Raw genomic sequence first — 101,345 nt, 5'->3', positions numbered from 1 at the left:
TTGCAGCTTGAGTTTTGCTTCTGTGTCTTGGGGCCGTCCGAAAGCAAATTACCTGGGAAAGCCAAACCCACTGTTTGCTCCAGGCGGGTGCAAAGCAAATCTCGGTCCCCGCCAGGAAGCAGCTGGAGAGGTAAAGGTTTGGCAGGGAGGGGTGTGCTGAGGAGTGGGCAGGGGCTGGGGGCTCCCAGCAAGGGGGAGGCGAGGTGGTGGAAGGAGCAGGAGGGGAAGGAAGGGACCGGTGGGGCTCAGATGGTGTCAGAGTTTCTGGGTGTCAGCAACTGGGGGACCCCTGGAGTGGGGGCCAGGCAGCAGGGTCGGGATGGGTATGGAAATGGCAGGAAACTGGGAGCAGGAGGGTTGGGCAGAGGGAAGGGGGAACTAGCTGGAGAGCTGTCCAGGGGGGAAAAAAGGGGGGGAAGAGCTGGAGAGGTAAAGGGGAGGTTGGGATGCCAGGGAGGGGGGAGAAGGGGGTTCCTGTGCGCCAGCCCCCTTGAGTTTGGCTCATCTGCTGCATGGGCAGGGGACGGGCAGCGGTGCACGGCACATCCCTGCAAGCAGTGTGACGGTGTCGTGGGTGCAGCATCCTCGAGGTGGAGGGACAGGAGGCAGCTACACTGATGAGGGTGTTTTCCCCCCATTTGGGCACCCCGTGCTGGGAGGCCGGTCTGTGCAAGTGCTGGGAGCCGGGGCTGGGGGGGGTTGTGGGAGCCCCGTGTTCATCCTTTGCAGTGCAATTCCTGAAAAAAGTGATAGCTTCAGGATGGAGACCCGTCTATTTTCAGCCCCAAATTATTTTAAAAATACAAGTTCTCCCTGCCCTAAAAACATCGTCCCCTGTCACGCTCTCTTTTGTGTGACTTGGTTGTCTTCCCACTGGCTCTTTCCAGGCTTTTCTTGTGGTGGGTGAACCCTGTGCACCTCCCTGGGGTCAGAGCAGGGCTGCTGCGCGTTGCCTTGATAACACAGAGCACACAGCATGGTCTGTGGGGCATGGGAAAGAGCCTTGGGACCCCTGATGCTCCCGCCACGCCTGGGCTGTGCTCAGAGTCCCACATCCAGAGGAGAGACCTGCTTTCCTTGGCAGCAGAGCCCAGCTTGTCCTGGAGATGGGGCAGTTTGACTCTGCTGAGCCAGACCTTGCAGAGGACTGGAGCTCCTGATGCTAAACTGGGGAGTTTCTCCTGGTGGTCATGGGCTGTGGCAGCTTGGTTGTGCCCAGGGTGGTGCAGCGGGTGGAGGATGGACCCTGGGTGGGCAGGGAGGGAGGCTGCGAGCAGCTCGGGGTGTCAGCAGGACTTTGTGCTAGCAGCTGCCTTGGGTTTTGGTGGAGTCGCTGTCTGCAGGGCAGTGGAGACGGCATGACAGTGCCTGTGGGCTGCGTGACACTGTAGGTGTGGCTGTACTCAGACAACAATCGGGAGCCCAAATGCTGTCTCACCACCACCTGCTCTGTGCTGTGGGTCTGTGCACTGCGGGGTCTGTGCCGGCTCCTGCTCTGCCAGGCTGTGCTGGGATGGACCAGGACTGCTCCAAACTGGTGGCCCATGGAGACTGGCTGCTTTTGGGGAGGGAAGGAGGTCAGCTGCGGGAGGGTGCTGTTGGGCCTCTGGGCTGAAGCCTGGTCCCTGGCAGGGCTGGGGAGGCATGGCAGGGGTACTGGGGGTCATGCCAGGATTCCTGGGGGCCAGGAGGGTACTGGAGCAGAGGCAGGCGTGCTGGCCGGTGGGCTGCAGGGACTCTTGGGATCCACCTTATACATTTTTATTAATGGCCTCTGCCCACAAAGCAGCAGATGCTGCTCAAACTTGCTGAGGAGGCGGAGGTGAGAAGCATCGCCAGTGGCTGGAGGTGCCCCACTGAGCAGAGACGGTGGAGAATTGGGGCACGAGGTTGTGCACAGGGCGACCAAGAGTGGAACAGGAGCTGACCTTGAGGAGGTGACAGAGGAGGACAGTCTGGGTGTACTCATCAGGGACAGGGGGACGTGGAGTCACCACTCTTAAATCTTTCTAATATTGCTGCGCCAGGCGTGGGAGGACCTGGTGGAGGCTGGTGGCCCACCACATAGTTCTGGCAATCACTGTGGGAGTCGAACTAGAGCAAATCCCCAGAAAAGTAAGAGAAATGGGCAGCCCTTGTCTTTGGAGGACACCAGGAGTGTGAGTCTGGTGTGTGGGGGCTGGTGGCGTGGGGGGGGGGATATGTGGTGGGTCAGGATGGGTATGTACCTGGCTGGGATGGACCTACACAGGGCAATGTGTGGTGCGATGGTGGGGCTGGGAGACGGGGTCCGCTGCTGGGTGCCATCGCACAGGGTGAGGAGGTGGGTGGGAGACGAGGGCTCTGGGTCCCGGTGAAGTTCAGGACTCAGTGGGCAGGGGAAGTGCCCTGCGCCCAAGGACCAGAGCCCAAGCTGCCCCACGGGATGGGCTGTGCTTTGCGGGACGCGCTGGAGAGGCTGTGGTGGGGTCTGTGCTTCACTTTGTTTGTAGGGTGTGTCTGAAACGGGTCTGCTGCTGGGACTGCTCCATGGTTCCCGCTGGGCCTTGTGTTAAAGACAATATTTTGCATGGATGGAGAACTGGCAAGGAGGCAGCTCTGCAGTAGATAGGGTACAGTTGGGATCAAGGGTTGTTTTTTTTCCACAGCAGGGACCAGAGTCAGAGCCAGCTCTTCCCTGCAAGTATGGAGAGTGCCACCAGATGCTCTGAGCCTCCAGCCTCCCCCTCCTCTTGTGCTCCTGCTCGGGGGGGTGCAGCCTGCAGAGCCAGATCTCGCTGGCTAGAAAAGGCACGCGGTCCTCCTTGCTCTGCAGAGCAGGCAAGGCTGTTTGCAGACAAGCAAGTCTTCCAGGAGATGTGGAGCTGCCATGTGTCCTCTGTTCCCTGGCGTGCCTGGCGTGCGTGGCATTGCATGCTGGTAGGTGAGGAACCAAGGATCACGGGGCAGCGTGTGTCCAGGCTTATAGATAGGAAAGTTTTGCTTTCTTGTTTCTGAAGATGGATTCTGTCCAGAATAAAGAGTTCAGATGGAAAACCAGCTGTGTGCGACAACGGGCCAGAATCTCTCACCTGAGCCGCAAGTGTGGTAGAAAAAGGCTATTATTGATAGACATTCAGTTCCTAAAACTCCAGGTGTCTGTTGGGATGGTATCCCCAAGTACAGGTGCCTCCATTGACTTTCTTCTCCTGGCCATAGGGCCTTCTCTCAGAGCGAGGTGCATTGTGGCAGCCAGTGAGATCTAAGCGTGCAGAGCGCAAGGGTGCTGGTGAGACCCATTTTAGGTGTCCTTATACTGAACAGGAAAGAAGTGACTCTGACATGCTCTGACATGGACTCTTCAGAGACATCCATGAAGGATGTCCCGAGAAGAACGTGCTGAGTTCTTCAAATGGTGATAACATCACTGTGAGTCCAAAAATTATCTGCAGTAACTGATAATGCTTCTGAAGGACAAAGTTCTTGAGGCAGAAATAGGCATATGTTTGCAGACAACAGAACCAAGATACAATAAAAAGAAAATTTTATTGTATGCAGGGGCAGTTAAAAAACAGCAGCTCCTGTTGAGCATGGAGCTGTAGGACATTGCCTTAGAAGACCTATGCTACAAATGACTGAAAACTAGAAAAACAAAGCTAGAATGCTTCTCACAGGGAAGAGAGGCGGAGAGATCGGACACAGCTGGGCTCCTGGTCTTGCAACAGCAGGGATCGCTGGCCAGAAATGGCCCCAAGGAGCCCTGGCAAGGGGCCGTGCTCAATGCTGCACAGGAAGGCAAAAAAACCCCGGGGACCTGTGCCAATCTGCCCAGGGGAAAAAACTCCTTCCTGACCCCAGAACTGACAATCGGCTGTTCCCTGAGCACGTGAGCAAGGCCTGCCACCCAGCCTCCCGGGGCTGCCGGGGCTCCAGGGGACACCAGCACTGCCCAACCCCTTCCTTCCCTCCCCTGGAGGCATCTCAGGGGCTTCCAAGCATGGCAAAATACTCCAGAAGTGATAGGCCTGGGAGAGAAGATGTCATTCCCGGTCCCTGCAGGAGACCATTGGGTGCTCCAAAGTGTTGAGAGAGTGAACTTGTTTGAACATCTCAACTTCCCATTTCTAATGGGTGCTGCATCTGACAATGGAAGAGGTGTGGATGGGGAGCTCTGGGGTGGTCTCCAGCTGCCACGAATGGATTTTCTTGTTCTTTGTAGACCATTGAGTCTCAGCCTTTTGCACTGATACCCATCTGAAAAGGCCTGGTACCCTTGGGTATTAGTGGGTCTTCTCATGTCACGAATGGCATTGGGTCCATTCTCCAAAGCTTAAAGCAGGATTAAGGTTAGATCCAGGTTGGTATCTCGCCCTGCTCAGAGCTGGAATTGGATCAGATGACCACCAGAGACCTCTTCCAGCCTGTGGCTACACAATAGCTCTTCAGTGCAGCGCTCTCAGGCGTGGGATTCAGCCTGTTGCCTGCAAGGCTGAAATGCAGCTCATGATGCCAGTTATTACCGGCTGCAGGACCTCCTGCCGCAGGCACATGAGGCTGCCATCAGCCTCCCAATCTCTCCCAATTGTCTTGGTGCCCTTAGGGTGAATGCTGGACAGGCAGCGTGCCTGGCGAGGGAGAGACCTTTGAATGGCAGAGGAGAGACATGTTGCTGCCTGGGCAGAAGGTGCAGAGCAAGAGGTGCCATCCTGATGGGAGATGAAGGCCAGCGTGGTCACAACCACAACTGCTTGGGGCTGCCAAGTATATAACGCCCTCCCCGCGTTAAAAGCTGCCAAGTGGCGTCACGTCTCTTCGGTAGGCCCTTCATCCCACTCTTGGGAAACTGGCATCCCAGGGGCCCACACTGCCTGCCTTCTCCATTGTGGTTTTCTTCAGTCCTGCAAACTGAGAAGTTCTCCCTCAACCTTGGGGAAGCTCTCTTCCTCATCCTGAGGGAATGGCTTCCTTAGGGGGTATCTCTTGCTGACCTCTGCTTTGAGATCCTGGTGTGTGTCCTAGAAGAGATCTTCCTCATCCTCACTTGTGTGGACCTTGGCTTTCCATGAACATGCAGCCCTTTTCCTCCAGATTGGTGGTGTCAATGAAGAGACAGAAGTCATCTCCTTGGGAACAGAGCAGGTCCCAGATGTCCCACTTGGTCACCGTGAGTTCCAGTGGCTCCTCAGAAATGTCCTCAAAGATCTTCCGGGTGCTCTCCCAAGTTTCCTCCTAGGGGTCCCCCCAGGTTTCTTCCAGAGCCTCCTGCAGAGCACTGCAAAGAAAGCAAAGTTCAGCTGTGGTGGAGATCTGCGTGGAGAGGACAAGCCTGCTGATCCCTGCCAGCACCCAGGCATTGGAGCCTGGTTTGCTGGACCCATGGCAGAGATCATGCACGCATTTTCAGCTGTGGAAGGGAGCAAGTCCAGGCAGTGGTGCCTGCTGAACCTGTCCTCAGCAGAAATCAAGAGAGGAGGAAGGCTGGCTGAGCACATGATCCTGAGGTGCCTGGGAGACTGGAGGTTGGTGGCTGGTGGTGGCAGGATGCTCCCATTGTTGTCTGCTTACCTTGGACTGATGGTCATATTCTTGAGCCCTTAGACCTTGGGAACCTTGACTGTGTCCCCAGCAGCCCCAGGGCTGGCTTGAGTCTGGCCCAAGAGGAGGATAGGGCAGTGGAGGAGGTGCAGCTGTGGGAGGAACCAGGGGCTGTGCCCCTGCAAAGCCTTGAGGATCTAGATTGTAAGACCCAGAGGTCAGGACACAGATCCTGTGTTCTGGTAGCCACAACCAGGATCCTCAGGAGCTGGCAGCTGCTCCAGCATCTTTGGCTCCTCCATCTTCAGGCCCTGTGGGCCCATGGTCCAGCCCCAGTGCAGGCTCCCTTCTCTGGGAGCAAGCGGTGGGTCGGCACCACAGCCTCTGCCTTCTCTGGCCTCACACCCACCGGCCCCTTGTGCGAGGAGATCACATCAGTCTTCTTCTTGCTGGCACTGGGAGCCCCCACATCACTGAGGAGAGGAGATGGGAGAAGATGTGGGGAGGGGAGGCGGCATGTGGGGCCAGGGCTTGAGAGGAGGGGTTGAGGTGGGGAGGGGACAGAGCTGCCCTGGGAGGTGGCAGGATCCCCCCTCTCAAGAAAGTCTGGCCGGGGGGCTGGGGGGGACAGCAATGGGGCAGAGGTGGGGACTCGTGCTGGGCAAGTGGGAAGGGGATGAGAAGCAGCCCTCTCTCCCCCTTCTCCCTCTGGTGGCACCCAGGGCTGGCTTGGCCAGGGCCAGCAGGCAAGGGGCAACTTGGGTCAGGACGATGTCCGTAAAAAGGTGAGGGCACAGCCAGAAGCTCAGCGAGGGGATCTGGAGGAGCCAGGAGAGGCCGCAGGGGCAGCTGGTGTCCACGTGCACCAGGGCCCCCTTCTGCAGCAGGTGAATCATGGCTGAGGGGACCCTGTGAACATTGTCATGAGCGTGTCCGTGCCTAGTGCTCCACATGGAGAGGTCTCCAGCTGACATCTCCAGCTGGAGCTAGCTTGGATCGCAAACTGGTTTGTCTGGGAGATGCCCATGTCACTGGGCACGGCTCAGTGCTCAGACACGTGCCAGGTTTCTAGGCAGGCAGTACAGAATTATTCACAGCAGCAAAACAGATGCTGACTGTGAAATGTTGCAAGCTGGGTACGGTGGACCTTGGTGGCCAGGTGATAAAATGACACTGTGTCAATAAACACAAACTAATGCTCAGGGGAAAAATACTAATTATAGCTACATCATACTATATACTTACATACTTAGCACATTACCACTTGGAAAAGATTTTGGAGTCACAGCAGAGCATTCAATTAAAATAGGAGCCTGGGGCTCAGCAGCGAGCAGAGAGGTAAATACGGCGCTAATAATAGCACTGTCAGTACTGCGCCGTCTCTCAAAAACGGTGCAAGCTCTGGATCCTGATCTGTGCACGGGTTGCCTGAACCTGGCAGGAAACGTGGGCTGAAGTGTCACCGTATGCCTGCCTTGTTCTTGCCTGCTTGTGGCACGTAAACGCTCTTGGCCACTGTCAGAGGGGTGGACACCTGGGCTGAGCTGCACGGTCCTTCTTCTGGCTTTATATCCCTCACCTGCAGTGAAAACTTGACGTTGCAATATTGCAGTTTTACTGCCGTGCAGTGGAAGTGCTTGCTTGGGGTTCGTAGCGCTGGATTGTTTTCTACATTTCTCCTGCTGGATTATTTTCCATGTTTCTTCTGTTTGGGAGCAGGGTGGTGTCTCTGGTGGTGTGCTCTTGGGCAGTGCTCTCCGTGGGCGACGCTGGAGTCCTGTTTTGCAGACAGCCTGTTGGAGGGCCGATTCCCCATTCACACTGGAGTTTTTCGAGATGGGGTAGTATGTTCCTCAGCACCGTAACAGTTGCCTCGTATTTTGATAACCCACTCCTTGTTGCCCTCTTCGAGCAGATGCTGAAGGTGTTCCTGTACAGCTGTGAAGCACAGAGCGCTGTTTTGTTCAGGGAACAGATTATGAACTGGTTTACTGAGGCATGGACATCAGCTGCCTGACCTTGTATAGGTCAGTGCATTACCCTTCAAGAGCTAGCAAGGTTTTATGGATGATCCTGCATTCCGTTACATCGTGTTGTATATAAGCTTATTTCCTTTTCCTAACAGAGAAGAGATTTTGACCATGACTTCTGCAGGATCCAGCTCCAGATCGGTACCTCTGGATGCTGCTAGCGGTGACACGATCCCATTGTGCCTCATGAGGCGGTCTGGCAGGGCAGGCTGGTGACTTTCTGCAACCAGCTGGGTCTCGGGTGACTTTCTGAAACATCTCTATGTGCTCGCTGGGACTGAGGCTGTGGGCAGCCAGACGGCTTCTCCTCTGGTAGTGTCAGCTGAAATCCTCCCAAGAACCATTTTGCTTTCGCCTGGTTAACTCCAGGAGTGGAGGAGCGACACCCAGAACTGTGCACTGTGCTCTGCTCTGACCTGCTCTAGGAGGTTGTGGGTGGCTCAGTCAGCCAGAGCACAGCCTGTGCCCCTGAAAGGCCCAGGGGGACCATCAGTGGGGAAGTTAGGAGATGTGAAGTGGGCCTGAGGGGGTGGCTTCAGATTGAGATCTTTAAGGTCCAAACAAAGCAAAGGCATCTCAGACAAATGGCTGATACTCAGGGACAGGAGCTCTGACATCGCCCCAAAGTCCCTCGTAAAACCAGCCAGACCAGCTGGAAACCAGTCCCACGGCCATCAGACTTCGCATCAGCATCTCTGGGGGGTTTGGAGAAGATCGAGGCATCCTCTGGTGAGGCACATTCGGGAGCCACCCTTCTGCCATCCACCCCACTGCCTGCCCGGGTGGTTGGGGGTCCCCGCTGTGCTCCCCCACGTGCGCAGCATCCCGAGGGCTCGCTCCGATGCTGCCTGGGCACTGCCTGCCTGGAGCGTAGCCCCGTCCTGCCGGCACCGCGTCCACTTTCTGCTGCAGGAAACCCACAGCAAGCGTCTGCTCCGGGTTAGCAGGGGGTTTGGTTTGCTCGTGAGTTGGCTGTGGGAATCGGCTATCGCGGACCTCGGAGTAGGCTGGTTGCCTTCCAGAAGAAAGCCCAGCCTCTGTGTAGGTGACAGTATCTTCGTTTCAGCTTTCTCTTTGCTCTCCTTTGCATGGCTCACATTGTCTCATTGGCACGTTCTGCTCACAGCGGCATCTCATTTGGTATGAACTCACTTACGTGCTGTTTTACTTTCCCTTCTGGCTTGATGCTGAGGATGTCCTGGATGTCCCCCCCAGCTCATCCCCCATCACCTTTGGCACTCACCTCCTGCCTCCTTCTTTGCCAACCTTTGCATGGTATTTTATTATATGTTTTACACTAAATTATTGTCCTGTGTCACTGATACATCAATGGCTTGAGACTCTGGTTCTCCGGTACAAAGCCATTTTCCCTTTCTTCCAGCCAGTTTTGGCGAAGGGCCATGCAGCAGTTACTGCATGTGGCTTCTCCGCTGCGTTTTGCCCTGGCTCTCCCAAATCTTCCTCTGCGTTTGTGCACCTTCTTGCATGGCATTTTTTTGCATTTGCTCTTGCACATATATTGGTGTGCTGCTTTCCTTGGATGCTCTTGCTTTTGCGAGAAGAGCTCTTGGCTCTTCCCTGCTCCGTTTAATGTTCCCCCTTTGCAAGTGAGCTTGTTCGGAGGCTCCGCACACATCTGATCGCTCTTTGTAGTCTGCAGGCAAGCTTGTGTGTTTTTTGTCCTGTTAATTGTCCCAAACTGGGACCCCTCAGTGCCCATTATCAAATGGCACGTCTCTGCTTTGCACCACGTGGCAAGGCACCCGTCTCTTGTTCCTCTATAGCCTGGATTACTTATTCAACATGCTTCAGGCTTTGGAGGTGCTCCTGCAACGCACCTGGGACTTGGTGGAGGTCAAGCCATGCATGGCAGAGGGGAGTCTGGAGGTGTGCGGGAAGGAGAGTACGTGTTTTGGAGGGATATAGCTGAAAACGGAGGGATACGTCTGGATATTTTCAGTTGGTGCTTAAGTAAAGGGGAGAAATTGCAGTGCTTGGTGTCTGCCTCCTGGCACTTACATATTTTCTTCTCAACGGAAAGATCTTAAGGCACTTTCTAAGCTGCAGAAAAGCCTACTTTGCCTGTGTTAAAATATCCTTTGGAAACGGTTTTAACTTCCTGCACAGGTCGGAAGGCATTGTGACAAATATATGGCAAAACCATAGTAAATCAGTTCAAGTACAGGTATGAATGGGTAAAAGGAGTTGAATGTTCTATTTTATTACCAGCTGTGTTGTATGAATCTTTGCTGTTTTCAGTCAAGGAATATAACCGAAAAGGTTTATCCTAATTCTTAGTCTGTACCAAATCTGAGAGCACTATCCGTCAAAGCCAATGAGATAAACACAACTTGAAGCGGACTGTTTGCCTGCCCCACTTAAACATAAAAAAATCTTGTATAAAAAATTGGGGTTTTGTGCAAAATGGCCCGATACTGAAAACCCTTTCTCAAGTAAATAATTGTTCCAAAGCGAATGGGACTTCTGCAGGAATGAGCATTACTGGAAAGGGGGAACTTGCAGGACCGGGCAATAAAGTAGATTTCTTTTTTCCATCACCTAACAATAAAAGAAAAAAACCTGGCTGAAATGTGTTTATGGTTTAATCGTTGTATTTGGCCTGTGACCTATGTGCTTAGAGATTTAATTCCCAAAGGCAGGGCTTTGGAAAGCTATTAAAAAGTCTGAACACAAACGATACGAGGGGTTTTGTGATTTTGAACTTTGAAAGGATGAGTGACTTTATGAACCTCACAACCCAATTTACCGGTGACCCCCAGCGCGGTGACCCCAGCGCCGCCTTTCCCCCCCTCTCACTCGGCTCGCCGGGGGGGGGGGGGGGGGGGGGCCGGGTGCCCCGTGCCCCCCGTTGTGCTCCCGCCGCCCGGCTCCTGCCGCAGCCTTCGGGGCGGGCGGCAGCGCTGCTCGCCGGCTTCTGCCTTCCCCGCCCCGCGCACCCGCCTTCCCCCGCCGCTGCCGCTTCTCACCGAGCTTTTCTACCCGACGCAGGTGGTGATCGACGCCTGGAGCCCGGGACGGCGCCAGCCGCCGGTTTATCATGCCAGGATGCGCCCGCGCCCCCGCTGACCCGCCCGCCGCCCCCGGCCCCGCCGCCCGTCCCGGCCCCGCCGCCCGTCCCGGCCGGCGCCATGGGAGGATGCTTCTCCAAGCCCAAACCAGGTGACCGCCCTCCTCCGGCGCCGTGCCCCCGTCCCGCCGTCCCCGCGGGGAGAAGTAGGTCAGCGGCGGCGGCCGCTGGCCGGGGGAATGTTAATTCTCGGCTCCCGCAGGGAGGATTACCGGCCCGTTAATCCCCCCCCCCCCCCCAAATTCCTCGGCGCTCTCGCTCCCAGGCGGGGAGCTGTGCGGGGGCTGCAGCGGTGCCGGGGGGCGGTGGGGGGGGGGGGGGGGCGGGAGGAGAGCTCAGCCCGCACCCTGCAACCCCATCCAAACGCCCGCTGCCAGCTCTTCCCCGTCCCGTCTCCTCGTACCTCCGCCACCCTCCCAGCTTCTGCCTTCCCGCAGCGCCTGGGGGCAGAACTGCCCCCCTTGTGCCGCGGGGTGGGTTTGTGTGACAGCCATCCCCAGACAGACGTGTGTGGCTCCGGCACCTTCCCTGCTGCCGCGGCTTTGCCACTCGCTGGCCGGCCCTTAATTTTGTCCCTTCTGGAAGGGAATGACCAGGGAAGGAAGCAGGACCACCTACTGCTTGATTTCTTGGTGCTTTCTCAGTCCCACCACCCAGGCCAGGTCCTGGGGCTGCTCCGCTCTCTAGATTTTATTTTCTTGGCAAAGCTTGTCCGTGCGTGGTGCCTCCGGTGGGGAAAGCAGCTGTAGGCACCTGGACGTCAAGGATGTTCCCCTTGCCCTGCACGCTCCCGCCCGTGGCTGGGCTGGATGGGGTCTCTTGCGGTTTGGCGAAGGTGGGCGTACGTAGGAGGGGAAGGGGCTGCGGTGCAGGGTGTGTGGGCAAACTGGCTGGTCGAGGGAGGTCTGATGCGGAACTGTCAACGTTAAGCCTTGTCCTGAGCCCCTGCCGGCAGCGAGGGCATGAGCAGGCACCGCGTGGTCACCCGGGCTCATCATACCCCGCAGCACCCTCATCGCCCCAGTGCTGGTCCCCGGGCACCGATGCTGGTGCATGGGGGGGCTGGTGCAGTTGGCGTTGCCAAAGTTGCCTTCGAGGAGAGCTCCCATCCTGCAGCTTGTTTTGGCCACCTAAGAGGGAGCTGAAGGACAACCCTGTCCTTCTTATCTGCTCGTGCCCAAGGGCAAGGGGAATCAGACAGTCGCGCTGATCTATCAGATCAGTCAGCATCCACACATAGCCTTTGCGGGTGGAAAAATGACTTTTGGGGACCTTTTACTGGCAATTTGTCTTCATTGCCTCAGGCAGGGGGGATTTCAGGTTGAAGGACTCGAAAGGTCAGAGGGGCGATATAAGTCGTGTCTGCGGCCCACCGAGCATCCACTGAGTGAGGTCCTCTGCCTTTGCTTTGCAAGGCACAAGGAGAAAATAAAGGTGGTTTTCTGCCCTTGACCTGTACTGTGATTATTTTACGGGTCACTGCAGTGCCAAGGTAATCTGGCATTGGACACTGTGAACTGTAAGTAAGTTTTCTTTCGTGAAAACCCATGCTGTTTACATCCTTCCTTGAAATGTTTGAGGAGTGAAAACGTATCCAGGAATAAATGCCTTTGTTGACTAAACTTGTAACAAACTCTGCTGGCAGTTCCACTTTATTTTGTATACCATCAGCAAAACTGTGTTTAATCTTGGACCGGTGCAGGAATAAAAGCGCTCTGCAGGCATATTTCCTGAACTGCAGATTTTCATGTAGAGCTGTATTTGCATAGCAGGGCCAAATGACTGAAAATGCCATCCTGTAATGTAACGCTCTCTCTGCAGCTCTGGTTTTGATTAGCAGTCTTCAAAGGCTTTTGAGAAGCCTTTCCCCAGCCCCTGGTTAGCACACCACTGACTGCAGTGCTTCACCTCAGCGGTTATAAAACCTGCAAACGCAGTGAGGTAAACAGATGCATTTGTGGATACCGATTGTTCTGGCAAAGAGGTTTCACAGCCTTTTTGTGATATTTGTCATTCCCATTTCTTGCGGGAGCTATGCACCATCGGAGCTAAGTAGTGGACTTTCGTATTTCTAAAGATCCACCTATCCCCTGTACGAATGAGAAGCGAATCACGCAGGGACCAAACAGAGCTATTTTCTACATGAGTGCTGTTTTGACATGACGGGAATATTTCAGATGCAGCCTGAAGTCAACAGAATTTATTTAGACACTTTTGAAAGATGTGTACGAGGTCCTTATCTGCTCCATCTTCTTATATCCAAGAGAGACCCTCAGTCCCCCTGAGCACCCTCAGCATTTCTCGAGATAACCTTGACATTGCGCACACGTCGCTGTGTGCCAGGAAGACCTTTTGATGAGCAGATCACTGGTACAAGAGCTTTGGGGAGTGGAGTCCTGAAACAGTAAATAACTATGCTGGCTGCACCAGAGGCCAGCCCTGAAGTCTGGCTGCTGCTGCAGTGCCCGACCCCATCCTGATATTTAAGTGTTTAATTAAGAGCTTATGTTCAAGCAGCGAAGTAATCTTCTGTTATCTCTAGTGCTGCAATCCCGTGATGCTGGATCCTCTTCTGAAGGCCCAGTTCTCAATCTCTGCATAATCTTTTTTCTCCTGTTTTTCTCCGGGTGCGCAATGCATACGTGATGAGCTGCCAGCTGGCAGTCTGCGTGGGATCCCAGCACCCGCTCCAGGAGAGGCAGCCAGGTCAGGATGACGGGTAAAGGGACCCATCGTGCGCCAGCGACTGCTCGGTGTGAGCTGCAGCAGCACCGTCTCTGCACCAGGCGTGGGAGAGCAGCTTGCAAAACCTATAAAGTTGTGATTATTTTTCTTTGCACTCTCTGCTGGGCTCAGCAATTGATAGTGGGGTAGGGCAGCAGCTCCAGCACAGCACGGCGTGTCTGCGGGTGAGCTTTGCCCTCGCACAGAGGATGCATTCGGCTCTGAGCAGGGAACATGTCCCCTTTGCAGGGATGCTGCATGCTGCTGGAGGGGGTGCCGTGGGCTGTGTGACCTTCTCAGCTTGGCTCTGAGGGTGCCCCCAGGCTTGGCTGGCAAGTCTCACCTCCTGGTTTTTGGGATTGTGGCGTTTGCTGAGCAGGGCATCTGGAGAGGGAGGGTAGAGCCGGGCACGTTTGATGTGATGGTTTTGTCGTCTCTCATTTTTAATAGAAATGGTTTGGAGTCTCTTTGAGACCACCTAAAGTAGTTGTCATCGAGGTTTGCAGTTAAGGGGGAAGCCCAGGGGATGCCTGGAGAGTGCAGCTCTGGCAGGGCAGAGCGAGACCCCAAACATGTCCCACCGCGGTGGATTTACTCTGTGCTGGCTGCGGGAAAATAATCCGTGCTGGGGTAAACCGGGCTTTCTGGCTGTGCCCACCGTACCCTGCTGGTCCCTCCATCGTCACTACCCTTGATGCTTTTCTGGTTTCCACTGCTCTTGGAGCTGTCGGCACCGTCCAGCCGGTACAAGGCTGTTCCCTGCCCTCAGTGCTCATTTGCCCTGCGCCTGCAGCCCCTAAGCAGCAAACCCTGAGGCGTCGCAGGGTTTTGTGGTTGGGGAAGGCAGCACACAGCTCTCCCCTCCGCCGGCCCAGCTCTTCCATCCCCTACGGCCAGGCATCCTCATCTTACCCAGACTCCCCCAGGTTCAGGCCAACTCTTGGCTCATGCCAGTTCTCTCTTCCCCTGCGCTGCCGTATTAACTTAGTATTTTCCTTGTTTCTACTGTTTTAAGTACAATACTTTAACTGGCCTGATACCCGTAGTTTAAATTTAGTCTCTAGAAGGGCAGTGAGCCATACTGGGAACCTAATCCTGTGGTAAAGAAGTCTTGGGTCATTTAATTGCCCTAATTTTTTAAAATAATAACCGTGGCCCTGCACTGCAGCCCGGCCACCCTCCACCTGCCAGCACCCTGCCCAGGGGTCGATGCCAACATTTCCAGCCTCGTGTCTCAGGTACCTGCCTAAAAGCAGGCAGAGGCTTTGAGTTGTCCCACAAGGCTGTGAATAGTGATGGAGAAGGAATGAATTTACGGGAGATTTAATGGGGTATTAATGACTGACTGCCAGCTGTTAATGACATGAGGCAAAGCACAAGAGCATCGTGGCCTCAGTGTGAAAAAAAAACCTGAGCAACCGTGATAAACGGGGTTGGGACATGGTTCCTGGGTGTGCGCGTAGGGGTCCCGGCAGTGCTCAGACATAAAGGCTGAAAACCTGGGAGAAAAAATAAAAATTGGGTCAAAATTTATAGTCTTGACAAGAGTCTGTATTTTAAGCAATTCTATGATTTTGGGGACCTGACTCAGGATTTTTGAATACTAAGAGCTGGCAGTGCTGAGGTGTATGTGGATGTGTGGTATTAGCACCTGCTATAATGCTCAACTGTTTCATCTGCTTTTTTATATATTCTTATAAAATACTTCCATCCCTGGCCTCCTGGTCCTTCATATATATGTGTGTGTGTATATATAGATAAAAAATACATATATATTAAAAATGTACACATACATATATATATGTATTTAAGTGATGCTGGTGGCACAGGGCAAGCAGGCATATCTGTATCTCTAGATGCATACATAGAGATGCTTGGAGAGCAGCAGTTGCTCTGCCCTGGAAGCTACAGCTGTCACCCTTGTTCCCACCAGCCATGGCCGGGGCAGTGCTGCTGTGTGGCAGCGGTGGCCTTGGCCGGTCCCCGAGGAGTCGGCCACCGCACAGATTTGTAGGCACGTGCCTAAAACTTTCCAAACAGTTTGCTTTAAAGTCAGGAACCTCTTCTAGCAGTTATAGAAAATGACTGTCAGAGGGATGGAGCGCGCTGGACCCAGCCACACCCTGCCAATTGGATTTCAGAATTAAGCTTGGGTTTATAAATATCTCATTTAAATGTCATTTTCCCTGATGGCAATTGAAGCAGTTTGCTGGATCAGCTCAGGTGCCGCTGAGCCCTGGATTCCTGGAGGGATCATCCTTCGGGAATGCAGGTTTCTGGCCAGAGGGACGCCCCACGCGGGGCCGGGGGGGACGAGGAGGAGGAGGAGAAGGGGGGGATAAAGGGTTGGGGAGAGGCAAGTGGGAGTTGCCCCCCACGGAGGCAAGTGGTGAAGTGTGGGGCCCGAAATAGGAGGGGGGGAGACTTTATACCTCTTTTTCTTTTCCTCTGGACATTTGTCCAGCAGTGTCAGTGAGTGCCGAGCGGGGATGGCTGGGAACGCTGTCACGTACCGGTGCCAGAGACCTGCTGCTTTTTGCATATGTTTTTCTGACCGAGAAAGAAGTGAAGAGCTCAGAGCAAAATTTCCATCTTCATCCCCACAGGTTCATATGCCCGTGGATCAGCGAGCACTCCGGGTGCTCACCTGACCCAAATGTAGTTTGGAAAACAAAATTCTGGGGCATCGAGCCAAGTGAGAGATGGGGGTTGTTCCCTGCAGGGTGAATTCACCGGCATCAACGTCACTGTTAAGGCTCGGAGCTGGCAGCTTCACCGGTGCCAGCCCAGTCTCATCCTGCACCGCGGTCGGCAGCAGCAACAGCATGCTGCCCGGCTCCGGGGTCTGGCCGCAAGGATGCGCAGCCGCGTTCACTCCAGATAAATGTCTGATCGACTGCGTAATCTTATGAAATATTTCCTAACTCTGTCCTGAAAAATCCATGTCTGCTTTTCCAAACGCCATAGGAAAACAGTGCTTATGGAAAGCGGCCTCTTTGCTGGGTACCTGCAGGGAGCTGGGCTGCTTCTGTAGAGCTCCAGGAACAAATCTGCTCATAGCAACGTTTTTTTTTTTTAAGGCATGGTGCTGGGCCTATTAGTTTGCAGTAACTCCTGCAGCGGGCAGCTGCAATAACGCAACAGAAGTTCACATTTTCTGTTGGTTTAGTGTGGATGCACAGAAAATTGCTTTACTGGATCTGTCTGTCAGAGCCCCCAGTGAATCCTGCCCCTGGTGAGTGCGAGGATTTGGCACTTTGGCGAAAAGCCGCCCCATCCCCTGCCCTGCTGAGCTGGCACAAAAAGCAGAAACTCGCAGGACTCTTGAAACAGCCGCCTGCCTCCAGTGCCTGGACAGCCATGGCCACTTGCTTTTCTCCCTTCCTAAATGAACGACCCTCCCCCTGACCTTTTCTTTCATCGTCCTCTCAATGGACTTGCAATAAATGGCGTGGGGCAACGGATGAAGCTGGGAAGACCCAGCACCCTTCTCTTGCTGCAGGGCTCGTCCCACTCTTCTGGGGCACATTGTTCCCCTCTCTTTGCCTTTCCTTAACCTGTTTAGGTCATGAGCTTTAATTTTTATCTTCTGCACAGCTTTTCCTGTTCATGACATTTATAAGATGGGGAAAGCTCAGCAATCTCCCACTTGCTTGAGACACTTCTTCAGTCTCTGGCACTTACCCCCCGGCTCGCTATAGAGCTCCCCTGGGGTTTATTATAAATATTCATGGCTTTAGTTTTGCGAAGTCCCTAGGAGCTAAAGTGATGTTTTTCACTTTATGAAGTGAGAGCTCATCACTGGCTTCCTCTGATGCTCCTGTGTCCAGCCTGCTCCCCCCAGGCACGGGGTGATGGGTGGGGGTGCGGCTGGGTGGGTGCACAGCGAGGCTGGGCGAGCGCTGCCAATGAACATCTGCATGTCTTCACCTGGGTGGCCTAGGAGAGCCCCTGTGCTCCCCCTCCGCCCCTGGGTGGGGAGGGGAGGACCGGCAGCACATCCCGGTCGAGGCAGCGGGAGGGCAGGGGGGGACGGAGGGGCAGCGCCCCGGCTGTGCAGTGCCAGGGGCTGCCTTGCTCCATCACTGCCCCGTGACAGCACCCAGGGTGGCGGTGGGGCCGAGGGGACCCGCTGGCTCCGGTGTCCCCTCTGATGGTCTGGGGGATGCGCGGTGCTGGCACAAGCAGCTCCTGCGTGTCCCTGGGTCCCCTGGTCCCCAGGCCAGGGATGCCTTTATTGTCAAACGGGTTCAATGGTGTACACCTAAGTAAAACGGACAGTCCTTGCTTTTCTCACTTAATGCTGAAGATTCAGTCTATGCTGAAAACCTCATGGATATTTCTAGCTCCTTATTAATTGGTCTCCATCTAATGAAGCAGCTTTATACACCATGCAGCGTTGGCTTTCTCTTTCAGTTAATGTTATCTACAAACAATTAAAGGGTTTTTTGAAGTCTGTCTGAGCCCTAGAGGCCTTGGCATGCCTCACATGTAGCTACCTGAAGCTGTTTTCCACTAAATAGGACAGGAACTGTGACTGAGGGGTTGTTTTGCACTGATGACTAATGTCTGCTTGCAAGAATATGTACTTTATGCATGCAAAGGTGCCTGATGGAGAAAGAACAGTGGAACAATGGGCTCGGATAATCAAGCCGAGTTTGATATTAAATGTTTTATCTTCCCAAGCAAGTCAACAAAAAATGTCTGTCCTGATGTCTGTCAGCCCCTTGTGAAGTCCAGGGAAGGAGGGAGAGGCAGAATGGCAGCAAAACCTCTGGCTTCATTTTAATGAAGATTTCTGTTTGTTCCTGCAGTTGAAGTGAAAATTGAAGTCGTGATACCTGAGAAGGAGAGAAGCAAGGAGGAGATGTCGCCCAACGGGAAAGCCAGCCCCCTGATCTACAAAGTCAATGGGACTGCCCGGCATTATCATCTCGAGGAGCATCCCATTGCCAGCAATCCCTACCACAACCCAAAGGATGTGGTGGAAGCGTCCGTGTGCCATGTGAAGGACTTGGAGAATGGACAGTAAGTGCCTAAAATTTTTGCAGGTAAAACTTGAGAGGCCTTATAACATAAACCGACCCCCCTGTCTTGTTCTTTAGAGTTTCTGGAGATGATAATTTAACTTAGTAAAGTAATTTTTTTTTTTCATCTTAAAAAATGACATCACGGACAAGCGACAACTGTTTTTTACCAGAAGGTCAACTGTTCCCTGCACGGTCCGCCCTGGGACTCGTCTTAGAGAGATGTGATGTTCTGTAGCGGAATTTCTCAACAGGCTCTGCTCAGCTTGCGTTAGACAACCCTGACAATTTTTTATAAATTCATAGCCTTAGTAGTTTTACGAAGCAGCATGAGTAGCGCATGGGTGGAGCTGATGGGGCAGATCGTGTGCTCCATCACTTCTGCAGCGCCTTGCTCTTCTAGCCCAGCTCATCTCTTTCAATTTGCTCTTTCACCAAGGATGCAGTTTTCCAAATTTTTTGCTAATGGCAACACACTTCAGCTGCGTACAGTTTCACTACCCTGATTTAAGAGTTTTCTGAAGCCTAAAAAGTGCCTGTCCCGGTCACGGTGCTTTACAGGCTGGTGTTTCTTTTCTGGGGTAGATGTGCCTTTTCTGCAGCATGTTCCATTAGTCTGATGGCCAACATCTCAGCGGGCTCTGTCCTTGTGTGAAAGAAAACATAGTTCGAAATAGCTATTATTCCAGTGAGGGAGTGATGTCAGGTGTGTGGGACACAGCAGGAGTCTGGCAGCTATTTGCTTTTAATTGAACTATTGCTTGTGATAATATTCTAGAATAATCCATGTACTACAGCCTACTTTGTGCTAAACTTAAGGGGCTTTATGGGCTGTAAATTCTTCTCATTAGGTAAGTTCATCCAGGAATAAACTGTTTTTTTCATTGTGATGGGAATTTACGTATTAGACCGTTCTACAAAGGCATGCACCGGACTCTGTTGGATTAAATCTTCACGTGATGAGGTGTGGCTGACTCTGCAAGCTCTGCTGCAGCTCAGAGAAGTGCTGGAGGGCCATCAGGCCAGCAGGTGAATGGCCTCCTCCAGTGAGAGGTGGGGGTGAGGAGCCAGTAGAGATGCACTGGACTCGAAGGCAAGCACAGTGGCTGCAGGGCTGCTTCTGGGAGGTGGTGGGCAACCCACTGCCTCCTGCACAGTTGAGCAGCGACAGCAGGGCTGGGGAAGAGGGGACCTGGGGCAGAGCACAGGCAGTCACCGGGGTTGCCTTGAAGCTGGAGCGAAGCAAAAAGGGGAGACTATCCTGGGAAATACTGGTTGCACAGGGAGGGTCCTGTTCCAGTGTCAAGTCAAGATGTAGCCTGATGGCTGAGCACCAAGTGTTCACAGAGGCAGCTTCTGCTGACTTTGTCTTTGGGGCGTTACTAAAAAAGCGTGCTCTGCTTTAGTGCCCCAGTGCAGGAAGGACTTTGGAAAATTAGGGCTGCAATAGATGCATTGACTGGAAAGCGTGCAGTATAGTAGATGAAAAGATTCGAAGAGCTCTGCCGGTCGTGGGGAAGGTGAGGAGGGACCTGGCTGCAGTCCGTGGGAACATACCTGGCTGCAGGCGGCTGTAGCAGGGAGCTCCTCAGCTAAAGCCAGGGCTAGAAACTGGCATCGGTCTGGAAACTGGGCTCACACTTCAACCATGTGTACGTTCAGCTACTGAAACACGCTGCCAAGTATGGCAGCGGACTTGCCATCACTGGACATTTTAAGTTGAGAATAGCTTTTTTCCTAGCAGGATGAGTCTAGCACAAAAGAGAGGTGCTGCAAGAAGGTCCCACGGCTTGTGTAAGCAACATGCCAGATGAAAGGAGTCCCTTCTTGCTGTGATACCCAGAGGGATTTTCTGGGATGCTTCTCTCGAGGAGTGTGCTGGGCAGGGGTGTGCATGGGCACAGCAGCAGTGTGGGGCACTGGCACAAGGGTTCGAGCACCTCTATGTTGTGTTAGTGGAGTCTGCAAGCACAAGGTACTCTTTCTGCCCACCCTTTCTATCCTTCTGGTACCAAGATGGTCTCAGCAGAACCAGTAAAAGATGCTGGAGGGTAAACTCTGGCGCTTCTGTACCCAGCCAGCCTCCCAGCAGGCTGACTGGGGGAGGTCAGTGTGCTGCAGACAGAAAACAGCCCTCAGTGCTCCCTCAGCTCCTGAGCAAAGGTCCTTTGCAGGCCAGAGCTGAGTTTTAGCTGGTGCTTCACAAGTGGGGAGTGGAGTGGGGCAACAGGACAAATTTCCAGCTGAGTAAATAGCTCAGCGGCGAGCAGTGCAGTGTAAATCATCCTCTCGCTCACTCTGGAGTGGGTGTAGGATCGGGAGCCTTGCAGGTGGCTGTGTGCTGCCTTGAAGACACCAGGTCTTGTTTGTGACTCTCTCAGATCACGCAGTTCCTTGGGTAAATTGTAAACTCTTTCACTCATCTTATCTTATCTTATCTTATCTTCCCGTAGAGTTATGGTTGTCATTTAACCGCAGGTTTTATCTGAAGTTCTGCACAGCTGAGGAATGCAGTAGGACTTGTACTGCTCTATTGCCCTTGTGCTGACGGAAGGACCTCCAAGTGCCAAGTGTCCTACACGGGGAGGGAGCAGACCTGCATCGCTCGGGAGTGGGGCTGCCAATTTACTGGGACAAAACGGCTCCCAAGGGCAGGCATGATGAGCTCTGCTGCTGTTTTCACCCGAGGTGGCAGGGAAATTGAGCATTTGCCGTTACTCTAGTGGGACAGTTGATGCAGGTGGAGCAGGCACCTGCACGAAGACTTGTCCAAGGTGGGTTTGAAGGTGTTACAGAGGTGCTGGTGGACTGAGCCCTGGTCTCATCTCCATGGCTGTGAAGCAGAGAGGGGGACACGTGTCTCTGTAGCCTGGGTGCTAGTGATGGGATAGAGTTGGGATGTAACCCAAAGAGGAATGAGCATGCAAAGTGCGTCCCATTCTTCTGAGACCCTGGGACCTACCGTGCCTGAACAGCATTCAGGGATCACACATGGCCAGCAGCTTTCTTGAGCACATGGGGTTTGCTGTGTGCACAGTGGTGTATTCGGTACACCAGATGCAATGTGCCGGGCTTGCTGTAGAGGCGGTCCACTTCATGCAATGGGAACAACCAGGATTTCCAGATAAACATCAAGTTGTGCGGTGACAGGTTTTCTGCCTGGAAGAAGGGAAGTTTCCAGAGAACAGCAGCTCTGTGCTCCGCGCCCAGCTCCCTGCAAAACGCGGGCTCACTCCTCATCTCTCTGCTTTCCTCCATGGTTAGCTGGAAGGCTCTGCTGTAGGGAAACAGCTGCTGATAATTGCATTGGGAAGAGGTTCAGTGCCTCACACAGGGCCATGGATTGCACAGGGTGTATCAGGGCTGTTGCTTGGAAAGGGAACACCTGAGTGGTGAGACGAGAAAAGGAGGTGAGGACAGGACATGTTGGGATGAACATCTGGTGGAGACATAGTGAGAGAGCAGAGAGTAGACATCTGCTCAGTGCAGAGCAACATCAGTCTCACTCAATGATGCTTGGGCAGCCTGCACTGCCCCATGGGTGGAAAGCTGCAGAAATCCCCTTAGCAGAGATCTGGGCAGGTGGAGGAGTGGGGGTCTCAGCGCTGGCACCTCCTGCATCCCAATCTTCAGACTCTGCGGAGAGGAGCAATGGGCAGCCTCCTGGAAATGAAGAATGGTTGAAAGACTCATATTTCAGTGCATAATGCAACTGCCCGGTGTAATGCCACTGCCTAAATGCAGCCCAGTTCTGTATATGGTCTGCAGGGCTTGGAAACTCTTGCAAATAAAAGCACATGTTGCAGATGCATCGCAAAACCTGCGCCCGGCCAGCCTGCAGCAAGCAGAGCAACGGGCCACAGCCGGCTGGCTGCCGCCGGGCACCGGGGAGGAGGCACGCCATTCCCAGGGAGACCTGGGCAGCCGGCTGCTGTGGGCAAATGCACCTGCTATTTGGGGACGCTGCACCCACACTGCGGCCAGCGCAGAGGTGTGTGTCGCTCAGCACAGCCCTGCTCTCAGTCAAGCCAAGGGAGTTAGAAAGGATTTTCTAAAACGCTGCTTTCCAGCACTAATGGCATCATTAATCACTCATTCAGCAGATGGGGATCTCTTTCTGTCTTTGCAGACAAGGTGCGTGATCGGTAAAAAGATGCTTTTGGCCAGGACAGGGGTGGCTGGAGCCTCAGCCTGCCTTGGCTGGTCAAGGACCAGGTGACTGCAGCTGGGGAGGTGTGACCCAGAGAGCCTAAAAATTGCAAAGCTTTGTGTGTAAAGGATTCCTGCTGTGCTAATCACGCTTTTGTCCAGGGTACCACACAAGCAACTGTGGTCTTTCAGAGAGCACCTGAATCTCTCCGGGGGAATGGCTTGAGGGTTAAGTTGGCTCCTATGCGAATGCGGGGCTGAGTGCCAGCAGCACCAGGGAGGCAAAGCCCCTCCGTGATGCAGAGCTGGGGCCAGCAGCCCAGAGCAGGCGGGCAGGTCGCTGTGTGAGCTTTACTCTGCAAAAACAGCTGAGGGAAACAGCAAGGAGGTCACATGTAGGTGTCTGCTGTCCTGAGGGTTTTATCAGGAAAAGGTGACCCACGTTGTTGACCCTGGGATGTGGCCAGGACCAGAGCATGACCCCCTGAGGCGCAGGGAGGCAGACCCCAAGGCCGGAGTATGCAGGGGGTCAGAATCGCCTCTCCTGGTTTTCAAGTCTCAGAAATGTTGTGTTTGCTTTGAGTGAGTGAACACAAGCCTGGCAGGGACCTGCTGAGCTGCTGGGGCCAGGAGGGGAGGTGATGTCGCAGTAAAACCCGTTTGGCTTCTTGCTCCCACTACGTGCTGAAAAGCTTTATTCTGACCCCCTGGACTTGGGTGGAGACCACCAGCTGCTTCCCGAGCAGCTGGGGAGGTGCTTTGGGCCACCTCTTGGCACAGTGATGGATGAAGAAGCTGCCACTCAATGGCCCAGCTTGGATGTGCCCCAGGCTGGGAGCAGTACAGCCACCTCCAAAACTGGCTTGGTGACAGGAGTGACCCACACCTGCAGGTCACCTGGAGCCGGTGGTGAGCAAGTTGAAGGAGGGGGGGAGCCTGGTGGGGCCAGGGCTGGGGTGCAGGGCGAGAGGGTGGCATCCGCTGCCAGGCGGATGCTCTGCCATGTGTTTTCCGTGCTCCTCTTCCCCAGGATGCGGGAAGTGGACCTGGGCTGCGGGAAGGCTCTGCTCATCAAGGAGAGTGGCGAGTTCCACGCCGTGGGACACAAGTGTCCCCACTACGGGGCTCCGCTGGTCAAAGGTCAGTCTGCATCACATCCTAGGAGGCTAACCAGGGGCATCAAAGTGTTGGCAAAAGACAGCCCGGTGTTCATCCGGCTGTGCTGCTGGGCATGGGGCAGTGCCATGCGACACGCTCAGCATCTTCTTGGCATCTTCTCGCTGGGGGAAGGCATGGGCAGAAAGCTGGGGGTGCACAAACCTCCTGGGAGCACTTCGCCGCAGATCTGGTTTGCTGGTGACCCCAGCTTGCCACTGCTGGTCACAGGGCTGGGGCTTCTTTGGGTGACTTTGAAGAACGAAACGGCATGGGCGCCATTAAATTTGGCTTCTGCTTCATTCTTCAGCTGGAGCTGAATCTCTCTTGGATGGTATGAAACAGCTGCAGCTCACTGTCCCCACTCAAAGCCTGGTTTTATGGGGCTTTTCGTATTGTTCTGTTTATCGGTTCCCAGCCACTGAGGAGTTAAAAAAATGTCTTAAAGGGAAAAAAAAAAATCACCTTATGATTTTTCAGGCCACTCAGTCTTAATAAAAGCCACAAAACCACAGCTCCCTGTAAATCAAAATCCTGTTTGTGGGGGAAGGAGGGAGCTTTTTGGGCTGATGGGATCCTTTCAGTAGCAAAAAGAAATGTTGCTGGTGTTATTGACTGAAGTGGGATGAGGTACAGTGGTTTCCCATCTTGGTGCTTAAAAATAGCATCCTGGCATTTTCTCAGCATGGGCTTCAGGCAGGTCCTTACCCAGAGTCGGAGTAATGGTAGCAGGCAGTGCTGGCCCAGCTGCGTGCTGGAGAAATGCATCACCCAGACTGGGGGTGGGGGGCATTTTGCTAGAGGTGGGATCCTGAGGAAGACAGCAGAGCATCCTGCTGAGTGCCCTCTGGGCATTGCTGGCCCAGCAGCAGTGCTGGGTGCCGGCAGCCATGCTCTCAGCCCCTCGCCTGGGTCTAGCATCCCGCTGAGCAGGGCAGAAGAGCCCCACGCCGCTCCAGTGGCCAACGAAGGTGAGAGCCTGCCTGCCTGTCAGAGACCTGCAGGCGCATCCCTGAGACTGGCCGCTCGCACAGGGATCTCGCTGGGGAATACAGGACTTGCTGCAGAAGTAAGTGCAGGGGCTGCCCCGGCGTCCCCACATGTGGTGGGTGACGAGATGTGGCACTGCTGTGCCTCAGCGAGCGAAGGCACAAGCTCAGGGCCGGTCCGGCATGGCCAAATTGTAGCCGTTCGCTCTGCCCTGGTGTTGTGAGCCAGCTCTTTCAGGTGGGGAAAGCCAAAGTCCAAGGTAGCAGCCTCTGAGCAAACACTTGCGAGGAGTGAACTCGTGGCTTTGGGCATGCCCCGTGCTTTTCTGGCGGTGTGCAGACTCCTTGCTGTGTCAGGATCTGCTCTGAAACATGCTTGCTCTAAATAAGTGATGCTCTGCTTGAGGCACTGCTTGCTCCAGGTGCTACTGGGGCTTGTGGAGGTGACTACGAGACTCTGGAGACTGCAGCCCCAGGCCCTGCCGGAGAGTGAGATTATATTCCAGGCAGAGCAGACAGCTTCGGAGCTGTGCTCAGAGGCGCTGGAAGGGCACTGTCAGCGAGGGCATTTTCGATGGGATCCCTCATACAGGATCCCAGTTGGTAACTGTGTTCACCCTCTATCCCAAACGGCTGGACCAGTCCCACGTGCAAGTTAAGATAACTCCACATCAAGTAGCCAAGATGCTGTTGACCATCCAGGTCCACAACAGCTGCCATGTGTCCTGTAAGAGCGGTGACACCTCTGGGTAAAGGAGGAGTGTCACGGGGACATGCTCGCAGAGTCTGAACTTTGAAGCTGCTCTGCGTGGAGCAGCACAGCTCCGGCTGCTGCAGGAGGACCTGGGCAGCAGCCTTCAGCCTTCAGGAGGTCAGCCTCACTCAGCAGTGGCGTTCTCGTTGTGAAGAAGCTGAGGAATCCACCATCACCGGGACAGCAGGAGGGAGACCTGGCCTCTGCCATCCTTGCCCTGGCCAGGTCACGGCAGCTCGACCTCAGTGGGCTGCGGGCAGGGACGGGAGGCAGCTGCAGGGCAGCACCAACTCTGCTCTGCCGTGTTTCCTGCAGGGGTTTTGTCAAAAGGAAGAGTTCGCTGTCCCTGGCACGGAGCTTGCTTCAACATCGGCACAGGCGACATAGAGGACTTTCCTGGCTTGGACAGCTTACCCAGGTTCCAGGTGAGACCTTCGTTCTTGCAGCGGCAGAGGAAATCACAGAATCACAGCATGGTTTGGGTTGGAAGGGACCTTTAAAGATCACCTAGTCCAACCCCCCTGCCGTGGGCAGGGACATCTTTCACCAGATCATGCTGCTCAAAGCCCCGTCCAACCTGACCTTGAACACTTCCAGGGATGGGGCATCCATAACATCTCTGTGCAATCTGTTCCAGTGCCTCACCACCCTCATCATAAAATGTTTCTTCCTTATGTCCAATCTAAATCTACCCTTTCTTAGTTTAAAGCCATTCCCCCTTGTCCTGTCGCAACAGGCCCTGCTAAAAAGTCTGTCCCCATCTTTTTTATAAGCCCCCTTTAAGTACTGACAGGCTGCAATATGGTCTCGCCGGAGCCTTCTCTTCTCCAGGCTGAACAACCCCAACTCTCTCAGCCTTTCTTCACAGGAGAGGTGTTCCATCCCCCTGATCATTTTTGTGACCCTCCTCTGGACCCGCTCCAACAGGTCCGTGTGTGTCTCATGCTGAGGGCTCCAGAGCTGGACGCAGGGCTGCAGGTGGGGTCTCACCAGAGCAGAGCAGAGGGGCAGAATCCCCTCCCTCGACCTGCTGGCCACGCTGCTTTGGATGCAGCCCAGGATACGATTGGCCTTCTGGGCTGCGAGCGCACATTGCCGGCTCATGTCCAGCTTTTCATCCACCAGTACCCCCAAGCCCTTCTCGGCAGGGCTGCTCTCAACCCCTTCATCCCCCAGCCTGTATTGATACCGGGGGTTGCCCCGACCCAGGTGCAGGACCTTGCACTTGGCCTTGTTGAACTTCATGAGATTCACATGGGCCCAATTCTCCAGCCCATCCAAGTCCCTCTGGATGGCATCCCGTCCCTCTAGAGTATCAACTGCACCAGCTTGGTGTCATCCGCAAAATGGCTGTTTGCATTGGGGTAAGCATGCTCTTTGAAGGTGTGGAGCAAACATTTTCTAAGCACATGCTGGGGTGGCCAGTGGAGAGTAGCACCTCACGCAGCTCTCCTTCCTCCCTGCAGCTCCCCTTGCATCCACCCACCGGCATCAGGCATGTCGTGGGAACCTGAGGGTAGAGGTGCACAGTCTGGGAGGCCTCTTGAGCTGGAGTGGGGTGGGACTGAGAAACCAGCCGTAAGCCTGAGATAAAAATCAGGTTTTATACCGACCATCAGTGCATAGTTGATAAGAGACAGGAAACGTCCCACAGCCTCGAGCTGGGGCGAGCCCTGCCATGGCCTGAGCTGCTCTCGCAGGAGACCTGGTGAGATTTCTGCTCTGTTTGTTAGTTGTTGCACAGAGTTAATCACCCTCTTCATGCCGGAGGCACTCACTGTCCTGCAAACCACTGATGTTCTTTTGCCCTCAGGTGAAGATTGAGAAGGAGAAGGTGTACATCCGAGCAAGCAAGCAGGTGAGGTGCCACTGGCATCCCAAAATCAAGGCCCATGCTTTTGCTTTTTGCTCTGTGTGCATGGGGGTGGGGGGGAAATGCTTTTCTTTGGGCTCTCTGGCAGAGGAAGCAGTGCGTGAACAGAAGGGTGCATGAACATCCAACATGGGTAAACCAAAGGTCCACCTAGCCCGGTCCTGTCTCAAGCAACAGCCCGAAGTTCATACGGGGACACAAGTGGAGCAGGGCAGAGGTGTTGTGTCCCCATCCCGTCCTGCCTGTGCTCCCCCAGCCTCCCTGCAGCTGCCCGACACCTGAGATGGGGTGTCCATGGATTCAGGAGGTCTTCCTAGGTGTTTGTCCTGAACTTGTCCTATATTACCTTAAGCTCATAGCAACTTTTAATTTAGTTGGCCCATGGAAACAGGCCTCTTCCACCAGCCTTTTGGCCTTGTCTGCTGGGTCTGAATGTGGCACGGTGATAACAGAGGTCATCTGTGCTCCCTCTTGAGCCCAGACATCAGCTCCTTTTGCTGGAGAGGAACCTGGTGCGTGGGCAGGGAGGGCTCTCATCCCCCCAGATTGGATGCAGAATGAAGCCCATTCAGGCCACTGCCATCTTTCTTTCCATGAAAAGCCGCCTTCTGATGCGCATTTGCACATACACATGTGTGAATCCAGTGGCTCAGAACCAGCCGGACCCTTACAGCACTTGGGTTAGATCCAGACAGGTCACCTGAATGGCAGCACTTCTACTTCAGCTGATTTGGGTGGGATGTGATGAGGAGGGTTGAGCCTGTTCCCTCTGCCAGAAATGGATTTTGGCCTCCGATGGCATCAGAGGGTCTGTGCAGCAGGGCTACAGTGTCATAGGTCCTTGGGTGTGCTCTGGTAGGTTGGACAAGCCCGTCATCTTCTTTGGATATCAGAGGTGTACAAGCTCTTCTCAGGTGCAGGATAAAGTTCCTGATAGGACTTCTGCATTTCCATCTCACCTGTTGGTTGCAGAATTGCACAATAACACACCTGGGCTGCTTTTTCTATTTTTTTTCCCCAGCTCTGTGTACCTGGATGAATTTGCAGAAGATGATGGATTTATTTTTCTCTTGTGCCTTGTAAGGGGGTAGTGCACTAGATGGTGGAAAGGTATTTGGATGAGCATGGGTTTGGAGTGCTCGTGGGGTACAAGGGTGCAGTTGTTCCCTTTCTATCCAAGCTGTTTTATGACAATAGTGTAGTCGTCCCCATTCCTGCCCAGCTACCCAGGTTAAAGCTGAGAAAAGATAATGACTTTTCTTCTTGTTGGTGGTGGCATAGGCTCTTCAGACACAGAGGAGGACAAAGATGATGGCAAAGTGCATCTCCTTGAGCAACTATAACCTGAGCAGTACCAACGTGCTGATCATCGGTGCAGGTATTGGGTGGTATGTGCTGGGACCGCCGTGTGTGTCCCCTCCCGGGTGTCTGTGTGCCGTGCACCTTCTGTCACCCCTCCTGCATCCCTCCCTGTGCCAAGGGTCAGACCAGAGGGTCTTCCTGAGCCTTTTTGTCCTAGACACTAACGGTCCAAAGGTGCCCTGTGCCTCTGGTCTGTGGAGCTTTGTAGTTCCCTGTCACAGTCCTTTGTAGTGGGTGTCCTGAACCCTTTTCCCTCTACGCCCTCCCCAGATACATGAGTAACCCCTGATTTCCACAACTGGTAAGTATAAAATCCTCTCAGGTGTTCCTGTGATGTGGATACGCCTTTTCCTCTTGGAGCCTGCACATCTCTGTCTCATCCCATTGCAGCTGCCTGCAGCTCCAAAGCTCTTGCCTCAAGGTGCTTCTCTGAAGATAAATTCTTCCATCTTCTCAGAAAATACCAAATCCTTGCATGAAATAGCAAAACTGCCAAGCTATCTTTTCTTATCGCTTGTCCCAGCTCCATTTGTGTAATACAATTTTTGTAGAAAGCCTGATGGAGTGAATCCCATCTACCGAGTTTGCCTGTTTCTGGAATGGGTTGGACGCTAGGCTGGACCATGTCGTGGTGAAACGGAGGATGGGAGGAGGACACAAGGTGTCTGGTGTTGGACCTGGGGCTGGGAGGGAGTGGCTGCTCCTGGCACATGGGTTGTTCTTACTTGATTACAGCCCCCAGGTCACCAGATCCAAGCTGTGGAAATGGGGAGCACACGGCGATCTCCTGCTCCTGCCATCTAGGTTGCAGCTTGCAGCCTGAGCAGAAGGGAAAACCAGCCCGGCTGGCTTTTCCCTTGCTGCTGGGTAACATTTTTCCCTTCCTCGTGCCCCTGCTGTTTGTTGACTGAAAGGCAGGGTGTGACACTGCTGCTCCCCGAGGTCAGCTGGGCTGTCCTGGTGTGCGGCAAGGCTGGACAGTCATCAAATCCTCAGCAAGGTGACTCCACAGGCAATGTTAGCCATTGCTGAAGGAACTTTCTCAGGCTTGACCAGCTAAATTTACAGGGCTATTAAAGACCAAGGTCTGTTCTCGTGGACGGGAAAGGAGATTTCAAAGCTGGGGTTGTGAGGAAGAAGTGTTGGGAAGAGACTACCCATCCAGCCCTGCATCGAGGACCAAGATCCAGCCGTGCCCAGCAGAGCTGAGGGCAGGCGACCGCAGCCCCTTGCTCATGTGAGCGGCATCCTGGCATCAGTGCAGCAGCAGTCCTGGCTCAGCATGCTCCAGGCAGCGTGCACGGGGCGTCCACCCACCCACCTCTTCTTCCACTGTCCCCCGCCTTTGGGTGCATTTTGTTAACGGACCAAACCACGATACTGTCCAGGTCCATCTTCTTTCATTGGTATTACAGAAACTGTGGCCTTTACAACACTCATCGAGTGAGGCTTCCTTGGTTGAGAAGAGACTCAGGATTTCTCACTTGAGCTCTCAAGTCTCACCAGTTTGGCCAGGGAAGAAGGGACATGCCCATCAGACTGTGTGGCTGCAGGGGGACAGCGCGCCCCAAGGCAGCTTTTTGTTTGATTTAGCCTTTTTTCTGTGTTTAAAAACAAGCAAACAAAAAAACTTCAAAGAAATTGCATGCAAAATCCTCCACAGTGAAACACGCAACCAACACTTCAGCCGTGAAGGAGGGAGCACTGAACGCTCCCTGCCCTCCGTGTTCGGCTGTAAATTCACCAGGAGCTGAGTGCGCAGAGGGGAAGCTGCAAGACCCTTCCTCGACTAGGGGAGTGCAAGGGTCTGAGTGGCCGCCCATGCCCCTGAGCTTGTGAGAGGTGTGTAGGCATTGGCAGCCCTCCTCAGGTGTGCTCTTTGTGGGTCTGTGTGAGTTTAGGGACAGACAAGTCCCTCAGAGGATTAATGTCACGCTCCACAGACAGAGGGTCCCTCCTCCTGCCTGGTGCATCCACCCCAACCGGCTTCCCCTGCAAGCTGTTTGACTTGGGCAGGGCCGTGAAGTAAGGCCAGGGCTAGTGGAGATGGTGATTTTGGAGACAGCCCCGGTGGGGTTTAGGAGCAAAGGGTTCAAACCTTCAAATGCCCCATACGCACGGCTGCCGCCGGTCTTCCTTCTCCCTTAGGGGCAGCTGGACTGGTCTGCGCAGAGACCTTGCGCCAGGAGGGCTTCTCGGACAGGATTGTGATGTGCACGATGGACCGACACTTGCCCTATGACAGACCAAAGCTCAGTAAGGTTTGTATCACTTTGGGTATGTCACATTCCTCCCCCGTTTTAAAAATTGCCTTAGGACCTTTCCCCACCGTTATTCATTGCAGCAGCATGTTTCTTCTTCCTTATTTGTCCTGTCTCTGTTTTCCCTTGAATTTTCTTTTCTGTTGGTGACTGAAATATGAAACACAGAAGAGGAGTTGTTCAAACTCTGAACTAAGAGTTCTCCAGCACGGAAACAAGGGCGTTCTTCACAGGTCTGGCAATAGCTGTCTTGGCCAGTTCGTACCTGGATGGATCTTCTTATTATGTTTCCGGATCAAAATCTTTAGGGCAGTGAAATGGGGCATGTGAAAAAATTGTATTGTCTACCAGGTTTTTTAATAGTGTATGGTTCTTACTGCCCAGTGATGCTCCGTGCCGTAATCATGATTATCGGTCATCATCACAACTTGGTGACTTGATGGCAGTGCAAAGATCACTTTTTCTGGCACACATCCCGTTTTGCATTCCAATTTGTAGACACCGGATGATCTTCTAATCACATTTTTTATTACTGATTCCTGAGCCTTACTTGATATCAGACAGCAACTCAGGCTGGACAGCAGCGTTTGATCTTGAAGCTTGGAGATACCGTAAGAACAGGCAGTATATGTATTCCCCTTTATGTCAGGGATGCTTCCCTATGGGGGCTGGTACTCTACAATCACAGCACCTAACTCTGCTTCCAGCCCCAAGGCAAAGTGATTTTCAAAGGAAGGCAAATATGCATGTGGCTTTTTGAGAGCATTCAAGCCATTTCTGTGCTTGGACAAGACCTGTTTGGGGTGAGGAGCAGCTGGCTGAAACCTGCATCCAAGAGTCACAGAGGTTGGGCTGGGGAGCTCGGAGAAGCTCGCAGTCCCTGTCCCAGCCAGGCAAGCTCTCTGAAACACTTATCCCCTCCGTGTGAGTCTTAGACTGCCTTTTCCACTCTCCGTTAAATAGTAAGAACATCTCACATGCCAGAGATGTTATCCATGCTTTGTTAAACTCTCCACTAAACAACTCTGGATGTAGTTGCTTTTGGAAGGTGCACAAAGCCCAGTGGAAGAGAAGGCAGAATTTTTGGGAACAGGCTAGAAAAAAAGGGGATTTTTCTTAATCCTATTGTGAGTGGGACTAACCCTGGAAAGAGCCATTAGAGGAGGAGCACGTAAAGCTGTAAGCAGCAGACTTCTTGTCTCCTGAAACTGCAGCATTGCCCTTCCTCTGCCTTGCTGAATGCCTGTTATGAATCTGTCCCGAGGTCCCGCCGGACTGTTCCTCTTTGTGCCCTTTGGACCATGCAGCTCCCTGGTGTGCTGCAACATTCCCATTACCGTCTCCGGAGCACCGAGCAGCAGCAAAACCCATGGTGGTTGTGCACTGCTCTGCGCTGCCCTCCATGCACACTAGCGGGGGGGGCCACCTCTCCCGAGCCGTGGGGTCAGACGTTCCTTTCTGTAAACATTGGGTGTTTAAAGAATTTGCAGTAAAACCTGTATGACCCTGCACCTGCCTCAAGTCCTAAGATACAGGTCTCTTCTGAGCACAGCGTTATCTGAAGTCACGGTAAGGGCAGGGCTCATCCCAGCCCCTGACCGAGCCACCTCCAGGGAGAAGGACCTTGCACATCCATCCCTGGGGGCAGATGGTGAAGTCCTTGATTCCTGCATCCCCTGTCCCTGTTGGGTCAAGCCCAAACATCATGCCTGTGTGGCACGGGTAGATGCTGCTGCTGCTGCTGAGCGCTGTGCGATATGTCGTTGCAGGGCTTGACCGTGGCATGTGTGCGGCCGTGCCCGTCCCTGCTGTGCTGCAGGCAGGGAGGGATGCACTGGAGCATGGAACAGCCTGCACACAGGTCACTTGGTGCTCAGCTTGTTCTCAGCGTATGTCTGAGCAGAATTAGGAGGACAGATGAACTGCGGCTCAAATGTGAGCTCAACCCTGCATGTAAAGATGATGTAGGTCTTACCCAACTGACCAGGGAAGGCTGTGAAGAGCAAGAACCTTTATCTTGCAGCTAAAGATGAGCAGATATGGGCCACATGCCCCTGCTTCAGCTTTTGAGGGAACTCGTGCTGCGTAACTTGGGTGGTTTTGAAAGCGTTGCCCTTGCTGTGTTAATGCTGATTGTTCTTATTGCTCTTTTAGCTTCCATTTCCCCTGGCAACTGGTTGTTTTCCAAATAATGGGGCTTTTCTTTTGCTCCTATGAACTTGTGTGTGTTATGAGGAGCTGCAGTTAGAGCTGCTTTGCAGACACTCAGAAGCACTTGCTGTGCTCCTGCCTTAGCCGGTCAGTGCCAGCCCCGCACCGAGCGGGCAGAGAAGGAACCAGAGCCCAGTCCAGCACCTTGTGATGACTTTCACTTGAACAGGCTTTGATTCCAGCCCCTGTAGAGCAACTCTCTTAATCCATGCCATAAGGACTGACTTCAGACTACCGCTGACTTGTGTTGGTAACAGGCATTTCTCCACTCGCCTGTTCAACCCACAGCGGTTGACAGAAAAATGGCTTTTTTTGCAGTCGATGGATTCCCACCCGGAGCAGATAGCCCTGCGCCCCAAGGAGTTCTTCTGCACCTACGACATCGAAGTCCTGACCGAAATGCAGGTAAGGAGAGTCCTATGTGTACCTGCAGGCCGTCTGCTGCATGTGCTGGTAGGCAAGGGCTGTGTTTAGGAGATGTGGCAGCTGTCTCTGTTCTTGGCTCACTGGATGCCGTTGCAGAAACGTTGGGTCTCCCCCAGCCCCCCTGTTTTATGCCCCAGAGCGCAGGTTGCCTGTGGTTGTTCAAAACCACAGTTAACGCGATTCCTCCCGTGGCAGGAAGGACACCCCGTGCAAACTCCGTGGTGGCCATCATTTCTTGCCTGCCATTTGTGAGCATCCTCACGTGGACCTGGGGTGACCAAACGGCCTCTGATTAGGATAATCAGCCGGCAAGCAGTGCAGACAGTGACGGCTTAAACATTTCTTAAACATTTTATTTATACTGGGAGATCTTAAAGGATTTGTGAAAAGGCAGCTGGTAATATTTAAGGTCTAGGTTGGCTAAGCTGTGGACAGGAACACAGGGGACTAAAACCTAACAGACAGGCGGGTTGGGCTGGGAGCTCAGCATCTGGGATTTTGTCCCTTAACATTATTTAGGGATGATTTCAGGTTGCGGCTGTGGATATCAAGAACAAGATAGCCGTGTTCAAGGATGGATTTAAGATGGAATACAACAAGCTGCTGATAGCGACTGGAAACACGTAAGCTATGAACAAACATTTTAAAGATCAAGAGAAACTGTTTTATCTGAGAATGTGAGGAGCTTGTGCCTGGGGATAAGGGGTCAAATATGGTTGAATTCGGACACTGAATTTGTTTGCAAGAGTGTTTGCAGAAAAGGCAAGGAACACCTATTGAATACATCTGTCTATATCTGTATCTGTATCTATATCTAATCATATCTATCTGTATGATATCTATCTATATGATATATATCTGTATCGTATATATCTATATCGTATATATCTGTACCTCTATCTCTATAAAGCTGTGCTGGGTACGTCTGCTCAGCCAAAGCTGAAAAGCCTCCGTGTCACCCAAGAGTTGCCCGGAAAGCAGGTAACCACCAGACGCGGGGGCTGGTGGGTCGGCTGCGGGATTTGCTACCTGGGGTGTTTCATGGTCAGCGTCAAGGTCAAAAGGGTGTTAACAAAAAGTACCCACTGAAGCAGTCGGGGTGCGTGGGTGGTTTGGTGTTAAAGAAACTGATAGAAAACTGAGATTTGAAAAGGTGTAGGAATTTGCCAGCAGCACCCTAACGCTGCGCTGTTCCCTGGGGGCCGGCTTGAGAGCGTATGGGAGAGACTCAGGAAAATCCCACTGAGTTCATCATCTTCGAATATTAAAATTAATGCCCAGGACCTTGAACGTATTTTCTTTAACAAAAGCCTCCAAAATGGACGTATCCTGAATTTTTTTGAGAGATCATTTTTGCCGCATTGCTGCTCTTTTCACCCCTCAGTAATACTCAGCCCTGACAATCAGATAATTCATCCATCTGAATTTCCATCTTTCGTTTCCTAACAGCCTTTAAGATCTTTCTCGACAATTAAAGCTTAATGCTTCTCTGTTGCAGCCTTAATTAGGTGTTGCTGTTGCCCCAGCCTAACAGACCCCTTTGTGAGGCTTGCTCCCAGGAGGGAAGTTTTCAAGACTGAAACCTGGTCCAGCCGTAGGGAAAGGCAGTAGCGATGTGCCTGTCCTGCTCTGCACAGCTGCTGCTGGGGTGCAGAGCATCGCCCGAGACCGGCATCGTCCCTAGCGCCCTGGAAGTAGCGGGTCGGTTTGTTTTCAATAGGGGATTTGTCAAAATTGGCACTATAAGATGAAAATGAGGCATCCTGGCTCCCTTTCTTTGTGCTCCTAACACCAAGGCACAAAATGAAGTAGGAGAAATGCAGCCCCTGCAAAGTTTATCATCCGGGGAAGGGATCCTGTGGAATAGCCGGAGCAGGGACTCCCGTTGCAACCTTGTGTGCGACCGATAACAGCAACAGCCCCACCGAGTGCTAATGGCTGGTGCTGGGGTGTGCAGTGCCACAGCCAAAATGCTGTCTGCACCAGCCACCTAATTAGGTTCAAAAGAGGATCAAGCCTTTGGCAATAATTTCAAAATCCTTATGCATAAGCTCCAGGTACACCAGGTAAATGTTTTTAAGGTACCTAAATTATTTAGGATCGTCTGTCCAATTTCCAGATGTGAGTCGGGTATGCAGGGGGCAGATATTTAAAAATATATAGGCTCCAGTAAGTGCATGGGGAGAACACGATTAAACTGCTACAGCACGAGCAGTGTGCCCCTAGGAACGTATAGTGGAGCCTGCATCTGCAGAGGCTTATGAAACTTTCAATATCTGGCTCCAGAGCGTCTGCTGGAGGACGGAGTGAGTTTTCTGTGTCCCATTAAGCTTCTGAAAATTTTACAACATGCCAGCAGTTAAGCACAAGCTTGCAAAGCAGTACCCATCCTGTGCTGTGCTGCGTTGCCCCAGAAGGGAGCTCACCCCAGCCCCACGGGTACACCGGTCCACGGATGGGGACGGGGGCGGCTGCCGAGCAGCCCCTGCTGCGCCGGTGTTCGCGGTCGTGCTCTGGCTGTTGTCCACCAGCATTTGGGTTTTTCCATGTTACGTCTCCAGCCCAGAGAAAGGTGAAAAAAGGAAAGGCTGAGATGCTGCTGGAGCCCTGGAAAGGGGGTCTGAAGTCCCGATTGCCACCATGGGGTCAAGAAAAGCACCTGTATCACCCTCAACGTGTGTTTTTCAGGCCCAAAGCTCTCAGCTGCAAAGGCAAGGAGGTGGAAAATGTTTTCAACATCCGGACGCCCGAGGATGCCAACCGTGTCGTGAAGCTGGCCACGAGCAAGAATGTGGTTATCGTGGGAGCATCCTTCCTGGGTGAGCGCTCGCTCTTCAGGTGTCTGCGTCTCAGCTGTCCACGTCTTCCTGCAGATGGTCCCAGTCCCTCGCCCAGTTTGTCACTGCCCAGTTAGAGGTAACCTCCCCCCCCCCCCCCCCCCCCGCAAACTGGACCTCGGGGTAGTCCAACCTCCAGCTCCAGGTGGGTGGTAAGGACATCACCTTGCTGAAGAAATTGATTTTACTGAAGAGGCTGGGCCGTTCAGCTTGCACAGACACGGATATTGCTGTCCCAGTCAGAAAAGCATAGGGCAGGTCCAGTACTGGTGCTTGGGTGGTTTCAAATCTGGTGTGTCTGGATTTGGCTTCAGTTGGGAGGGTCTTGTTGGTAGGTGAAAGCCTGTGGGTTTATTTCTCTTTTACTTTCTAGCAGGGTGGTGAATTTTTAAAATACACAGCAAAATCTTATCATTTCTTTGATGTTCCTTCTTTTTGCTTGATATGGTTCTAACAGAATTATTGTCGGTCCTACAAGCCTTAAGCATAAATGGTTATTAGTCAGGGAATTTGTTATAAAATGTTCAGTATTTGTTTTTCTTCTTTTTTAAAAAAATTTCCTGTTTTAATGGTTCAGTCAATCCCATCTACAGAAAAGCATGTGGTGTGTGGGGGCCAATTGCAAACTGCAGGTCATTGAAAAGATCCATTTCCAAAAAAACCTCATAGATGGAAAAATGTCTTGGTGAAGGTTCCCATGCAATTGCCAGCACCAAAATTGTCCCGTTCTGATCGGAGAAAACAGCTAGTGACAAGGGCTGTTTTCAGCCCGCAGCTCATTACCTCTGCTGAGACAGTCACAGCCGTAACAGGAAGGTTTCCCTCATCTGAGGTCCATTGCTCCAAGTGCTACGGCTTCCTACAGCATTTTGGGACTTCATCATGGCCGGTTCCTCCCTTCGGTCTTTGAAACCTGCATCTAAGAACAAATTGCCATAAATCATAAATCTCATCTGAAATGGTGTGGTCCCTTGTGGCCGCCAGGTCTGGTGGCACACCAGATCTCCTAGTAGAGCAGCTCCAACCTCCCTAGCCAGGAGCGGGCAAGGCTGCTCCTCCGCTGCGGCCAGCGCCGGGGACGCAGGGCAGCACCGGGGGGATTCCTGCAGCCGCTCGGACCTGCTTCTGTTCTCCAGGGATGGAGGTGGCCGCCTACCTCGCGGAGAGGGCCCACTCGGTGTCCCTGGTGGAGCTGGAGGAAGTCCCCTTCAAGAAGTTCTTTGGGGAGAGGGTTGGCCGCGCTGTCATGAAGGTGACCTCGCTTTCCCATCCGGGGGGTGGTTTTGGTGACAGAGCGGGTTCTGCTTGTTTCACTTATTGCACTAATTAATTCGTTATTTGACGTTTATTGATTAAGCTGTGATGGTAGCAGTCACTAGAAAGAAAGACCGGGCTGCATCTTCTCTCTCATGGTCCACGTGCTGTAGAACACCTTCTTCTGGACACGTGTTGGGGACGGAGGTGGTGCTGACCCCCTTTGCAGCGCGGGTCGAAGCGAGCCCAGAGGGTGGGCAGGGCAGTGCAGGGAGCAGAGGGACACCAGGAGCGGGGAGGTTCAGGGTCCTGATGTCCCCTGCTCTGTCCCATGTCCCCCCTCCAGATGTTTGAGAGCAACAGGGTGAAGTTCTACATGCAGACAGAGGTGTCGGAGCTGCGGGAGCAGGAGGGCAAGGTAGGGTGCGGGCAGGGGGTCCCCGGGGGCACCGCCACGGCATCCCCCCAGGGCTGCCGTTCCCTTTGCCGCTGGGGTTTTGCCCTCCACTCTTTCCTAGCCCCTGAAACTCATATTCCTGGATTTAGCCCCCAGGAGCAAACGTGCTCCAGTGCGGTGTGTGGGGTGATTTCATTGCTCCCACCCTCCTCCTGCTGCCGTTATAAGGAATTATGGTCAATTTGCATGTCAAAAATGAAGCAAGCTGCCAGCTTGGCTTGCTGCTGCTACAGGGTGGGGTTTTTTTTGTCCCTAAATAACCGTGATGTCCCCCCGTGTCTCATGCAGCTGAAGGAGGTTGTGCTGAAGAGCGGGAAGGTCCTGCGTGCCGACGTGTGTGTCGTCGGTGTTGGTAAGGGGCCATTGCTGCGGGTGCAGAGCCCGGCGGGCTGGCGGTGCTTCGCTCGGCAGAGGGGAAGCTGGAGGGGACGTGGCAGCGACAGGTCCCCGGGGCTGGGTAGCTGGGGCTGCTGGCAGTGATGTGCCAGCCCCGCTCAGCTGCCACACATGAGTCTGCGCAGAAAAGCTGAAAAAGGCCTTTCTAGAGCCTCCACCCCAAAATGCAACTGAAAATATATTTGGAAAACAGTAATGGTTTCGGTTTTTTCAGAAAAAACCCCCATTCAAACCAATTTCATCCTCTCAAGTTGTTTTTTTTAAAGCCTCCCCTAACTGATTTTTTTTCCCCCTCTTCTTTTTTATTGCTGCTGCCGCTGTAGAAGAGGGTATTTTTGTCCTTTACACTTGGGGGAAAAAAAAATCCCATTCTCACTCTATAACTTTTCAAAATGTTGCGGACTGGAAGAATCACAGAATTAGTTTAATTCTGCTTTTGTTGTTTTATTGACTACTCTGATTTGTGAAGGCTAGAGGAAAAAAAAGAGCAAAAAAAGAAAATGAAAGCTGAAGAAAAGGTACAGATTGTGGGGGAGGCAGAGGAGCCCTGTCTGGCAACCCGAAGGCTTCCTTTTAAATATATTTTTTTTCAAAATATCTATAAAAGAGAAGTGGATTGAAAATTATCCTCAAGCATTAGAAAAAGGTGGTGGGCAGGTTACAGCGGTGCACTGATGGCTTGGAGAGCGGTGGGAACCCCGGGGGTGCGGAAGGTGATGTAGTGAGAGTAGTGGGGGCTCTGTATGGTGCCTGGCTCCGCTCCCCGCTCCCGGAGCAGCCCGCTGCCTGTCCCTTGGGGCAGATGGCTTGTCTGGGCAGGGGGGAGACCTGCTGGCCTCGGGGTCAGCCCCCTGGGGCTGTGGGGACGCCCGGCTACCGTGCCGGCAGCCCTTGCCTTCTCCCGCAGGCGCAGTCCCAGCGACGGGCTTTCTCAAGCAGAGCGGCATCAACATCGACTCCAAAGGCTTCATCGTGGTCAACAAGGTGAGCCTGGGAGGCAGCCCCCGCCGGGAGGGAGAGCAGGAGGAGCTGAGTCTGCTCTCCTTCGAGATGAGCTTCCCTGGGGCTCCAAACTGCTGTCGCAGGGGCGTTTCATCCGCCGAGGTGCTGAGACCATCACTCTGGAGTGCCTGGGACCCCCTGCAAGTGAGGGGTTTGCAAATCCCAGCCCTGGATGCTGTGGCTTGGGTCTGGCTCTGAGCTCTCCTGGAATGGTGTGGATATTTTGGGCAGAAAGAAGTGGGGAAAGATCCACCTTTTCAAGGATCCCAAAGGATCTCATCTTTCCTCCCCACCACTGGTGACTCCGATGGGAGCGGTGTTGGTACTGATGGGTGCTGTGTGCCGTGAGTGAGGAGCGTGTCGGGGGGGCTGGGGCCCATTGCCACCCACCCCTGCGCTTATTGCTCATACATGCAATAAGCCAGGCTCCATTTGCAAACACCGACAGACCCTAGTCTTCTAAGAGGGGCTCCAGGACACCAGCCTGTGTCTCATTTTACCGGGTAAACCGCTGGCAGAGGGATGCTGTAGGTCTGTGCCTGTGTGGTCTGCTTTGAAAGTGAAGAACGCTAAATCAAATCCCACCTGGGGGTCCCACAGCCGAGCAGAGGTTGTCCATGTGTTCCCGGGGACCGTGGCAGCTCTAGAGCAGTTCCCTGTTCCTGTTCGTGTAGGGTGCAAACCCCACCGATGCACACTTCTGCTTCCACCCTGCAGATGATGCAAACCAGCATCCCCGGAGTCTTTGCAGCCGGTGACGCTGTCACGTTCCCACTGGCCTTGAGGAATAATAAGAAGGTGAACGTCCCTCACTGGCAGATGGCCCATATGCATGGTAGGTGCTTTTCAGTCCCTTCGCTTTGCAACAGCAAATTGCTTACGGAAAAGAGCCTTTTCCAGATCCCCGGGAAATTTGCAAGCCCTCTAGCGAGAGAATGAGACAACTGCCAGCGGGGGAACTGGGTAGTTGTATTAAACATTTTGAAGCATGTATATTTTATCCTGTCCGATATGCCTTCGTTTGTCAGCCTTCTTGACGTGCATTGCCTAGTGTCCTCGTTACAAACACAGAGGTGCCCAGGGACAGGCTTTCTCATACGCCATGTGCTCCCTGGCATCTGCAGTCGCCGCAGGAGCCTGATCTTCTCCTTGCCCCGGGACACTGAGGAGCTCACATCCTAATGTTAGCTCGGGCTCACATCCCCAGCTGGGCTGCCCACGCTGCCGGGCTGGCCCAGGAGCATGCTGCAGAGCTAAGACCCTTCTCCCCTTCACACCAGCAAGCCTGGAAACCCTGACGTGATCGGCTGCCCTTGAGCTTTCCAAGGCCACAACCCTGTGAGGAGGTTGACCTCTGGGTGGGTGCCCTGGGTGAGAGGTTTTGGAACCACACCTCCAAAGTTAGCCTTTGGACACAGCCCCCTTTAATGCTGGTCCAGACGCGCCTCTGTGGCAGGGACTGTACTCTAACAGTCTCCGTGCCCTCAGGGGGTTTATCCATCCCATCCCCATTTGCGGTGGGAGCTCAGCAAGTTCTCAGCCCTATCACTGTTGCAGAAGTTGGGTTGAAAGAGGCTCATGAGCACGCCGCGTATGCCAGTGGAGGTGACGGGTCAGTAGGAGCTGCACTGCCGGGGAGGAGTCCGAGCCCAGCCTCGGACGATGCAATGAGTTTCCTTGTTGGTGCTTGTTGCTGTATGGGTTTTTTTTAGCCTAAGCAGAAGGCCTTGGTTTCCCTGCACTCGGGGACTAGAGATGTTGATGCTGTGCTGCAACCTGAGGGCAGACCACAACGCTTGCCCCGGCGCGGAGCTTCCTCGCTTGTTCTGCTGCTTCTCTCTTCCAGGCCGTATAGCTGCGCTCAACATGCTGGCCCACGGCATGGAGATCAGCACAGTCCCATACTTGTGGACTGCTATGTTCGGGAAGAGCATCCGATATGCGGGTAAGGGGCTCCCCAAGGCTGCTGTAGAGTTTGTGCTGGTGGAGGTGCCCTGGGATAGAGAAGCCACAGCCACCTCCCTTGCTGTGGACCCTCCGCGCCAACCTCTGCCTCAGGTCTGCTTCCCTTCCTGGCTCCTGAGGGCTTTGGTATCTGCTCTGAAACCTGTCTGCTCAAGGCTGTGGGGTGCAGGGCCAGAGGGATGGCTGTGGTCACGAGGGATGGCCCAGCACGAACAGGGACAGTCTTGCTGAACTTGCACTTCTCTGAACAAGAAGGGGTGCTTTTTGGTACCCTCATCTTCTGGTGCTGGTCTCTTGGTGACTGCAGGATGCTCTTCGTGTAGCTCTGGATTGAAACGCTCTGTCTTAGGGGCTAGAGCTGGACCCAGGGCGATTGTTGCTGAATCCACTTCTTCTTCTCTGCCTTCCAGGCCACGGGGAAGGATTCGATGATGTTGTCATTCAGGGAGATTTAGATGAACTGAAGTTTGTGGCATTTTATACCAAGTAAGTGTTTCTCTTCTCCACGTTCCTACACAGGCATTCGTCTAAGCTTGTTCTGCTAGGCTGGAAAATATTTTTGCCAGAGCTTCTGTCAGTCGGTTTTGTTCCTCTCTGGACACTGAGGTTGCAGGACATTAATAAAAGGCCCTAGAGAAATGATGTGCTAAGCGTAAAGCAAGTTAAATTGGTTAAACTAATGTCTCTGCCAGATGTAAGCACTTTGTCTGTTCACATAATATCTGAGAGCAAATAATGGCTTCTATTAATTTGTTGCTGGCAATTCCCATCAAGTATTTCCTTCCCATCTCTTCGCTGTGTTAATGATTTGTGACCAGGACTGGACTGGGAGCTCAGGCATCGCCGTTTCTGCTTCTGGTTTGACAAATTAAGCTCAAAAAACTCTTCTGTCTATTAACAAGCTGTGAAGGTTAGCAAGAGTTCAGGAGCTTTTGTTACACCTGTAGTGAAACCCAGCTCTCCCCCAGGCTGGGAGCCTATCTGGGAATATTTTCCTGAGATGTGTTGACCGCCGGGATGTGTTCCCTCTGCTGTTCTTGAGCCACGCTGGCTGTTTAGACTGGCAAGACTGTGCACCATGAATTTATCCCCAAAATATTGCTGCTGTTTATTCTTTTGTTGCCTTTGTCCCATCCCAACCTGAAATCAAGAGCCTCCTCATGCCTGGAGACAGAGGGGATTTCTTCAGGTGTTTTCTAATATTAAGGATGGGGAGAGTGAAACCAGGGAAGCGAAGGTCTGCCCGGCTCAGCAGTCAAACTACTCGGCAGCAGCATTCAGGCAGGGATCAGGAGGGAGCTCTGGGCAGGAGCCAGCTCCTGCTCTGCAGAGATCATCTCACCAGGGCTCGTTGCCCCTCTGTCCCCTGCCCAATGTCCCTCACGGCCTCCCCTCCGCATCCCCCTCCCCGAGGGTGGGCGCTTGCCCCCATCGCTCCAGGATGGAGCCTGGCAGTTGGATGTGTCCATCAGGCTTGGAGTGGCACAGGGCTCACTTTATCACCCCGTGGCATGAGCCAGCCAGCTCCCCGGTGCTCACCCTCCTTCTCCTGGTGCCTGTGCACCTCGGATAAAAACCTGCTGCAGGCAATGGGGCTCCAGCATCTGCTGGCACCCAGGGGCCCTTTGCACGTCGACGCACCTCTGAGCTCGCTGGCACCTTGGCCAAAATTGCCTAAAAGGGTGGGTTTGTACCAAGGCACCACCTGTGGTGGGGAGAGCTGCTGCAAGGGGACATTCCCCTTCTACAGCCACAGCCACGGGGCTGTCACTCCCCACCCTCTCGATGTTTCGGAGTGCATTTAAATCACATAACTGCCAAAGCAACATTTTAAAATGCACAGTTTGCTCAGTGAGTGTGAGCCAGGGGAAGATAAAAACCCTTTTCGGCAGTTTTGCTGCAGTGGTTTGTGGAGTTGTGTGTACTTTTGCCGCTGCATCCCCTGCGAAGCCGCTCTGCAGCCGTTGCGTTGCCCCGTCTTGGGTCCCCTGGCCTCGCTGGCAGTCCCCTGCGTGCAGCAAAGGCAGCATTACGGGGCCAGGCATCCACGAGCCGCACTGGCACGCATTTCTTTCCAGCATATAATCGTCTTTGAAACCTCTATTCCTCCTTTCCGTACCAGAGCTTGAGCTATTTATCCCAACCCTAATTAGAAAGGAAATGTCAGATTGCTTTATTTAAACATCTGTAGAGCCTGTTCAAAAGGAAAGCCCTGAGCAAGGTGCATAATCCCTGTTCTGTGCAGCGGCCCCGTGCTCAGCGTGCCGCTGGCGGCTGCCGGGGGGCGAGGGCTGCCTGGGCAGGCCTGCCGGCACGCAGGAAAGCCGGGCTCGGTGGGCAGCAGCTCCCCGGCGGGCGGGCGGCGGGGGTCCGCCGCTAAGCGCTGTGTTGTTCTGCCACCCAGGAGGGGGTCCCGGAGATGGCTTTTGGGTACCAGGACGGCATCCTGTGCTGAGAGCCGGAGGTACTGGGGGAGCCAGCCAGTGCATCTCCGGCTGCTTTGCTTGGCTGTAATCAAGTCCCTGTCTCCGCTTCTGTGAGAGGCCACCGGGAGCATTTCTTTCTCTTTTCCTCGTTTGGTGATAGTTCTTCTGGTTGGTGCTAATGCTTTTGGACTGAGGACACTGTCCCAAATCAACCATCCCCTCCTGCTTCCTTCTGCCATGCCCACCTGATGGCTTGGACTCTTCTCCTCCTGGTGCACGCTGTCTTGGTTGTTGCATGAACTGCTGGTGGTTTCCACTCCCGGAGCCTGTCCTCAGCATTGACTTTCACAATAAGGCTCTTTTTTCCCCAGAGTTTGAAGAAGAAAGCTGTTCACTTGTCCCCATTCAGAGCTGTGTGAGCTGTGGAGGGGTCAGCGTGAGGCCCTGTACCAGGAGGTGGACGGGACGGGACATGCTCTGCAGATGTCCCCATGGGACACTGCGTTCACTGCAGCACCTCAGCCAGAACAGACCGATGTCATCCCACCCCTAAGACCTTGGAGATCTTGGGAGATCCAGGGAACTGCTGTGGTGGTCTTCTTCACAGGTCCCCACTTCCTTTGCATTGAACCCTGCAGAGGAAGGTGTTGCGGAGGCTCACAAAATCAAATTAGGCAGGTGATAGGTTCAAAAATGAACTTTATTTTAACCAAAATTGTTGAAGAGAAAACTAACTAGAAATGAGGCGTCAACGCTCCGACAACACCAGTAAAGCACAGGTTCAGGAGGGCGTAGGAGGGATTAACACTGCACAGCCGGCTTTAGAAGTGAGGATCCAAACTGTGCACAGTCACTCACCTGGAAGATGAGGGCTCTCAACCGCGAGGACTTTCCTCGGGCGGCGTCCCGAGCCCAGGGGAGAGTCCCCGACTGCAGACCCGCTGCTCCCAGGAGGAGGACCGGCTCCCCTTGCCCTCCGGCGGGGCTCCATTTCTACCCTAGTCGAACCTCATCTCCGGTCAGTTCGAATTGCCTGAGGGCCTTCACTTTCTTACCCCTCGCCCGAGGTGTATACGGGACCATAATGACTGGCCAAAAATGTGTACGTGATGGTCAGCACTCGCCACCGTAAAGGCGTGAAAGTAAGGGCACAAAAATAAGGGCGCAGCCGTCTTAATGCCCCCAGTCTTTGTCAGGGCAGGTGCACCTGCCACAGAAGGGAAGACCATGTAGACACGGTGCTCCACCTTCCCTCAGCCTTTACACCAAGACTTCTGATTGCTCCAAATCCCAGGTTCAGGAAGGGCACTCTTGTTGCCTCTAAAGACCTTTGAAAAAGAGGGATTCCTCCTGGCTTCCCCATCTGTCAGACAAAATGTTTAAAAGCCACTGCTGGTGTGGGATGGTCCAGCTCACCAGCGCCCCACGAGTTATTTCACAAAAGGACCAGCTACCCCATGTCTTGCTGATGGAAATGTTTGGGCTCCATCCGCCTTCCTGGCTGGTTGTGTCGGGCACTGGCTGGGCTTGAGGCTGAGTCGGTGGGCAGCTGGTGGGATTACGTCTTCCTTTCCTTTCCCTTGCACACCTTGGTTATTCATTCCCTTGGAACAGCACATCTTCCCCTGGTTCTGATGGATAGGTGTCTCCAACCACTTTGTGTTTCCCAGCTGGGGGCTGGCTGTGCTCAGGAAACCAAACATAGAGGAAACCACTGAAGCTTCAAGACCATGTGGTGTGATGTGAAGGTGGTGCAGAACCTCCCAGGAGTCCTGAAGCCTCAGCCCACGCTGTGTGCTGAGCACCAGAGGCATCAAGCAATGGTGAAGTAGCCAAGGCCAAGGCCCTGTGTGATGGAAACAGCCACCTGTAGGGTCTCCCCAGGCTGTGGTTCATGGTGGGATGGGGTTCTCATTGGCAGTTTGTGTTCCTGAGCTTGGGGCAACAGAAGAGGGAATCTGCACTGCAGTGCCATCAGGTATTGCTGCAAGAGTCTTGGAAGGAGACCGGTGGTCTTCTGTAAAGAAAACTCATGAGTCCCTGCACGTATGATTGGAGTTACATCCCTAGGGAATGGGGTCCTGTCCTGGGAGAGTAGAGGACCTCATTTACATCAGGCGGGACGTCAAGCATCACAGCAGAGAAGACGCAGGCTCAGAAAGTGAAGAGCTCTTCTAAATCACAGCAGCAGCCCTTGAACACGACAGCCCAGCAGGCAGTTGAGCTGAACACATACGTGCTTTGTAATCTTCTCGGATGGTTAATTATCCTCACTGCCTACCATGGACGCCTGTTTTCCAGTGTGAACGTATTGCTCATCAACGTCTGTCTGTTACTCCTTATTCCCACCTTGTCTGCTGGATGGAAGAGCCACAGGCTATCAGCAATCCCCTCTGCTGTAGGTACATGTCTCTGCAGTGAGCTAAGGATGCTTGAGATGGGATTTCCAATGGCAGCCAAGTCTTGTTCTAGAGCTCCTGGCAACGCAGCAGCTCCCCCTTCCCGCAACCATTCTCGTGGAGCAGCACCCTGTGCTGGAGCCTGGCTGGTGTCAGTCCATCTCTGGGTCTGGCTGGTGTGGACTAACTAATCTGTGGACAAGCTCCAGTGGCTCCAGAGAAGATTCTGGGCTCCTGGTCTGCTCTGCACATCTGCGCTCACCCATGGGATGGGGAAGCCAGACCACCGCTCTGTTTCCGACTTGCTCTCCCTTATTTGTAGTGAGCTTGTTTAGGAATCAGAGCCTCTTGAAATAGGTAGTCTTCTGTGATGGAGCTACCCCGTGGCTTTGCGGGACAGCTATGAGAGATGACTTCAACTCCCATGGCTCCACAGAGATGAAGTGTCCTCTGAAACATGGCTTCTGCTCTCCTCCTCCCAGGAATCAGGCACGTGTTCCCCCCTCCCCGGCTGCTCTTTGCTCTGTTGATCACGGAGCTCTTTGGCAGCAGATTGAAGAGCAGATCTTGATTTGTTCGGTGCCTCTACTCTTCAACTTACTCAACAATATCACCAGTGTTTAGTATCTTACCCATGCACCTTCTCTGATCTTTACAGTGTTTGTCTATTCAGTTATCTATTTATGAGTCATCTTCTGGGTTCAGTCTTTAAAGATTTACACTCAGGTTGACCTCTGCAAACCTCAAAGCAGAAGAGCCATTCTTGTTTGCCTTGTGACCTTTAGCCAAAGCTCCCCCAGCGTTTTCACATCCTCTTCCCTTCTGCTTCATTCGTTTCCCATTCAGCCTTTGAGGTTGCGTTGTGCCACCAGCATTGGCGTCCTGGTGGGTGATGGTCAGCCGGACTGGGACGTGCTGCTGGACATCCCATATACCCAGGGGTTTCATCACTGGGGCTGGTGGGACCCTGGTGTCGGAGACCCCCGCTGTCCCGGTGCTTTGGGAGGAGCATGCCTGTGGAGCAGCTCGGAGGTGGGCACTCTGCCCACTTGAAGGTGGGGATCAGGAAGGGGATGTGGAGTAGCACAACCAAGTGTCCCACAGGGAAATCCTGACCACCCGCTTCTCCACTCCCTCGGTACAGGGCAGCAGCACAGGGATCGCCTGCCCGGATGGCAGCAACCACTGGGCATCCTTGCTGATGTCCAGGTTTTTATCCACCATCAGATCCTCCTTTGCTGCTGTTTTCCCCCAGATGCCAGGGTGCCCAGAGCTGTCTCCATCCCCTGGGCACCCTAGTGATGCTCACCACGCCAGCATGTGAGCATCGGTGAGACCACTGCTAGCACAGTCCCCGTGGTGCTCACACCTTGGGATGGGTCCTGACCCTGGAGTGGGTGTTTCTCTTTGCTTCCCGCTTCTCTCCAGCATGTTGCTTTTTGGGTGATGGAGCCGTGGCCACCCGGGGCTGCCCTAACCGCTCTGCTCTGCCCGGCACTAGGAGCGACGAGGTGGTGGCTGTGGCCAGCATGAACTACGACCCTATTGTGTCCAAGGTGGCTGAGGTCCTGGCTGCCGGCAGGACCATCCGAAAGCGTGATGTGGAGTAAGTAGACGCACTGTGGGATCCGGCAGTGCCAGGGCAGGGGCCGAGCACAGCCATGGGGTGCAGGGCAGGGCTGAGCACCCCGAGGCAGGACCCCGATGGGCACTGGGCAGCTCTTGCCCACTCCATACCCTTCTTGGCCCATACCCTCCATCCCCCAATGCTGCCATCCAGCTGCCTCAAGGTCTGCAATCCCCCACACAGGGGGTTTGTCTTAAGCACCAGGATCCAAATCCTTGCACAGACTCGATGGGACAGTGGTGCTCGCTGCCGCTGGGTGCTGGCACATCACTGAGGTAGCACTGTCTGATGCTGGGGTGCCCCTGGGCACCCAGTCAGTCGAGGGGACCCGCAGAGAGGGGCTGGGTGTGCTGCCCGTGCACAACCCTCTGCAAGAGCAAAGCCCGGAGAGCTCACAGTGCCGGGACACCGGCCCTTGGTGTCTCAGCCTCCAGTTCATTGGGGCATAGCTCATAGGCAAAGTGCATTTTTTTCCCGTCACTTTGTTTTTAAGACTTTGCACAGAAAAGGGTGTACCCCTGCATGCAGAGGGTGGGTGCAGAACATGCTGTGCTGGAACGCAAATGCCAGGGAGGTGATAGCAGCCGGGAAGGAGCCTTTAGAGTGGGAATCAGAGCTGAGTGGGGAATGTGGGTCCCTGTCCCTGGGATGTTTCCACATCTGGAATAAAAGCAAACTTTTTCAAAAGCTCGGGGAGAGAAGCACTCCTGGCCCCCGGGCAGCCCCGAGCCAGGTCAGACAGCCCGGGCACCCCTGGGACGAGGAGCGTGTCGAGGGTCCACCCAGCCACCAGTGACTGGGGTAGGGTTGTGCCCATCATCTCCAGTACATCGGGAAATGGTTGCTGGCCACCCAGTTTGCGGCTGGGAGGGAGGTGGCATCTCACGGGCAGCCCGGTGGCGGGGGGAGCTGTTGGCCCCCGTGGTGGGGCACAGCAAGCCTGGAGGAAGCCGGACCGCCTAAACCTGAATGTCTTTTCTCTCTCTGTCTCCTGCTGCTTTCGCACCTTTTAGGCTGTTTGTCCGTCATGGCAAGTACGTTCGGTTTGGGGTCCTGGGTGCGCTGGGCGTGAAGGGCTGGCAAGAGGCACAGCCAGCCCCCTGCTTGGGCCATGTCCCTAATTCCTGTGAGGGGACACTGGTTAAGGCTGCGTGCTTGTTTTGCAGCCCCCCCCCCCCCCCCACGCGGGGGCGATGCCGCTGTGCTGGGTGGTGGGGCTGGGGGTGGCAGGAGCCATGCCAGGGGCGGGCGGGCATGGCTGCTACGTCCCCTTTGCAGGGTGCTGGTGCACAGATCTGCTGGGAACAGGCAGCTGCCTTTTGGCTGGGACCCTGCTCAGCTGGGGAGATGCCTGCCGTCCGGTGGCTTTCCATGAATTTTCAGCTGAATGCCAGAAGGTCTTGTTTTAAGTTAAAAAGATACTGTTTGAACTCAGTTTTACATGGAATTGAGGATCTGCACATGAGGTTTTGAACAGTTTTAGTGACATGTGAGTGAGGGTGGAGGAACGGGCGCTGCCATCCTGTCCGGGCTGGCTGTGCCTCTGTGCAGAGCAGCGTGGGTGCTGGGACGGGGACCAACGACAGGACTAGCACCGAGGGCAGCACCCAGGCGGACCGAGCACATTTGCTTGCGCACGCTGGGAAACATCTCACAGCACTGCTGTTTTTTTCTCTTTTTTAGAACCGGAGATATGTCCTGGCTAACTGGGAAAGGCTCCTAACGCCGCTGGTGGCTGTGCCCTCCTGATGCTGCCCTCGCCATGGGGAGACGCGATGGCAGCTCCACAGACAAGCGGGAACACCGCAGCTCAGTCATTTCCCTTTGAGACTTGGATGAACCCGGCGCCTGTCACTGTGCACTTACCTTCCCAGCAGACTGCTGACGGCTCCTCTGCCCCGGTGCCTACCGGGCTGGGGCTCTGTGGTTGCGATTCCCGTGGGATGCTGGAAAAGCAGCTCCCAGAGAAAGCGGGGTTTGGCACTGGCGGCGGGCACAGGCACCGCGTGGCTGCAGATGCTGCTGATGGGCTGTGGGGTCCCCAGGCAGGTCTGCCCCAAGCATGTCCCTTGCCCACGTAAACAGCGTGAGTGCCTTTCATTGCTCCCTGTGCTTTCAAGCATGTTGCCTCTTCCCAAATTCTCTTCGCTCCCAGGAGAGCTCCAACGCACATCCCCGCAGAGCCTGACATCTGCTACCTCTCCGCATGGCTGCAGCGCTTGCCACGGCTCTCCCCGTGCCCATCCACCCCGGGGAGCACCTGGGGGGGCCAGGGAGATGGGGTCACGCTAGGTGGTCTCTGTACAGCCTGTGTTTGTGTTTCGCATTCTCCCTTCTCCAAGCTGGTCGCACTGTCCAGCCCCCCCAGCAGAGGTGGGTCCCTACCCAAGCCAAGGGCTCTGGAGCTCATCAGACCCCGTCCCAGCACCCGCAGCATCTCCCCGTTCTGGAGCAGACAAGGGGCTGGAGCGCTGCTCCCCATCTCTCGGGGCTCGGTTTGGGCTTGGGCACTGGCAGCTCTCGGTCAGCCCCGGGGTGTGGAGCAGGGGCTCCCCGGAGAGGTGTGACATTCGGACTGCAGCCTGCGGGCTTGGTGGCCATCCTTCCAGCTAGCCTTGTGATGTCTCTCTCCTTAACGATTATCGCAGGATTAGTGCTGCTGCTGAGATGTTACTCAAGGAAAAGTAGCCGGAGGAGTATTTCTGGCTGTCCTCCGGCCTTTGTCACTCATTCGTCCTGTCACCTAGTGACAAGGCTGCATTTCTCATCTCAGCTTTCCATGTCAGTGCTCTGCTGTCGTGTTTTCTGCCCCTTGCTGGAAGAAGAGCCTTATCTCCAGCTCAGGAGTGGAACTGGCCAGCCCACAGCCCCATGTCCATCAGCCCAGCAGAGCCAGGGGGGTGAGAACCCCCCTTGGAGAGCCTCCAGTGCTCTGTCCTGGGGGAGGTTTCTTCCCCAGCAGTCAGTGTTTTACCCTGAGCCCAAAGCAAGAGGATTTATATTTTTAATTTGATTCATCCCCTATGAATTAAAGCAGTACTATTCTTGGGATCTGGATCATCTCTGATTTCTTCCAAGGCCTTGGGTCACCTCTGCAGGTCGGCTGGGTGGTGCAAGCACCTCTTCTGTGGAGGCTTCCCACTTGTGTCCAGCTCACCTGTATCTATTTCCAGACTTTCTGATCTTTGCTGGGTAGAAACATCACCGGTCGTCTGTCACGTCTCTGGTTGGTCTCTTCTGGTTTCACTGCAAGGTTTTTCCCAGGCAGCGTGACCAGAGGGGATGGTAGGCAGGGACGTGCATGCTCCAGTACGCAGCGATGAACAGGGTCCTCCTCTTGAACTGTTACATATCTGCTGGATCCACAAAGGGATGTGAACTTGCAAGTCTCATCTTAGGTCCCAAAAGGCAAATGTCGATGTCCCCGTCCCCAGTGCAGCGTGGGTGAGGGCTTTCTCTGAGGGCAGAGGTATCCGGGGCTGCTCAGCCCCAGGCAGGGCTCTTGCAGAGGGGCCAGGGCTGTGCACGCTGCACAGGTGGAGGCAGCTGCCCAGCCTGCTGCCCCGGCTCTGCACACTCGCCGGAGAGATGTGGCTTTGCATCCCGTTGTCTTGCTGGTGGGATGGCCGGACTCTTATTCGGCAGCTCTCCAGGGGACCCAGCTGGGGGTGCCTGGGGACGCCGGGGCACCACATGGTGGCACCCCTCGGAGCTCTGTGATTTCCCCCCCCGGGCTCTCCGGCACAGCCTCCACACTGGGTGAGACTGGCAGCCCCACATGCTCCCCCAGCACAGATTGGCTGAGCTTTTCCAAGGCCTCCGTCTTCCTGCTCACCTGAAGACTTGGCATCCTCTGGAGTCCTCCTGGGTAGATCGGCAGGGCACTTCATTTTTCAGGAAGATACCCTTTGACTCCTTCGCCTCTGCTGGGGCCTCATCCAGTGTCGGGCATGAGCCGTGCACAGTGGGCATCATCCCCGTGTTCATGGGGCTGAAGACCATGCAGGGGCTGAGGAAGGACCTTCTGCCCCAGCTTACGGCTGCAGTGTGGGGAACAAGTCCCATTCCCCCTTTTTACAGAGGAGCTGTTTCAGCCGGGGCTGGGAACATCACCCCATAACACCCCAGTCACCACCATGGCTTTTCTTAGGACATGTGCCGGGTCATGGGCAGGGCCGCCAGCATAGCTGGGCATCCTGACACCGACCCGCAGGATGGTGTTGGACCTGGGACCCATCGTCCAGCGCCTCGGCAAATGCTTACCGGTGGTGAGCATGTCCTGGATCTGGGCAAGGCTGGGTTGTCTCTTCTGCCGCCTCTCCAGGCACATCGTGCAACCTCCCATGCCAGGACAGAAAGTTTCCAGCTCTTCTTGAGAAACCGCCTGTTCCCATCGGGAATGAGCACCATTAGCTAAACCCAGCTGGGGCACATGCAGCTTGTTAGTGATCCCTGGCTGCATTGCCCCATCACATTTAGCTTCACCAGATTGCCCAGGTATCTTCTAGGTTGCTCACCTGGGTTGCCCACACAGATGTGATGCCTCCAGACCCCAAGCTCTCCACCAGCTCCTGCTCCTCAGATGCTGGGCTCTGCCTGTCACCCTGCCCGCATCTCGCCCCGTGTGCTGGCTGGACCCAGGGAGCCAGGTGTTGGGCACAGCACACCTTCCCTTCCCACACACCCGAGAACCCCTCTGGACATCTCGTTTCAGCATCACACCAGGTGACAGGTTTATTTTTAGTTCTGCCGTGCCCTAAGCCTTCGTTTAAAAAAATCGCTGCTCCTCACGAGGTGGTTTCCCAGACATTAAGTATGGCCTCACCCTTCACCTGTCCATCTCTGCCCTTGCTTTTGCACCTTGCTCGTTGCTTGGGTGAACGTCGCCCTCTTCATGTACTGGCATTTACGCCTCGCTTTGCTCCTTCTTACAGACCCCAAGGAGGTCATGGCAACACAAATAGCTTCGCCTTCTTCCTTTCCCGCAGTGGCACGCTTGTCCCCTTGTTCCATGGGCTGGCTGCCCTTGTCTCAGCTAGAGCTGGTCCGAGCTGAATGGTGGTGGCCAACCATCTCCAGGCAAGTCTTCCCAGTGTCGCTTCTGAGGCTGGGAGGTGTTCAACGTAACAGTCTGTGGTTAAACACCCTCCCCAATGCAGTGGAGACTGTCTTCTCACCAGTGGCATCTTCAGATGTCTTGCCCAGGCTTGGCCAAATAGACCAGAAGGACCTCATGGGCCTTTCTGCTCATCCATTGTCCTCCTTTAGCTCAGTGTCATTATCTAATAACAGGCCAATGCTTATAGCAGGGTGTATTTTTTCCACACTTGGTTAGATTTTCTGTGAAATCCACTTCGCATAGGTGATTTGGTTTTTTTTATATCAGTAATGTAAGGACAGGGGAGCAGCTGCCCTGAACCACGCCGTGGGGCCACACTGGGGTGTCACAGCTGCTCAGAAGAGCTGGAGAAAGGACATGTACCCTGGGCTGTGCTCACAGCATGGACCTGCCTGGAGAGACTGGGTCCTTGTGCGTGGAAGCCCTTGATGGACTTCAGCCAGTCATGCACTGGTTTAGTCATGCTTTCAGCTCCAGGTGGGTTTTTTTTTGGCAGCATATGGCAATGAGCTCTGCAGCTTCATTTTGGCTTTGTCAAGCAGAAGAATCCTCTTTCTGTTTGGTTTCTCGTGTCCCTTGCCAGTGCCTGGCCCTGAAGGAGCACATTTACAATACTCTCTCCCAATATTTGCAGCAGCTGCTCTGATGCACCTTCTGGGATGGGTTGGAGGCTGAGAGATGAGACCATGCCCGTTGGGTAGGACTAACCGTGAAGGCCCCAAAGCATCCCCTTTCCCTGCCATTCACCTCCGGCTCAACCACCCTCTTGCACACACCGTCCCCCACTGCCCTCCCCAGGCCCCCCGAGCCTGGATGGGGCTTGGGGATGCTGAGCAGCATGGAGACCCACGGGGGCGGCCCATTAGCAGGGAAGCTCATGGTGGTGGGTAAAATGCTCCATGAGTCTGGAGGCTTTGAAGAAGTGTTTCTGGCAAGGAGCACCATCCCCTCCCTGGGCATCTTTGTCAGGGAGTTTTGAGCAATGATTACATCGATACAACCTGGCTGGGAGAGGGTGCGGCGGAGCAGAGTGCTGCCTGCGAGGTACATGGGCTGGGGACACCACCGCATCCCCGTCACGGTGATGGGTACAACCTGCTGCTCATCCCTGCGAGCTGCTGTGGAGGGGAGACACTGTATCCTTGTGGCTCCTGCATGGGCTTGGTGTCCCGGGGGGGATTTTCCTTCCCCACATCCTCCTCCCGGCTCAGCAGCCCTGTCCCCAGGGAGCCGATGGCCACGTGGCCCCACACATTAGCCCGACCTGTCATCCCATTAATTACCTTCCGGCTAATCCTGGCTGAGCCGGGCTGGGGCGAGCAGGGCTCAGCTGCCGGCCATGGCTGTGCACACTCCTCTGCCCCCCAACCTCCGCCGGGGCTTGGTGGCGTTCAGCAGCTCCCTCTTCATCAACAACAAGACACGGGACAGCGGCGCTGCCCACACCTACCACCCAGGTATGGGCAGCAGGGCTCGGCGGCAGAGGGATTGGGGGGGGGGGGGGGGTTTGCTGTTGCTTCATCACCGCAAGCCTGCTCAGCACATCACCAAAGCACGCGGGTGCCTCTGAGCTGGGAGCACCCGAAGGGTCCCTGCACCCACCCACTGATGAGGGGGAGCAAAAATAAGTGCATTTGCTGCAAACAGCCGTTCTTGCTACCCAGCCGTCCCCCTAGGCATGGCAGGGGCCATCGCTCTCCCCTCCGTGAGCTGGCGAGGCAGGGGCTCCCCCTGGGCAGCAAGGCCCTGGGGGTGCTAGGCAGCCCTGCCCACCCCTGCCTGCCCTGCCCAGCCCACGAGGTGCTGGCCAGCCTGCCCCTCCAGATGATGCTCTACTTCAATGCCTACTACTTCCCGGTCTGGTGCCTGGCTGAGGGGATGATGCTGCAGCTGAAGGTACCATTCCATGGGGAACGTGGTGGGGGGGTGAGCCTGCTCCTGCCCAACCTCCCCGGGCATGCAGGGGCCGCATTGAGCAGGGGAGAGGGGAGCCTCTTCAAAAATTAATGGGTCCCCACACACATGAGCAAAATGCCCTGTCCCCCACAAGACAAGATGGCTCGCCTCCGGCTCCCAGAAATGGAAATCGTGAGAACAGCCACTGAACTTCCAGGCAGGGAAGGTTAAACTGGGAGGGCAGTGGGCAAGGCTGGGCACCAGCACGGGCGGGGGCTGGCAGAGCATGGGGAGCTGGGCACGGGGAGGAGAGCACGGGGCACAGAGCACGGGGAGCAGGGCACAGGGAGCTGGGCATGGGGCACAGGGCAAAGGGAACGGGGAGGTGGGCACAGGGAGCTGGGCATGGAGGGCAGGGGATGGGAAATGGGATGGGAAACTGGGCATGGAGAGCTGGGCATGGGGCACAGGGGACGGGGCACAGGCTGGGACGAGGCCGTGCCCCCGTTACAGTACCACCTGCTGCCTCGGCACTACCAGTTCCTGCTGGTCGCTGCCTTCCTCATCCTCTCGCTGGCTGAGGGCACCCGCCTCTACCTGGGCTACGTGGGGAACCTGCAGGAGAAGGTAAGCGCCATCTCTCTGCCCTGGCCACAAGTCCCCTGTGTTCGGCGAGGGACGGCCCTGCTGGGGGAGCTGTGGCTATGCTGGATGTCCCCTCGTCCAGGACCTGAATGCCCGTCACCACCGGTTCCGCCTGGAGCTGTCCTGGGAGGGAATCGCGGGTGCAGGCAAGACCTGGAAGCAGGGGACGAAGGGGACCCACTCGCTCTCCTGCTGTATCCCTCCCTGTGCTGTGGGTGTGATGCTCCAGCACTGGTCTTGACAGCATCCGACCACATCCAGGCATGGCTCCGCACGGCAGGGACGTCCCTGGTACCTGGGTGCTGAGGCCAGCAGAGTGGCCGATGCAGGGAGCTCCTGGGGCAGAGAGGGTCCCCCCACACCACCGATGGCCTCTGCGCCCCATCTCAGCGGCCTCTGCTCCCACAGGTGCCCGAGCTGGCTGGGTTCCTCCTCCTCTCCTTCCTGATCCAGCTCCCCCTCCTGCTCTTCCTGCTGACGGACAGTCACGTCATCCGCCTGCCGCTGGAGATGGCTACGCACAGCCTTCTCCTGGCCTTCGTCGTCGCTGAGATCGCGGCTGCCTTCCTTGCGCTGAAGACCATGACCAAGCAGCTGGCAGCACAGTTCTACCTGCGGCAGTTCAAGGAGGGCGGCAGGGGACGGCCAGGGCAGGGGGGCACATGGGGGCAGGCAGCTGAGGAGGGGTGATGCTGCAGGACCCCTCCATCCCACGCAGTCAGCCCCGGCAGGGAGCATTAAACGGTGCTCGGACCCCCACTGCGCCTCCACACACTGTGTTTTTGAGCCGGGCAGCTCGGCAGCTTGTGGGGTTCCCGGAGCACCCCACGGGCACGGACCCTGCCGGTCCCTGCCCTGCACCAGGCCGACAAAACCCCCGGGGCAGGTGGGAGCGCAGGGTTCAGCACCTCCAGAATGCTCAGGCTCACCCCAGGGCTGCGCTTGTCCTCGCTGAGCATCAGCCCTGGCAGGAGGCAGGAACCAGGGGGCACAGGAGCCACTGCACCCCCCAGTAAGCAAGTACCAGCCCAGGGCTGCCACCTTAAGCTCAGCTCTTAAACCCTCCGTGAGCATAGCTGAAGTAGGGGAGGGGGGCAGCCCTGCTACTCCCTGGGGAGCTCCCAAGGATCTGGGCAGCTCGCGTGAAGCCATCCCAGCTGGAAGCATGCAGGGTGCTGCGAGGTGCAAGAGTGACACCACAAAACCTCCGCAGCCACCCCCAGGGCTAGAGACAGAGCAGAGCCACCTCCCGCTTTTTGAACAGCTTTATTTTGTTGCATCCCCGTTTTTCACGGGAAATCAAGGCCCACGGCCACGTGGAACGTGAAGAAGCGCAAAGTGCTTTAAGCCTCTTGTGCTGAGCATGGGCCAGCCGCTTCCCAGCAAGCTCCAGTTCCCGCAGCAGCTCCGCAGCACGGCTCTGCTCAGTCACCAGCCGGTCAGTGCTGGGAGCTGCACATGGGATGGCTTTGTGCTCCAGGAGCCAAGAACTGCCGATGCAAATGTTTCTCCAGGAAAGGGAGACCCTAACCCCAGCAGGGCACACTCAGGCCAGGAGAACTGGGCCACCTCCACTTGGGCCGCAGCCGTGCCCCCATCGCATCTACCTGGAGGTTGCTCCGGAGTGAAGGGTGCTTGCGGCAGAGCATTCCCGATGTCCCTAAGCTGCAGCCTCGGTCTTATCTTTAGGGGGTTTTGCCTGCGAAACAAACAGGGGCATCTTAATATACTAGAGACAAGGGGACAAGCCCAGGCAGGTGGTCCTGTGCTGCTCTGCTCAGTCCCATGCAACCAGACTCATTGTTTGAGACCCCCACTCCACTTGTGATTTGAGATCAGGCATTAGGAACAACTTTTTTTCCCCCAGTAGGATGGTGCAGCCCTGGGGCAGTTCACCGGGAGCTGGGGGATCTCTGTCCTCAGCGGTTTCTAAGACTCGGCCAGATAAAGCCGAAGATGACCCGAGCTAGGGCGGGCAGCTCTCCTGCTCTGCGGGGGCCTCCCAGCCCACACCCTGAGACTCCCTGATTCACCAGGGCTGGGCAGTGCCAAAGCGGGAATTGCGCACGGCAAGAAAACCTGTCACTGAACCACAGCGTCAGCACCGACACAGCGCCAGGGCGCGCTCTGAAGAGCTGCCCTCTCTCCACACGGGGTTTGGCCAGATTCAGTCTGGAAAAGGGTGAATAAATGTGGAGCTGGGTCAGGTTTCTACAGTAAGGTCCCCTCGGGGACTCCTTGCTGTCTAACAGTAGTTGAGGTCGTGGTACAGCTTCCCCTGCAGTCCGGGCACCAGCTGCGTCCCCCTCTTCCACTCTGCTGCCTGTTGTCATTAAACTTGCAAGAGTTTAATCTCTGTCAGGTTCAGTTCAGACCAGCCGCCAAGCCCAAGAGTTGGAGACTAAGAACTGCTCCGCCAGGGTTTTCCCAGATCTTGTGAACTGAGTTTTAACCAAGGGGCAGAACATAATTAAATCCGCTTGCAAAACTTCACTCGAACCTCATCTCTCCAAAGTGGCCCCATCCTTACCTCCTCAAACTTCTCCTTCCAATAGAAGTCAGCCTTCGCATCCAGGTAGAGCAGAACCAGATCACAGACCACCGTGGCCTGGAGACAGACAAACGCAGCAGGGCAGTCAGCAGTGAAACTTCCTGCAGGAGTGCCAGGCCCTCTGTCCTGGCTCCCACCAAGCCCTGCAGCCGGCTGCGGGCCAAACTCCAGCACCTGGCCAGTGCTGGGGGGCAGCGAGCCTGACCTGCCTCCCAGGCCACCCAGGCAGCTCCACCAGGTCCTCTTTGACCCAACCTGCTCCCGTTAGCTGCACAGGAGGTTAGACGTGATCATCTGGGCTGCAATGCACGGACGCAGGGCGAGGGCTGGTCCAGCGGAGAGCCGCCGTCACAGCCATGTAAGGGACTGGGATGAGCACGTCTGGGAGGAAAGAGGGGGCAGGTGGGGGAGCCCAGGCTCCCCGTTACTCTGCTGAAAGGGAAGAGCCACAGAAGTGCTCTACAAAGGGGCTGCCTCGTCTCGATGACCACAACGCCATGTCCGTGCTGGAGCCAGACACTGGCTCCCTTTAGAGTCAGGGGAGAAACACAGACAGGAGGTGCTCTCTCCTGCTGGCCAAGACAGCTGGAGCAGACCAGCCAGCAACGCCCCAGCAATGTGCCTTCCCAGGGTCAACACAAACACCCAGCCTCTCTGAGGTGTGCCCCTGACAGCGCTCAGGATCCTTGATCCGGCAGTGTCATTATTGCTAATGATCACAGACAGGAAAACGGGAGCTAACACCCTGCTAGTGTTCACAATCTCCCCTCCCGGGCTGGCAGGCACCCAGGAAGCCTCGCGCCCAGGCAGGCAGGGGAAACAACAGACGAGTGGCAAATCCCAACCCACGGATCAGAGGAAAAGAGCATATCTGGAGTACTCACGGCACCAAAGAACGCGATGCCAGTGCCAAAGCTCACAGCAGCAGGAATTATGCTGAACTTCCCAGCCTGGTGAGAAACAGTGGGTGGAGGGGGAAGACAGTGGGTGGAGAGCGGTGAGAGGGCTGTGGGACAAGCCCCGCCGGGCAGCGTGCTTAAAGCCAGGGAGGTGCTGGAGGAAACCGGGGTCATTTCTCCGAGCCCAGCTGTGGGAACCTGACTGCTATTGCCTTGACTCAAAACCCCTTTGGCTATTGAAGAAGGGATTGAGGCAGCTCGTGACTCAGTAGCAGCAGAGGTTACTGTGACCCACCTACTCCTGCAGGCACGGCAGAAGCCTCCCTCTTGCTGCAGGACCCCAGCAGCTGCCACCCACAGAACTACATCCCAGCGAACGGTATATAACATGGCATCTGAGGAAAGAGATTTTCGGGTTCCTGTCTCTCTCCTGGCTATTCGATCCTGCTCCACACCTCCCGGACCTGGTCTCACTACCCAGAAGTGGGTGCACCCCATCCTGCACTGTGTGCTTCGTCCTCTTCATGTGAAAAGGCCACTGCTAAGCACGACAGACCAGCTGTGGACATCTCTTGGGGTGGCAAGTCCTCTCAGCACAGGCTCCATCTTGCACAGTTGAGTACTGAGTTTGTCAGTGATGCTGCATAGAGTAGGATCAGCCATGATCATGCCCATGCCTTTTCTCCCCAAGGGTACAATTAATCAAGAAGGGATTAATTGTCCAGGTTCTGAAAAGTTCAGGTTGATCTTTGCCAGGGTGCTCCCACCACGAGACCCTCAGAGATGCCCACAGTCCCTCTGCCCAGACAAGCTCACCTTGCCTACAGGGCCCAGCAGTTCACAACACCCATGTCAGATCCTCAACGAGGGAAGCCTCCCTGCTCAGGGCATTACCAAGAAGTTTCTCTTCAAATGAGAGAGACCATTTTTCCCTGCTCTGCTTGGAAAACTCTGGAAAGAGGTGAAGAGCTCACCACGGTGGGGAGAAGCAACACCAGCAGGAAGCCACAGGGCTGGCTGCAGGGGAGAGCAGGAGGGAGTGGTGCGAGGAGTCAGCCCCGGTGACAAGGCCGCCAGAACTGCACATGCGGGGTCTGCAGAGGAGACGGTACCTGGCCGTGCACGGAGATGTCGAAGCGGATGCCGTAGAGCTTCAGCAGGTTCCGGCAGAGCCGCCGCTGGGAGTCCCAGTAGTAGGAGGCAGTTCTGCGGGAGACATTGGACACATGGCAGCTCTGTGCAGGCAGTGGGGGAAGAGGGCTGCCAGTGCCGTACGATTGCTGGGGCTACCATGTGCCTGTGCACACCTTGTGTCCTCCAGTGGGCTGGGACGCGGGTGATGCACATGCTGCCATGACTCACTAGCTTGGCATCAGCAGAGGGGCATCAGTGTCCACTCAGCATCTAGCCTGGGGTCACCGTGAGCACGCAGCTCCCAGTGCGTCCAGTTCAGGGTCAGCACAGGCGTGGACAGCCACACGTCCCTGCCCTCAGCCAGGTAATGCCTTGCACAGCTCCAAACAGAGCAGAGCTACAAGGTGTGGGAACTGCCACGGCACCCCGGTACTGACAGACCCTCTGCTGAGTTACCACATCCCGTTGTCCCTGCTGCTCCTTTCAGAGCACCAATCAGGAAAACTAAGATCTCGAACGATTGCCGTGTGCTCAACCCACAGGCCCGTGTGGCCACTGTCCCAGCATCCTCACCTGAAATTGTACCTCCTGTCCTGCAGGCTGAAGGAGTACTGCGGCTGGCACCGGGCAGCGGGGTGATCCAGGTCGCAGTCCCACTTGATGCGAACTCCGATGCTCCCCCCCTGCAAAACACGTTTTATTCCAGGAGAAGCACGGAATCAGAGATTTACTGAGTTCTTTACTGTTCAGATGTTCACAGATCATGCATTCCCTAAGCATTTCAGGGGTCAGTCCTGTCCCCCGCCCCTTGCCCACATCCTTGGGGAATTTGGAGTCATCTTCCATACTTCAAAAAAAAAAACCAAGTACCAGCAGGGCGAGGTCTCCAAAGGTCTCTCCAGCTGCCTCCACCATGTCACGGACACGGAAGACGGGGCAGGAGGGGTTGAAGAACGGATCGTACGTGCAGTTCTTGAAATAGGTGGGGTCACTGGTTTGCAAAGTATTGCACCTGAGACAGAAGAGAGAGAGGGGGAGCTGTCACCGGTGGGGGTGTGGGAGGTCAGGCAGCCCTGCTGCAGGACTGAAAAGGAGACCCTCCCACTGGAGTGGGACCACTAATGCTCCTGCTTCGGGGGGAGACAGTCATTGCCTCTCCTAAAGCCTTAGTTGGAGAGGGTGGAGGGAAACCGGCCCAGACGAATCACACGTGGAGATGTCATCCTTTACAGCACCTGCCACGGTCCTTCCCCTCCCAGCTCCTCTCCTCCACCTCTCTGCCTTTGTGCTTCTCCTTTCTTCCCCGGTACCTAGCTCCCACCGCTGTGAGATGTAATGACCCAGCTTGAATTAGCGCTCTAGGGGTGATAGCAGGGGCGGCTGAACTGCCCCAAGCCATGTCTCCTGCCAGAGTAAGGCAGCACAGTCAGCATGCCTGGGGCTGTGAGGCCAGTGCAGCCCTTTACTGGGCCTCTGTGAAACCATTCTGCAGGGACTAAAATGCAGAAATACATGGGGTAAAATGAGACCTTGGGAATAAGTGGCCTTGTCCAGCTCTGTCTGTGGTGCTCTAGACAGGCAGACGGACACCAGTCCCTCTCTCTGAGGGCTCCCCATCCCATTGCTCTTACATCTGCAAACACAGGTGCCGCTGAAGCGACCGGCGTTCTCCTGAACACACCATCCTGAACCATAACTGCCCCGAGCCACCACCCGTCCTGGATGGCACATGGCTTCTTGAACGCCTCGGCTGCTCAGCCCCTAGGCAGACAAGCTCAGCGCAGATGCTGGACTAGGCTGCACGCACAGTCTGGCTGGAGGAGTGTCATACTTACTTGGAGAAGTTAAATTTGGTGAAGTGGATAGTATTTTTTATAAAAAGAGTGAAATTCTCCGCCTCAGCCAGAAGAGGTTTCCTGGAAAACAACCACCAATGAACTCAAATTTTGCACAGCGGCCAAGGCATGTCCCCATTCCCCTCGCTCTGCAGTCTCTTCCACGATCCCGGGACTTTGGCTACAGTGGACAGCTGCAAGAAATGCTCTTGCATGAAGTTCTCTGAGCTTAACTGACCGGTAGATCAATGTCAAAGATCTCCCTGAGCCTGGCTGCCCCCCGGGCAAGTATGATCAGGCCCCTGGTTACACAGAGCACAGAGGAAAGGAACTAAAGCTCTCAATGCCTACGGTCCCCTCATGCTGTGCCTCACCTGGGCAGGGTGTTGTTCTCCACAGGACACCAACCATAGATCTCACAGGTAGAATGGGTGGTGTTGAACATCACACATTTCCCAGTTTTTATCCCTAGAAATGAGACAACGTATATAATTTACTACTCCTTTTCGAAGTGTCTTCTCTGCAGCTCCCCTCTTGGGATAGTGCCCTGGCCACAGGCTTGTTCTGGCCTTCTCAATACCTGAACCACAAAGACAACCCTGGCATCATCTTCAGTGTTTTCCCCACCCAACAACTTCCCTGTGAAACCTCCCCTCGAGGCCCCACGACAGGAGCTGTTTTACAAAGACAAGAAGCTGCTTGCTGCTGTCAGCGCCTGTCTGTCCAGTGCAGCCTCTCCTGCCCCGCGGCTGCTGAAGCCACCCGCTCCCTGGGTGGGAACACGACGAACTGGGGCAATCCCGCACACAAAGCTTTGGCAACCAACCTCCTAGAGCTGAAATATCCTTTTCCAGCTGAACTCACATGGGCTGCTAATATTAATCAGCATGAAATAAAAGCCAGGTTTTATTACAAAAGGAAAACCTGCCAATCACACGGCACAGTGGTTTCAATTCCAGCAGCCAACATCAGAAATAAAGCACCCCTGTATTTGCTGTGACAGCGCCTTGTGCCCGCAACACCTGCTCGCCCAGCTGTGACAGGTCGCTGTAAGGTCTTGCCAAGAATAAATGGCTGGAGAGCACTTCTGTGTGCACTTAGGAAAAGCGCTGAACTCGGGCAATCAGGCACCTTTGTGGATCGGTTTGCTACCAAACATGACAAATTAAATGATTTTATGGTTTTTTTAGCAAAACACCCCGTACCGTTGCCACGAAGCACTGGGTTTCCCACGGGACAGTCTGCATCTTCTGTGCACACTGCATCGAGAACAGAGGGGCTCTGAGAAAGACAGAGAGAAGTGCTGTTACTGCGCTGCGCAGCCGCCTGAGGCCACGTGGTCACTCACCCACATTTCTGCGCTGCTGCTCCTGTTTCTCCAAACACGTCCCAAACACTTACAGAAGACATCTGCCATGTCCAGAACCCGGGCAGCCTCCAGCCAGCGAGGAGAGAGGCATCTCTGAGGGGCAATCCTTCCCGCCTGTCTCCACGCTCTCTGGGGCGCTCGCCTCCTCTGCCTCGGAGGCAGAGGAAGCCTCAGGAGCTAGCTCGGACCTTTCGGCTGGGACTGGGAACAAGCACAGTTGGATTCAGGAGGGCCTTAATGTCAGAGCCCATTAAGCACCTTGTAAAGCACCACCACAGTTCCCCCGGGGAAGAGCTGAAGAGACCCTAAATACAGCATAACACAAGTTTTACAAGAGACGTGGAAAGCTTCACCCTCACTCTGGACCCACCTTATTGCCAGGAGCAGCAAAAAGCTCCTATTCAAACACAGACGATGGCAGGTGGGGGAATACGAGTAACACCCTCCCGCAGCTACTCCCAGGCCATCGCAGGAGTCACCAGCCCGCCAGAAAACCACTTCCCCAAGCCCAGAGGGGCAGAGAGGCCCAAAGGCAGGTGGGGAAAACCCAGTTATGGAGTCAGAAGAAGGGGGATCTGTCCAGGCCCTTCCAAGGCGACAGCCTCAGCCCCTTGTTCCAGGTGTGAAACCCACCATAATGAGCCAAAAGGAGCAGCTCTCTGAAGCACCTTTGGGCTGGGTGGGGGGGTCACTGCCTAGGGGTATGGGAATCATTACGGGATGCAGGAGAAGAGCATTTTGGGATTGCACAGGACGTTTAGGGGATGGGATGTTTAGGGGAGGAAGAAAGGCATGGAAAAGGAGGGATTTAGGTGACCTGAGAAGGAACAAATATTGGAAAATAGAGGGATAAAAGGATGCAAAGGACTGGTTGCATGTACAGGCTGGTCAGTACGCTGGTCCGCCCATGCCCTGTGCCCCATCAGCACAGTCTGTCCTGTCTTCGGACTAAACTCCATTTCCAACTATTTTCCCGGGCAAGGGGCTCTATTCTGTATGCATGTTGGGTGTATGGGGGTCTGAGTGCCAGCAGCTGGAGTGGGACCACCGGTCATCACAGGGGCCCGTGTGCCTGGGTGCCAGCTGCTGCAAGTGCAGGTGCGCATGTGAACATGTGATTCACAGCAAACGTTGGGCCGGACAAGCCAGGGAGGAGGTGGCCTGGGAGCAAGGCAGGGTATCTAAGGGCAAGCCTGCAGGGCTACCAGAGGGACCAGGGAGTCCTGCCTGACCACTGGAGAAGGGTGGCTACTGGATTCATGTCCCTCACCCCCACTGATGGCCCACTCATAGCATGCAGCACCCACCTGCAATGCTGCAACAAGCACTTATGAGAGCGCTTTGTCTTCCTGGATCCAAATCAGATGTCATGGATTCAGCCTCCAGAAGGACCCAGACAACAGATATTTGCAGATGAGTGATCAGTCCCTTCCCAAGTCCAGGTAACAAGACATATGACAAGTGCCACTTGGCAGACAGACACTTCTGGGTGTTCAGGGCATGCAAGCTGCAAAGCTTGGGAGAAATTCAGGTACTGAAGTCTGTGATGGTATTACAGAAAACCTAAAACCTGGCCAAGAAGGTTTCAACCTCCCCTACCACCTTTTAGTGGAAATGAGCCTTGAAAAATCTGTCGGCGCTGGCATTCTCCACAGGCATGATCCAAACCAGGTTACATGTGCCACAAATGCATTGTGAGAGAAACAGAGATCTAGACTCAGTTAAGAGCCCTCATGGGGCCCTGGACCTGTGCTCCTAAAGCCCTCTAAACCATTGCTGCATCTTGGTTGTGTAAGGGTCTAAAAGCGTGGGAAAATTAGGAGTAACAAATTTTTCTAGGAACCTACCCAAGAACTGCAGGTTTGGGACGGGACAGGAATATGAGCACACCAGTATTCAGAACAGGTTTCCTGACAAGCGGGTGAACTACTACACGTTTTTAGAAGACATCCCCCAAGGTGCTCACAGCAAAGCTCAGATGCTGCTTGGAGTTCGTCGCATTTGTGTTCCTGGGACAGGGGTGATTTCAGACAGGGGCAGCAAAGAGGTGCTTGTGTTGACAGCAGAGATCTGTGCATGAACACTAGGAACCTCAGGGCTGAAAGGTTTATATTTACCTTCTGTAGTCACAAATATGTGGGTAGAGGATGACTTTATTCTTAATCTTATTAGAAACAATTGCTGATTCCCAGCCCTCGGCAGCTATGCAGCCACGTACCAGGGGCCAGGAAGCAAAGTGAACCTTCTTGGAGAGCAAACCAGCAGTAGCATCACATGTGAGCAAAGAAGGATGAGGCTTCTCCCAAAATCTAACACCCGCCTCATCCCCGTAGGACACAGTCCTGCGTTGCTTGGGGCTAGGACCAGTGGCACTCACATGCACACCCATCAGCAGCATCTGGACCTGTAAGAGCTGAGCACAGCTGGTTGTACTAAAGACCATAATTTAAGTGAAATGGTCCCTTAGACCCAGAGCTTCTATCTGGACAGAGTGGATGCACTGTCTGACTAATACCTTCTGGCTCTAAGTCTATTTTGATCATCTTCATTTACCTTCAGAGCGCCTTGCAAATAGAGGCAGAGGGTTTCCAACCACTCAAAGTATTTGAGATCAACATTGAAACGTCTCCCTAAGAGAAGTCACAGCTCAGCCACAGATCTGAGCTCAACACAGACATCAGCTGCTAAAACAACCCGTCCTGCGTTTGAGTGCTGCCGCTGTCCCCAGCCAGACTTTTCCCTGGTCTACCAGCACAGAATACCTTGGTAATCGAGAATATTCAGAACTTCCTGCAAAGTCAATAGCTGTCACTGCTAAATCTTCAAAGCTTTCCAAACATGAATGTCAGCTACAGCCCCAAAGCCAGGAACTGAGAAACTACTGGAGAGCAGCACGGGGTGAAGGCTGTGACAGGCAGACACACCACAGCACTGTAATGGGATGACATGCTCTGCCCTCTCTGTATCCTTGGCTTGCACACTGCAAAAATAAGCATCCAGAGATGCCCGTGACTGCCTGTGAGAGAGCCCTGAAATGCTCTACAGCGCATGTCTTCCCCTGGGGACGTCCCTGCAGCTATCAGTACTTTAGAAGTTCTCAACATTTTAAAGAGGGATCGTTAGTACCATTTTCCCCAACCCAAAACCGGGGTTGCTCCTCCTCTCCCGCAGCCTGTGGGCTGTGTTTGGAGAGCCGCCCAGCCCGGCAGCCTGCAGCACAGGGCGAGCTGGGAATCAGGATCAGGCTGGGCACGGTACAGCAGGCCACAGCAAGAGCTGAAGGGACCATTAGGACAAACAGTGCTTGGCTCAGGCACAAGGCGCCAACAGCGGCTTAGCTTAAAAGACATTTGCTCCTGTCTGCCAAGCAGGGTCCAGCTTGGGAGAGTTCAGTTGAGGAGCTGGCCTGAATCCAGCCTTAAAGGGAAGATTTATCCCAGAGAACATATACCACTAAGTGTTGGCTGACTGCAAAACCACCTAGACCTTGTGCTCCGTTCCTCCTAAAAATAGGACACTAAGATGGAGAGGATACTAGGATACTAGTCCTGCAGCAGAGAGTTATAAAGGAAACATGACACAGGTATCCATGGAGTGTGTGTAAAAGCATCAAGAAAAATGGCAGAACAGAGGAAAAAGAGCAGAGCAGCAAGTCAAGAAACCAAGAATACGTGTGAGACTCAAGAAGGAACACAGGTAACAGAGGTATTAGCTGGGGATGGCAGTGCTGATGCCAGCCGCAGTGCAGAGAGAGAACAGCAACAGGGCGACACAGCTGAGCCTCCTGAGAGCGGCCCTTGTTCAAAGGCAGTAGAAAGCCTGTAAAGATCACACAGTGTCACCACCCCTCAAGAAGCCCAGAGAGCTGGCGAGGACCCAACAGACCACGTCCCTTGTCCTTCTGGTCACCACAAGTGATTCTGGCCAGACTGCTTGGATACACGTCTTGGTTCATGCAGGTACGACAGAGCAAATGCAAATGAGCAAGTAACATCTATGGAGCAATGAGAATGAGGGGAATCAGTTTTGTTTGGAATAAAAATCCATTTTTCCCTTCTGTCTGGTCTTGCACTGGGTTATTCCGAGTTCCTGTACAGCTACAGCGCAGCAGCACTGACTGGCTTTATAAATCTAACCCCACCGCAGCGCTGGGCTAAGGAGCAGCACAGCTCACTTACCTCGGGACAGGTGCCCTGGGCTTGCTTTGCTGTAGCGATGAAATTGGTCACCAGAAAAAGCACATTTTCTCCCTAGGAGGCAAGAAGGCACCTTCAGCAAGGGACTTACACCGCTACACTCCTCAGCAGCAGAACAAACAACACATTTTCTTTTTTTGGCTTTGTGATTAACGTCGCCTTTCCTTTCCCAAAGGGTTTTACCACAGTTTTTGCCAACCACCCCCCTCCCCCGGGGCGGCTGAAGCGCCAACAGCGCGGGGGCACGGCCGTACCTGAGGGGGCCGGGCGTAGTCCGCCGCGTCCCACAGCCGGCGGCCCGCGCCCCCCACCTCGGCGACCGCCGCCCCCTTCAGCTTGGTGACGACGGCGGCGCGGGGGGCAGGGTCGGTGTCCTGGTAGCCCTTCCGCACCAGCAGCACCCACCTGCGGAGGGGCGGGGGGGGCGAGGCGCGCTGAGGGGACCCCCGGCCCGCCCCGCCGCCTCCGGGAGGGCCAGGCCCCGGGGGCGGCCCGCTCGCCGCGGCGGGAGGGGACCGCCCTACCCGAGCAGGTAGCCCAGCACGCCGAGCTGGAGCAGGCGGTGCAGCAGCCCGACCCGCCGGTTCCGCGTCAGCGCGAACTTCGCCGTCTTGTAGTCGAGCAGGCCGCCGCACGGCCCGCCCGGCGCCGCGCCCGTCATGGCGGCCGGCGGGGGACTGCGGGCCACCGGCCTCGCCCGCGCTTCCCGCCGCAGCCCCGCCCCGCCCCTCGCGGCCCCGCCCCGCCCCTCGCGGCCCCGCCCCGCCCCTCGCGGCCCCGCCCCGCCCCTCGCGGCCCCGCCCCGCCCCGTCGCCATGGCAGCAGCGCGGCGGGCCCGGGTCGGAGATGGCGGCGGCGGGGGGCGGCGGGAGCGGCGCGGACGGGAGCGGCGCGGACGGGGGGAGCTCGGGTGCGGCGTGAGGGGCTCCGCCGGCTGGGGTTGGCTCCGGCCCGGCCTCCGCGGGCGGCGTCCCCGGGGTGGGTCCGGGGGGATGCCGGGCTTGTCCGGCCGGTCCTGGGAGGCGGCGGCCTGCTCCGGGCCCGGGCCTTGGCCGCCTCCCCGCTGTGGCGGTGTAGGAACAGAAACAACGTGGCGAGCGCTGGGGCTTCGTGGGAGCACTCGGTGAAACTCTCTCCAACGCTCTCCCCGCAGGCGAGGAGGATGCTGGCGGCCCGGCCGGAGAGAGCTGGTACCTGGCCGCGTGCCGGGCCTGCGGCGTGACCCCGGCCTCCGGCCTCCTGCGGCGCGCGCCGGGCCCCGCGCTCAGCCTGCGGCACCGTGGCCTGGGCCCACGGGTGAGGGACGGCAGCACCATCACCCCGCGTGAGGGACACCTGCCGCGGGGCTCTGGGGCGTCAGAGGGGCTGCAAGCCCCGTCAGCCAGCCGGGGCTGTCCTCTCTGTCACCCTGTCGTCACGCTTAGCTCTGGTCCCTTGCCAGAACCAGAAACCAGTGCAAACACCCCAACCTAGGGACTGTCAGTTTTGTCTTTCCCACTAATGAAAACGTTGTTGTAGCTCCTCTGGGTATCTGAGCAACCCAAGTTTTATGTCAAGAACATATCGGTGACCCTTTTCTGCCTGCCTTGCTGGCGGTTCAGATACCGGTTAGGGGCCAGCGTTTACTCCACACGAGGTTTGGTGTTTGGCAGGCGGTGGGGATTTGTCAGCAGGTTGTTTTGCAGGGCTCAGGAACGGGAGTCGTCTCCTTCCCTGGACGCGGGAGGGGAGGCGGGAGGATGGGATGTGCAGGTGTGTCATTGCCCCTCTTCCCCCTTGGGTTGAGAATTTTTCCTGAGAGTGTGTGGTCTCCTCTGGGGTACTCCACATTTTTTAAATTAATATTTTTAGGAAGAAATTATAAACTTTTTGTACATTCACACATTGGTTCGTGTCCCACCCATGAAAGCTGCTTTCAGTGGGCATGGCATTTTGGAAATGTGTGCTTTGGACCATGAAAAGGGTGCAGCCTTTCATACCAATTTTTGGTGATAAACCTTTTTGTTCTGTTAAGTGTATTTTATCTGGAATAGTTCTCTGAGGTCCCTTCCAGTTCATTTTCCCGTGTCTGACATCCAAGGCTGGAGAAAATACTTGATTTTGCAGTATCTGTTGAGTAATCGCAAGGTCATTGCCATACTTCTGTTTAAATATTTCTGAAACCAAGAATTCCCAGTGAAACAGACCAGGGCACTGACGCAATAGAAGCTTCTTAAATGTCGAGGTCAGGATTCAGAGCAACCGTAAGTAAACAAAACATAGTAAACCGGCGCTTACTATGGCTGTACTGACAGACTGCCAGGTAGAAGTGATGTCCGGAGAGGTACACCGTCAGGCACAGGGGGCCAGAACCTTTCCCTTTTCCTCTACGTCGTGAATATTGACAGCAGAAGTATTTTTCATCTTTTTTATGGAAGGAGAAAATAATTTTATGATAACATAAGCAAAATGAAATCTCTTGAATTTAAACCATATTCAGTGTTTGCTTTTCCAGCCTAGCTTTAAATGATTTTGGAAGGGGAATATTTTTGCATGATTCTGCTGATTGCTTTGTGAAATCCCCCCCGAGCCCTGCCAGGCTAAGGGGAGCTGAAACAGAAACATTCACAAGAGCTTTGTGAACCCAGTGAAACTGTAAATGACCTGTTGTGGGTTTTATTTGTTGCAGGGTGCCAAGGCTTTAGCTCTTTCCTTGATGGCCGATACCTCTATCCTAACGTTAGACCTGAGTGACAACTGGCTGCAAGGAGAAGGGGCAGCTGCAATTGCGGAGATGCTGAAAGAAAACAGCTGCGTTTCAGGTTTGTATTCTCCCATCTGCCGTTCTCTGGTAGACGCGTTGCTGCAGAGGAGGAAATCGTGCTGGCTTCTTTGTGCTGTCATAGTGACTCTGTGTGTGTGAAAAGGGTACCAGAACTGGGGTGCTGTTTGAACGGTGAGTGTTTAAAACTGTGCTGCTCGTCACCTTTCTCCACCTGTTTTCATAGCATTTACTTTTGTGAAGTTAGGATGCCACTAGCTGGAGTCAGCCCAGTGCTGTTATTCCTGTGAAGCTGCTGGAAAGAGCGAGTTTCTGCTTTGATTGTGGATCAGAAACATCCACCTGAAACTTAGACTATTCAGAGGATGTGGTTAATAATGGTTAAGGCTTTGTAAGTTGAATTTGCACGATTGGCATCTAAGAAAACGGAGCTTCTAGGTAGGGACAGGTGGAAGAGAAGCCCATCTAGAGTGAATCTGCAAGCCTCTGTTCTAGCAGCAGCACGTCTGCTCTTCCCAGGGACATCTCACGTGTCTAATACCTCTAATACCTCTAGACTACAGATACTACAGATACAGGGAGCAGACGCAGAGCAGCGCTTCCTGAATTTAAGTCTCAGACAGGCAGTGTTGTGTCTAGAGATCATGGTTTCAGTCCCTGCTTTTCCAGGGTCGATATTCCTGCCTTTCATAATTTAAGTAGCAACTCCCAGTTATACCTGGACATAGGTAACCTTATCTGGGTTGTAGGTTACACGTGGCAGGGTCTTGCGCTGGCTCCGCAGAGCTGAGGTGCGGTGAAGGCAGTCCAGTGGGATACAGCTGGTTGTGCCAGCACGTACCCAGAAGCACTAACAAGCCCTGCCAAACCTGAGGTTGTTACGTGCAGAGACAGTCTAGGAGTCTTGTGCTGTGCTTCTATGTGAAGAGCGCAGAGCAGAGACCCAGGACGGGTCTGCGTGGAGCCCCTGTCATGTGTCTGTGTCACTTTTTCCGGCACTTGCATTAACCTCCTGTTTCAGTGTCTGAATCTGCAGGCCCCCGCTATGATACAGGCAGGACTTCGCTGTAAGTCATGCTGGTTGCTGCGCTGAAGGATATATTTTATTCACAAAGAACAAGGTCAGTTTAGACAGCTGAGAACACAACTCTTGTGTAACTAAGGCAACCCTAATCTGCTTTGTCAGGAAGTCATCATGGATGAAGGGGACAGGTTCTGTGCTGTGAGACCCCGTTAACGTGGGATTTCCTTATTTTTGTTTTCTAGTGGTTGGATTCAGTATTAGAGGTTTAGGGCTCTGTTACTTCTGTGCTAGGAAGATTCATTCTGTATGTAGGTGGGCAGAGAAGTTCATACTTTCATATTTGGGTCTCAGCGTCTGTCTTCCCATCCATTCGTGGTGTTACATTTAGCTTTGCTGTCTCTCCCAGCCTACGCTCTTCTTTTCAAGCCGTGATGAGGAACCAAGAAACCCGCTATAACTTTGCTGAGTGTAGGTTGTGCCTGGAGTGGGAAGACAGATGTACAAGGAGCGCTTTTGTCTCATGTCTCATATTCATGTGGCAAAACTTAAATGAGCCTGTCTTAGGGACAGGCTGTGAATTCAAAAATGAAGTTCTGTTGTTCCTACTAAAATACTGTGTTAGACCAGGTTCAGCATTCTTATTTTCCAAGTCTGGCACTGCTTCTGCCATTGCAGCATAGAGGTCAGGCGCCTCTCTGGCATCTGATATGATATGATTTGATGATCTGATAATGTTTTTTTCTTTCCCCAGCTGTTGATTTATCTGACAACAAATTAGGCGTTGAAGGAGCTAAGGCCTTTTCCGCTATGCTTCTAGAAAATACTACAATTGTGTCCCTCCAGCTCTCAGGAAATGAATTTGATGATCATGCAGCGAAGTATTTAGCGGCTGCCATCACAGCAAACAGCAAGGTGGAAATTCTGGATCTGAGTTACAACATGTTTGGTGACAAAGCAGGTAAGTGCTGTCTGTGCAGCTTGCACAGAGAGTGCTGCTGTGGCAGTTAGCAACGCAGCTTAATGAGTTGCTTGCCTGCCTCAGACCTTTGGGGAGCAGGGTTGGTTAATATTTTCAGTTTCCTGAAAAGTATTTTTGGCTCTTTGTAGGCAAAACCAGTGCAAGCTATCATCATTCGTTCATCTGCATTCTCTGCCTTTTCTTACAGCATTGCAAGCTTTACCGCTTCTGTTTCTTTCCTCGTTGTTCCTAGTTCCCAAGTTCTGATGGTCTTCCTTTCACTGAACTATCGTTTGCTTTTTTTCTCAGTCATTATTTCAGCTTTCACGGGTGTGTAAAATGCTTAATAAGAGCAGAAAAAAACCAGCAGAACGGAGTTTGCCAACAGTCCTTCTGTCTAGCTCCCTGTCACCGAGAGGTGATTGCAGGTGCCAAGGGGAGGGTGTGAGAGTGGAACAAGCAGGCGGTTGCGCTTCCCTGATACCCTGCCACCCTTGACAGCTTGTGGTTTGGGGACTTCCTTTGCTAGTGACTTTGGCTATTTCTTTTCTTGTTGGTCTCGACCTTGTTAATACATATTGCTCTTTTTCTTTGGTTTCTGATTTTTAAGCACGCTGTTACTTAATCGTTACATCCTTGCATTCACAGCGCTCCTGTGATGCTGTCTGATGTGATGAAACACAGTTATTGGTCTCTGGGCCTTAGTCTGTACTGGTTTCACCAGGCTCACTTGTGCTGGGCTGAACTCCCCCACCCTTTCTTCCTGACTGTCCACTTCTGTAGAGCACTCCTCATGATGTCATTGCTAATCCCTGACTTTTCAACCTTTATGCTCATCTCCTTTTTGCACCTTATTGGCACATGCTTCATCTTCTCCATCTATGGCTGTCCGTGGGCAGCCCCAGGCATGTGTTCTGGTACTATCTCCAGGATGAAGATTCACAAATCTTCTCCCTACTCCTGGTCTCACCCTACAACTGCGCTCCAAATCCTTCTACTTCCAACACTGTCTGTGATGGGTACACACTCAAAAAGGGAGATACTGAATTTTTTCTCTCCCATGCCACATCCTATGCTGTCTGTCAGGTCCACATTCTTCCCGGGTTGTGTCTTTCATGAAAAATTCACCACCTTCTCTCCATCCACTGCTTTACAACCCTTAATCATCACACATCTCACTGGCTACAGCCTCCTCCTTGAAGATCCTCCATGTCTTCAGTGGGCTTCTCTGGCTCACAAGAGAGGAAACAACCATAATCCTCATTTCTTCTGGCCACCAGGAACACACCAGCCATTCACTTGGTTCCTTCCCAGTTCCGTTCTGCTTTTTTCCTCATTTTTACTTTTGAAGGCTGCAATGGCTGCTTTTCTCTCCACCCCTATCCTGCTCACCTCCTGCTGCCTTTACAGTCTTTCCCCAGTCTTCTGGTCTTCAAGCATGGCAATGGCTTCCTTTTCTTCTGTGCTGGTTGACAACCTCATTTCTTTCCTGGCCCATTGGAAACTCACGGAACACTTGCTGATGAAACCTATTCAGATTTTATAATGGCACAGGAGCTCTGGGAGGGGTTAAAGAGGGAGCAGAGCTGGCTTCTCTGCCAGCAGAGCGGACCAGCAGGCTTCAGTTGGCTGGAGGCCAGAGCTGGGGAAGGGTGAGAGACTGTGGGAAGCTACCTGGTGCGTGGTGTCAGCTTTCAGACCCTCCTCAGGCTGGAGAACCAGCCGGTGCGGTCGGATCTCCACGCATGAGCAGCAGACCCTGGCTTTGTGATACGGTGATTGCATTTTCTCTCCCTCTTTGCTACATTTGCAACCTGTAGTCAGAGAGCACATATGCTTTATTGTCCAGCAGCTTCTGCTTTGTGTTTACGGTAAACGAAGTATAAAAGAAAATAATATGTTGTAGTTTTAATTGCCTGTCTAGAGGTAATACAGGCAGTTGCAGAGAAATACCTAAACTAACCTGAGCTTCCTTTTAACTCTCAAACTTAATTCTTTCAACTCTTAAACTGTTTGGCTTCATGTGTTTTTTCTTAGGTGAAATTCTTGGAATGGCAATAGCAGAAAACACTGGATTAAAGGAACTTAAAATCAGCTGGAACCATTTCCATAGCCAAGGGGCAGCTGCCTTGGCCAAAGGCTTGGGGGTAGGAAATGTTTTCACTCCTGTTTCTAAATTCTGAGAACTCGCATGAAGCTTTATCTGTTTAAAGAAGCGTGAATGCCATGATGTGCTGTTTGCCTTGTGCCCTTGCCTGTCCAACAGCCATCTACGATCTGGGATCATACAAACCTTGGAACTAAGCGAGTAAAATCATCCATTGTCTATTGACATATTGCATATGTTTTCATTGCTCTATTTCTAGTTCTTTCCCTTTTTAGAGTCAAAGCTACTATAATGAATGTTTTGAATTGTTTCATTTCACTTCTGATTCATAAATCAATACAGAAATTTTTTTGTAGTCTATTTACAGTTTTTACTCTACTAAAAGAAAGTGGCCTCTCATTAAAATAAGAAACAGTTCTTCCAGCCTCTTAGGCTGAAAGGGGCCACTAAAGTAATTTCATTTCACCTCTTGTATAATGCCAATCACGTGTGCCATCCTAGCGGAGCAAGGCCCCAACTGCTTTTTGGACAGTAGAAGGGGTGGTAGTGCACAGGCAGGATGTTTCTCCAAGGCTGAATCAAGTGAGAGGGAGATTTTCAGTTGTGCGTTTATGTCACACCACAGGCAAACATATTTCTCAAAGTGCTGGATGTTTCCTACAATGGCTTTGGCAACAGTGGAGCAGCTGCTTTGGGGGAGGCTCTTAAAGCCAACAACGTGCTGGAAGAGCTCAACGTTAGGTGAGTCAGACTGGTCCTGCTGCACATTTTCTCCCATTCTGCAGCGGTGGGCAAAGCCCGCAGCAGCCATTTGGATCTCCTACCTGCAGAGTGTGGTAGGTGCGTAAGGCAGAGGGAGCGTTACAAAATACTAGCGCTGCCGGTCTCATCCCAAACCCCAATTCCTCTCCTTAAACTTGGGGTAACTTCCACAGAATGCGTTACGGGGTGTGGGGGAAGAGCATCTGGGGATTGCACAAGGCCTGTTGGGGGATGTTTAGGGGAGGAACCAAGGGTGAGGGAAGGAAACCAGGTGGTCTGGGGAGGTATAAGCATGGGAAAAGAGAGGGACAAGGTGTGAATGTTGAGTGTTTCTGTGTTGGTCTATGTGGCTGGCCGTGTGCATATCTTGCATACATTTGTGTCTGTGCCTATTGGAAATCCACGGTCAGCCTTACTACTGGGGGCGTGGAGCCGTGTCAGCCGCGCCTCTGTCAGCCTGTGGGATTTGGCAACTCCTCACCGCTTCCAACCTCTCAAGTACAATTGTTTAGTTGGAAGGAGCTGCCCTAAATTCCCTCTGGATATAACATGTTTTCAGTGCTGCGTGAAGCAGTAGGTTGCATATCCTTTGCCTGAGCAATGTGGATATGGAAAACCTGCAGCTCAGCATGTGAAGCATGCCTTTTATTTGTTTTTAGCAACAACCGTATTTCGGTGGAAGGAGCTCTGCACATTGCAGCTGGCCTGAAAGAAAACAAGACTCTGAAAAGACTTAACGTGAGTAACTTTCCTAGGAAGGTATTGGAGCCTCTTACACATATTTAAATATCAGTGGTGCATGTATGTCCTGGATTGGAACCCCTTAGAACAAATCCACAGCAAAATCAGGGAGCTGCTTGCCCCAGCCTGTCTCCTCCCATGCTTCCCTGGTTGCAGTATGCTCTCATTAAGACAGAGGGCTTGTATCCAGCACTTTCCTCGGTGAACAGAGATTTCTGTGAGCCTGCCACTGTGTGAACTGCAGCCTGTCCTGCCGTGTCTTGCAGCAAGGATAGCATCCTATTGCTGCGGCAGTAGTGTCCAGCTTGACATGGCGGGTGGCACTGGGATGGCCGCTTGAGGGCCCTTGGCCCACTGTTACTGGCACTTGAAGTAAACCCTGCTGGTATCTCACCCACTGGGGGCCACTGGTACCGTCAAGGATCATACAAAAAAATCCATGTCACATATCCTCCTGCTGTTTCTTTTCTGACTGCAGATGACCAGAAATCCCATGCAGAGTGAAGGCTGCTGTGGGGTCCTCAGAGCTCTACAAGCAAATTCTGGCACTGGCATGGAGATCCTGGACTTGCCAGTAAGTGTTCCACCAGAAGGAAAAGGGAAGGGAGGGAAGAGGTTGAATACGTGGTGTATGAATAACAAAGGGCTGCCAGAGGGATTCTGGCTCTGGCGTTGTTGCTGCCCAGTGAGGACTGTATATGGAGGGAATGGCCCCCGACTTCAAAACATGGACTTGCCTGTATGTGCCCAGGCCCCACTTTGTGTGTTTGCAGCAGCACCAAGGTGCATGAAGGCACCGAGCTGGGCATTGCTCAGGCTTTGGGCAGCAGCAGGGTGTGGAGGAGGCACGGCTCAGCTGTCACTGCAAAGGTGCTGAGCACTGGGAAGAATCTGGCCACCTGTGAATTCAGAAGTTCCCCGGGAAGCTTGAGCTCTCTGCTGTGACGATGCACATAGTTTTGGAAAGATTTCTGTCCCATTTCTAATGAAGCTAAATGGCCCTTACAAGGCACGAGAACTGCCACTTACTTGAACCTCTACCCCATTTGTGAACAGTGCCAGATCTGAGAAGGCAGCCCTCTGTCACCAGGTAGGTCTCAGCAGAAGGCACCAAAGAGCATCACTTCTGGAACAGAGGCTCTGTCTCAGGCCAGTAGCCACCTAATGCCCTTTGGATCAATTAACTAGCAACTACTTTTAATTTTTAAAAAGAGAAGACACTTACTCAGTTGTTTATTGAGGAGGGATTTGTTTTGCCTAGCTCATATACGATGTCGGTGACTATGTCTGAGGTGATTACACAAGATCTGTTCATAGAAGATGGAGGTTTAATCGATGGTATTTAAGGCAAAATTAACACACCAAAGTGTAGAAGTCTGCTTTAGGATGGGGAGACTTTAACTTCAGCTCTGTATTGACTGTATCACCATGGACTACATAGCGAGACTGTGATGGTGAGCTCAGAGGAAACAGTTGCCTTGCAGTCACCAGCATTTAATCAGGTGAATCTTGTTCTTTGTGACCCTTTGCTATGAACAATCCAGACATCTGCCTTAAAGAGAGAGCTCATGATCCCTGAAATGTTGAGCTGCCTTCTGTCATTCAGTGCCTGTCCCTTGTTCCTCCTCCTTTCCAGCTGTTTTAACTTCTCTTCCTGTAGACCATTCTTCTGGGCTTACTATCCATCCTGGCATTGTCCTGACTTTCTCTCCAGGTCTTTTTTTATTTGTTTGCTTGTTTTTGACAGGGTGTTTTCCACCTTTATCCGCTTTAGCTCACTGGCTTTTGGCAGTGCAGTGAGGAGCTTGCATGAAAACCCCTATCTTCCTTTGATTTCTGTACTGCTCACCATCACTTTAGCTCTTTCGCTTCTTGCCCTGGGAGCAGGATGCTGCTGCTTGTTGAATCTCATACCTGCCCGTAACATGGTGGTGTTGGCTAACGGCCCTGGATCTCACAATCTTGTGTTAGAATTTTGTGTTTGGTTTGAGAGAGCACAGAATATGTTGCAATAACTGTTTTCTGAGGGATGGTAAATCATACCATATGCTTACTTACCTGTAGTGATTTTGCCCTCTAGGACATCCCTGTGAACAAAGAGCTTGCAGAGCTGTGTGATGCTGTGAAAATACTTTTCCCAAATCTTCTTCTCAGACGTGGTGGAAACGTGAAGTTGCAGAGGAAAAGTCAGTCGAAGGTTGAGCTTCAGACTCAGCCCAAAGTGGTGGGTAATTCCCAGAACGCAGTGGCTTAACATGAGCCTCTTTGGGCTGCTTCTTCAGCACCTCTGCCTAACGCCCCAGTACCACTCACCAAGCCCGTGACACAAGGATGTGCCAGGGCAGTGCTAAGGCAGGGTCTGTGCAAATATTGGCTACTTCATCATTGCTGACGCTTGGAAGTTTTTCTGCCTTTTCACTTTAAGATTTCTGCTACGGCCAGCTCTGAGTCTCTTCCAGCACATGCAAGAGCATCCCCATGGATGAGAGTCCAGGGGCTCCTTTTTCATCATCATCTTCGTGTGTATGGACATTTGTCTGGTGGAACATCATGTGCTGTAGCTGCTGCTGGTGCTTGGATCCATAGCCCACTGCAGTGGGGTCTGTACAGCCCGAGAGTGCACTTACTATGTCGGAAGCAAAGTCCTATCCAGAGATGTGCTGTGAACAAATGCTTTCTGCCTTAGGCTTGTTCTCCTGTTACACAGCCAGGAGTGCCTTTGCTGAATTGGCTGTCAGATGCACTGCTGACTCATTTTCAGCTGCTTCCTACTGCAGCTCCTTAGCCTCACATGGAGCTCATGCTCTCCAGGGTGGAGCCCCCGTCCTCAGTCGTGACTGGTGTTCTTATTTCCTGGATGTATGCTCTTGCTTTTGTCGGTGTTACGTAGGATAGATGCTACAAGCTGCCTGGAAATAGGATAGGCACTCAGTGGTAGTTCAGCAATGACAACAGCACATGGGGTGTAACTCTTTTCCCCTCCCTGGGATGTTTTCTGTGATGCCAGTGGATCCTCCCTACGCTCTCTGGGACACCTGGGCACTGTGGTTCAGGGAGGGGGGGAATTGTGAGCTCCTTGAGGAGCATTGAGCAGTGGGCAGGAATCATGGCTATGCTCTGAGCATCCTGGCTTAACTCTCCCTCTCCTGGTCTCTGGGAAGAAGTGGTTTCTTGCAGCAGATTCTTACAGTTTGGGAGAGGGGCCGAGGATGATCACACAAACAGCTCTGGATATCTGGCTTGGGCTGGAGGCGCAGGCAGCTCTGCCCCACAGTCAGAGGGCAGCAAACCCCAGCGGTCTTGCAGTGCTGCCTTAACCTAGTTGTGGCTATACACAAATAATTGCCTTTCATTCCCTGAAGGTTGGCGGACCTCTTTGATAAAGTGCTTGCAACGATCTTGGCTTCATCCGTGGCTCCAGCTAGGCAAGCCTGGTCAGTCCCCAGGCACGTCAGTGTGCGCTGGCTTTGATTTCCCCTTTCAGTGACACACCAGCTGACGAGGTCTGGGGACATCCAGGCAGTGCTCTCCTGTAAGGCAGTGGTGACACCTCTCTGAGAAGGCAGCTTGCGAAGGCAGGGCCAAAATTGAAGAAGATGGCTTCTGCCAGTCTCCTTCCAGAGTAGCTGGCTGATGCCCTGTGTTTTGCCTTATGCTTTTTTCCCTAGAACAGAAGCATTATAATCCCCTTGCTCACTTTTGTATTTCATTTACCTAATAAATATGCCTACCAGTGAAATTGCACTTAGTGTTAGTTCTCAGCAGAAGATGAGGTTTAGCCTCTTTATTTGAAAATAACTCTATGCAGTTATGATTTACCTAATGGAGTCTGTCCTATAAATGTGCAAATTATTTTAGTTATGTATCTAATAAATAATGTCTGTGCCGTGGACTCACACCTGTCCACACCACTTGGAGAGGTCTCTTGCATGTTGTACAGTCTGTAAATATGGGTTGTTTCTAGAAATTTCAGAACCATCCTGACACCCCCTCGATCTCTAGATGAAAAATTTGTGTATTGAACACAGAAGCTGTTACGGGGCTTGATTTAAATCAGTATAAGTACTTATATTTTAAAATACTTAGTCACCATTTATTATTTCTGTTACGTCCTTTGCCCTAGCCCTTCCTATGATCTCCAAAGAAGAGATGCAAGTTAAAATTGTATTAAAAATAAGGTGGGTAAAGAATTCTTACACACCAAGTCTGTCCTTATTCACCAGCTGGTGTAACTAGAGAAGATCTACTTGCCACTGCCTTGACCCATATAGATTCATTAGTCACTGGAGTCAGAGCTGGGTGTTTTTTTCTTGTGAGAATTAAGCTCAATAAATCTATCAACGTACCATTTGGGAACCTAAAAATGCCAGGTGAGCCAGCAGTGTGTTATGGGGTAATGTAGCTGGGATATAGATGTTGAACATTCAGTTGTCCTGCGGCTTTGATGAGAGCAGGAGGTGGCTGTGGAAAACTGAGCACTGGCTTGCTCCGTGTGCAGGCAGGATTGTGCAGGCAGGATTTGCCCTCCCGGAGGGCTGCAGGGAGAAGGGGGAACAGGCAGCCGGAGCTAGCCTGCAGGAGGTTTTGCGTGCGAAGTTGTAGGAATTTGCTGTGCTTTGGCAGCTGCTACAAAAGGTTATGAGGAATCAACACGTGGAGAGTTATACTGAGAGTCGTATTCCAGTTTTACTGAAATAGTAGTTATTCCAAATTTACCTGGCAGCCTCCCCAGCTGGTATCGCTATTCCTCTTTCCTCCAAACTCAGTTGTGTTTTCTTTCAGGTTAGGAACTAATCTTGGAATAACTCAGCAGAAGATTTGCTGAGTCGCTGTTCACAATGTCATTTCCAGCACTGAGCCTTTTTTTTTGGTCTGAGTGTTATTTCAATGTTGTTCCTTTTTGGTTTCTTTACAAAACTGCCAGGTAGCAGTTGGATGCCTTGTGGAAGGTACTACAGTATAACAGCACTGGTGCCTCTTTCCAAGCTCCTGACCCCACCACAGCACAGAGGTTACACAAATCCATATTAATTGCCACTAATGGTATTTTTTCCTTAATCCTTGAGCAGCTCTCATTTTGATTGGTGTCCTTCTGAGGCCTTGAATTTCCTTGCACCCCTTCATCTTTCTAAAGGATCAGCCAGCTTGTTTTTCTGCAGCACTCTGGGACTTCTCCAGCTGCCTGATTGTTTCTGGAAAATGAGCATTAATGCTCCAGGGCAGCTCGCTGCCTAATTCCACATGAAACTCTTCTGGCGTAAGTTACATAGGTGACCACAAAAGGTTTAGCTATAGCAGCTACTAATAAGCATTATTTGGAGGCAGGTCTGGGGCAGAGAAGCCTGCAACGTGACTCCTAGCTTTCCCCCCCATGCAGAAGAGAAGTTTTTCATGAACACTTTCATCTCCTTTACAATATTGAGTGTGCTGCCTTGGCACACAAAGGTGCCTTGGCTCTTGTCCCAGCAAGGATCCCAGCCCACGGTGTTCGGTGCTGCCCTAAAGTGCTTCGTCTAGTGAGGGAAGCCTGGACAGGTGGGATCACGAGAAACCAGCTATCCTTGCTCCAGAGGAGGAGCAGCTCACTGCAACCCATTCCCGACAGCACCTGACGGACGTTTCATAACCTCTCAGGCAAAGCTGTCATCGCTGTGAGGAAATGTTTCTAGTCTCTTGCCTAAATCTCCCTCATGGCAGTTTACGTCCGTTGCTTCTTGCCTTGTCTCCTGTGCACGTGGTGAAGATTTATTCTCCTTGCTTTTGTGGCTGCGTGGTTGGAGACTGGCCCGTCTGCTGTCGGAAAGAAGCCTCTGCTGCTGGGATGGGACCGCATCGTTCATGCATATGCTTATACAACTCGTTAGAAAATGTCTGCACTGTGTGGCGAGACAGGGAAGAGCTGTGGCCCAAAGCAGCCTGGTTGCAGGGACCGCTGAGACACAGGCTGCTGAAATGCTTCTGAAACACGAGCACAAGCGCTCCTGTAATGCTTTGGGTGCCCCTGTGCTCAGCACACCGGCTGCTGGCCTGGCCGCTGCCGCTTCGTGGAGGGATGAGAGGACAACAGGACCCAAGGTTTGTGCCATCTTTTAATGCCCTGCTGCTCTCCAGCCAGCAGAAAGAGCAGATACGCTGCTGCTGGCATCTCAGGGATGAAGCGTGGTGCTTACCTCATCCTCTGGCTGTATCTGCAGGAGGAGGAGGGGAGTATCGAAGGGCATAATGAGAGGATTACTTACAGCCAGCCTTAAATAAGCCCTGCAGCTTGTCTGTGCTGCTTTCAGAGTTGGGGGGGGGGGGGAAGGAGGGATAATTTAGAAACACAAGGCTGGGAAGAGATTTAATTAGGACATTGAGCTGCTCTCTCCTGGGTGCCAGCCCACCACCCTCCTCCAGTGCTCGGGGCTCCCCTTTTCCTCCCTCGAGCATGGACAGGGCTCAAGTATGCAACTGGGTCAGTGCCTGCTTATTTCAGCGTGGCATCTGTGATTAAACTGTCTCTGAAACAGTGTTGGGATGCACCTGCGACTCCCACCCCCCTGCGCTTAGCCGTGCAAGAGCCCGGCGATCCCTGCAGGAGCTCCCGCAGCTCGTGTCGCTGGGGCTGCGTGGGCGACAGTAGTGAGCCTGTTTCCTGAAGCCTCCGAGATCATCATCATCTCGGTCCCGTTTGGTCATCTCTGGAGCTGGGCTGGGTACACCCCCTCCCCGAGCTGCATTTCAGGGCTGGGGGAGGAGGGACACAGGCTGGTTGAGTGTCTCTACCATTTAAATGATGGTGGGTAGCATCCCTAGCATCGATTTTCTTCCTAGTACAAATCCTGTGTTACTCCCCCTCTGAATTTGCGTTTCTCCTTGTCCCCCTGCACCCGTTTTGTGGGAACTCTCCTCCCGGGGCACAACAAACCAGCGCTGTCCTGGTAGCTCCTCTACCAGTCCTCCCAGTCCGGCAGCGTCGCTCCTGAGGCTCGGCCATCCCTGGCCGCTGCCTGCCCACTCCCACGCTGTTAAGTGGGGGATTATCATCCAAGGATCACATTAACCCTCTTAGCCCAGCCCAGGAGCACGTGTGCCGGTGCTAGTCATGCCCCGTGGCCCCTAAAGCCCTTCCAGGTTCCCGGAGCCCCAGCACTGGCCGTTACGCTGCTGACCTACATACTTCACTGGTGCATTGTAATTAGATTGACTTTCATGCGGTCCAGCTAGGCTGATTAGACCATTTCCATGAGTCCCAGAAAATATGTTTTTTTTTTTTTCCCCAAAAAAACCCCTAATTTGGAGAAAGATACCCCTATGGCAAGTCGGTGTAATATCAGCGGCAGCAAACTGCTGTCTCCCTGTGCTCTATGAAATAGGGTTTTGTGAGCTGCGCACGGGGGTGGTTTGTTTTTAAATCTGGCTGGATCACGCGTACGGGGGTACAGATGGGGGAGCTGGTGTTTTTTTTCTCCTACAATTACAGGCTGCCATCTTAAAGCACTGCTGGTGGTGTTCGGTCTGGATATTTTTTTTTTCCTGCCGATACAGTTTTCAGGAACAAATCATTGTAGGAGGGCTCCCTTGGTGGCAATGGCTGCTGACAACCCCCCTTTTTTTTGTGTGCCTTAACGGGTAGACAATTTAAAATCAATTAATACATGTTCTGCGCCTGCGCAGGGCATGTTACTGCAATAGGATGGTGTATGGCACGGATGAACCGACCAATTTTGTAATCCTATTTTTAAAAAAACCCACAAGTGTGCTTGAGAGGGCACACTCCCCTCCCAGGCTGCCGTTAATTACGTTTCAATCCTTTAATTCCCTGCCAGCCGCGTCCCCGTCACTCCCTGCCTCTCCCCGGCCGGTGCTGAGGGGTACCCCATATCCACGCTTGCTTTTTATGGCGCAGCCTAGCAGTAGTTTCTCGGCATTTTTACAAATGTTCGTTTTAAATAGATTAAATATCAATGCTTACGAGGCTCATTCAACAACTCTTAGGTCTTTGCCAGTTTAAAAGGCCGACCGAGAGCCCACGCTGGGTGAGCCCGGCCCCGGCGACAGTCCAGAGTGTTTTGTGATGTGACTTCTATCGACTTTCCTCCAAAAGAGAACATAAAAGTGTCTTGAACCTCAGCCTGTCCTGCTTTGTTAGGACTTTTACTGCTCTTCCCCAACCGCGCGCTGGGCTCCCTCGCTCCTCATCTATCACTACGGTTCTTTCTGCTTGCCTTTATCCTGCTGACAATGGATTTATTGCAAATTAAAAGCTGACAATTGATATGGAGAGTTAAGTCTAGCTGCTTCCCTGGATACCTGTTGAATATTTTATTTTTTAATAAAGAATGACTTTGTTTTCATGGGAAGGAAACTTCCTTAGTGAGCAATAATGGTGAGGATGGGGGTATCGATGGATTATCTCAAGTGACTCATGCTTGAATTCCCATTATTTGCACTGCTTCACAATTTCTCCCATCCATTCAGCTCATAACCCTTGGCAGCTTTAGTGAACCTGCCCCGGTGCTGCTCAACATCTTCCTCGCTGTTGACAAAGGGGTTCAGGCCCATCTGGGTGAATATAGTCATATTTGTGTATCTGTAAATCTCAAGTTCCAGGCTACCTCTGCACGGCTGCCCCAGCCCCTGGGGGGGGGTGTCCCAGTTTCTGTGGGTCCGGCTGGAGCCAGTCCTCGTGAACAGCACACCCGTGTCAGAAGAGCAAAGCTGCTCTCGGCGGTGCCCGGTGGACCCGGCCGGGCGTTGTGCAGCTCGCGCACGCCAGCCCTGCTCCAGAAGCACGTGCTGGCGGCTGGGAAGCCGGGCTCCCGGCACGGTGACTCGCTGTGCCTGGCTCCCGCCCCGCGATGCCAGAAAGCAGCTGCGGGCAGGGTCTGCACGCCCCGGGCAGGGTCTGCACGCCCCGGGCACAGCCCGCTGCTGCCCTTGCAGGGCTCGGGAGGAATGTGGCTGCACAGTGGCAGCGGGTGGCACGACTCTCCCCTTCCTCAAGCTTTCAGGGGGCTTTCCTGAGCATCTGGGTGAGCAGCTTCCCCATGTGGACTCTTGAGGGGGACACACAGCACAAACAACCAGAGCCATCACAGAACCAGTATTTATGAGGGTGACGGGAGGCAGCCCGTTGCTCACAAGCCACTACACAGAGGTGCCAAGCAGGAGCACAGCACGGTGGGGACGCGCTGCTCCGTGGGCAGCGGCAGCAGTGCAGGGGCGAGGCAGGACGCGGAGCAGTGCTGGCAGACAGAGGGGTTCACCAGGGAGCCGGCGCATCGTACAGAGACCTCCCCATGGCCCCTCTAGGACCCCCCCAGGGACTGGCCAGCAAGAAGCAATGGGACTAGCCTGCCCACGGTCCCCGGCTTCTCACAGGATGCAGACGACGTTGCACGTCCAGCATGGCTGCAGGGAGCAGGGTGTCCACGCTGCAAGGCCTGGCAGTTCGGCAACCTCGTGCTCGACTGATTTGTTTCCTCCATGTATTTCTTCCAAAACATGCTAAAGGCCCCTTCCCTTCCATTTTAGGCTGTTCATGGGCAAACCAGCCAGGGGTGGCTGCAGCAGTGCTGCTGGGGACTCCCCCCACAACATGGCAGCTGGGGTGAGCCCCAGAGCACGGGGATGCTCGCCCGGGAGGGGGCAATACTGAAAAGCAGCCGCAGAGCCTGTCCCGAGCCACAGAGAGCCTGGGAGGGGCATCACGGGGGGCTGAGCCCCCCACGCTGGGGCAGGCAGCAGTGCAGGCTGTGCTGCTGGGGCACAGGGGAAGGGGGGAGCCGGCTCCAGGCAGGCCCGCCCAGGGATGCTGCTGGGGACCTCCGGGGACAAGGCAACAAATCTGGGGTCCTGAGCGCCCACACCCACCTGTGGGCTGGGGCAAGAGCCTGGCCCTGGCATGACCTTCCAGCCGGGCTTCCAGCTGGGCACAGCCCCCAGCCCACCCTGAAACAGCCGATGCCAGTGGCCAGGAAGGTGCAGTTGGGCTTCTGCCGTGCCAGCCCACACTGGCTTTCCTGGGGTCCCTGCCCAGCCACTCTGGCCATGTCCCTTCTCCATCTCATGTCCCCACCTGCTCCTCGGCCCCCCTCAGCCTTTTGGGAGAGTGGCCCTGGGGATGGGGATGGCAGGGATGCCAGTGGGGAAGTGCGGCTGGCCCCTGCCTCCTTCCGCAGGCAGGCTCAGCGGGAGGCAGGAGGGCTCTGCAGGGCTGCAGCAAGATCCCACACTGCAGCCAGGATGAGACCCAGGATGGGCAGCACTGGGCTGCCTGTCCCGGTCCCTGGGGACCCTCTGCATCCCTCTGCATCCCTGGCTGCGCAGATGGGCCAGCAGAAAGGAGATTTGCTGCATGGCACCTGGATGTGCTCAGGGGAAGGTGGCGAGGACGCGGCTCCTCGTGAGCAGGGCAGGCACTGAGCTGAGGGGGCTGAGACCCAGTTCCTGAGTGCTGGGGATGGGGAGGAAGGGAGCCAGCCCCTCCCCACGCTCTGCAGGGAGTGGGTGGGGAAGGGCAAGCATCCTCGTCATCTCTGGATGGAGCCACATGCCCAGGGCAGCCCCGGTGGCTCCGCTGTCAAAGGGACCAGGAGGAGGAGGGGGGATCTCTGGCCTCACCGTGGGGAGGGGGTCAGATGCTCCCATAGCCAGGTGCCCCTGTCCCCCGGGGTGTCATCTCTTGCAGTCGTCGGTGTCGGTGTCCGGCAGCCCGGCGGCGGGCTGGGAGCTGGGCTGGACTGCCTGCACCCTCTCCTCCAGGCTGCCGCTGGGGAACACCACATAGCGGGCGCTGACGCGCTGCGGCCTGGGCTCCCGCAGGTTCTCCTTGCTGTGCCAGATGCCGTAACCGAAGTACACGAGCAGGCCTGCAGCGGGGGACAGGGAGAGCAGCGGCTCGAGCAGAGGCCAGCGGCCGGCACGGATGCAGCCAGCATCCCTGCGTAGCAGCACAAGCCACGGCACTGGGGGGGCTTAAACCAGCTGCTTGCAGGTGGAAAAGGATCCCGCAGTGTGTTAAGAGCAAGGGGGGTAACCCCAGTCCCTGGGGAGGGGAAGCCCCTCACTGGGAAGGGGTCCTCAAGCCCCAGGGAGCCACCTCGGGAGCAGCGGGTGGTTCTGGTCCAGAGCTTGAAGGAGGATCCAAACCTTAACTGGAACAAACCGTAACACTCTGGGAACCAGAGAGGGTCAGGGAGACGCCGGGAGACCTCGGTTTGCGTCTCCGAAGGGGAGTTGGAGGCGGAAAGGGGCACGATGCGGTTTATAAACCCATCACCAGGGGAAAAGAGCTGCTGAAGCCACCGGCCGGTGCCAGGACAAGCCCAGTTCCCCTCTCCCCCGAAGCAGCCGCCGCCTTCCTGGGGCTCACGCCACCGTGGGAGCACTCACCTAAGAGCAGCCAGACGGCGAAGCGGAGCCACGTCATGTAGCTGAGCTTCAGCATCAGATAGATATTGAGGACGATACTCAGTGCTGGGGAGAGGGGTACCAGGGGGATCTGCGGGAGAAACCAAGCCGGAGGTAGAGGGTGAGACCTGCAGGACCACACTCCCCATCCTTAAAACCATAGAGACAAAAGCCAGCACTGGTAAATGTGGGGGACAAGGTGACTCTCACCCGGGGCTTTCTGAAAATGACTTTTTTTTTCTGGGAAAAAGGCAGCCAAAAGGAACAATTGCCAGTTAGGGAGCCAAGAGATGGGAGCCAGGCTGCATGCCGGGCACGGGCTCTGGAAACAGCCCAGAGGCACCGTCAGAAGGACTGAACAAGCCCTTGGTGCAATCCAGAGCCAACATGGTCCTTGCTGGAGAAGCCCGGGCAGGGGCATGGCAGGGAGGTGGTACCACTGGTGTGGTCCACGCGGCTGCACCACACCGGGGCCCAGACGGGCTGGAAACCAGAGAGCGGGGAGCACGAGTGGCACAAAAATGATTTGGGGGCTGAAGAAAAGAGCTCCAATGCATAGGTCAAGGGCAGGCCAAAGGCAGAAGGAGTTGGGATGGGCAGAAGGGGAGCGGGGGGCTGTGGGGATGCGGAGCAGGGAGCCCAGGGCGGGCAGGAGCGATCCCGCTGGGGTTGTCCCCTCCTGGAGACCGGTGACTGTGCAGCGTGACACCGCAGGCACCAACACCTCCCCACAGCCAGTGCTCGCTGACACCCTCCTCCTCCTCCTTCAGCAGTTGCGGTGCTTTCACGAGACCGGTGTGACCGGAGCCTCTCGTGGGTGCATCAGAGCTGCTCCCACCCCGCCGACCCTTGAAAAGGGACTAATCCTGCCTGGGCCCCCGGGTGTACCTGGAAGGTCTGTGTGCCGTGCTGCTGCTCGTGCGCCCAGATGAGGAGGAGGCTGAGCAGGAAGCCCAGGCTGAAGAGGACCAGCAGCAGGGAGTAGCTCCAGGTGGGCAGGTGGAGGTGAGTGTTGCCGAACACCAAGATGGAGCAGAGGCAGATGGCGGACACCATCAGGGTCACCACAGCCACCGTGACCACCTCGCCCGGGTAGAAGTCGCTGAGGAACTCCAGGTAGGGCTCAAAAGCTGCCTTCAGCTGCCCCGGCTCCCGGTGCTCTTTGCTCTTGTCCCTGTCCACTAGCTGGAGCTTGTCGGAGAAGGACTCGTACTCCTTCAGCTCGCCGGTGGACGGAACCTCCTGGGGCTGGGGGCTGGGACGGCCACTGGCCGCCGGCGCAGGGGCATCCACCTTCTGCTGCTGGAAGCGCAGGACGATGATGCTAGCAGCCACGAAGGTGTAGGCCAGCAGCGTGCCAATGGACAGGAACTGCACCAGGGCCTCCAGGTCAAAGATGAGGGCCAACAGGGCCATGAGTAGCCCAAAGACCACGATGCCGACGACAGGCACCTGCGTGCGGGGATGCACTCGGGAGAAGACCTGGAAGAAGAGCCCGTCCTCGGCCATGGCGTAGACGATGCGTGGCAGGGAGAAGAGGTTGCTCAGCAGGACTGTATTCATCGCTGAGGGATGGGCAGAAGAAGGAAGACCACGTCAGACCCAAAACCGCCCCAGTTCCCAGCCCCCATCGCAAGCGGGGCGGGCAGCTCCCACCGCCGCTGCCTGTACTTACCGCAGATGGAGCCAGCGGCGACCAGGAACCCTGCCCAGGCATAGCCCCTCCTGTAAAACGCATCTGCCAGGGCAGAGTCGGGGTCCAGCGTGTGCCAGGGCACCATCAGCGTCAGCACCACCGACACCAGGATGTAGGCCCCGGTGGCCAGCCCCAAGGAGAAAGCGATGGCCCGGGGGACAGCCCTCTGCGGGTTCCTGGCCTCTTCGCTGGAGGCCGCGATGACATCAAAGCCCACGAAGGCGTAGAAGCAGGTGGCTGTGCCGGCCATGATGCCCGACAGTCCGTACGGGGCGAAGCCGCCCTCCTGGGCACTCCAGTTCTTGGGCTGCGCGAGGATGAAGCCCATGATGAGAATGAAGAGGATGACACCCATGCTGATGGCCGAGAAGACGTGGTTTAGCCAGGAGGACACTTTGGCCCCGAAGGAGATGAAGGCGGTGGCTACCAGCAGGATGGCTGCTGCCAGAAAGTCGGGGTAGTGGGCCAGGAACGGCACCTGCCAGGTGCCCACGTGGGTCTCGGTGAAGTTCTTTATCTTGTGGTTGAAGATGGAGTCCAGGTAGCCGCTCCAGGCCCTGGCCACCGCAGCTCCTCCGATCATGTACTCCAGCAGCACGTTCCAGCCGATGAGGAAGGCCCAGATCTCACCCACGGACACGTAGGTGAACATGTAGGCAGAGCCCGTCTTGGGTACCCGGGCTCCAAACTCGGCATAGCAGAGAGCAGCCAGGAGCGAGGCAAAGCCGGCAATGATAAAGGAGACGATGACGGCGGGGCCGGCGATCTCCTTAGCCACAGTGCCCGTGAGGACGTACAGCCCAGAGCCCACCATGCCTCCGATGCCCAGCAGCGTCAAGTCGATGGTGGAAAGGCATCTATTGAAGGACGTCTCCATCATGTCATCCTCCAAGGTCTTCACCCGGTTGAGTTTCTGGCAGAAGCGGGTCAGGTCGGCGGAGCGAGGCAGCCATCTCGCCATCCCGGAGGCAGCAGGCCCTGCCCTCCGGCAGGGTGAGGGGTCCACAGTGGCGAGACCCTGCCTGGAGACCTGGCAGGGGGGAGCAGGAAGGTGTGAGCATCCCCTCCTGCCGGGAGGTATCGCGTGGTGGGGACAGGGTGGAAAAGCCACCACGGCACATTCAAGGTGTCCCTCGCTCCTCAGCCAGCGTGGGGCTCAGCACTGGAGCATGTCCTCCTGCAGGGTGGTGGCACAGGACAGACAGCCACCCCGCGCAGGGACCCGTGCTTGGGCGCCAGGTGGGAGAGAAACCACAGCACCCCCAGGGCAGCATCCCCCAGGCTTTTCTTTTTAAAACGGAGCTGCATTAAAGCCCAAAACAGGCTGCTCTGGCCCTGCTGAAGGTTTCTTTGCTGTTTCCCCTCCACCTTATTCAACATCTACCTGACCGTCTCCCTGGTGTGCCGGGAGCCCACCGAGGGGGCATGCGGCGCCTCCCCGCTCCCAGCATCTCGCTGCTTCCCCAGGGAAAGCCCAGGCGTGGCGCGGAGGTGTGCAGCAGGAAGACCAGAGCAGCTCTGGCAAGGACGTGGGCATCCCCGGCCAGACCAGGAAACACATCCGCGCCTGGGGACCAAGCCGCGGCCGGCAGCTGCCGCTGGGAGAGTGGGAGGACGCAGCTCTGGGGACCTTCAGGTGCTGCTTCACGGCTGCTCCGTGGGGCGGTCTGTGATTTTGGGGATGCTCTCCCCTTCCGGCTGCCCTCCTCCCCGTGCCAGGATACATGTCTCCCTGCATCCCCAAACCACGGGTCCTGCTCAGAGAGCTCGTGCCACTCGGTGCAGCCCTGCTCCCTCGGTCCATCTGTCTCGGAAGCCAAAAGGTCCCAGAAAGGCCACTGCGAGCCGACGGCACGATGTTGGCCCGTGGGGACAACAGGCCTGTTGGCACCAACCGTGCTGGCTGATCTGAGTCCCCGCGAACGGAGGGGCTGGCACTATTGGGGTGCCCGACCCCAACGCACCCAACAGCCGCAGCCGGGCAGGACACGGAGCTTGACGCCCGCTGGGCAAGCGAGCATCCCTCCCAGGTTGGGGGTGGTGGTCGCGGGTGGGGACCCCCGGGCCGGGGCGGGGGGGGAGGGGGCGTTCAGCCTCCGGATTCATCCCCGGGCGGGGAGAGGGGCAAGTTTCGCCCCTGCTCGGCCCCACCGCGATGCCGCTCCCCGGGCGGCGCCCAGCCCCAGCCCCGGCCCCGCTCCCCCGAGCCCCAGCGCCCGCGGGGCGCGCCCCACGCACCGCCCCGGCCCCGGCCCCGGCCCCGCCGCCCGGGAGGGTCCCGCTCACCTGCGCGGGCGCGGCCGCGGGCACCGCGCGGCTCCGCCAGCGGCCCCGGCCCCCACCTGCTCCGCGCCGCCGCCGCCTCCCGCCCCGGCTCCGCCTCCCCGGCCCGGCGGAAGGGCGGGGGCCCGGCGCGGCGGCTGCGGGGAGCCCCTCGGGGGCCGCCCGGGAGCGCGGCGGGGCGGGGGGGGGGGGAGCGTCAGCCGGGGCAGGGGGGGTCCGGAGCCGGGCTGCTCCGACACCCCGGGGCGGGAGGTGCTGCAAGGGCAGCGCGGGCGGCACCAGCCCCAGGGGTGTCTCCCCCGGAGCTGGCAGCAGGGCTTGGGGTAACGGGGGAAGCACCCCCGAGCCCCACGGGGAGGCCGACAAATGTTTGGCAATGCGCCGAGAGCGTCGTGGTGGGTCCCCCGCGACCTCATCGCTGCAGGCTGGACACCAGCCCCAAAGGGGTGTTGCATGGGCTGGGCTTGGGCGCCGCAGCCTGAGCCGCTCATGAAGGGAACAGCCGAGGATGGAGTAGTTATCCCAAACCTCGGCCGCTGGACGCAGTTCTGGACGGAGTGAAGGGCCGGGACCCTGGTCCTCTCCTCCTTGGCTATCCCAAGGAGGAATCTGCCTCTACCCTCTATGCTCTGGAGCTGCTGCCTGGAGGACAGGGACCTCCTCTGTGCTCAGGTATTTGCCATGAAGAAGCAGAGGTGTAGGGGAAAGCGGCTGGAGGGGCAGCAGTGGAAGGTGAGCTCTTGAACAGGCCCATCCAGCTCACGTTCCTGCCACCCGGGAGTGAAGAAAGCCAGTGCCTGGGCAAGAGCATAAAACCTGAACAAAAGCGTGCAGCGCTTCCACCTGGCTCCAAGTGCCTGCAGCTCGGTGAAGGGGAATCGCTTCTCTCCATCTCTAAGTCAAAAGGCATTTCTTTTCCAGAAGCGCCTCACCTCCTCTTGAACCAACATAAACCTTCTGCTTCCCCAGCCCCCTGCGGCAGGGGGTTTCCCAAGCAGTCACCTGTTCCACCTAAACCTGCCTTTTACAGGCTTCATCTAACACTCCAGCTCTTGTAGTTGAAGAGAGTGAAGTCTCTCCCCATGTCACCTGTAGTTTTACCTCCACCCTGTCCCCTCTTGGGCACCTCATTTTCAGATAGAGGAGTCCAGCTTGGCTGGAAGGTGGTCCAGACCTCTGGTGTCCCCAGGGCCTTTGCAGAGCCCATTCCAGCTCTACTGAACGCTTCTCGGGATGAAGGGACCTGTGTTTGGGTGCTGGCGCATCAGCGACTTCACAGCAGCAAAAGGTTTTTCGTTTTCTTGTTCGCTCCCTTCCTAATGTCTCATTTGATTTTCTGATGGCTACTGAGCACTAAAGCTGATGTTTCCATGGACCCACCAGTCATCACCCCAAACGTCACTCCCGAGTGGTAATGGTCACCTCAGAGCCCACTGTCCAACACTAAGAGATAACACCTGCATAAATTCACCCTTATCCACGCTGAATCGGCCTCCTTACGTGGAGGGGACCTCGCTATCCTCCTCATCAGCCCAAAGTACAGAAAAAGGAAGCAGGAAACAGGACTTGTCCCTTTCTACCACCCATCATTCGCCTTCCTCCAGCTCATGGGTGAACGCAGGGCTGGCACAGAGCCATAGCTCTCCCGTCGGTCACCTCGCACCAGAACAGGGAACTCGATCCTCTCGTGCATCCCCGCTCCACATTGCTTCCGGCACACAAGGAGATTTGGGCAGGAACTTAAGGCCCAGCCCCGTGGGTGGCTGAAGCCACCTGAGCTGCCACCAAAGGGGTCCCCAACCACGTGTTCCTGGGGCACCAGTCGAGAGCTCAGGGGCTGCACCGGCGGTTGAACCAAGGAGCTGAGACAGCTGAAATCCAGTAATCCTTCGCTGCACTTCCAGCTCCTTTGGATCACTCTCACCAGGTCCAACCCCAGCCCAGCCGTCACCGGCAATAACACAACTGCAGTAGCACGGGCACAGCCAGTGCCATAGGAAGGCGTCACCCTCTAGTGACACAAAGGCATTTGCTTGGAGAAATATCCGTGTACCCTCAGCGTCGTACCGCCCAGCAATGCTTCCTGGGGGGGCTGAGCAACTTTTCCTCTGCTGAAATCATGCTGACCGAATACTCCCTGATCACAAGCTATCCCAGGCGCTTTATTCCCTTAAGACCACCTTTTTCACCAGTTAACCATGCCTGACCACCCTGCCGCTCTCCACCTCACACGGAAAGCCTTTCTGAAACACAACCTGACCACAGGCATGGAAAATTTCAGCTTGGATCGGCTGCCTGGCAGAGCCGTCCGCAACCAGATGGCGGGAGCGGGAAGCCCGAGAGCTGCCGTTGTCATGGCAGTGCTGGAGCAGCCCGCCGTGATCCCCAGTGCCAGCTGCCCCCGGGAGAGACGGCAGCGGAGATGGCAGTGACCAGCTCTCATGGCCTGTGGGGAACTCTGAACCGAGGTGGGCTCCACTCTTCACGGCGCAGGGCAGCGAAGCGGGGCTGAACCCACCGGCAGCAATCCCCACCTGCTGCGGCAGCTGCCCCCGAGCTTCTCCAGCCACACCATCGGCTCTGCCGCTGGCCCAGCAATGCGAGAATGCTCACGTCAAAGTAGGGGGGGGTCCTCCCGGGAGGCAGCGCTACCCCCCAGCATGCAGGCAGGCAGTCTCCTTTCCTGCAGTAGGACCCATCATTCATCCCTGCCTTCCTCATCCTCACCCCGGGAAGCAATTCCCTTGCTAATAGCTCTGGCCACACACAGAGGAACACGGACGCCTTCTTCACCTGGTCAGCACTGGAGAGTCCTCTGTCTGTACGTGTCCTCACAGGCAGGATGAAGGTGTCTCCAGAGGGGAACGTTGCCCACTCTGCTCCTCGCTATTTTAGCAGTCGAGTGCGGGGCTCCGAGCTGAGGGTCAAGCGTCAACACAGTTCAGGGTGGTTCGTGGGGATCCTGCAACGGTGCAGGTCCCACATCAGCCCACTTTCCAGCTGGGGATGTTCGTCCAGGAGGCGGAGACCTCACAAGAGCAGTACCTCTTGTCTCCAGCCGCTGAACCACAGTAGCACGTTCCCGTGGGGAGGAAACACCCACCCCTGATGGCAATGGGAGGGGGTCTCAGCCCTGAATTTGCAAAAGCCTCGTTGGTTCTTGTAGCTGCTGATCTTCAGTGCGTTTGTCTACAGTAGTGGGCAACTCCTCCACCACCACCTCTCCCTACCAAAAGGCCACCCACGAGCTCTTCTAGCACCCCTGCAGGTTTCCTTCCTTTAGCTGGTTCTCCAACTCCACAGCTGGCTCGCTCAGTGATCTGCTTCCACGTGAACGTAAGGGCTCACAGTACCTTGGGCAAGGGGTACCGACCCATTTCCCAGCCTCAGTAATTAACAGCATAGTGAATGTTCTCACGCTGCCTTCTGCTGTGAAAAAGAGATGGCTGCAGCAACAGCAGAGGACGCAGGCAAGAGCAAACAGCAACGCGAAGGAGCCATCTCCCAAACACAAGCCTTGCTCTGGGAACGCCAGAAAACCCTTAGTGACCCGGGTGTAATCAAAGCCCTTCGACACACGAAGGTCCAAGTCTTTGAGCCACCCCCAACAGCTTCTCTGACTTGAACTTCACCTGTGAAGAACAGAACCGCTTACAGACTCCCCTTTGCACCATCCCGTTTTCTACGGGCAGCCAACATTGCACAGTGCCTGGCACCAACGCGTTTCCTACACACCTGAAGTGATCTTCTACCGGGTTTTCAGCAAGTGCCCCAACTCCTTCTGTGCACGGAGTCCCGGGGGTGCAACTCAGGCTCTCGGGGTCATCAGCTCAGCCCTGGAAGGTCTCAGAAACACTCAAGGTTCCCCACCCCCAGCTTTAATCTAGCGCACCCCAAACCTCACGCTCATCAAGCAGGGATGGGACAAACGTAATCACAATCATTGACATTCAGAAAGCTGCAGCCTCAGAAGGCAGGACAGAGTCTTTTATTTCTCTCCATTTGGAGACTGGTTTAAAGTAACAAAGCAAAAGCTCCTGAGCCTTCTCTGCTGTCCGAGTCAGGTGGGAACACTGCAAACGTCACAGTCCAGTAACACTGGGCAGAGGCCTGAAATCCTCCTTGAATAAAGCCCCCTCGAGGTCTCCCTGGGAAGGGTCTGCCTGTTTAAGGGGCTGTTTCTGCCTCAACACACACAGAAGCATCTTCTTGTAGATAAACCTTGGACTTTTTTTCCCCAGCTGCCAACCATCTGCCATGGCGAGGCGGCACCGGCTGGCGAGTCCACTTTGCTTCCCTGTCCGACACGGCAGCTACTCACCTCTCCCATTCCCTACCAGAGACACTTGCTCCTCCTCCTCGAATTGGAAGAGGAGATTGCAATCTGGAGATCACACTGCTCACCCGTTCAGCTTGATTCACCTAAAGGCGGGGGTCACCCATGTACGGCTGGGCTCGGTTTGCTGCCTCAGCACCTGGTCCAGCCTCCCCTGGCTTAGTGAACGGCCTCACCGACGCTGCAGGCTGTACGAGGCAGATTAACGCCCTCCGTCGCCTCTCGTCTCAGCGAGATGTGCAGCACGGATCTCGCTCCGAGGACCGGAGAGGCAGTCTGATGCTCCCCAACCACCCCCTGCTCTGGGAGTCCGCTTGCCCCAGCTCTAAGGTTATCTAAGGGCCTCAGCTATTTCTTCTACAGCCAGCAGCCTCTTCCTGACACAATATAAAGCAAAAGCATTAACAGACTATTCTTTAGAAGGAAGTCAGAAGAAGACTCTGGAAAGTACACAGCAGATTTGCTCGTTCAGGAAAAAGCCTTCTCAGACTCGGATTCCTTCTGTTGTAACTTCCGAATCAGCTCCAGTAAATTCATCTGTAAAGTCAGCTCCTGCAAAGGAACAGAGACGTTTTTGCAAGAATGAGATGATCCCATTCCCTGCCGCAGGAAGCAGGAGGACTGCTTTGTACCACCCACTCAAGAGCTACTAATCTTCAGGGAACAAAAGAAAAAAACCACGCAAATACAAAACAAAGCCTTCGTCTTGTTTAAGCATTTCTATAAAATACAGGGCAGTAACATCTTAAGAGATCTGCTGCAAACCGCAGCTGTCATAGGAATCCAGGGCTTTACGATTCATTAAGGATTCAGAAAGGTTCTTTCTTCTTGACCGTGATTTAGCGGCAAATGCAGTGCGGGCCAGCCAGTTCTGCAGGTTTCCCCCTCTGGAGCAGCCTCCAGGAGCGGGGCAGCAGCGTCCCCTCGCAGACGCACAGCCACACACCCCGGAGGAGGTTCTCCGGGTGGGCACAGCTCCCTCCCCTCATCCTTCAGCAGCGTCTTCAACGCCCTGATCCTTTTCCAGCACGGAAGGGCAGGAAGCAGGAGGGATCGCTTTGGGTACTCTCTAAGTGGAGTCTAAGCCACGTGCGACACACTGCTGTGCTGGTGCATGAAATTCCCTCTAGGTATTTCATTCCCCTTCAAAAAAATCCCTTTTCCATGACTGTAATCAAGTGGAGACCACCGTCTCCTGCAGTCACCGACATCAGCTTATGGTTTCCTTACCATCTGCTTGTTCTTTACTCACATTTAGCTCACAAGCCATTTCGCACAGAGACTACGTGGTGGGGTAGCTAATTCAGTGAACCCTGTTCTGTGACTCAGGCTCGCAGACATTACATTATGGAAATAAAAATCTATTTTTGTAAAAATATATCAACTGCATAAGCAGCCATTTTATACAACAGACTGGGAGGAAACACGTCAGCTGATGGGAAACGCACGGAGAACAGATTCCAGCCGTGATTTCTTACACGACGGTGGCATTCACAGGTACAAGCCAAGGTCTGGGTCTGCTTTGCCAGCTATCGTAAAGGCAAACATAAACAAAACTCAGCAAATAGGAACCCTGTTAGGAGTTATTACTTACAAAAATAACATAAAAGGCAGGGGCAGGAGGGGAGAGAAAGAGCTGCTTTCATTATACAGATGAGGAATAGCAGCACAGGAAAAGTAAAGAGGCTTGTTCAAGGCTCCACAACCAGGAATCGTGTGGGTTTTAGAAAATGCCTGTTTAACTAACTTAGTCTAAGCCGTCTTTTCTCACTAGCAGGTCTTTATCAAAGTGAAATTTAATCAGTTACAAAAACAGAGTTAAGAACAGCCTGTTTCTGCACTCCCTGCAAACTTCTGTGGCATTACAACGAGACTTTGGAAGTTTTATTTTTTCATTCCTGCGGTGGCGTTAAGACAACAGAGAAAAACCCAGGCGACTGCTCACGAGTTTTAAGAGCAGATGCACCGGCGAGACCGAGAACGATTTTCTAATCACAGTCCGAGATCGTCTCCAGCAAGTTACATGCAAGAATTAACAAGATGCCCAATAAAAAGACTTCCTGAAGGCAATCTGTGCAGCTAAGCTAGGCACAAAAGCGATAAACCTACGCAGCCACTTATTTTAGTATTATTCAGACCCATTCAAGAGTCACAGGACTGCAGGCTGTTGGCACCGCGTTTCTTCCCTCCACACTGGGAAAAACATTGCAGAAAGCTGGGGACGTTGCCCTGTCTAACGGGTTTCTGCTCCTTCGTTACGAACCTGGTACTAGGTCGGCCCAGGGCACGTTGCCCATCAGCTGATGAGGCAAAGGTATTCCTCCTGACCCAGCGATTCAGAATTCATTAAGAGCAAGATTTTTTTAAAACATAAAGAGGCTAACACAAGAGTACTGTCAGATCTTACGCTCCCTGCCTAAACACCAACCTGTGGGTTGGTGGTGATGTAGAAGCCAGACACCCCAGCCTTCTCCAGAGTGCTCTGTTGGTCTATCACTTTTTGGTCCAGTTCCAAGACTATCTTCTCATCCATCATTCGCTGTTCCTCTCGAATTCGTTGCTCCACAGCCTGAAAAAGATAACAGTCGATGGTAAAAAAAAAAGTGGAGTATCTGCCTTCCTCCTATCTTTTTCCTCATCTCCAAGTCTTTTACTGAAACCAAAGAGCGACTAGATCCTGAAGCGCTCCTGCTCTGATGAGTCCCAGGGACAGCAGAGGGCAGCAAGCGCAGCCCCAGATCGTACCTCCTCCACTTGCCATCTCTTAGAGCAAAGCCACCACTCGAGAAAACGCAGGGAAGTCACTGGGACCAGCCTGCTTTCCGTGTGTTTGGGGGCCAGGAAAGACCACGAGCAACGGATCGGTATCTGAACGTCTTTTCCTGATGAGCCAACGTCTGAGCAGGAGGCTGCGGCTGAGCACTCCGGCAGCACGGGCTCAAAAGGAGTCAGCAGTCCAAGAACCGCATACCCCTCACAGGACTGGTGAGGCTGAAGAAAGACTTGGAGGAGTAACATAGGCCACCGAAGCTCATCAAGGTGCCAGCTGAGACGCCTCCCTGAGCCCCCGTGTTCCCTGGACACCAACACACAGAGCTAGAGCTGTAAATCACACCCAGATCCCATTTATTCACTAAAGGAGCTGAACTCCTCAGAAACCCAACTTTGCAACTGGAAAGCCAGCTTATTCTGCATTGACAACAGCAAGCTGAAGTCTCGCTTGGGACTACAGCGTGCTGGGGCTCCATTTTTGGCAAAGAACGTTATCAAACGAAGATAACGTTATCAAAGAACGTTTGACTGAGAACGTTATCAAACGAGGACTTTGCAAAATAGCCCCAACCAGGAGAACGCAGCCCCTCCTGCCTCACCGACACCTGCCTAAACCTCAGCAGAGAAACCTCTGCATTGCCTCTGAAGGAGAAATGGAGCACAGCAACCATGTGCTACGTCAAAGGCACGTCGGAAATCAGGAGCGGTGGGCATGCTCTAGGAGCAGTCGCACGCTCTGCTAGCTGCAGAAAGGCGCACCGCTAGTCAGTTCTGGAGGAAACCTCAACCTCCCAGAAACTCCGCCAGAAAGGGGAGAAGAGAGCAGAAGGATTGCAGGGGACGAGGAGAGCCCAGCTCAAATAAAAAGCCACGTGTGTGCGGAGGCGAGGCAATGCAACCTTACCGGGCTGCGCTGAGCAACAGACTTCTTTTGCAAGCCACAGGGAAAGTCAGGAAGCATCAAATCCCATCTAATTACACAGGTAGGCTCCGTCTCTTGCAAGAAATAAACGGCACAAGTTTCAACATTTTACTCCCGCAACGCTGCCCCTTTGTAACACAGTAAACAGAGGCAGGCGTTTAGCTGGAAATATTCACGGGGGTAAATTATCCTCACTGCACAGAAAGGGAGAAGTCACAAAGTCCGGCATTTCCTACGCCAGTGGCTGGTGGTTTAAAAGACCCGGGCAGACGAACCCGAGAGGGGAGCCGAAAGCCTGTGCGCTGCTACAAGTCCCGGGGAGAATCCAGAATTTGAATGACAGAGGTCTCGGTCCTGAACAGCCTGGAAAAGAGCTGAGGTATGTCTACAGCACGGACGTTATCAGTGGCTGTCTGCAAAAGGCCCGACCTAAACGAAGAGCAATTATTGCTTACGTGGAGCAGGAGATACCTCATGTAACCTCTCTTGGATGTACGGCAGCCAGTTAGCATCTTACATTTTTAATTATGTCCATAGGTTTGGGAAAGCTTCACAGAACTACGCGCTATTAAGGAGGACGCAGGACTGTGATCCACCAGATTACCATACATCAGCTGCTCCACAGAAAACACTTGGGGCAGGACCTTAGTAGAATAAGTCTGAAGAAATTCAAGACAACCTAAGCCTCAATAAAAGGCGAGGTAGAGGGGCTAATTGCCTCCTTCACCATGGGATGCTAATGAACCCAAGAAAGCTCTGTCCTTACACGTTCCTCAGTCTAGAGGTTCACGCTCTTTGTGGAAGATATGAAGGATTCAAATCCCTCGTTCCCCAAAGACTTTCATTCCTCCCAGCCGCCTTGGGGGAAGGAGGAGGCACCACACCATCGTCTCCTGCACTTACTGTGCTGAAGGAGTGACTTTCCCTGCGTTTAAAAAACCCCAGATTTAAGTGCCTACATCCTGTTTAGGGGTGGCACCTGATTCGGGGCTACAGAAGAGTGCCAAGATCTTGGAGAAAAATAAGGCTTAAACACAAGCTTTTGCTTCAGCTCTGGTGGCTGGCGACCCTGTACGATGGGCAAAGCTTTTTTAAATGCTGTGGGTTCCACTAGGAAGCCAGACACGTAAAAACTACATCTTGTATTACCCCTCCCGGGAGCCCAATCCCAAGCTATCTCATGGGAGCTGGTCTTCAAAACCTTTAACCACAGAGGGCAGCTCCGATTAGACACGTACCAACTGTCACTGCCGTGATCGATCTATTCCCGAAATGCTCTGCAGCAGAAATATCAGAGCATAAAAACGGGAAGAAGCAACTCTGGCAGAGGAAAACAGAAGAGGAAGGCAGGGGGAAGGTGGAAGGAAGTAGGAAGAAATTGCACGTTGTGTAAGACAAGGAGAAATGACACATATACGGTCCACTTAATGAGCGAAGACAACATTGGAAACGCTTTAAAACAGGCAGTATAGCTTATTACTTGCTGCAAGCGTAAGTTACTCAGAGACAGAAGTAACAGCTAACAGAGGTCCAGCCTGGCTTTAGTCACCTCGATAGAAAACGAGGGATGGGGAAACACCAAAACAAAAGATCCAACAGCGAGCGCTGACGCGGTGCTTGTCATGGGCAAAGGTCAGGAAAGAGCCTCTGTTTAAACAGTTATCTGTTTGCCTCACGCGGAGTAAAGTAACTTCCCCTCTACATTTAAACTCCATCGATTAAGATAACTAGCTACTTGCAATTTCCTTTACCTTATAAAACTGTCTCTATCTTATGACTAATAGACAGATAAGTCCTTTGGGACTGAATGGGCTGCTCGTGCTGAAGAGTCCTTCTCCAAATGCCTTGGGATGCTCAAAGAAACTATTTTATACTTACACATCTGAAGGCAGTTCCTCCTTATCAGTGCTACTAAGTAAAATGTGATTTTTTTGAGTATTCTCTGCTTTCTGCTTGCTACGATGTAATGGCAGATTTCACATACCTTCTCCGTGTTTTCTGTCAACTTGCTCTCTATCC

General features: G+C 54.4%; 6 protein-coding genes across 6 annotated transcripts in view; 3 read left to right on the top strand and 3 right to left on the bottom strand.

Annotated features, from left to right (window-relative positions):
* Positions 1–10,666: 10,666 nt before the first annotated feature.
* On the top strand, positions 10,667–50,977 carry AIFM3 (AIF family member 3). Its single transcript, XM_076352770.1, has 20 exons — positions 10,667–10,724; positions 18,171–18,384; positions 23,563–23,672; positions 25,746–25,855; positions 27,244–27,288; positions 28,585–28,681; positions 30,814–30,926; positions 33,456–33,542; positions 34,095–34,186; positions 36,252–36,382; positions 37,537–37,652; positions 38,001–38,072; positions 38,400–38,463; positions 39,415–39,491; positions 40,227–40,344; positions 41,356–41,454; positions 41,885–41,960; positions 47,801–47,905; positions 48,940–48,960; positions 49,610–50,977. Exons 1-20 carry the CDS (start codon positions 10,694–10,696, stop codon positions 49,647–49,649), a joined length of 1,818 nt encoding a protein of 605 aa, XP_076208885.1. The 5' UTR covers positions 10,667–10,693; the 3' UTR covers positions 49,650–50,977.
* A 3,579-nt stretch (positions 50,978–54,556) lies between these two features.
* On the top strand, positions 54,557–56,407 carry LOC143167386 (transmembrane protein 17-like). The gene is made up of 3 exons (XM_076352771.1): positions 54,557–54,941; positions 55,455–55,568; positions 55,995–56,407. The coding sequence occupies exons 1-3, from the start codon at positions 54,654–54,656 to the stop codon at positions 56,274–56,276; spliced, it is 684 nt and encodes a 227-aa protein (XP_076208886.1). The 5' UTR covers positions 54,557–54,653; the 3' UTR covers positions 56,277–56,407.
* A 496-nt stretch (positions 56,408–56,903) lies between these two features.
* P2RX6 (purinergic receptor P2X 6) lies at positions 56,904–68,231 on the bottom strand. Its single transcript, XM_076352619.1, has 12 exons — positions 68,095–68,231; positions 67,825–67,975; positions 67,553–67,624; positions 63,211–63,286; positions 62,380–62,473; positions 62,006–62,086; positions 61,041–61,182; positions 60,744–60,853; positions 60,149–60,242; positions 59,022–59,087; positions 58,117–58,194; positions 56,904–57,285 (listed from the first exon to the last, which is right to left on the bottom strand). The coding sequence occupies exons 1-12, from the start codon at positions 68,229–68,231 to the stop codon at positions 57,247–57,249; spliced, it is 1,140 nt and encodes a 379-aa protein (XP_076208734.1). The 3' UTR covers positions 56,904–57,246.
* A 154-nt stretch (positions 68,232–68,385) lies between these two features.
* LRRC74B (leucine rich repeat containing 74B) lies at positions 68,386–79,840 on the top strand. The gene is made up of 9 exons (XM_076353169.1): positions 68,386–68,409; positions 68,648–68,866; positions 70,239–70,371; positions 72,107–72,313; positions 74,351–74,460; positions 75,046–75,161; positions 75,842–75,920; positions 76,402–76,497; positions 78,004–79,840. The coding sequence occupies exons 1-9, from the start codon at positions 68,386–68,388 to the stop codon at positions 78,175–78,177; spliced, it is 1,158 nt and encodes a 385-aa protein (XP_076209284.1). The 3' UTR covers positions 78,178–79,840.
* Positions 79,841–84,993: 5,153 nt separating this feature from the next.
* Positions 84,994–91,351, bottom strand: SLC7A4 (solute carrier family 7 member 4). Its single transcript, XM_076352943.1, has 5 exons — positions 91,300–91,351; positions 88,993–90,043; positions 88,206–88,882; positions 87,300–87,408; positions 84,994–86,776 (listed from the first exon to the last, which is right to left on the bottom strand). The coding sequence occupies exons 2-5, from the start codon at positions 89,972–89,974 to the stop codon at positions 86,583–86,585; spliced, it is 1,962 nt and encodes a 653-aa protein (XP_076209058.1). The 5' UTR covers positions 89,975–90,043; positions 91,300–91,351; the 3' UTR covers positions 84,994–86,582.
* Positions 91,352–95,268: 3,917 nt separating this feature from the next.
* Positions 95,269–101,345, bottom strand: part of LOC143167474 (protein DGCR6) — a 7,721-nt gene continuing 1,644 nt past the window's right edge. Inside the window, exons 4-5 of the mRNA XM_076352923.1 lie at positions 98,061–98,201; positions 95,269–96,184 (exon numbers count right to left, since the gene is read on the bottom strand). Coding sequence (XP_076209038.1) covers positions 96,101–96,184; positions 98,061–98,201 — 225 coding nt within the window. The 3' untranslated portion in view covers positions 95,269–96,100. The remainder of the gene's footprint in view (positions 96,185–98,060; positions 98,202–101,345) is intronic.

This window comes from Aptenodytes patagonicus, chromosome 15 (assembly GCF_965638725.1).
Source record: "Aptenodytes patagonicus chromosome 15, bAptPat1.pri.cur, whole genome shotgun sequence".
NCBI classification, from domain to species: Eukaryota; Metazoa; Chordata; class Aves; order Sphenisciformes; family Spheniscidae; genus Aptenodytes; species Aptenodytes patagonicus.
This window is presented reverse-complemented; position numbering and strand designations above follow the sequence as displayed.

Bases quoted from the DNA above. Each gene is read 5' to 3' on its own strand.
- LOC143167386 (XM_076352771.1), top strand. From the start codon at position 54,654: ATGAGGGGGAGCAAAAATAAGTGCATTTGCTGCAAACAGCCGTTCTTG. The intron at 54,942-55,454 runs GTACCATTCCAT...CCCCCGTTACAG, and splicing joins GGATGATGCTGCAGCTGAAG to TACCACCTGCTGCCTCGGCA. The intron at 55,569-55,994 runs GTAAGCGCCATC...CTGCTCCCACAG, and splicing joins TGGGGAACCTGCAGGAGAAG to GTGCCCGAGCTGGCTGGGTT.
- P2RX6 (XM_076352619.1), bottom strand. From the start codon at position 68,231: ATGACGGGCGCGGCGCCGGGCGGGCCGTGCGGCGGCCTGCTCGACTAC. The intron at 67,625-67,824 runs GTACGGCCGTGC...CTTGCCTCCTAG, and splicing joins ACTACGCCCGGCCCCCTCAG to GGAGAAAATGTGCTTTTTCT. The intron at 57,286-58,116 runs GTAAGGATGGGG...TTTGTTTCGCAG, and splicing joins GGAAGGAGAAGTTTGAGGAG to GCAAAACCCCCTAAAGATAA.
- AIFM3 (XM_076352770.1), top strand. From the start codon at position 10,694: ATGGGAGGATGCTTCTCCAAGCCCAAACCAG. The intron at 28,682-30,813 runs GTATTGGGTGGT...CTTCTCCCTTAG, and splicing joins CGTGCTGATCATCGGTGCAG to GGGCAGCTGGACTGGTCTGC. The intron at 48,961-49,609 runs GTACGTTCGGTT...TCTCTTTTTTAG, and splicing joins CTGTTTGTCCGTCATGGCAA to AACCGGAGATATGTCCTGGC.
- SLC7A4 (XM_076352943.1), bottom strand. From the start codon at position 89,974: ATGGCGAGATGGCTGCCTCGCTCCGCCGACCTGACCCGCTTCTGCCAG. The intron at 87,409-88,205 runs GTACACCCGGGG...TTTCTCCCGCAG, and splicing joins ACGGCACACAGACCTTCCAG to ATCCCCCTGGTACCCCTCTC. The intron at 86,777-87,299 runs GTGAGTGCTCCC...CCCCCGCTGCAG, and splicing joins CGCCGTCTGGCTGCTCTTAG to GCCTGCTCGTGTACTTCGGT.
- LRRC74B (XM_076353169.1), top strand. From the start codon at position 68,386: ATGGCAGCAGCGCGGCGGGCCCGG. The intron at 70,372-72,106 runs GTTTGTATTCTC...TTCTTTCCCCAG, and splicing joins AGAAAACAGCTGCGTTTCAG to CTGTTGATTTATCTGACAAC. The intron at 75,162-75,841 runs GTGAGTCAGACT...ATTTGTTTTTAG, and splicing joins CTGGAAGAGCTCAACGTTAG to CAACAACCGTATTTCGGTGG.